We start from the raw sequence: 144,179 nt of genomic DNA, 5'->3' as shown, positions 1-144,179 counted from the left end.
TGAATCTCACACGTTCAATGATTACTAGAGTTAGACTTAAGTTTTTTGTTCGGATGAATTGAAGACGAAATATATTAGAGTTGAACTTCACAGGTTCAAAGATTACAAGAGTTAGACATGAGTTTCTCGTTCGGATGAACTGGATTTATAATATATATCAGAATTGAACATCTTAGATTCAAAAAATCACTAGAGCTAGACTTGAGTATCTCATTCGGATGAACTGTAGATGAAATATATTAGAGTTAAATCTCACACGTTCAAAGTACTAGAGTTAGACATAAGCTTCTTGTTCGGATGAATTGAAGAGGAAATATATTAGAATTGAACATCACAGGTTCAAAGATTACTAGAATTAGACCTGAGTTTGTCGTTCGGATGAACTGGAGACGAAATATATCAGAATGGAACATCACAGGTTCAAAAAATCACTAGAGATAGACTTGAGTTTCTCATTCGGATGAACTGTAGACGAAATATATAAGAATTGAACATCACAGGTTCAAAGATTACTAGAGTTAGACTTAAGTTTCTCGTTCGGATGAATTGAAGAAGAAATATATTGAATTGAACATCACAGGTTCAAAGATTACTAGAATTAGACCTGAGTTTGTCGTTCGGATGAAATGAAGACGAAATATATTGGAATTGAACATCACAGGTTCAAAGATTACTAGAGTTAGACCTGAGTTTCTCGTTCGGATGAACTGGAGACGAAATATATCGGAATTAAACATCACAGGTTCAAAAATCACTAGAGTTAGACTTAAGTTTCTCGTTCGGATGAACTGGGGACGAAATATATCAGAATTGAACATCACATGTTCAAAAAATCACTAGAGCTAGACTTGAGTTTCTCATTCGGATGAACTGTAGACGAAATATATCAGAATTGAACATCACAGGTTCAAAGATTACTAGAGATAGACCTAAGTTTCTCGTTCGGATAAATTGAAGACGAAATATATCAGAATTGAACATCACAGGTTCAAAGATTACTAGAGTTAGACATGAGTTTCTCGTTCGTATGAACTGGAGACGAAATATATCATAGTTGAACCTCATAGGTCAAAGATTACTAGAGTTAGACCTGAGTTTATCGTTCGGATGAACTGGAGAAGAAATATGTCAGAATTGAACATCACAGGTTCAAAGATTACTAGAATTAGACCTGAGTTTGTCGTTCGGATGAAATGAAGACGAAATATATCAGAGTTGAACCTCAAAGGTTCAAAGATTACTAGAGTTAGACTTGAATTTCTCGTTCGGATGAACTGGAGACGAAATATATCAGAATTAAACATCACAGATTCAAAAAATCACTAGAGATAGACTTGAGTATCTCATTCGGATGAACTGTAGATGAAATATATCAGAGTTCAATCTCACACGTTCAAAGATTACTAGAGTTAGACATAAGCTTCTTGTTCGGATGAATTGAAGAGGAAATATATTAGAATTGAACATCACAGGTTCAAAGATTACTAGAATTAGACCTGAGTTTGTCGTTCGGATGAACTGGAGACGAAATATATCAGAATTGAACATCACAGGTTCAAAAAATCACTAGAGCTAGACTTAAGTTTCTCGTTCGGATGAATTGAAGAAGAAATATATTAGAATTGAACATCACAGGTTCAAAGATTACTAGAATTAGACCTGAGTTTGTCGTTCGGATGAAATGAAGACGAAATATATCAGAGTTGAACCTCAAAGGTTCAAATATTACTAGAGTTAGACTTGAATTTCTCGTTCGGATGAACTGGAGACGAAATATATCAGAATTAAACATCACAGGTTCAAAAATCACTAGAGTTAGACTTAAGTTTCTCGTTCGGATGAACTGGGGACGAAATATATCAGAATTGAACATCACAGGTTCAAAGATTACTAGAGTTAGACATGAGTTTCTCGTTCGGATGAACTGGAGACGAAATATATCAGAATTGAACATCACAGGTTCAAAGATTACTAGAGTTAGACATGAGTTTCTTGTTCGGATGAACTGGAGACGAAATATATCAGAGTTGAACCTCACAGGTCCAAGATTACTAGAGTTAGACATGAGTTTCTCGTTCGGATAAACTGAAGAGGAAATATGTCTGAATTGAACATCACAGGTTCATAGATTACTGGAGATAGACTTAAGTTTCTCGTTCGGATAAACTAAAGACGAAATATATAACATCGCAGGCTCAAAGTTTACTATAGATAGACTTAACTTTCTCGTTCGGATTAATCACAGGTTCAAAATTACATGAATTAGACTTAACTTCTCGTTCGGATGAACTGAAGACGAAAAATAATCAGAATTGAACATAGAGGTTCATAGATTATAGAGATAGACTTAAGTTTTTCGTTCGATGAACTGAAGACGAAATATATCAAATTGAACATCGTAGGCTCAAGATTACTAGAGATAGACTTAAGTTCTCGTTCTTCGGATAACTGAGACGAAATATATAAGAATTGAACATCACAAGGTTTTAAAAATTACTAGAGTTAGACCTGAGTTTCTCGTCCGGATGAACTGGAACGAAATTATCAGAGTTGACCTCACAGGTTCAAAGATTACTAGAGTTAGACCTGTTTTCTCGTTCGGATGAACTGGATTTGAAATTATCAGAATTGACCTCACAAATTCAAAAAATCACTAGAGCTAGACTTGAGTATCTCATTCGGATGAACTTTAGATTAAATATATCAGAGTTGAATCTCACACGTTCATGATTACTAAGTTAGACTTAAGTTTTTTGTTCGGTGAATTGAAGACGAAATATATAGAGTTGAACTTCACAGGTTCAAAGATTACAAGAGTTAGACATGAGTTTCTCGTCGGATGAACTGGATTTATAATATATATCAGATTGAACATCTTAGATCAAAAATCACTAGAGCTAGACTGAGTATCTCATTCGGATGAACTGGATGAAATATATTAGAGTTAAATCTCACACGTTCAAAGTACTAGAGTTAGACATAAGCTTCTTGTTCGATGAATTGAAGAGGAAATATATAGAATTGAACATCACAGGTTCAAAGATTACTAGAATTAGACCTGATTTGTCGTTCGTGATGACTGGAAGACGAATATATCAGAATGGAACATCACAGGTTCAAAAATCACTAGAGATAGACTTGAGTTTCTCATTCGGATGAACTGTATACGAAATATATAAGAATTGACATCACAGGTCAAAGATTACTAGAGTTAGACTTAAGTTTCTCGTTCGGATGAATTGAAAGAATATATTGAATTGAACATCACAGGTTCAAAGATTACTAGAATTAGACCTGAGTTTGTCGTTCGGATAAATGAAACGAAATATATTGGAATTGACATCACAGGTTCAAAGATTACTAGAGTTAGACCTGAGTTTCTCGTTCGGATGAACTGGAGACGAAATATATCGGAATTAAACCATCAGGTTCAAAAATCACTAGAGTTAGACTTAAGTTTCTCGTTCGGATGAACTGGGGACGAAATATATCAGAATTGAACATCACATGTTCAAAAAACACTAGAGCTAGACTTGAGTTTCTCATTCGGATGAACTGTAAGACGAAATATATCAGAATTGAACATCACCGTTCAAAGATTACTAGAGATGACCTAAGTTTCTCGTTCGGATAAATTGAAGACGAAATATATCAGAATTGAACATACAGGTTCAAAGATTACTAGAGTTAGACAGAGTTTCTCGTTCGTATGAACTGGAGACGAAATATATCATAGTTGAACCTCATAGGTCAAGATTACTAGAGTTAGACCTGAGTTTATCGTTCGGATGAACTGGAGAAGAAATATAGAATTGAACATCACAGGTTCAAAGATTACTAGAATTAGACCTGAGTTTGTCGTTCGGAATGAAATGAAGACGAAATATACAGAGTTGAACCTCAAAGGTTCAAAGATTACTAGAGTTAGACTTTGAATTTCTCGTTCGGATGAACTGGAGACGAAATATATCAGAATTAAACATCACAGATTCAAAAAATCACTAGAAAGACTTGAGTATCTCATTCGGATGAACTGTAGATGACATATATCAGAGTTCAATCTCACACGTTCAAAGATTACTAGAGTTAGACATAAGCTTCTGTTCGGATGAATTGAAGAGGAATATATAGAATGAACATCACAGGTTCAAAGATTTACTAGAATTAGACTGAGTTTGTCGTTCGGATGAACTGTAGACGAATATATCGAATTGAACATCACAGTTCAAAAAATCACTAGAGCTAGACTTAAGTTTCTCGTTCTGATGAATTGAAGAAGAAAATATATTAGAATTGAACATACAGGTTCAAAGATTACTAGAATTAGACCTGAGTTTGTCGTTGGATGAAATGAAGACGAAATAATCGAGTTGAACCTCAAAGGTTTCAAATATTACTAGAGTTAGACTTGAATTTTCTCGTTCGGTGAACTGGAGACGAAATATATCAGAATAAACATCACAGGTTCAAAATCACTAGAGTTAGACTTAAGTTTCTCGTTCGGATGAAACTGGGGACGAAATATATCAGAATTGAACATCACAGGTTCAAAGATTACTAGAGTTAGACATGAGTTCTCGTTCGATGAACTGGAGACAAATATATCAGAATTGAACATCACAGGTTCAAAGATTACTAGAGTTAGACATGAGTTTCTTGTTCGGATGAACTGGAGACGAAATATATCAGAGTTGAACCTCACAGGTCCAAGATTACTAGAGTTAGACATGAGTTTCTCGTTCGGATAAACTGAAGAGGAAATATGTCTGAATGACATCACAGGTTCATAGATTACTGGAGATAGACTTAAGTTTCTCGTTCGGATAAACTAAAGACGAAATATATAACATCGCAGGCTCAAGTTTACTATAGATAGACTTACTTTCTCGTTCGGATTAACTGAGACGAATATATGGAATTGAACATCACAGGTTCAAAATCACTAGAGTTAGACCTGAGTTTCTCATTTGGATGAACTGAAGACAAAATATATAGAATTGAACATCACAGGGTTTCAAGATTACTAGAGTTAGACCTAAGTTTCTCGTCCGGATGACTGCAGACGAAATATATCATAGTTGACCTCACAGGTTCAAATTACTAGAGTTAGACCTGATTTTCTCGTTGGATGAAGTGTAGAAGAAATATATCAGAATTGAACATCACAGGTTCAAAGATTACTAGAGTTAGACCTGAGTTTCTCGTTCGAGGAACTGCAGACGAAATATATCATAGTTGAACCTCACGATTCAAAGATTACTAGGTAGACCTGATTTCCTCGTTCGGATGAAGTGTAGACAAATATATCAGAATTGACATCAAAGTTCAAAGAACTAGAGTTAGACCTGAGTTTCTCGTTCGGATGAACTGGAGACGAAATATATCATAGTTGAACCTTACAGGTTCAAAAGATTAATAGAGTTAGACCTGAGTTTCTCGTTTGGATGAACTACATACGAAATATATCAGAATTGAACATCACAGGCTCAAAGATTATTTGAGATAGACTTAGTTTCTCGTTCGGATGAACTGAAACGAAATATATCATAATGACATCACAGGTTCCAAAGATTACTAGAGTTAGACCTGAGTTTCTCGTTCGGATGAAATGGAGACAAAATATATCAGAATTGAACATCACAGGTTCAAAGATTACATGAATTAGACTTAAGCTTCTCGTTGGATGAACTGAAGACGAAAAATATCAGAATTGAACATAAGAGGTTCATAGATTAGTAGAGATAGACTTAAGTTTTTCGTTCGGTGAACTGAAGACGAATATATCAATTGAACATCGTAGGCTCAAAGATTACTAGAGATAGACTTAAGTTTCTCGTTCGGATGAACTGAAGACGAAATATATAAGAATTGAACATCAAGGTTTAAAATTACTAGAGTTAGACCTGAGTTTCTCGTCCGGATGAACTGGAGACGAAATATATCAGAGTTGACCTCACAGGTTCAAAGATTACTAGAGTTAGACCTGAGTTTCTCGTTCGGATGAACTGAATTTGAAATATATCAGAATTGAACATCACAAATTCAAAAAATCACTAGAGCTAGACTTGAGTATCTCATTCGGATGAACTTTAGATTAAATATATCAGAGTTGAATCTCACACGTTCAATGATTACTAGAATTAGAATTAAGTTTTTTGTTCGGATGAATTGAAGACGAAATATATTAGAGTTGAACTTCACAGGTTCAAAGATTACTAGAGTTAGACCTGAGTTTCTCGTTCGGATGAACTGGATGTATAATATATATCAGAATTGAACATCACAGATTCAAAAAATCACTAGAGCTAGAATTGAGTATCTCATTCGGATGAACTGTAGATGAAATATATCAGAGTTAAATCTCACACGTTCAAAGTACTAGAGTTAGACATAAGCTTCTTGTTCGGATGAATTTAAGAGGAAATATATTAGAATTGAACATCACAGGTTCAAAGATTACTAGAATTAGACCTGAGTTTGTCGTTCGGATGAACTGGAGACGAAATATATCAGAATGGAACATCACAGGTTCAAAAAATCACTAGAGCTAGACTTGAGTTTCTCATTCGGATGAATTGTAGACGAAATATATCAGAATTGAACATCACAGGTTCAAAGATTACTAGAGTTAGACTTAAGTTTCTCGTTCGGATGAATTGAAGAAGAAATATATTGAATTGAACATCACAGGTTCAAAGATTACTAGAATTAGACCTGAGTTTGTCGTTCGGATGAATGAAACGAAATATATGGAATTGACATCACAGGTTCAAAGATTACTAAGTAGACCTGAGTTTCTCGTTCGATGAACTGGAGACGAAATATATCGGAATTGAACATCACAGGTTCAAAGATTACTAGAGTTAGACATGAGTTTCTCGTTCGTATGAACAGGAGACGAAATATTCAGAGTTGAACCCACACAGGTCAAAGATTATAGAGTTAGACCTGAGTTTCTCGTTGGATGAACTGGAGAAGAAATATGTCCAGAATTGAACATCACAGGTTCAAAAATCACTAGAGTAGACCTGTGTTCATGTTCGGATAGAACTGTAGATGAAATATACCAGAATTGACATCGCAGCTCAAAGATTTAGAGATAAACTTAAGTTCTCGGTCGGATAAACTGAAGAGGAATATCTGAATTGAACATCACAGGTTTTCATAGATTACTGGAGATAGACTTAAGTTTCTCGTTCGGATAAACTAAAAAGAAATATAACATCGCAGGCTCAAGTTTACTAGAGATAGACTTAACTTTCTCGTTCGGATGAACTGAAGACAATATATTGGAATTGAACATCACAGGTACAAAAATCCTAGAGTTTAGACCTGAGTTCTCGTTCGGATGAACTGAGACAAATACTATAAGAATTGAACTTCACAGGTTCAAGATTACTAGAGTTCGACCTAAGTTTCTCGTCCGGAATGAACTGCAGACGAATTATCATAGTTGAACCTCACAGGTTCAAAGATTACTAGAGTTTAGACCGATTTCTCGTTCGGATGAAGTGTAGACGAAATATCAGAATTGAACATCACAGGTTCAAGATTACTAGAGTTAGACCTGAGTTTCTCGTTCGGATGAACTGCAGACGAATATATCATAGTTGAACCTCACAGATTCAAAGATTACTAGAGTTAGACCTGATTTTCTCGTTCGGATGAGTGTAGACGAAATATATCAAATTGAACATCACAGGTTCAAGATTACTAGAGTAGACCTAGTTCTCGTCGGATGACTGGAGACGAAATATATCATAGTTGAACCTTACAGTTCAAAGATTAATAGAGTTAGACCTGAGTTTCTCGTTTGGATGAACTACATACGAAATATATCAGAATTGAACATCAGGCTCAAGATTATTTGAGATAGACTTAAGTTTCTCGTTCGGATGAACTGGAAAACGAAATATCAATAATGAACATCACAACAGGTTCAAGATTAATAAGTTAGACCTGAGTTTCTCGTTCGGATGAAATGGAGACAAATATATCAGAATTGAACAAATCACAGGTTCAAAGATTACATGAATTAGACTTAAGCTTCTCGTTCGGATGAACGAAGACGAAATATCAGAATTGAACATAAGAGGTTCATAGATTAGTAGAGATAGACTTAAGTTTTCGTTCGGATGAACTGAAGACGAAATATATCAGAATTGACATCGTAGGCTCAAAGATTACTAGAGATAGACTTAAGTTTCTCGTTCGGATGAACTGAAGACGAAATATATAGAATTGAACATCACGGTTTAAAAATTACTAGAGTTAGACCTGAGTTTCTCGTCCGGATGATGAACTGGAGACGAAATATATCAGAGTTGACCTCACAGGTTCAAAGATTACTAGAGTTAGACCTGAGTTTCTCGTTCGGATGAACTGAATTTGAAATATATCAGAATTGAACATCACAAATTCAAAAAATCACTAGAGCTAGACTTGAGTATCTCATTCGGATGAAACTTTAGATTAAATATATCAGAGTTGAATCTCACACGTTCAATGATTACTAGAATTAGACTTAAGTTTTTTGTTCGGATGAATGAAGACGAAATTTAGAGTTGAACTTCACAGGTTCAAAGATTACTAGAGTTAGACCTGAGTTTCTCGTTCGGATGAACTGGATTTATAATATATCTCAGAATTGAACTCACAGATTCAAAAAACACTAGAGCTAGACTTGAGTATCTCATTCGGATGAACTGTAGATGAAATATATCAGAGTTAAATCTCACCGTTCAAAGTACTAGAGTTGGACATAAGTTCTTGTTCGATGAATTTAAGAGGAAATATATTAGAATTGAACATCACCGGTTCAAAGATTTAGAATTAGACCTGAGTTTGTCGTTAGGATGACTGGAGACGAAATATTCAAAATGGAACATCACAGGTTCAAAAATCATAGAGCTAGACTTGAGTTTCTCATTCGGATGACTGTAGACGAAATATATCAGAATTGAACATCACAGGTTCAAAGATTACTAGAGTTAGATTAAGTTTCTCGTTCGGATGAATTGAGAAGAAAAATATATTGAATTGAACACAAGGTTCAAAGATTACTAGAATTAGACCTGAGTTTGTCGTTCGGATGAAATGAAGACGAAATATATTGGAATTGAACATCACAGGTTCAAAGATTACTAGAGTTAGACCTGAGTTTCTCGTTCGGATGAACTGGAGACGAATATATCGGATTAAACATCACAGGTTCAAAAAAACACTGAGTTAGACTTAAGTTTCTCGTTCGGATGAACTGGGGACGAAATATATCAGAATTGAACATCACATGTTCAAAAATCACTAGAGCTAGACTTGAGTTTCTCATTCGGATGAACTGTAGACGAAATATATCAGAATTGAACATCACAGGTTCAAAGATTACTAGAGATAGACCTAAGTTTCTCGTTCGGATAATTGAAAACGAAATATATCAGAATTGAACATCACACGTTCAAAGATTACTAGAGTTAGACATGAGTTTCTCGTTCGTATGAACTGGAGACGAATATATCAGAGTTGAACCTCATAGGTCAAGATTACTAGAGTTAGACCTGAGTTTCTCGTTCGGATGAACTGGAGAAGAAATATGTCAGAATTGAACATCACAGGTTCAAAAATCACTAGAGTTAGACCTGTGTTTCTTGTTCGGATGAATGTAGATGAAATATACCAGAATTGAACATCGCAGGCTCAAAGATTATTAGAGATAAACTTAAGTTCTCGTTGGATAAACTGAAGAGGATTATGTCTGAATTGAACATCACAGGTTCATAGATTACTGGAGATAGACTTAAGTTTCTCGTTCGGAAACTAAAGACGAAATATATAACATCGCAGGCTCAAAGATTACTAGAGATAGACTTAACTTTCTCGTTCGGATGAACTGAAGACGAATATATTGGAATTGAACATCACATGTTCAAAATCACTAGAGTTAGACCTGAGTTTCTCGTTCGGATGAACTGAAGACGAAATATATCAGAATTGAACATCACAGGTTCAAGATTACTAGAGTTAGACCTGAGTTTCTCGTTCGGATGAACTGGATTCGAAATATATCAGAATTGAACATCATATGTTAAAAATTAATAGAGTTAGACTGAGTTCTCGTTCGGATGAACTGGAGACGAAATATCTCAGAGTTGAAACCTCACAGGTTCAAAGATTACTAGAGTTAGACCTCTAGTTTCTCGTTCGGATGAACTTGGATGAAAATATATCAGAATGACATCACAGGTTCAAAAAATCACTAGAGCTAGACTTGAGTTTCTCATTCGGATGAACTACAGACGAAATATATCAGAATTGAACATCAAAGGTTCAATGATTACTAGAGTAGACTTAAGTTTCTCGTTCGGATGAATTGAAGACGAAATATATTAGAATTAAACATCACATGTTCAAAGATTACTAGAATTAGACCCGAGTTTGTTGTTCGGATGAACTGCGAGAAATATATCAGAATTGAACATCACAGGTTAAAAAAAATCACTAGAGATAGACTTGAGTTTCTCATTCAGATGAACTGTAACCGAAATATATCAGAATTGAACATCACAGGTTCAAAGATTACTAGAATAGACCTGAGGTTGTCGTTCGGATGAACTAGAGACGAAATATATCAGAGTTGAATCTCAAAGGTTCAAAGATTACTAGAGTTAGACCCGAGTTTCTCGTTCGGATGAACTAGAGACGAAATTATCGGAATTGAACATCACAAGTTCAAAAATCACTAGAGTTAGACTTAAGTTTCTCGTTTGGATGAACTGTAGACGAAATATATCGGAATGGAATATCACAGGCTCAAAGATTACTAGAGATAGACTTAAGTTTCTCGTTCGGATAAACTGAAGACGAAAATATATCAGAATTGAATATCACAGGTTCAAAGATTATTAGAGATAAACTTAGTTTCTCGTTCGGATGAAACTGAGACGAAATATATCAGAATTGAACATCGGCTCAAGATTACTAGAGATAGACTTAAGTTTCTCGTTCGGATGAACTGAAGACGAAATATATCAGAATTAAACATCACAGTTTCAAGATTACTAGAATTAGACCTGAGTTTCTCGTTGGGATGAACTGGAGACGAAATATCATAATTGAACATCACAAGTTCAAAGATTACTAGAGTTAGACTTAAGTTTCTCGTTCGGATGAACTGAAGACGAAATATATCCAGAATGAACATCACAGGTTCATAGATTACTAGAGTTAGACTTAAGTTTCTCGTTCGGATGAACTGAAGACGAAATATATCAGAATTGAACAGCGCGGCTCAAAGATTACTAGAGATAGACTTAAGTTTCTCCTTCGGATGAACTGAAGACGAAATAATCAGTATTGAATAGCGCAGGCTCAAAGATTACCAGAGTTAGACATGAGTTTCTCGTTCAGATGAACTGGAGACGAAATATATCAGAATTGAACATCACAGGTTCAAAAATCACTAGAGTTGGACCTGAGTTTGTCGTTCGGATGAACTGGAGACGAATATATCGGAATTGAACATCAGGTTCAAAAATCACTAGAGTTAAACTTAAGTTTCTCGTTCGGATGAACTGTAGACGAAATATATCGGAATTGAATATCACAGGCTCAAAGATTACTAGAGATAGACTTAAGTTTCTCGTTCGGCATAAACTGAAGACGAAATATATCAGAATTGAACATCACAGGTTCAAAGATTATTAGAGATAGACTTAAGTTTCTCGTTCGGATGAACTGAAGAGAATATACAATTAAAAACATCACAGGTCAAGATTACTAGAGTTACATGAGTTTCTCGTTGGGTGAAACTGGAGACGAAATATATCAGAATTCAACATACAGGTTCAAATATTACTAGAGTTAGACTTAAGTTTCTCGTTCAGATGAACTGAAGACGATATATATCAGAATTGAGCATCACATGTTCAAAGATTACTAAGATAGACCTAAGTTTCTCGTTCGGATAAATTGAAGACGAAATAATCAGAATTAACATCACAGGTTCAAGATACTAGAGTTAGCATGATTTCTCGTTCGTATGAACTGGAGACGAAATATCAGAGTTGAACCTCACAGGTTCAAAGATTACTAGAGTAGACCTGAGTTTCTCTTTCGGATGAACTGGAGAAGAAATATGTCAGAATTGAACATCACAGGTTCAAAAATTCCTAGAGCTAGACCTGAGTTTCTCGTTCGGATGAACTGGAGAAGAAATATATCAGAGTTGAACCTCACAGGTTCAAAAATCACTAGAGTTAGACTTAAGATTACTAGAATTAGACCCGAGTTTGTCGTTCGGATGAACTGGAGAGAAATATATCAGAATTGAACATCACAGGTTAAAAAAATCACTAGAGCTAGACTTGAGTTTCTCATTCGGATGAATTGTAGACGAAATATATAAGAATTGAACATCAGAGGTTCAAAGATTACTAGAATTAGACCTGAGGTTGTCGTTCGGATGAACTGGAGACGAAATATATCAGAGTTGAACCCCAAAGGTTCAAAGATTACTAGAGTTAGACCCGAGTTTCTCGTTCGGATTAACTAGAGACGAAATATATCGGAATTGAACATCACAGGCTCAAAAATCACTAGAGTTAGACTTAAGTTTCTCGTTCGAATAAACTGAAGACGAAATATATCAGAATTGAACATCACAAGTTCAAAGATTATTAGAGATAGACTTAAGTTTCTCGTTCGATGAACTGAGAAGAAATATATCGAATTGAACATCGCAGGCTCAAAGATTACTAGAGAGACTTAAGTTTCTCGTTCGGATGAACTGAAGACGAAATATATCGAATTAAACATCACAGTTTCAACAAAGATTACTAGAGTTAGACCTGAGTTTCTCGTTGGGATGAACTGGAGACGAAATATATCAGAATTGAACATCACAGGTTCAAATATTACTAGAGTTAGACTTAATTTGTTTCTCTTTCGGATGAACTGAAGACGAAATATAGAAATTGAACATCACAGGTTCATAGATTACTAGAGTTAGACTTAATTTTCTCGTTCGGATGAACTGAAGACGAATAATATATCAGAATTGAACAGCGCAGGCAGGCTCAAGATTAATAGAGATAGACTTAAGTTTCTCGTTCGGATGAACTGAAGACGAAATATATCAAATTGAACAGCGCAGGCTCAAAGATTACTAGAGTTAGACATGAGTTCTCGTTCAGATGAACTGGAGACGAAATATATCAGAATTGAACATCACAGGTTCAAAAATCACTAGAGTTAGACCTGAGTTTCTCGTTCGGATGAACTAGAGACGAAATATCTCGGAATTGAACATCACAGGTTTAAAAATCACTAGAGTTAGACTTAAGTTTCTCGTTCGGATGAACTGTAGACAAAATATATCGGAATTGAATATCACAGGCTCAAAGATTACTAGAGATAGACTTAAGTTTCTCGTTCAGATAAACTGAAGACGAAATATATCAGAATTGAACATCACAGGTTCAAAGATTATTAGAGACAGACTTTAGTTTCTCGTTCGGATGAACTGAAGACGAAATATATCAGAATTAAACATCACAGTTTCAAAGATTACTAGAGTTAGACCTGAGTTTCTCGTTGGGATGAACTGGAGACGAAATATATCAGAATTGAACATCACAGGTTCAAAGATTACTAGAGTTAAACTTAAGTTTCTCGTTCGGATGAACTGAAGACGAAATATATCAGAATTGAACAGCACATGTTCAAAGATTACTAGAGATAGACCTAAGTTTCTCGTTCGGATAAATTGAAGACGAAATATATCAGAATTGAACATCACAGGTTCAAAGATTACTATAGTTAGACATGAGTTTCTCGTTCGTATGAACTGGTGACGAAATATATCAGAGTTTGAACCTCACAGGTTCAAAGATTACTAGAGTTAGACATGAGTTTCTCGTTCGGATGAACTGGAGAAGAATATGTCATAATTGAACATCACAGGTTCAAAAATTACTAGATTTAGACCTGAGTTTCTCTTTCGGATGAACTGGGAGAAAGAAATATCAGAGTTGAACTTCACAGGTTCAAAGATTACTAGAGTTGAGACCTGAGTTTCTCGTTCGGATGAACTGGAGAAGAAATATAGCAGAGTTGAACCTCACAGGTTCAAAATTCACTAGAGTTAGACCTGAGTTTCGCGTTCGGATGAACTAGAGACGAAATATATCGGAATTGAACATCACAGGTTTAAAAATCACTAGAGTTAGACTTAAGTTTCTCGTTCGGATGAACTGTAGACAAAATATATCGGAATTGAATATCACAGGCTCAAAGATTACTAGAGATAGACTTAAGTTTCGTTCAGATAAACTGAAGACGAAATATATCAGAATTGAACATCAGGTTCAAAGATTATTAGAGATAGACTTAAGTTTCTCGTGTCGGATGAACTGAAGACGAAATATATCAATTGAACATCGCAGGCTCAAAGATTACTAGAGATAGACCTTAAGTTTCTCGTTCGGATGAACTGAAGACGAAATAATCAGAATTAAACATCACAGTTTCAAAGATTACTAGAGTTAGACCTGAGTTTCTCGTTGGATGAACTGGAGACGAAATATATCAGAATTGAACATCACAGGTTCAATAGATTACTAGAGTTAGACTTAAGTTTCGTTCGAATGAACTGAAGATGAAATAATCAGAATTGAACATCACAGGTTCATAGATTACTAGAGTTAGACTTAAGTTCTCGATCAGATGAACTGAAGACGAAATATATCAGAATTGAACAGCGCAGGCTCAAAGATTACTAGAGATAGACTTTAGTTTATCGTTCGGATGAACTGAAGACGAAATATATCAGAATTGAACAACGCAAGCTCAAAGATTGCTAGAGTTAGACATGAGTTTCTCTTTTAGATGAACTGGAGACGAAATATATCAGAATTGAACATCACAGGTTCATAGATTACTAGAGTTAGACTTAATTTTCTCGTTCGGATGAACTGAAGACGAAATATCAGAATTGAACAGCGCAGGCTCAAAGATTAATAGAGATAGACTTAGTTTCTCGTTCGGATGAACTGAAGACGAAATATCAGAATTGAACAGCGCAGGCTCAAAGATTACTAGAGTTAGACAGAGTTTCTCGTTCAGATGAACTGGAGACGAAATATATCAGAATTGAACATCACAGGTTCAAAAATCACTAGAGTTAGACTGAGTTTCTCGTCGGATGAACTAGAGACGAAATATATCGGAATTGAACATCACAGGTTTAAAAATCACTAGAGTTAGACTTAAGTTTCTCGTTCGGATGAACTGTAGACAAATATATCGGAATTGAATATCACAGGCTCAAAGATTACTAGAGATAGACTTAAGTTTCTCGTTCAGATAACTGAAGACGAAATATATCAGAATTGAACATCACAGGTTCAAAGATTATTAGAGATAGACTTAAGTTTCTCGTTCGGATGAACTGAAGACGAATATATTAGAATTGAACATCGCAGGCTCAAAGATACTAGAGACAGACTTTAGTTTCTCGTTCGGATGAACTGAAGACGAAATATATCAGAATTAAACATCACAGTTTTCAAAGATTACTAGAGTTAGACCTGAGTTTCTCGTGGGATGAACTGGAGACGAAATATATCAGAATTGAACATCACGGTGTCAAAGATACTAGAGTTAAAAAAGTTTCTCGTTCGGATGAACTGAAGACGAAATATATCAGAATTAAACATCACAGTTTCAAAGATTACTAGAGTTAGACCTGAGTTTCTCGTTGGGATGAACTGGAGACGAAATATATCAGAATTGAACATCACAGGTTCAAATATTACTAGAGTTAGACTTAAGTTTCTCTTTCGGATGAACTGAAGACGAAATATATCAGAATTGAACATCACAGGTTCATAGATTACTAGAGTTAGACTTAATTTTCTCGTTCGGATGAACTGAAGACGAAATATATCAGAATTGAACAGCGCAGGCTCAAAGATTAATAGAGATAGACTTAAGTTTCTCGTTCGGATGAACTGAAGACGAAATATATCAGAATTGAACAGCGCAGGCTCAAAGATTACTAGAGTTAGACATGAGTTTCTCGTTCAGATGAACTGGAGACGAAATATATCAGAATTGAACATCACAGGTTCAAAAATCACTAGAGTTAGACCTGAGTTTCTCGTTCGGATGAACTAGAGACGAAATATATCGGAATTGAACATCACAGGTTTAAAAATCACTAGAGTTAGACTTAAGTTTCTCGTTCGGATGAACTGTAGACAAAATATATCGGAATTGAATATCACAGGCTCAAAGATTACTAGAGATAGACTTAAGTTTCTCGTTCAGATAAACTGAAGACGAAATATATCAGAATTGAACATCACAGGTTCAAAGATTATTAGAGATAGACTTAAGTTTCTCGTTCGGATGAACTGAAGACGAAATATATCAGAATTGAACATCGCAGGCTCAAAGATTACTAGAGATAGACTTAAGTTTCTCGTTCGGATGAACTGAAGACGAAATATATCAGAATTAAACATCACAGTTTCAAAGATTACTAGAGTTAGACCTGAGTTTCTCGTTGGGATGAACTGGAGACGAAATATATCAGAATTGAACATCACAGGTTCATAGATTACTAGAGTTAGACTTAAGTTTCTCGTTCGAATGAACTGAAGATGAAATATATCAGAATTGAACATCACAGGTTCATAGATTACTAGAGTTAGACTTAAGTTTCTCGATCAGATGAACTGAAGACGAAATATATCAGAATTGAACAGCGCAGGCTCAAAGATTACTAGAGATAGACTTTAGTTTATCGTTCGGATGAACTGAAGACGAAATATATCAGAATTGAACAACGCAAGCTCAAAGATTGCTAGAGTTAGACATGAGTTTCTCTTTTAGATGAACTGGAGACGAAATATATCAGAATTGAACATCACAGGTTCATAGATTACTAGAGTTAGACTTAATTTTCTCGTTCGGATGAACTGAAGACGAAATATATCAGAATTGAACAGCGCAGGCTCAAAGATTAATAGAGATAGACTTAAGTTTCTCGTTCGGATGAACTGAAGACGAAATATATCAGAATTGAACAGCGCAGGCTCAAAGATTACTAGAGTTAGACATGAGTTTCTCGTTCAGATGAACTGGAGACGAAATATATCAGAATTGAACATCACAGGTTCAAAAATCACTAGAGTTAGACCTGAGTTTCTCGTTCGGATGAACTAGAGACGAAATATATCGGAATTGAACATCACAGGTTTAAAAATCACTAGAGTTAGACTTAAGTTTCTCGTTCGGATGAACTGTAGACAAAATATATCGGAATTGAATATCACAGGCTCAAAGATTACTAGAGATAGACTTAAGTTTCTCGTTCAGATAAACTGAAGACGAAATATATCAGAATTGAACATCACAGGTTCAAAGATTATTAGAGACAGACTTTAGTTTCTCGTTCGGATGAACTGAAGACGAAATATATCAGAATTAAACATCACAGTTTCAAAGATTACTAGAGTTAGACCTGAGTTTCTCGTTGGGATGAACTGGAGACGAAATATATCAGAATTGAACATCACAGGTTCAAAGATTACTAGAGTTAAACTTAAGTTTCTCGTTCGGATGAACTGAAGACGAAATATATCAGAATTGAACAGCACATGTTCAAAGATTACTAGAGATAGACCTAAGTTTCTCGTTCGGATAAATTGAAGACGAAATATATCAGAATTGAACATCACAGGTTCAAAGATTACTATAGTTAGACATGAGTTTCTCGTTCGTATGAACTGGTGACGAAATATATCAGAGTTGAACCTCACAGGTTCAAAGATTACTAGAGTTAGACATGAGTTTCTCGTTCGGATGAACTGGAGAAGAAATATGTCATAATTGAACATCACAGGTTCAAAAATTACTAGATTTAGACCTGAGTTTCTCTTTCGGATGAACTGGAGAAGAAATATATCAGAGTTGAACTTCACAGGTTCAAAGATTACTAGAGTTAGACCTGAGTTTCTCGTTCGGATGAACTGGAGAAGAAATATATCAGAGTTGAACCTCACAGGTTCAAAATTCACTAGAGTTAGACCTGAGTTTCTCGTTCGGATGAACTAGAGACGAAATATATCGGAATTGAACATCACAGGTTTAAAAATCACTAGAGTTAGACTTAAGTTTCTCGTTCGGATGAACTGTAGACAAAATATATCGGAATTGAATATCACAGGCTCAAAGATTACTAGAGATAGACTTAAGTTTCTCGTTCAGATAAACTGAAGACGAAATATATCAGAATTGAACATCACAGGTTCAAAGATTATTAGAGATAGACTTAAGTTTCTCGTTCGGATGAACTGAAGACGAAATATATTAGAATTGAACATCGCAGGCTCAAAGATTACTAGAGACAGACTTTAGTTTCTCGTTCGGATGAACTGAAGACGAAATATATCAGAATTAAACATCACAGTTTCAAAGATTACTAGAGTTAGACCTGAGTTTCTCGTTGGGATGAACTGGAGACGAAATATATCAGAATTGAACATCACAGGTTCAAAGATTACTAGAGTTAAACTTAAGTTTCTCGTTCGGATGAACTGAAGACGAAATATATCAGAATTGAACAACACATGTTCAAAGATTACTAGAGATAGACCTAAGTTTGTCGTTCGGATAAATTGAAGACGAAATATATCAGAATTGAACATCACAGGTTCAAAGATTACTATAGTTAGACATGAGTTTCTCGTTCGTATGAACTGGAGACGAAATATATCAGAGTTGAACCTCACAGGTTCAAAGATTACTAGAGTTAGACATGAGTTTCTCGTTCGGATGAACTGGAGAAGAAATATGTCATAATTGAACATCACAGGTTCAAAAATTACTAGATTTAGACCTGAGTTTCTCTTTCGGATGAACTGGAGAAGAAATATATCAGAGTTGAACCTCACAGGTTCAAAGATTACTAGAGTTAGACCTGAGTTTCTCGTTCGGATGAACTGGAGAAGAAATATATCAGAGTTGAACCTCACAGGTTCAAAATTCACTAGAGTTAGACCTGAGTTTCTCGTTCGGATGAACTAGAGACGAAATATATCGGAATTGAACATCACAGGTTTAAAAATCACTAGAGTTAGACTTAAGTTTCTCGTTCGGATGAACTGTAGACAAAATATATCGGAATTGAATATCACATGCTCAAAGATTACTAGAGATAGACTTAAGTTTCTCGTTCAGATAAACTGAAGACGAAATATATCAGAATTGAACATCACAGGTTCAAAGATTATTAGAGATAGACTTAAGTTTCTCGTTCGGATGAACTGAAGACGAAATATATCAGAATTGAACATCGCAGGCTCAAAGATTACTAGAGATAGACTTAAGTTTCTCGTTCGGATGAACTGAAGACGAAATATATCAGAATTAAACATCACAGTTTCAAAGATTACTAGAGTTAGACCTGAGTTTCTCGTTGGGATGAACTGGAGACGAAATATATCAGAATTGAACATCACAGGTTCATAGATTACTAGAGTTAGACTTAAGTTTCTCGTTCGAATGAACTGAAGATGAAATATATCAGAATTGAACATCACAGGTTCATAGATTACTAGAGTTAGACTTAAGTTTCTCGATCAGATGAACTGAAGACGAAATATATCAGAATTGAACAGCGCAGGCTCAAAGATTACTAGAGATAGACTTTAGTTTATCGTTCGGATGAACTGAAGACGAAATATATCAGAATTGAACAACGCAAGCTCAAAGATTGCTAGAGTTAGACATGAGTTTCTCTTTTAGATGAACTGGAGACGAAATATATCAGAATTGAACATCACAGGTTCAAAAATCACTAGAGTTAGACCTGAGTTTCTCGTTCGGAAGAACTGTAGACGAAATATATCAGAATTGAACATCGCTGGCTCAAAGATTACTAGAGATAGACTTCAGTTTTTCGTTTGGATGAACTAAAGACGAAATATATCAGAATTGAACAGCGCAGGCTCAAAGATTGCTAGAGATAGACTTAAGTTTCTCGTTCGGATGAAGTGTAAACGAAATATATCACAAGTGAACATCACAGGTTCAAAAATAACTAGAGTTAGACATGAGTTTCTCATTCGGATGAACTGGAGACGAAATATATCCGAATTGAACATCACAGGTTCAAAAATCACTAGAGTTAGACCTGAGTTTCTCGTTCGGAAGAACAGTAGACGAAATATATCAGAATTGAACATCGCATGCTCAAATATGACTAGAGATAGACTTAAGTTTCTCGTTCGGATGAACTGAAGATGAAATACATCAGAATTGAACATGACAGGTTCAAAGATTACTAGAGTTAGACCTAAGTATCTCGTTCGGATGAACTGCAGACGAAATCTATCATAGTTGAACCTCACAGGTTCAAAGATTACTAGAGTTAGACCTGAGTTTCTCGTTCGGATGAAGTGTAGATGAAATATATCATAATTGAACATCACAGGTTCAAAGATTACTAGAGTTAGACCTTAGTTTCTCGTTCGGATGAACTGGAGATGAAATATATCAGAATTGAACATCACAGGTTTAAAAAATCACTAGAGCTAGACTTGAGTTTCTCATTCAGATGAACTATAGACGAAATATATCAGAATTGAACATCAAAGGTTCAATGATTACTAGACTTAGACTTAAGTTTCTCGTTCGGATGAATTGAAGACCAAATATATTAGAATTAAACATCACAGGTTCAAAGATTACTAGAATTAGACCCGAGTTTGTCGTTCGGATGAACTGGAGAGAAATATATCAGAATTGAACATCACAGGTTAAAAAAATCACTAGAGCTAGACTTGAGTTTCTCATTCAGATGAACTGTAGACGAAATATATCAGAATTCAACATCACAGGTTCAAAGATTACTAGAATTAGACCTGAGGTTGTCGTTCGGATGAACTGGAGACGAAATATATCAGAGTTGAACCTCAAAGGTTCAAAGATTACTAGAGTTAGACCCGAGTTTCTCGTTCGGATGAACTAGAGACGAAATATATCGGAATTGAAGATCACAGGTTCAAAAATCACTAGAGTTAGACTTAAGTTTCTCGTTCGGATGAACTGTAGACGAAATATATCGGAATTGAATATCACAGGCTCAAAGATTACTAGAGATAGACTTAAGTTTCTCGTTCGGATAAACTGAAGACAGAATATATCAGAATTGAACATCACAGGTTCAAAGATTATTAGAGATAGACTTAAGTTTCTCGTTCGGATGAACTGAAGACGAAATATATATAAGAATTGAACATCGCAGGCTCAAATATTACTAGAGATAGACTTAAGTTTCTCGTTCGGATGAACTGAAGACGAAATATATCAGAATTAAACATCACAGTTTCAAAGATTACTAGAGTTAGACCTGAGTTTCTCGTTGGGATGAACTGGAGACGAAATATATCAGAATTGAACATCACAGGTTCAAAGATTACTAGAGTTAGAATTAAGTTTCTCGTTCGGATGAACTGAAGACGAAATATATCATAATTGAACATCACAGGCTCATAGGTTACTAGAGTTAGACTTAAGTTTCTCGTTCGGATGAACTGAAGACGAAATATATCAGAATTGAACAACGCAGGCTCAAAGATTACTAGAGATAGACTTAAGTTTCTCGTTCGGATGAACTGAAGACGAAATATATCAGAATTGAACAGCGCAAGCTCAAAGATTACTAGAGTTAGACATAAGTTTCTCTTTCAGATGAACTGGAGACGAAATATATCAAAATTGAACATCACAGGTTCAAAAATCACTAGAGTTAGACCTGAGTTTCTCGTTCGGAAGAGCTGTAGACGAAATATATCAGAATTGAACATCGCTGGCTCAAAGATTACTAGAGATAGACTTCAGTTTTTCGTTTGGATGAACTAAAGACGAAATATATCAGAATTGAACAGCGCAGGATCAAAGATTGCTAGAGATAGACTTAAGTTTCTCGTTCGGATGAACTGAAGGTGAAATATATCAGAATTGAACATCACAGATTTAAAAATCACTAGAGTTAGACATGAGTTTCTCGTTCGGATGAACTGGAGACGAAATATATCAGAATTTAACATCACAGGTTCAAAAATCACTAGAGTTAGACCTGAGTTTCTCGTTCGGAAGAACTGTAGACGAAATATATCATAATTGAACATCGTAGGCTCAAAGATTACTAGAGATTGACTTAAGTTTCTCGTTCGGATGAACTGAAGATGAAATACATCAGAATTAAACATCACAGGTTCAAAGATTACTAGATTTACACCTAAGTTTCTCGTTCGGATGAACAACAGACGAAATATATCATAGTTGAACCTCACAGGTTCAAAGATTACTAGAGTTAGACTTGAGTTTCTCGTTCGGATGAAGTGTAGACGAAATATATCACTATTGAACATCATAGGTTCAAAAATCACTAGGGTTACACATGAGTTTCTCATTCGGATGAACTGGAGACGAAATATATCAGAATTGAACATCATAGGTTCAAAAATCACTAGAGTTAGACCTGAGTTTCTCGTTCGGAAGAACAGTAGACGAAATATATCAGAATTGAACATCGCATGCTCAAATATTACTAGAGATAGACTTAAGTTTCTCGTTCGGATGAACTGAAGATGAAATACATCAGAATTGAACATCACAGGTTCAAAGATTAATAGAGTTAGACCTAAGTTTCTCGTTCGGATGAACTGCAGACGAAATCTATCATAGTTGAACCTCACAGGTTCAAAGATTACTAGAGTTAGACCTGAGTTTCTCGTTCGGATGAAGTGTAGATGAAATATATCAGAATTGAACATCACAGGTTCAAAGATTACTAGAGTTAGACCTGAGTTTCTCGTTCGGATGAACTGGAGACGAAATATATCAGAATTGAAACTCACAGGTTCAAAGATTAATAGAGTTAGACCTGAGTTTCTCGTTTGGATGAACTACATACGAAATATATCAGAATTGAACATCACAGGCTGAAAGATTATTAGAGATAGACTTAAGTTGCTCATTCGGATGAACTGAAAACGAAATATATCATAATTGAACATCACAGGTTCAAAGAATACTAGAGTTAGACCTGAGTTTCTCGTTCGGTTGAAATGGAGACAAAATATATCAGAATTGAACATCACAGGTTCAAAGATTACTAGAATTAGACTTAAGCTTCTCGTTCGGATGAACTGAAGACAAAATATATCAGAATTGAACATCAGAGGTTCATAGATTAGTAGAGATAGACTTAAGTTTTTCTTTCGGATGAAATGAAGACGAAATATATAAGAATTGAACTTCAAAGGTTCAAAGATTACTAGAGTTAGACTTGAATTTCTCGTTCGGATGAACTGGAGACGAAATATATCGGAATTAAACATCACAGGTTCAAAAATCACTAGAGTTAGACTTAAGTTTCTCGTTCGGATGAACTGGAGACGAAATATATCAGAATTGAACATCACAGGTTCAAAAAATCACTAGAGCTAGACTTGAGTTTCTCATTCGGATGAAGTCTAGACGAAATATATCAGAATTGAACATCACAGGTTCAAAGATTACTAGAGATAGACCTAAGTTTCTCGTTCGGATAAATTGAAGACGAAATATATCAGAATTGAACATTACGGGTTCAAAGATTACTAGATTTAGACATGAGTTTCTCGTTCAGATGAACTGGATTTGAAATATATCAGAATTGAACATCACAGATTCAAAAAATCACTAGAGCTAGACTTGAGTATCTCATTCGGATGAACTGTAGATGATATATATCAGAGTTGAATCTCACACGTTCAAAGATTACTAGAGTTAGACTTAAGTTTCTTGTTCGGATGAATTGAAGACGAAATATATTAGAATTGAACATCACAGGTTCAAAGATTACTAGAATTAGACCTTAGTTTGTCATTCGGATGAACTGGAGACGAAATATATCAGAATTGAACATCACAGGTTCAAAAAATCCTTAGAGTTAGAATTGAGTTTCTCATTCGGATAAACTGTTGACGAAATATATCAGAATTGAACATCACAGGTTCAAGGATTACTAGAGTTAGACTTAAGTTTCTCGTTTGGATGAATTGAAGAAGAAATATATTAGAATTGAACATCACAGGTTCAAAGATTACTAAAATTAGACCTGAGTTTGTCGTTCGGATGAAATGAAGAAGAAATATATCAGAGTTGAACTTCAAAGGTTCAAAGATTACTAGAGTTAGACTTGAATTTCTCGTTCGGATGAACTGGAGACGAAATGTATCGGAATTAAACATCACAGGTTCAAAAATCACTAGAGTTAGACTTAAGTTTCTCGTTCGGATGTACTGGAGACGAAATATATCAGAATTGAACATCACAGGTTCAAAAAATCACTAGAGCTAGACTTGAGTTTCTCATTCGGATGAAGTCTAGACGAAATATATCAGAATTGAACATCACAGGTTCAAAGATTACTAGAGATAGACCTAAGTTTCTCGTTCGGATAAATTGAAGACGAAAAATATCAGAATTGAACATTACAGGTTCAAAAAATCACTAGAGCTAGACTTGAGTTTCTCATTCGGATGAACTGTAGACGAAATATATCAGAATTGAACATTACAGGTTCAAAGATTACTAGAGTTAGACCTGAGTTTCTCGTTCGGATGAACTGGAGACGAAATATATCAGAGTTGAACCTCACAGGTTCAAAGATTACTAGAGTTAGACTTGAGTTTCTCGTTCGGATGAACTGGAGAAGAAATATGCCAGAATTGAACATCACAGGTTCAAAAATCACTAGAGTTAGACCTGTGTTTCTCGTTCGGATGAACTGTAGATGAAATATATCAGAATTAAACATCGCAGGCTCAAAGATTATTAGAGATAAACTTAAGTTCTCGTTCGGATAAACTGAAGAGGAAATATGTCTGAATTTAACATCACAGGTTCATAGATTACTGGAGATAGACTTAAGTTTCTCGTTCGGATAAACTAAAGACGAAATATATAACATCGCAGGCTCAAAGATTACTAGAGATAGACTTAACTTTCTCGTTCGGATGAACTGGAGACGAAATATATCAGAATTGGACATCACAGGTTCAAAAAATCACTAGGACTTGAGTTTCTCATTCAGATAAACTGTAGACGAAATATATCAGAATTGAAAATCACAGGTTCAAAGATTACTAGAGTTAGACTTAAGTTTCTCGTTTGGATGAATTGAAGAAGAAATATATTAGAACTGAACATCACAGGTTCAAAGATTACTAGAATTAGACCTGAGTTTGTCGTTCGGATGAAATGAAGACGAAATATATCAGAGTTGAACTTCAAAGGTTCAAAGATTACTAGAGTTAGACTTGAATTTCTTGTTCGGATGAACTGGAGACGAAATATATCAGAATTAAACATCACAGGTTCAAAAATCACTAGAGTTAGACTTAGGTTTCTCGTTCGGATGAACTGGAGATGAAATATATCAGAATTGAACATCACAGGTTCAAAAAATCACTAGAGCTAGACTTGAGTTTCTCATTTGGATGAACTGGAGACGAAATATATCATAGTTGAAACTCACAGGTTCAAAGATTAATAGAGTTAGACCTGAGTTTCTCGTTCGGATGAACTACATACGAAATATATCAGAATTGAACATCACAGGCTCAAAGATTATTAGAGATAGACTTAAGTTTCTCGTTCGGATGAACTGAAAACGAAATATATCATAATTGAACATCACAGGTTCAAATATTACTAGAGTTAGACCTGATTTTCTCGTTCGGATGAAATGGAGACAAAATATATCAGAATTGAACATCACAGGTTCAAAGATTACTAGAATTAGACTTAAGATTCTCGTTCGGATGAACTGAAGACAAAATATATCAGAATTGAACATCAGAGGTTCATAGATTAGTAGAGATAGACTTAAGTTTTTATTTCGGATGAAATGAAGAAGAAATATATCAGAATTGAACATCGTAGGCTCAAAGATTACTAGAGATAGACTTAACTTTCTCGTTCGGATGAACTGAAGACGAAATATATAAGAATTGAACTTCAAAGGTTCAAAGATTACTAGAGTTAGACTTGAATTTCTCGTTCGGATGAACTGGAGACGAAATATATCGGAATTAAACATCACAGGTTCAAAAATCACTAGAGTTAGACTTAAGTTTCTCGTTCGGATGAACTGTAGACGAAATATATCAGAATTGAACATCACAGGTTCAAAAAATCAGTAGAGCTAGACTTGAGTTTCTCATTCGGATGAAGTCTAGATGAAATATATCAGAATTGAACATCACAGGTTCAAATATTACTAGAGATAGACCTAAGTTTCTCGTTCGGATAAATTGAAGACGAAATATATCAGAATTGAACATTACGGGTTCAAAGATTACTAGAGTTAGACCTGAGTTTCTTGTTCAGATGAACTGGATTTGAAATATATCAGAATTGAACATCACAGATTCTAAAAATCACTAGAGCTAGACTTGAGTATCTCATTCGGATGAACTGTAGATGAAATATATCAGAGTTGAATCTCACACGTTCAAAGATTACTAGAGTTAGACTTAAGTTTCTTGTTCGGATGAATTGAAGACGAAATATATTAGAATTGAACATCACAGGTTCAAAGATTACTAGAATTAGACCTTAGTTTGTCATTTGGATGAACTGGAGACGAAATATATCAGAATTGAACATCACAGGTTCAAAAAATCCTTAGAGCTAGAATTGAGTTTCTCATTCGGATAAACTGTAGACGAAATATATCAGAATTGAACATCACAGGTTCAAGGATTACTAGAGTTAGACTTAAGTTTCTCGTTTGGATGAATTGAAGAAGAAATATATTAGAATTGAACATCACATGTTCAAACATTACTAGAATTAAACCTGAGTTTGTTATTCGGATGAAATGAAGACGAAATATATATCAGAGTTGAACTTCAAAGGTTCAAAGATTACTAGAGTTAGACTTGAATTTCTCGTTCGGATGAACTGGAGACGAAATATATCGGAATTAAACATCACAGGTTCAAAAATCACTAGAGTTAAACTTAAGTTTCTCGTTCGGATGAACTGGAGACGAAATATATCAGAATTGAACATCACAGGTTCAAAAAATCACTAGATCTAGACTTGAGTTTCTCATTCGGATGAAGTCTAGACGGAATATATCAGAATTGAACATCACAGGTTCAAAGATTACTAGAGATAGACCTAAGTTTCTCGTTCGGATAAATTGAAGACGAAAAATATCAAAATTGAACATTACAGGTTCAAAAAATCACTAGAGTTAGACTTGAGTTTTTCATTCAGATGAACTGTAAACGAAATATATCAGAATTGAACATTACAGGTTCAAAGATTACTAGAGTTAGACCTGAGTTTCTCGTTCGGATGAACTGGAGACGAAATATATCAGAGTTGAACCTCACGGGTTCAAAGATTACTAGAGTTAGACTTGAGTTTCTCGTTCGGATGAACTGGAGAAGAAATATGTCAGAATTGAACATCACAGGTTCAAAAATCACTAGAGTTAGACCTGTGTTTCTCGTTCGGATGAACTGTAGATGAAATATATCAGAATTAAACATCGCAGGCTCAAAGATTATTAGAGATAAACTTAAGTTCTGTTCGGATAAACTGAAGAGGAAATATGTCTGAATTGAACATCACAGGTTCATAGATTACTGGAGATAGACTTAAGTTTCTCGTTCGGATAAACTAAAGACGAAATATATAACATCGCAGGCTCAAAGATTACTAGAGATAGACTTAACTTTCTCGTTCGGATGAACTGGAGACGAAATATATCAGAATTGGACATCACAGGTTCAAAAAATCACTAGAGCTAGACTTGAGTTTCTCATTTAGATAAACTGTAGACGAAATATATCAGAATTGAACATCACAGGTTCAAAGATTACTAGAGTTAGACTTAAGTTTCTCGTTTGGATGAAATGAAGAAGAAATATATTAGAATTGAACATCACAGGTTCAAAGATTACTAGAATTAGACCTGAGTTTGTCGTTCGGATGAAATGAAGACGAAATATATCAGAGTTGAACTTCAAAGGTTCAAAGATTACTAGAGTTAGACTTGAATTTCTCGTTCGGATGAACTGGAGACAAAATATATCAGAATTAAACATCACAGGTTCAAAAATCACTAGAGTTAGACTTAAGTTTCTCGTTCGGATGAACTGGAGACGAAATATATCAGAATTGAACATCACAGGTTCAAAAAATCACTAGAGCTAGACTTGAGTTTCTCATTCGGATGAAATGTAGACGAAATATATCAGAATTGAACATCACAGGTTCAAAGATTATTAGAGATAGACCTAAGTTTCTCGTTCGGATAAATTGAAGACGAAATATATCAGAATTGAACATTACAGGTTCAAAGATTACTAGAGTTAGACATGAGTTTCTCGTTCGGATGAACTGGAGACGAAATATATCAGAGTTGAACCTCACAGGTTCAAAGATTACTAGAGTTAGACCTGAGTTTCTCGTTTGGATGAACTGGAGAAAAAATATGTCAGAATTGAACATCACAGGTTCAAAAATCACTAGAGTTAGACCTGTGTTTCTCGTTCGGATGAACTGTAGATGAAATATATCAGAATTGAACATCGCAGGCTCAAAGATTATTAGAGATAAACTTAAGTTCTCGTTCGGATAAACTGAAGAGGAAATATGTCTGAATTGAACATCACAGGTTCTGATAGACACATTTTTGTGTATAATTTGTCCTCAATGTCCGTATTGTTGGAACTCTATTTTTGTACTAATATTGTGTTTTTATGTATTTTTAGGAAACAAACATTTTTGGAAAATTCGGCTCGAAAAGTTGATTTTGGCACCCCCGGAGGACAAGTGTTATTCGGACTCTCTCTTTTGGATAAGAGGTAACCTAATTACTAAGGGGCACCCCCAGGTCACCCTCAAGGCAGCTGCTATTCGCACCCCAGTTCTGGTTAGGGGGAGGACATCTTCTTCCCAAATTCAAAAACCAAAAATTGGCGGGAAAAATTGTTCTTGAACTGCCGTGACTAGGGTTGAGGATTTGAAGGTGTTCCAGTGAGATTCAATGGCCCAAATTAAATGGGTTTGTTCCTAGGGCCTATATAGAGCTGGTATGGGTGTTGGATTCGGTCAAAATTGGTTAGATAACCGGTGGTAATCAATCAGGGAAGATATTCTAAAATAGGAAAAATATTCTATTCTTGGAATTCTTGGATGGAAGAGACGTGCATGGGTTGATTCTATTGGCTGGAAACAATCCCTACAGATCAAGGATGACGCGTGAAGAGATAAAAATGGAACAATCCGTAACAAATCAGAGAATTAAAGAAAAAAGATATCGAGAATATTTTCATTCACTGCCGAGTAGTGGGAAGATTTTTTGGATTAATGAGAAGTTATTCTTGGTCCAAAGGTGTATAAATTTAACTCTTGGGTTAGCATAGAGGGGTGTCGAGAGTTTGGGGTCTAGAGGAGGTCCAGAGAAGCAGAAATCAAGAGTTGATGAAACTCTGTTGCTGCTGCTGCTGATGATGAAGAACACCAAGAACACGAAGAACGGACCTGCAACAGCAGTCGTTTTTCTACAGTAATAACGACCAACATCTGTGGGTCGTACATCAGGCACTCTTATTTTCCATAGCGTTTGCGACACAGCGGCAGTAGTCTTATTTTGTCACTGAGGGTCGTAGGTCTCTGGTTTTATTGTATTTATCATATTCTCATCATTTGTAAACCATTTTTGAGCCATAATAAATTATTTTGAGAGCATTTTTACTATGATGAGTTAAACTCCAACACTGGGACGACGGAGGAGGCCGAGCTTCATACATGGGTAATTTTATTAATTCTTTTTAAGACTTTTGCATTAAAAATTAATTGAAATATGATTTGATTAAATTGGGTGTTATTTGATTAGATGGGTCATGCTTAGCTTAGGTGATTTGATGTTCCATGCTTAACATTTACAATCAATGTTTTGAGAATCTACTTTGGCAAAATAAGAGTCCATATATGTTTTGAGCGATTATTGTCGAGAATAAATCATTGAGCCCCATGTTATGAAGATTGGCCAAATCATTAGTCCCAGTACCTCTCTACCAATTTGTCAATATTTTTGTATATAATTTTTATAAATCTAAAATTCCTTCACCTTCACAAGTCTTAGAGTTTGAACCATCCTTACCACTACTACTACAACCCCCATGAAAAAACTTTAATCAGGTTCATAGATTACTGGAGATAGACTTAAGTTTCTCGTTCGGATAAACTAAAGATGAAATATATAACATCGCAGGCTCAAATATTACTAGAGATAGACTTAACTTACTCGTTCGGATGAACTGAAGACGAAATATATTGGAATTGAACATTACAGGTTCAAAAATCACTAGAGTTAGACCTGAGTTTTTCGTTCAGATGAACTGAAGACGAAATATATCAGAATTGAACATCACAGGTTCAAAGATTACTAGAGTTAGACCTGAGTTTCTCGTTCGGATGAATTGGAGACGAAATATATCAGAATTGAACATCACATGTTCAAAAATTACTAGATTTAGACCTGAGTTTCTCGTTCGGATGAACTGGAGACGAAATATATCAGAGTTGAACCTCACAGGTTCAAAGATTACTAGAGTTAGACCTTAGTTTCTCGTTCGGATGAACTGGAGATGAAATATATCAGAATTGAACATCACAGGTTTAAAAAATCACTAGAGCTAGACTTGAGTTTCTCATTCGGATGAACTGTAAACGAAATATATCGGAATTGAACATCACAGGTTCAATGATTACAAGAGTTAGACTTAAGTTTCTCGTTCGGATGAATTGAAGACGAAATATATTATAATTAAACATCACAGGTTCAAAGATTACTAGAATTAGACCTGAGTTTGTCGTTCGGATGAACTGGAGAGAAATATATCAGAATTGAACTTCACAGGTTAAAAAAATCACTAGAGCTAGACTTGAGTTTCTCATTCGGATGAACTGTAGACGAAATATATCAGAATTGAACATCACAGGTTCAAAGATTACTAGAATTAGACCTAAGGTTGTCGTTCGGATGAACTGGAGACGAAATATATCAGAGTTGAACCTCAAAGGTTCAAAGATGACTAGAGTTAGACCCGAGTTTCTCGTTCGGATGAACTAGAGACGAAATATATCGGAATTGAACATCACAGGTTCAAAAATCACTAGAGTTAGACTTAAGTTTCTCGTTCGGATGAACTGTAGACGAAATATATCAGAATTGAATATCACAGGCTCAAAGATTACTAGAGATAGACTTAAGTTTCTTGCTCGGATAAACTGAAGACGAAATATATCAGAATTGAACATCACAGGTTCAAATATTACTAGAGTTAGACCTGAGTTTCTCGTTCGGATGAACTGGAGACGAAATATATCAGAGTTGAACCTCACAGGTTCAAAGATTACTAGAGTTAGACCTGAGTTTCTCGTTCGGATGAACTGAAGACGAAATATATATCAGAATTGAACATCACAGGTTCAAAGATTACTAGAGTTAGACCTGAGTTTCTTGTTCGGATGAACTTGAGACGAAATATATCAGAGTTGAACCTCACAGGTTCAAAGATTACTAGAGTTAGACCAGAGTTTCTCGTTCGGATGAAGTGTAGAAGAAATATATCTGAATTGAACATCACAGCTTCATAGATTACTGGAGATAGACTTAAGTTTCTCGTTCGGATGAACTAAAGATGAAATATATAACATCGCAGGCTCAAAGATTATTAGAGATAGACTTAAGTTTCTCGTTCGGATGAACATTTTACCCCCGGACCTAAATTCTACCTAAGGTGATTATTTTCTAAAATAACAATTTCCAAACTCCAACTAGTTAAGAATGAGATTTTGACAAAATATACTAAATTTACACGCAATTTTCACCTTATTATCCTTACACGAATAAGTGCATAAAATATCTGGAAACTGTGAAAATGATAAGATATCCTCCAATTCATTATATTATTTTTCATCAAATAGGAAATGATCATACTACCTTACTGGAACAAGTATACCAAATATTCTAGAAAATGATCATATTACTCTCAAACAGTAGTCACAATTTTGTGAAAGCAATCGTTAGGTGTAAAATATAAATTCATAAACTTCAGGCAAACACTTTCAAAGAAAAAAAAACTTCAGGCAAACACAAACAAAAGAAGCACGTGGATCACCACACTAGGCAAAACTGGCCCCACTTATTAAAAACTTGTCCCAGTGGTCCCGCTTATTAAAAATTTGTCTCGCTTTTTCCATTATAAACCCATCAGCTAACCATCTGATTTATTAGAAAAATAAAGGTAAGGACTAGTAGGGGTGAGCATTTTATCCGTAATCCGCCGATTTAATTGGGACTAAACGTATTTTTACGGATGGATATTCGGACCGTTTGCTAGTGGGTTGGACGCGAATGAGATTTTTAAAATCCAACAAATTACGGGTTGGGCCAGGATATAATCTTTAAAATTCGTTGGACATCTATATTCGTTAGACTAAGAGCATTTATATAATTTCTAGAAAATATACAAATAGTTTTGAAATTTATAAGGTGTTTGCTTGGAGTGTTGTCCATGACAGTTCTATATTTATCTACATATGTAAAATGTGTAGGTTATATGAGAAGTCATCTATATTAGTTTCATTTTTTTTATTATAAATTTTAACTACCACAAATCCATTGGATAATCCGCATCAAATCCGTTCATCCGCGCATCCATTGGATTGGATACAGATGCCAAATTTGAAATCCGTAGTGAATTGGATTAGATGCAGATAAGGTAAAAACCGATCCATACCGCCCCATGCTCACCCCTAGTCAGGAGGTGGTGAGAATCGATAACACCTATATATCTAGGTCTTCTAGATCACAAAAGTAAAAACAATGAACCACCAGGCCAACGAATAAGATGTGCAGTTAACCACGCTTAATTTTATACATTATTTTCGCACCATTTTACAACTAAATACACCCACCCAAACAAACTGTGTTCTTTCTCTGCAATTCAGGGCCCATCATTGCCTTCTCTGAATGATGGGAGTAGTGACCATGTGATGGTTCCGTCCACTATCAAATCCGATGAGTCAAAATTCTACAAGCTCCTCTTTTGCCCATCGGTTTCTGGAACACCATCTGCACCTTGCTGAGACATCAATAGAAAAAATGTTTGCATCACCAGTCCATACACAAAGAAGACATAGTTTAATGCAGGGAACAAAAGCACACATTGGTAACAAGCACAGAGGAAATAAAAAGTTTTAGCACACATCAGATAGCTTTATAGGACAGCATTCAAGTGAGATACACTAGACCAGTCCCATATGTTGCTCCTGACATTGTTAGAGAAGACCCACTTAACACCAAAACTGCACAAAAAGTAATGCCACAACTTCCTGGTTTCTGTACGGCGCAAGAAAAGGTGGTTTTGAGTTCCGTTCTCTGCAACGTTGAATCAGTAAACCAATATTCTCTTTCACAAATTGCCTAGTCTTTAATATGCCTGACCATAAACTAGAGCCCACAAGTCTTCCACACCATAAGTTCAACAAAATCAAATCGACTATCCCTATCAGAATATCTTTGTGACTCATAAAACCAACTTTAACAAAAGAAAAGATGAAGAGAATGCAGACTGCAAATAAGATACTGTAAACTTTAACAATCTGCATGCATAATTCCTAATATATTTTCCTGGAAGTTGGAGCCTTTTTCTTTCTGTATCAAAAATACAACTGAACAATAATATTTCTATCTGTTTCAGTAGCTTGTAGTTCACACTAGCCACTCCATGAAACGAGATCTAAATTATGGGAATAATGTAAACACAATCTAGTTACTACTAAATGCTAAAGCACTTCCTTAATGTTATGTTAAAAGCATTGGTGACTACCAACTACTGGTGTAACATGACCTATTGGAGTTTTGAAGCACAAGACACATCGTTTGACACTTCATCCAAACACGCTACTCAGTAACAAGACAACCTGTACTTGTTTATTCATAACATCGTCAAAAGAGCAACAAAGTACTTGTTTATTCATAACATCGTCAAAAGAGGAACAAAGATATAACAGATCTTACTTGCGTCCTCGAGGGCCCAGCTTCTCTAATTGTCTTTTCAGACTTTATCGTAGCTTTTACATCATACTTCTTTTTCAAACCACGAGGAGTAACGTGCTCCAGCGATGGTTGCAGCTGCACAACGACATTCACAAGATTTAGGTGCAATTGCAAGATAAAAGTAAAAACCTTTAGAATACTAGAAGTTTATCTAAAGCCATCGGTATGTAGGCCAAAGTAGTAGCCGCATCAAACCTGGACATTGCAAGTAAGACTAAGACGACATTAACAACATGTAAATTAAGAATCGAAGCAAGCCAATAATTCGTTAAGTACGGAACTTTTGATTGACCACTCTAAATAGCTAATACAAGAGGAACATTATAAGTTTTATGATTGACCATTATGAACCTTCATTTACACAGTATGAAGCTCATACCTTGCTATTTCTTCATCTCAAAAAGAACTTGTTCGAGTTATAAAATGCATGACTCTTATCGTTGGACAATTTTTCTCTCTTCTTTTCCAGGAAAGTTCAGAAGGGAAGTCATGCAGAGCCGTTCCTTCCAGTATCCAAATAAAATAGAGAAGTAATAGAACTAAAGAACAATACCAAGAACTACAATTTATTTCTAGCCCCTATATATACTCACATTCTTTTTCAACTGCACTAATATATACGACTCCATCTGTTCCTTTGTGGCCTTTCATCTGACTGCCAGGATGCAATCTAAAACTACGATAAGTAAGGAAATATCAGTTCTAGTTCAGTACAACCACAAATTTTAATCCCTAATTAACAAGATCCAATTTCGAATCTACGCAAAATAACACCACCAACAAGAAAACCCCAGTTCTAAACTCAATTCCGAATTTTAATCGAGAGAAAGAAGAAAAATCGAGAGGACATACGGATCCAAAACCCTAATTCAATCTAAAATCACTGGCAGGGAAGAAAAAGTTTGGGTGATGAAAAATCTCAAGAGAAAGATAAATCGAGGAAAGAGTGAAAGAAGGGTTTGTTTAGATATCGAACTTCCACAAAATCCCTAATTTTTCTTTCCCAAATTTCATATAGCAGGACTAGCTTTCATTTCATTCATAAGTTAAAATAGAACATATAATCGCTTAACTCATCAAAGAAGAAGGAAAAGCATGAAATTTAGCATAAAAAGAATCACTACGGTCCATCTTCTTCATCGTCATTCAGAATTTAGGTCAAATCGATCAAGACGAGTAACAGAAAACATAAACCTAGCTAAATATAATCGAAATCAAACTAAGCTTTGTTTTGATGGATTAGTTTCAAACTGAAACTACTACGCTCTCAGGAGGTTAATGGCGGGAGTGAACGAAATACAGAGGTGACACCGCTGAATTGGGGCCTTGAAAAATAATCGAGGGCTCACCAAATTTATACACAGTCCATTTATTTTAAGGGGTTCCAAAATATAGTGAAAATACTATTTTGTCCTTCATTATAATAAAACCAAAAGTTCTATTCACCCTTAAGTCTAAGCGTCCATTTCATTTTCATATTTTAACAAAAAAATTGGAGTCTTCACCCCTCTCCCTCTCTTTCAACTATCTTTCTTCCATTACCGACACGAAAAAAAAATATGAAAACCAATCACAGTTAAAGGGTCTTCATCCCGAAAATCATGAAATCTAACGATTTTTATATTCCTGTAGAGACTATGAAAAATCATTAGGGTATACGAGGAGGTAACGTTCCAAATTCTGATTTTTCATTTTCTTTCTTTCTTTAGATTAGAGGCGATGGCGTAATATAGAAACATACGCCCATCCTTTACGAATGACCCCTTTTTAAAAGTTCAAGACTCTATGTAAAAAAACAAATAATCTCTCTATCATAAAAATGGAAGGAGTTGTCAACTTACTCGCACTCTCCTAAAAGGGTCGTGAACTTACCCCTTTTTAAAAGTTAACTATTCTAAAAAAAAGTTTGCCTCCACCATTGCTCTTCGTCCTCCTAATCGAGCACTCTCTTCCACCCAATGTTCTACCACCCATACGTGGCTTATTAATAACTTGAAAGAACAAGCAAATAAGGAATTGTCGGAGCAATTAAAAGGGAGGGTCCCATTTAACTAGTTTGAGTGAAACTGATTGATTTTGTTAGCAAAATGTTGAGATGGCTGTTTATTTTGAACAATCTGACACGTGCTTAGATTGTGTAGATTTTGACGGTTGAGTCGTTTGACTACTAATCTTTTGAAGCTTAACTATTGTGTTTTGAATTTGTCTTAAAATAAATGAATCTTCATTTCTAACTTGAAGTTCGTTACAAACTATGATAGAGTCGTCATTTGAAATTTGAGGATCGTTCAGGTGCAAAATTTTGGGTGACGATCCTTATTTGAGTCTCAGTTATCATGACGATTTTTCATAACCTAAAAAGGTCATCAGGATTTATCATTGACGATTTTTCATAACCTGAAAAAGTTACAGGTTTGAATCGTCAATGGTGGTATCAATTAATTGAAGACCCTTATTAGGACAATTTAGCCATTAAAAAAGATATAGGATAAGGGGAAACTAAAATTAGGTTTTAATGACCTTTTTTGTCCTGTAGTGAAAGATCCCCAATTATTTTTCAGGGCCCCCAATTAAGCGGTGGAGAGAAAGGGGACTTGATTTTTGTCTAAGTCCTGAGTTTTCAAGTCAATGATATTTTGACTAGTCTCGATTATTTTGGGGCACAAAAAAAAAGTTTTATTATAGTTAGAAAAATAAAATAAATCTTGGTATTTAGAAATTTAATGCAAGTGTGAAATTTGTCTTATTATTGGTATGGTAGTGATAAACCAAATCCTCAAGGTTGCAAAATTGGGGTGGTTTTTGGTGTAGGAAAATAATTGGGGAGAAGTATCTATAAGTGTTATCATACAGAAAATCTTCAACAGATGTTATTGTTACTTATTTAAATTTAAAATCCTGTCACGATTATAAAAATTCTCAACACTTATACTTGTTACAGGAATTATTACAGATATATCAATCACTGAAAAAAATCTATGACAGCATCCTCTGTGACAGAATTCTTGATTTGGTGTAGTGCCTATTAGCTTGTAAGTGTGTATGTAAGAATTGGTTTTCTGTAATTTCTAGAAATGATTTTGTTAAGATCCATCATAATCTTATTATCCAGAGAAACAACCCTACACTCTTGGTTAAAGGGTCTGATAGCTGGAGGAGTAAGAACCTATTCTCCATAGGTTATGAGTCATATGAGTTATTACTGTCCAAGTTATTATCCTCTGAGACCGATAGATTTGTTGAATATGCATTGGGTTGGGAAATTGATTACCCATTTAAATCTTTTGAATATTATAATATTCAACTTATGGGTCGTTGTAATGGTCTGGTTTGCCTATGGTTTTTCAATAAGTATTTCTTTTGTCTTCGGAACCCAGCCATAAGGAAGTACAAGGAAATACCCAATTAAAATATTAAACATTATGCCGATATGCTTGCATTTGGTTATGATTACAACAGGGATGATTACAAATTACTAGCTGGTGTTTGTGGACCTGATAGTGTTTTTGAAGTTTTTTCGCAAGGATTAAATTCATGGAGAACCATTCGAAACATACTGTCTGAGTTTTACATTAGCAATCATTCCGGTGTGCTTGTTAATGGAGTATTTCATTGGTTAGACCGAAGGAAAGGCTCTTCCAATGTTCTTCTAGTCTCTCTAGATATCAGCAACGAGATATTCAAAGAAATGGAACTACCAAAACAACCTTCGGAAGAAATCCAGCAACGGAGAAGAGAATGGGACTATAGACTTATGTTTCTTAATTTGGGGGTAGTAGAAGGGTGCCTTTGTTTATTCGTGGTGGAAGTTGCGGTTCGTGTTGATGTATGGGTGCTGCAAAATTATGGAGTTCCAGATTCTTGGACTAAACGTTATACTTTGTGAAAATGCAGGGGTCTAAAAACCACACCCAACAATTCGTTTGGCAATCTGAGAGGACTTCTCCAATACACTTTCTATAGAATCAACTAGACAGTCAGACTCAATCTAGAATAAAGTATATCAAAGAGTTTAATATCTCTAACTCTTAATTCAATCCGCAATCAGCAAATAGAAATCTGCGAGCCTGATTGAATATAAGAGGAGTTACTTGAACGGTACCAAAGACCAATGTTCAAGTGTCAATCAATGTAAATCAACAACCAAAGGTTGGATATTCTAATTGATTGATCTTAACGCACAACCTGTGATATTTCAATTATATAACAAAATATAATGCGGAACAAAAATAACACAGACACCAGAATTTTACTAACGAGGACACCGCAAATGCAGAAAAACCCCGGGACCTAGTCCAGATTGAACAACACACTGTATTAAGCCGCTACAGACACTATCCTACTACCAATTAACTTCGGACTGGACTGTACACTAGTAGAAAAGTGACATTTAGTAACAGTTCAAGCTTTCATAAGGTAACAGTTCGTAAATTACGTGTTACTAAATACTAGGTTGTTAAATAATGGTAACAGTTTTTGTAAGAACTGTTACATAATGTTTTCTAGGTTGTATATTGTAACAGTTTTTATAATAAGTGTTACTATATACCCATGATACTGTAACAGATTTAATATGTTACCATAGTTGACATTATCGTGACATTTATTTAGACAAACTGTTACTATATACCCATGATACTGTAACACATTTAATATGTCACCGTAGTCGAAATTATCGTAACATTTTTTATACCAACTGTTACCATATACCAATGTTACTGTAACAGATTTAATATGTCACTATAGTTGACCTTATCATGACATTTCTATAAAACAACTGTTACTATTTATCTACATAACTAGTTATCTGGAATCCATTTCAAAAGGATTACCTACCTCTAGACCGACACAAGTGTAATAGGTTTCAATTTTGTTGATTCAATTTTGTGCACTAGATCTAGCCATCGTTCATGGATGGTTATCTCAGGTTTAATAGAAACTCAAATCTAATAAAAATAATAAACAAGTGGTATGATATGTAGAAATACCACAATATAATGTCTTGTAGGTGGGCGGAGACAACGAAGGTGGTGGTAACGAAGGTTGTGGTGGAGGTCGATAGTTTATTGTTTAATGAGGATAAATATTTTATATGGATAACATTAACCAAAAATAAAGCATGGAATAGTGGTTCAAGAGTTATAGTCAGGTGTAATAGGTCTCAAGGTCGAATCCTGTGAAGAGTAATTTTATAAAATTTATATTTCAAGATCAAGAAGCCCAACTTATGGTTGTGGAATGGTGGCCCGATGGTGGAGGGCATGGTGGTGATGGTTGCAGCGGTACTGGTGTTGGAGGTGGTGGCATCGCTAGTGGTGGAGGTGGTGGTAGTTTCACTATAAATTTTTACCTTTATGACAGTTTTCATAAAAACTGTTACAATTACTCAAACAATAGCAACAGTTTTATGAAAAACAGTAACCGCAACAATTATTCAGTAACACATATTAAATAAACTGTTACCAAAAACTACTAACAGTGACAGTTCTAGAATTTATGAGTCATTTTTCCATAGTCATTCTGTAACAGGTTTTGTAAACTTTCCGTAACAGGGGCTTTAGTAACACCGCAGAAAAAACTAAAACTGTTACAGAAATAATACAGTAACAGTTTTTAACTGTTACCGAACATCATTTTTTTACTAGTGGTAGTTGAACCCTAATAAATCTCACACTGATTAAAGGTACAGTTGCGCTCCTTATGTCTCTGATCACAGCAGGATACTACGCACTTGATTCCCTTAGCTGATCTCACCCACAACTAAGAGTTGTTACGACCCAAAGTCGAAGACTTGATAGACAAATTTTTCTCACACAGAAAAGTCTATAGGATTGAATAAATCTGTCTCCCACAGAAATACCCAAGAATTTTTGTTCCGTATTTTGATAAATCAAGTTGAACAAGAACCAATTGATAAACTAGACATATATTCCCGAAGAACAGCTCAGTATTATAAAACACCTCACAATAAACTTAATCGACTCGCGAAACAAGTTATTGTGGAATCACAAACGATGGGACGAAGTTCTTTTGTGATTACTTTTCTATATTGCCTATCGGAGATATAAAATCTCGAGCCAATTATTTCAATTGCACTCAACACGATAGAAACAGCAAGATTAGATCACGCAACTATGAAGATAATAGTTTGGTATGGCTTCACAATCCCAATGAAGTCTTCAAGTCGTTAACCTACAGGGCCTCGAGAAGAAACCTAAGGTTAAAGGAGAATCGACTCTAGTTATGCAACTAGTAGCACACAGGAGGTGTGGGGATCAGGTTTCCCAGTTTCTAGAGTTCTCCTTTATATAGTTTTCAAATCATGGTTTGCAATCCAAGTTACCTTGGTAACAAAGCATTCAATATTCACCGTTAGATGAAAAACATGATTCAACCAAGCTAATATCTTTCAATCGTTAGATCGAACTTAGCTTGTTACACACAAATGAAATGCACCCTCATTTAGGTTTATGTAACCGTACCTAAACGTGTACACCGTGTTGGTTCACAAATAGTTAACCAAGGTTAGCCATATGATTACTCTCATATCAATATTATTCATCTTAACCATAACTAGTTCAAATGACTCAAATGAAACTAGTTAACAGTTGTTCAATTGTTTAGAAAACACAATTGAAATCAAATCAGTTTGATTCACTTGAATCAATCATGAACATTATATCCACGGTTTTCAAATATTGCAATATTTATGATTTAAATGTTTAAGTTCATGGACTTGACCGATTTGACAAAGTAACCAGCTTAAGTATGCGTACTTAAGCAACCGGTTTTTGAGTTTGTAAAGTTCCCAAACTCAGCAGAAATTTTCGGTTCAAAAATTTCTGCCAGTATGCGTACGGGTATGCATACTTAAGGTGACTAGTTAGAGTTTTTCCAAAACCAAACTCAGCTGAAATTCTCGGTTCGAGAACTTCCGCCAGTATGCGTACGAGTAGGCATACTTAACCCGTCTCCTTCACCAATTTCGTACACACACATATGCATACTCTTGGTTACTGGTTTATGGACTTATACACTAATGTGCGAAAACACTATATATGCTTACATCATCAACTCTTTATTTCAATCATTGAGACATTCTTCTATAATGTCAATAGCCGTTTTCACACACTATTAGCATCAAAGCAATTTTCAAGATATTTAAATAATCATTATTGAAACCTTCCAAGTCTTATACCAAATGATTGTATCACACAAACCATGTAAGATGTTACTCGGCAATTTTCTCATGATATAAGATGAACTTGGACGAAGCGAAAGCTTACCAACACATATTTCGAGAAATATGTAAGCGAGTTATACTCAGCTCGAAATCTCAAATGTGTATAGAGAAAACTATATCATAGAACGACTTATGTCTCAATATAGGAGATAATAGAAATAGACTTTCCAAGTGATAGATAAGTTCAAGTCTCCACATACCTTTTGTCGAAGAAGTTCCATAAGCTCCCCTTAGTAGGTCTTCGTCTTCAAGAGATGAACGTCGAGAGATTTAAGCTCAACTACACTATCTATGTCCTAGTCCGAGACATCTACAAATAGGCTAGAAATCAAGACTTATAATTTTGATCACTAACATTGACAAACATGCTTGAGATAGCAAGCATACGAGTTCGACCGAGCAATGCTCTAACACTTTGAACGATGAAAGAATTAATAATGACTGTTATTTCAGGCTCATTTGGCCTTTCAAGAGGGGTGATATTCTATTTGGGGTGCTTTTACTGGTCTACTTTTATATTTCTCTGAAGATGACAATATTCTAAAGCCCAGTATTAATAGTTTGATAATGCTTCGCCAAGAAGAGTGTTTCTTTGAAAGCCTAGTTTCACTCAAATCTGGTACTTATGTGAGAGAAGAAAAACAAATAGAGGAATCAAAGGTTGTGAGCCACTTTTTTTTTCTGCCTATACTATGAAGCTTGGAGAAACTTTAATTCTTCGTGGAACACTAGTTGGTCACAGTGACATGGTCACAGCCATAGTTTTTCCAACTGACAAATCCAACACGATCGTTTCATCATCTCGTGACAAGTCAATCCTTGTTTGGACTCTTGACAAATTACAAGAAGGTAACTACGGAGTTCCTAAACGTCGTCTTACTGGTCATAATCATTTCGTTCAAGATGTTGCTTTATCATCTGATGCTCAGTTTGTATTATGTGGTTCATGGGATGGTGAACTTCGTCTTTGGGATCTCAACACTGGTGTTACTACGCGTACATTTGTTGGTCATACTAAAGATGTATTATCAGTTGCTTTTTCTACTGATTACACTTAGATTGTTTCTGCTTCAAGGGATCGTTCGATTAAGGCGTGGAATACTCTGGGTGAATGTACGTATACAATCCAGGATGGTGATCACATACTGACTAGGTGATCTGCGTTAGGGTTAGCCCTAAAATATTTCAACCAATTATCGTTTCTGCTTCATGGGATAAGACTGTCAAGGTTTGGAATTTGATTAGTTACATTGAACTATACTTTAGATGGACATAGTGGGTATGTGAACACTATTGTTGTTTCACCTGATGGTTCATCATGTGAAAGTGATGGTAAAGATGGTATTGCATTGGTGTGGAATTTGGATGGCGAGGGTGAGAAATTGTATTCACTTGATGCTGGTGCTATTATCCATGGTTTGTGTTTTAGTCCAACTAGATATTGGCTTTGTGCTGCTACTGAGGAAGGTGTTAAGATTTGGGATCTTGAGAATAAGAGTCTCGTTCATGATTTGATAATCGAACCCGAGCCAGGAAATAACAAGACGTTTTACTAATCAAGCATGAATTGGAGTTCGGATGGATATACTCTTTTCGCTGGGTACACAGATGGCTCCATTAGAGTTTGGGATTACTAAAAACCGCTAGATACTCTAGCATATGACATGCAGTGGGAATCAAGTTCGTGTTTTGTGTCCTGTCTTTACACGGTGCATCTTTCGTTATAAAAATTTCAGATTAGCGAACTCGATACTTGTGGTCATCCAACCTTAATTTTAAAAGTTCTCAGCTTGCTTTCAGAATAGTAGTTATTTTAATTACACGTACTTATCTCTCTTTATTAAGCTCTCATGTTTTACGAACCGCTGTCCTACGACATGCCGTTGCTGAAGGCTCACTGGTTTTCGTGTTGTGATGTATTGTGTTCTCATATATTTTATATTTGCCATCACTAGTTTTATATTAAGATGGTCATAATAAAGGTAAAATCGGCAATGACAGTGGTTTAATAATGATGGTTGGAAGAGACAAATTTTTTAAACTGCTTTGCCTCAGGAAGGGTCAACTAGTGTCAGGAGATAATAGAGGTTTTAATGCATCATGACCAGCTAAACGTACCTCTTCACAGCCACCGTGAAACACTTTACCAACACCTTAAAAAATGTCTTCCCAACCATTAAACAATGGAGGTTTTGATACATCATGACCTTGTATTTAATCTTTAAAGTCCAGTAAACTCACTACATGATTCATCCCGCTGATCGACTGCACAAAAATACCAGATGAAGAGCTAGAAGCAGCATCATGAGAAACCTCTAAACAAGAAACATCAATTAGGCATTGGAGAGAAAAATCACAACTGATAAACACTTTCTCACAACCTTCACCATGACTAAATCTTATGATATGAGGAGTCAAGGATCTCCAATAATCACAAACATATATTTTCAAATCATGAAGCAACGAATGTAAAGAAACTTATAATGGAATTCCATGTCCTTTGTAGTACATAACGGCATAACAACTTGAGAGAGACATAACGAACCTGAAAAGATAAAAAAGCAAGGTTCAGATAAACAAATACACTAAAAAAGATGTATAGACCAGAGTTTATTCTTCATCTTTAAAATAGTTCATTCTAACTGATTTAACACCTAAATTCTTAAAAAAAAAAGACTTCATCCTAACAAATGAACACCTAAAATTCTTAACAAAAAAGAGTTCATTCTTAAAGACGAACACCATATTCTTAACAAAAAAATAGTTCATTCTAACAGATGAACAATTAAAATTCCTAAAAAAAGAGTTCAGTCTTAAAGTTGAATTCTTAACAAAAAAAAGAGTTCATTCTAACATATGAACACCTAAAAATTCTTAACAAAAAAGAGTTCATTCTTAAAGATGAAGACCTTATTCTTAACAAAATAACTTCATTCTAACAGATAAACACCTTTTTTTTTTAACAAAAACGAGTTCATTCTTTCAGATGCGAAAATTAAAATATAGGTTGCAAACTAATCAAATCAAGAAACAACTAATCAAATGTAAAAACTGAAACACAGATTGCAAACTAATCAAACAAAAAACAACTAATCAAAAAAGCATAGATTGCAAAAAAATACTGATCGGCAATACAAAAACTGAAACATGGTTGATAAACACAAATCTAATCGTGACATTAACATGAAATAGCTGATCTGCATGATGCAAAAAAAAAAAAAAAATCAGAGCGAATTAGTATGAAACTCACCAGAGACAAGAAGAATCCCTAATTACTTCAAAATTTATCCTTGTAAATCGAATCATGTCAAATCTTCGCAACCAAAAATCAACTCAGTCTCTGTAAAATTCAATCAATCTCCAGTAATCAAAAATTCAAATGTACCTCTGTAAATAAAATTGAATCTTCATATGATCTAAAATTAATCTTCAATTAACAAATCTTCGTAATCAAATCAGCTCTGTAGAATAAAAAATCCGTCTTCGTAAAATCAAACTCCGAATACCAAATCAGCTCTGAAATCTTCGTAAATTAAATCAGTCTCTAAATCAACTTAATCTCTGTAAAAGTGAATCAATCATCGTAATCAAACTGATTCAATCTTCGTAACCCTAGAGAATTTCGATTTACAGAGCTGACAACAACAGAGAGGAGAGAGAGAGAGAAAAATTTTGAATCTGAATTTCCCGAATTCTGAAATTTCGTGTGGATATTGTCCACCCTATGACCAAACAATAATTTCTAGGGCCAAACAATAATTATTCTTTTTGAAAAAAGACCATCTAATAATATTATTTCTAGGACTATACGGTAGTGTCTACATATAAATTCTTCTCAATAAATAGTACCCTCACCTTCTTGATAATCATTAACCATACATCTGCCTTTCCATCCATATAAAGTGTTGCCATACAAAGGTACAAACCATTAAGGCTGCACAAGAACCGGTCCGGAACGGGTGTACCGGATTAGAATCGGAAAAAAAGACCGGAACCGATGTAGGCGGTACAAGGAACGGTTCTAAAAATGAGAACCAATGTAGGATTGGTACAGGGAAGGTTCTAGCCTATTCCGTCCTGTACCGGACTATAAGTAACGGTGTATAATAGCCGTAGATATTTTCATTAGGATTAATCATGGCCATCAGTGTATAGATAGCAGTCATTCTTTTTTTTTTCTCGGACCTGAAGAATAGATTCACCATCTCTGTCTCCATCATCATCTTCTTCTTCTTCTTCTTCTTCTTCATTCACCATCTCTATCTCCATCATTCTTCTTCTTCTTCACCATCTCTGTCTCAATCAGATTCACTACCACCACCACCGGTTACCAACAACAGGTCCACAACAGGTGATCCATCCATCCAATTTTGAGTAATTTAATTGATTAACTTAGGGTTCTTAATAATCAATTGCATGTTTGAAGATTTTTGGTATTCTTGGAGGGTTATGTGAGTGTTGAGATTACAAAAATGGGCTTTGGGAAATGAAGTTTAATTATCCAGTTAGAGATAATGGTGTCAATTATTGGGGTTCTTCTTCATCTTCAGCACCTGTTCATATTGAAGGGGGTTTCTCAGACAGTAGTGGTAATCAGATTTCAATGGATTCGTTTAATAATTTCTCAGGCTTGATGAATTTCGATTATGGTGGTGGAGATGGTGAATTCTGTAGTGGTGGTTCTCCTGATTGTTTTTCCGTTCCATCAATTTCTGATGGGTTTGTTACTTTCATCCAATTGAATTTCACTTCATAGAGTTCACGTGTGTTTCCTATGATTGATGGTGATGGTGGTTGTTTTCCGGATGCGGCAGAGTTCTCTGATAAATTGGTGTTTCAGCAAACTGATGATACTACACAAGTTGATTTGCCATTGAAGGAATCTGCAGATGTGAATGATTCTGACGGGGGAAAATTGTGTAACAATGAGTTGTCTCCGGTGATAATGACCGATATGATGGTGCATTTTTGGTATTCTAGGAGTTGTGATTTTTGGTATTGATACTTTAACAGGTAAAAACCCGGTACCGGTTTGATATCAGACCGGTTTTATATGTACAGGTTCCGGTCCTCAAAATGAGATACGGATACGGTCCTCACAATGAGGTACCGGTCAACACCAGGTATTTGTGCAGCCTTACAAACCATACCTTCTTGGCTATATTACATAATTCGATGCCCCAGGCCATAACATAAATTAGCCCATAGCAAGGGACGTAACGGTAGCACTAGCAGTTGCTCAATTCCTAACTCTTCATAACAATAACAGCTGGAACCGAGGAGGAAGGTTGAGACTTACCTTGCTGACTTTTCTGAATGTGTTGCATCTTCCTTTTGCCTCCTTTCGAACATAAAATTCTTAGTAGCATGACATGATCAAAAAAAGAGCAAAGTTCGCATGAAGATTCATTATAGAGACATAATCAATCCAAGAATAACACCAAACAAGACCTGAACCGATTAGTTGGGCAAAGAGTGGGTGGACCCTCCAGTATTATTAGGCATGGCAGCTGAAACAGGTTAAAACAGATCTTGTACAAGTAGTGGGGGTGTGCAGAAAAACCGAAACTGCGGATTTCACCCACAACCGTCCGTAAAATTGCGGGTGAAAACCAATCCGCAAGTGTTTATGGACCGGACACGGTTGAGTTTCCAAATCTGCAAGGTTTAGCGGTTTGGTTGAGGTTAGTTTTGTAAATCCATGGATTCACCCGCACCGTAGAGTAGTAAGGGAATTTAATAAAATTACTAAGGACAATATTAGAATTTGCGCTTTATATAAACATCTTTACGTCCTTAGTGTACTCTGGCTTTTGTAATCCCTTATTAGACCCATTGTTGTGTCCCTTGGACAACTTCCTCCTTCGTATCTCTGCATATGAAGTTACTATAAGCCATAAACTCCTCTGCGGTTTCTGTTTTTTCCTACTGTCAAGTGTCAAGTTATTCTCATCCGGTTGACAGTGGCATGATTGCTGCTTGGCACTTGCTGTGATATCTGCGTCAATGTTGATTGGGCATGCATCTTTTTGTTTTACCTTATCACACTCGGTTTCTTGGTGAACCAAGTACCAGGAGCACACAATTACGGCTATTCGGTGATGTGAAAAGCCTCCTTTAAGTGATGCTAACACTGAACCAGGTCACAGACAATCCTCAGAGGTCGTTCAACTTTAGTAATCATAATGAATTGGACGAGGCAGAGGATCCCAGATAGCTCAAGTATAACAACAATACCCATTTTCATTTTTTTTACTTTTTTTTTCTTGACTAAATCCGCGGTTAATCCGCATCCGTCCCGTATCACCCACTGATCCGTGGATATGAAATCCGCGGGTGATTGGGCCGGACACGATTGGATTTTTCAAAACCGCAACTTTGACGGATTGGTTGCGGGTGACCCTAATCCGCAACCGTCCGTCCGTTATACCCCTAACAAGTAGGTGATGCTTATGGATTTAGTCCCGTATGTAGTCCGTAAAAATTAAGTCTAATACTTTAGATCTCGTCAATATAGGAACATGGAGAATCCGTTTTAATTACCATTTGCTATTGTAGTTTAGGGTTTCGTCCCTTATACAAACATCAAATTGAAGTTATTTGAAGGGAGGAGAAACGATGTCAAGCATTCCAGAAGAGATCATCCATGAAATCCTCTTAAGATCACCGGTAGAGTCCCTATTAGCTTGTAAGTGTGTATGCAAGAAATGGTTCTCATTCATTTCTATCACTGATTTTGTTAAGACACATCATAATCTTGCTACCCAGAGAAAAAAACCTAAACTCTTGCTCAAAGGGCGTGACAACTGGAGGGGTGTTGGAAGTTAAACCAAGATATGGTGATTTGGTTCGTAGATCAACATATGATGTTGATCCAGTCTAAGTGGATTAACTAATGCATTTGACGCAGTAAAGTTGGATCAACATACGCTGTTCGCACACTGTGCGATATTTGGAAGTTGGAGCTAACTTGAGAAGCAAGTAATGTCGGTTGTTGTGCTTAGAGTTTTACTATGTTTAGAGTTTCTTTGTGTTTCTATAAGTGTGCTTTATTTAGAGTTTGATTTTATTATGAAAGTGCTTTAAGTGATTGTCAAGTTTGTGAGACTATAAGTAGGCCATTGATCCATAGAATTGTACACCAAATTTGATTATCAATGTAGTTGTTTTTTATTTGCTTCCGCATGTGCTCTCCTCTCTCTTGCTCGATCCTAAATTTGGTATCACAATAAGGTGAGAGGAAGAGGAAGGAGAGAAGATAGAGTTCGAGAAACTTAAAAAAAAAAAATCGTTTTCTGTTAGAGAAGTTGGTTACGCAAAGTTCTGGTGATCTTAAAATTGTGTCTGGTTTTGAAGAAGGTGTAGTTCGTAGTGTTTTGTGATGCACATCGAAAGTTTGTCTCGGTTGAGAAGAATAAAGGAAGGAGATGCTTATGATTATGTGATTGAATGTTTTGGGTATTGAATAGGAGATTGCATCCATTAATGGTGTGACGTTGCTAACTATTAGGGTTTCAAGATGACCTAAAAAAATCAGCTGAGAAAGAGCTTGTAGCTTCCATTGTTAATGGGTTTCTGGATTGTCAAACCGTGTTGCTATGCTGCTGTGAAGGCTTGTCAAACCGTGTTTCTGTGTCTCATCACCATGTTCCATAATTTAAAAAAAACAGTATGTTGCTGCTCCGTGAAGAAGGCGTAAGGTATGTTATTGTTGGTTTGTTCGTGAGAGTCCAGAAGGAAAATGACTTTGATAAAGGTCGAGAATTTGGTACGAATAACTGATGCTATTTGGTTTATATGAGTTTAAGAAGACACATCTCAGTCTCGAGATGATGAATGAGGGACTTAAAATAGTTAAATCCATTGAATTCCTTTGATGGAAGGTGGTGATTGATAAGAAGAAAACTGAGATGAGTTAGCTGCATCGTTAAGGTTAGGGTTATCACGACCTAAAAAAAAAGGGTTGTTACAGTTGAAGAAGAACTGTTAAAGACGAACAGCAGTGTGACAAAAGGTTGTTACAGTTAAGTCTTACTGAAGAATTGTTACGAAAGTGTAACAGAAGAAAGTGTCATAGTTGTGACCGTGACGAAGGAGTTGTAACAGTCAAGAAGTGTGACAGTTAAATGGCAGAGACGTTGCAGAAAGCTGTTAAAGTGTTTGAAGAAGTTCAAGAATGGTTCAAAAGTAAGAGTTTGAAGAAGTTTTGGGTGAGTGGTTGATTCAAAGGGTTAAGGCATGAATTTGAAATCAATGAGCATGAAGGATCAACTGGTATTGCAGTCAAGAAGGACTTGTACAGTTTGATGGCGGATCAAAGGTATTACAGTAAAAAAAAGACTGGTACGGTTTGATTAAGTTGATTAGAATTCAGAAACTTAGAACGACAAGGTATGTTGGGTGGTTATGTTTGAGCTTAAGGGAAGATGGTATCATGTTAATCTCAAACATGGTGATTGAAGAGTTTGTGGCAGTAACTTGGAAGTCTTACAAAGTGTGGCAGACTTTGTGATAGTTATTGCTTGTAGCAGAAGCATAACAAGAGAAAGATTGTGAGAGAATCTTGAAGCAAAGAAGTGTGAAAGTCTCGACTTTAACAAGCGTGGCTGGAACAAAGAAGACAAGAGAAGAAGAAACAACAACAAGGTTATGAAGAAAGAGAAGTTTATCACCAGGTGGTGATGAGAGAGTGAATAGAACATACGTCAGAAGGTTGTGATTGTGAGAAGTGAAGCAATCCCAGTATGGGGATTTGGCTAGAGTTGTGTGAAGCAATACCAGTGTGGGGATTTGGCTAGAGTTGTGTGAAGCAATCCTAGTGTGGGTATTTGGCTAGAGCTGTGTGAAGCAATCCCAGTGGGGGTTTGGCTAGAGAAGTGAAGAAATTCTAGTGTGGAATTTGAGAAGTGAAGACAACAATAGTGGGTTAAATTCCCATGAGTTGTAAACTGAAATGATACCTGTAAATATCGAAAAATGAGGTGAGATGGGTCATTACAATAACTAAAATGATACCTGTAAATATTGAAAAATGAGGTGAGATGGATCATTACAGTAGTGATAAAGAGTAAAAAGAATTGAAGTTGATCTACAATACTCAGTGAAGAAAGTATGAGTTTGAGCTACAATGCTCAGTGAAGAAAGTTGAAGATGAGCTACAATGCTCGGTGAATTGAGTTAAAGAATTTATTTTTTGTGTTTGGTTAGCAATTTGTATAGAGCACAACGAGATGTTTCTATCTTGTTAAGGTTTGTGTTTCCCTGCGATGAAGAAGAACGTGAAAGAAGTTTATGATTATTGCTATAAGATAGCTATATGAAGTGAGTGTTTGATAATTGCTGTTAAGAAAATGGAGAAGATTGGTTTGTTAGCTAAGTTAGCTGTGATTTGTGAATTGATTTTGTTAATGATGACGGAATTATGGAATGAGAAAAGACAAGAACGTGTTAACCTTCATCAATGGAAGAAGAGGAATGGAAAATGAGAAAAGACAAGGACGCGCAATTGTTGATCAATGGAAGAAGAGGGTTAAGGAATTCTCCTTGAATGATATCTTTGTTTAAGGTAGGATGTTGGAAGTTAAACCAAGATATGGTGATTTGGTTCGTGGATTAACATATGATGTTGATCCAGTCCAAGTGGACCAACTACAACAGTTGACGTAGTCAAGTTGGATCAACATACGCTGTTGACACACTGTGAGATATTTGGAAGTTGGAGCTAACTTGAGAAGAAAGTTGTGTCGGTTGTTGTTTTTAGAGTTTTACTATGTTTAGAGTTTCTTTGTGTTTCTAGAAGTGTGCTTTATTTATAGTTCGATTTTATTAGGAAAGTGCTTTGAGTGATTGTCAAGTTTGTGAGACTATAACTAGGCTATTGAACCATAAGAATTGTACACCAAATTTGATTATCAATGTAGTCATTTTTTATTTGCTTCCGCATGTGCTCTCCTCTCTCTTGATCGATCCTACAAGGGGGAAAAACCTATTCTCCACAGGTTTTGATTCATATGAGTTATTAGTTTCTAAGTTATTACCGTCTAAGACCGATAGATTTGTTGAATATGCATCGTAATGGGAAATTGATTACCCTCTCAAATATTTAGATTATAATGTTCAACTTATGGGTTGTTGTAATGGTAAGGTTTGTCTATGGTTCTTCAATCATAATTTTTTTTTTTTGGAACCCAGCCACAAAGGAGTACAAGAAATTACGGAAATAAAAAACTACAATTAATGTCAGTATGTAGTTTTGCATTTGATGTGTTCGAAGTTTTTTCGCTAGGATTAAATTCATGGCGAACCATTGGAAACATGTCGTACAGGTTTCACATTAGCAAACTTTCCGGTGTGCTTGTTAATGGAGTATTTCATCGGTTATCCGAAAGGAAACGCTCTTACAATGTTTTTCTAGTCTCTCTAGGCATCAACAACGAGATATTGAAAGAAATGGAGCTTCTAAGAGATCCTTCGCATAAAATCGAGCAACGAATAGGACCCAGGGATTATGGTCGTAAGTTTTTTAATTTTGGTGTCTTTGTTTATTCGTGCTGGAAACTCAGGTTCGTGTTGATGTGTGGGTGCTGCAAAATTATGGAGGTCCGGAATCTTGGACTAAACATTATAGTTTGAACGATGAAAGAATTAGAAATGACTGTTCTTTTAGGCTTATGTGGTCTTTTAAGAGCGGTGAGATTCTACTTGGTGGTAAGGATACCGGTCTACTTTTATATTTCACCGGAGATGACAAGGTTATAATTCCCAACATTTATAGTTTGACAATGTTGTACGAAGAATATCGTTACTTTGAAAGCTTAGTTTCACTCAAATCCGGTACTTATGTAGGAGAAGAATACCAAATAGAGGAATCAAGGGCTAAGAGCACTACTGTAGACCTTGACATACCTCTAAGGCTCCGTGGAACACTAGTTGGTCACAGTGACATGGTCACAACCATTGCTTTTCCAATCGACAACTCCAACATAATTATTTCATCATCTCGTGACAAGGCAATTCTTGTTTGGACTCTTAACAAAAAAGAAGTTAACTACGGAGGAGTTCCTAAACATCGTCTTACTGGTCATAATCATTTCGTTCTAAGATGTTGTTTTATCATCTGATGCTCAGTTTGCATTATCTGGTTCATGGGATGGTGAACTTCGTCTTTCAGATCTCAATACTGGTGTTACTACAAGTAGATTCGTTGGTCATACTAAAGATGTATCGTCAGTTTCTTTCTCTACTGATAACACTCAGATTGTTTCTGCTTCAAGGGATGGTTCGATTAAGGTGTGGAATACTCTGGGCGGATGTAAGCATATGATTCTGGATGGTATTTCACTTACTGACTGGCTGAGGTGTGCTAGGTTTAGCCCTAAAACAGTTGAACCAATCATCGTTTCTGCTTCATGGGATAAGAGTGTCAATCTTTGGAATTCGACCAACTATACGCTGAGAACTACTTTAGATGGACGTTGTAGGTATATGAACATTGTTTCTGTTCCACCTGATGGTTCCTTATGTTCAAGTGGTGGTGAATATGGTGTAGAGTTGGTATGGGATTTGGATGCTGACGGCGAGAAACTGTGTTCACTTGATGCTGGTGGTATTATCCATGGTTTGTGTTTTTGTCCATCTAGAAACTGGCTTTGTGCTGATACTGAGGCAGGTGTTAAGATTTGGGATATTGATAGTAAGAGACTCGTTCAGGATTTGAAGGTTGAATCTGAGCCAGGAAATAACAAGACGTTTTACTGCTCAAGCATGAACTGGCGTTCGGATGAAAATCCTCTTTTTGCTGGGTACACAGATGGCTCCATTAGAGTTTGGACTAGGATTTACTACTAATAGGAATATGAAATGCGTGGGAATCAAGATCGTGTTCGTGTCCAGCCTTTATGTAGTACATCTTTCTTTATAAAAATTTCAGACTAACTATTTTATCAAACTCGATACTTGAGGTCTACTCAATATACATTAATTAATGTGCTACTTTATAGTACTTGTCAACCTGACACCAATCAAAAAGGTAAAAACCTCATAGGCACACAGCCCTGAAACGAAATAAAACTATGATAAGTTTTATAGTATTATCCAGCCCAAAAATACAACACAGCAGGCATAAGAATTTGTTCATGGATAGTCCAGCGGGAAAACATATTTACTCGCTAGTCCAAATAAGTTTTGAAAAGAGTAAAATTACTCTACTAACCCTAACATATAATACTACGTATGTTACTACATATGTTACTAGTATAGTACTAGTAGTACTAGTTACTACTAGTATACTAGTATGTTACTACATACTAGTAGTATGTTACTACATATGTTACTAGTAACATTAACACGACATATAAATACTGTTATGTTATGTATTGATACTACATATCAATATGTAGTATCAACATATTTATACTGCATATCAATATGTTATGTACTACATATAAATAAATAAATACTGTTATGTTATGTATTGATACTACAGATATCGATATGATATGTAGTATAAACATATGGATGTTACATATATAGTATCAATATGTATTGTACTACATATCAATACTGTTATGTTATGTATTGATACTACATATTAATACTGTTATGTTATATTAATATACTAGTATAGTACTAGTAGTACTAGTTACTACTAGTATACTAGTATGTTACTACATACTAGTAGTATGTTACTACATATGTTACTAGTAACATTAACACGACATATAAATACTGTTATGTTATGTATTGATACTACATATCAATATGTTATGTACTGCATATAAATAAATACTGTTATGTTATGTATTGATACTACATATCGATATGATATGTAGTATCAACATATGGATGCTACATATGTAGTATCAATATGTATTGTACTACATATCAATATTGTTATGTTATGTATTGATACTACATATTAATACTGTTATGTTATATTAGTATACTAGTATACTACATATTAATATTAGTACTACATATTAATACTAGTATACTAGTTACTATTAGTATACTACTAGTACATATATTACTACTAGTATAATAAAGTAGTTACCTAATTTACTAGTAACATATTTTTGTTACTACTAGTACAGTACATATTAATATGTAGTAATCACCATATTGATACTACTAGTATGTAGTAACATGCTACTAGTAACATTTACATGTGTTGATACTAATTAGATCTGGAAGGGTGTTTCATGCATTTAGAAAATACACTTTATAATCTCCACAAAGTTTTTGGACTAGCGAGTAAATAATCTAGTCCAAAAACATGTTTTTGGACTAGCGAGTAAATGTTTTTCACGGGTGGACTAGCCATTAACTGGGTCATAAAAAACTGGACTAAATAATAATTCCCAGGGGCGAATCTACAAGGGTGCACCTGGGGTCACCTGCCCCCACACGTTTTATACAAAAAAAATCCTAAATGTTTCTCGTTTGATATAACCCTGAAGCCCCCACGACATTTACAACTTTACCAGCATAACAGAGGAATAAACTCAACTCTAATTCCTTCATCAGTCAATCTTACTCCTACAAACCCTCTAACAACTCTGAAATCAACTTTTTTTCAACCCAAATCTCCTAATTTATTGCTAACAATGATGATCTACTTAAATTTAAAGGGGATATATCAACAGATAAAGATAAACCGGTTATACTCTTCATCGATTTCGTTTCCAGGTTAGGGTTCTTTACTCCTCAAATTTCTTAACCTTTTCATTCGTTCTTCGTCGATTGTAAGTAATTTCTGTAATGTTTTTCTCTAATTGATATTATAGGTGTATTGTAACAGTGGGTGTTTGATTTATATTTCAGATTCTAACAAATTGAGGAGAGATTTATTGATTTTAAGGGAAAAAGTGTTACGGCATTTCTACAAACAGCTGTTGTACATCATAACTTGGATTTGTTGTGGTAAGAAAAATTGAAGATTGATTTTTTTTTTACTTAGAATTGTTCTTTAATGGCTTAGTAATCAATTTTTAATTATATTATTTATATGGATCATGGTTTTATCAATTACATTCAATAGGAATCCTTGGATTATTTTCTCCTATTTTTTGTATGAGTTTTGGCATGACGAATGAGAATGATGATGCATTTCTTTGCACAACTTGTATGTTGTACTATCAATATCATCCACTTATGCATTTGTATAATGTTTCTAATCATTAATGAAATTTTGCTATTGTGTTCTAAGATAAATAAGTGTAGAAATGATTTCCTGTTTTAACTAAAACTTGATTGTATCATTATCTGTTTAACAATCATAGGACACCTCTTTTACTATCAATCAATTCCGTATCCAAAAGAGTAACAGCTTGACCATCATAAAGTTTTTTGTGTTTGCTTTTGGATTTTATCCTAATTCCTTTACCCATTGGTTTCTCATGTTTTATCATCAACTTTAAATTATTTTTAATGTGTGATTTTCATAATTCAGGTAAAGATGTTTAGGTATTTCAAGAAAATAAACAAGGACAACAATGAATCAACATTACCTTTGTCCTCGAACCTGCGCAATATAACAACAATTTGTCTACCTCATGGTGCCCGTTCAACTGCCCAGAATATAGCACCGCCAATTTCAACTGCCCAGAGTATCGCACCACCAGTTTCAACTCCCCAAAATGAGTCTTCCATAGAAAACAGTGTGAATGAAGACCTATTAGCAAGTCTACCTTCAGACCCGGGACTGCGACCTCCAATTTTTTATTATGATCCCAATATCCGAGACCAAGTTCGAAGAGCGTATCTAGAAAGAGGTCCTTGTCAGGCAAAAAAAACATGCTTATCCGACATCAATACTCGGTGGGAAGTCAAGAAAGTCGTGCAATTCCTGGTTTAATGATCACCCAAGTTGGTTGGAATACAGTGTTGCAAATGATGTAGTTTATTGTCTATGTTGTTATCTGTTTAGGCCAAGTAGTGGTGATTCATTTGTTGGCAAAGGTTTCAGAAATTGGAGGAAGAAAACCAGATTGCACGACCATATTGGGAAACGCAACAATGCACACAACATTGCTTTGAAGAAATGTGTGGCGTTACTTAACCGGAAGCAACATATTAATTCAGTTATCTTTAAACAGTCGGAGGAGACTAAAAGGGAGTACATGAAAAGGTTAAGGGCTTCAATTGATTGTGCTCGGTTTCTTTTGCGGCAAGGACTTTCATTCCGTGGCCATGATGAAGATGAAGAGTCGCATAACAGAGGAAAATTTATAGAGCTCTTATAGTGGTTGGTAGATAATAATGAGAAAATTAGAGCTGTTGTACTAGATAATGCTCCAGGGAATCAAAAGCTGATAACACCAGATATTCAGAAAGATATAACCAGGTGTTTTTCTTCTGAAATCCTAAGTCAAATTGTTAAAGAAATCGGTGATGGACCATTTTCTATCCTCTTAGATGAATCTAAAGAAATATCTTCGAAGGAACAGTTGGCTATAGTCTTGCGATATGTGCACAAAGGCCAGGCAATCGAACGTTTCTTAGGAATCGAACATGTCACCAGTACGACTGCCGTTTCACTTAAAGCTACTGTCGATGATTTCTTTTCTCGGCATGGATTGAGTATTTCCAGATTGCGAGGACAAGGTTATGATGGGGAAAGCAATATTAAAGGTGAGTATAATGATCTTAAGGCACTGATTTTGAAAGATAACGATTGCGCGTATTTTGTGCATTGTTTTGCTCACCAACTGCAGCTAGCTGTTGTGGATGTTTCAAAAAACATACATATGTTGAACACCTTTATGTCATAATAAGTAACTTGGTGAATGTGGTGGCTGGATCAGCCAAACGTCAAGATATGCTTCGTTCCAAGCAAGCTGATGCAGTCTTTGAGGCACTATGTAGTGGTGAGATTGTAAGTGGGTGGGGATTTAATCAAGAAAGTACTCTTAAAAGAGCAGGTGATACAAGTTGGGTTTCGCATCACAATACAATAGTAAGCTTAATTAATATATTCTCATCTGTTGTAACACTTTTGGAAGACTTAGCTGTAGATTCTGATAAGAAGTTTGAATCCAAGGTTCTCCTAGATGCTATGCAGAATTTTAATTTTGTTTTCAGCTTACACTTGATGAAAAATATTCTGGGAATTACCAACGATTTGTCAAAAGTATTATAGAGAAAAGATCAAGACATTGTCAATGCCATGAAATTACTTACAGTGTGCAAGGAACGACTTCAGCTAGTGAGAGATGACGACTGGGATTCGATGTTGTCAGAAGTATCCTTTTTTTGTACAAGGCACCGCATCAAAATTCCTGATATGAATGATGTGTTTCAACGGGAAGGTCGACCCAGGCGTAATGTTGAAGAGGTAACTTATTCATACCATTATCGAGTTGAATATTTCAATACAGTCATAGATATGCAACTGCTGGAACTAAACAATCGTTTCAACGAGACGAACACTGAATTACTTCTTTCTGTCGTATGCTTAAGTCCAATTGACTCATTCTTTGCATTTGACAAAGAAAAACTGATTCGTTTTTCTCGGTTTTACCCAAGAGATTTTTCCCCTACTCAGCTTGTGTTACTTGAAGACCAACTACTAAGTTACATTGCTGATGTACGGTCTAGCAATGAGTTTTTAGATTTGAAAGGAATTGCTGATCTTGCAGTCAAAATGGTGGAGACAAAAAAGGATATAGTGTACCCTTTGGTTTAATTGCTTGTCACACTAGAATTACTCCTACTAGTTTCTACTGCCACAGTAGAAAGGGTATTTTCTGTCATGAAAATTGTGAAAAATCGTTTGCGTAGTAGAATGGGAGACGAATGGATGAATGATATTTTGATATGATATATTGAGAAGTTCATATTCGACCTGATCGGAGATGCTACTGTCATGAAAAGGTTTCAGAAAATGAGGACTCGTCGTGGGCAGACGTAGAAGCTGTATATTTGTTCCGTGTTTTATGTAGTGACCTAAGTAGATCCGATTTTCTTTTTTTAGAAGTTTTATTATTTCTTGTGAGTTTGGTGGCTTAGTGTGATACTGTGATGAGACTTTTCTTTATAAGTTTTATTTGGTAATATGTGTCTTTTTATGAAACGTTAGTTTGCTTCTATATTGGCGGAAGGAATTTTTTTATAAAATTATAGTTACATTTGTAGCTATGACCTTCGAGAATAAGCTGGGTCCCATCGAACTTTTTTTCTGGATTCGCTACTGGTAGTTCCTACTTTGTTCTTTTTTTAACCATATATGTTACTATCACAATCCGGCCAGAACCCCACTTGACTATGCACAATGAGGTCCAGGGACGGACCCAAAAATTCATATAAGGTAGAGCTAATTCTTAATATTCAGAGTAAAGGCGGCCCAATTTTTTTTTTTTATAGTAAAATGAGATCAAGATGTTTAACTTTCTTTATCTATTTTATAACTATATACTCAAAAATGAGACTAAAATTGATTTAGACTAAATTCTTTTTTTGAATTTTTTTCAAAGTTGTCATAAAATCACTGAACTCAAATTTTCAATCCTATCGTTTGTATAATAATGGGAGTTTTAATGGGCTAATACATTTAAAATTTTAATTCAACAAAGAATTTCAAGTGGGCTGGTGCCTGATAGTGGTAGTAATTGGGCTAAGAACAAAATTCTCTCAAACATCATAGTAAAAAAAAAGTGAAAACTACAGGGAGACCCATTCTCCCTGATGTTTCTACTGTGAAACCCACGTTCCCAAAACTACAGGCGCGCACCCAAATTCTGGAAGAAAATTATTCTCAAACCCAAAATATATAAAATTCTGTTTCTGTCTTTTTTTTTTCTTCTTCTTCTTCTTCGCCTTTTTTTTTTCTTCTTCTTCTTCTCCACTATACCTAGATATCAGAAAAAGGGAGAGATTCGACTGATTTCGAGAACAAATTCATGCCTAAATTCGATTGATCTCAACAGCAGCACCAAATCGTCTTCTTATTCGAATTAACGACGAACACTCTTACTACCGATTCTCTTCATTACAATTTAAATTCACTACTGGTAGCAACAAAAATCCCTAAATGGGTTTGTAGAACACGGTTTGGTCATCATAGATTTATGATCAAAACTTGTTTTCAATGAAGATTTTGAAATGAATTTCAGATTTTTATGAAACTCTCAGCCGTGAATTGAGTTGGAGTAAGCAATACTGGATGAGTTGTGAAGAAGGTTTAATTGCAGATGATGGTGTAAATACATGAAAGAAGATGATGGTGTAAATACATGATTTTGACCAAGAGCCCCCGAATAACTGAAAGATAATGGTTTGCGTGGGAGTTAATGAAACATGAAAGAAGATGATGATGTGATTATGACTGCATAACATGTCATTCAGTCGAGAAACTGTCTGCATAACATGTTATGCATTCGTGAAAATGGATGCATAACCTGTTATGCATCTACAAAATTTGTTGCATAACTTGTTCTGCAGTCCAGAAAACCTGCATAACCTGTTATGCAGGTTTAATTGCAGATGATGGTGTAAATACATGAAAAAAAATGATGGTGTAAATACATGATTTTGACCAAGAGCCCCCGAATAACTGAAAGATAATGGTTTGCGTGGGAGTTAATGAAATGTGAAAGAGGATGATGATGTGGTTATGACTGCATAACTTGTCATTCAGTCGAGAAACTGTCTGCATAACATGTTATGCATTCGTGAAAATGGATGCATAACCTGTTATGCATCTACAAAATTTGTTGCATAACTTGTTATGCAGTCCAGAAAAACCTGCATAACCTGTTATGCGTCCGAAAATATGGCTACATAATGCATTATGCATCGAGAAAATAGATGCATAACCTGATATGCATCCGTAAATATGGATGCATACTGCATTATGGATCAATTTTTTTATATGTACGGCTAAAATCAACCAAAACAATGGTTACATAACTTGTTATAGATGCATAACTTTGTTATGCAGATACATAACTTGTTATGCAGTCGAAAAAATGGTTGCATAATTTGTTATGCATCAGCAGAATGTGTTATGCATCGTTTTTGGTGACTGCATAATGGTTAAGTATCAAGTTTTCAAAAAATTTCCCTAAAATGAGGATCACCTCCGATTTTTTCGTTAAAAACAAAAATTTGATATTCTTGTTTGTACTCGTTGCGTAGCTCTTTTAAAAAGATTTCCAACGATATAAAATTTGTAAAATTCTAAGGCGCGGATTTTTAGATATGTTATGTCCAAGTTGCGCTGCCAATTATACCCCTGAAAAAGATAGTATGCATAACGAGTTATGCCTGAAAAGATAGTATGCATAACCAGTTATGTATTGATTCATATAATAATTTCATATAATTATGGGTGTCACGGTATACAAAATTAATTGTGGGCCTGAGAACGAGAATATTATTTTTTTTGGGTCTCCCCCTAATTTCCCCAAAAAAAAAATCTAGGAATTACTAGTTAATCCATTATACAGAAACCCGTATAATGGCTAGTCTACCCATATAATTGGTTTAATCGGTGGTCCAAAAACATGTTTTTGGACCAAAAAAGTTATTAGCAGGTCCAAACACGTGTCAAACTTCCTATGTGCTTTTATTAAATTTCCAAAATTACCCATTTCTCTAGAGATACAGAGCGAGAGACGGCGAGCTTTTTATCTTCGATTTTTTTGGTTCTCAATCGTCAAACGAATCCAATTCTTAGAGCTGCTGGAGATACGATTTAACGCTAATTCAAGATCAATTCTTTGGTTTTGGTTGGTTGAGTTCATTTATCGTTATTTAGGTTTTCTTCTCAATTCTTCTCTTATGATTTTGATTTTCTAGGGTTTAGTTTATAATTTGCTTAAATTGGTTGATTTCTGGACCTTTTATATCATGATTTCTACTGGTAGAAAATGACGATTACTTTAGAATATAATTGTGAAAGAACAAAATGGAAATGATTATGAGGCAGACTAAAAGAGGTTTAGTGAAACTTGATTAGACAAGAAGGAATTGCTCAGATTTAGGTAAGTAACTATTGATTTTTTTATACAAACTACCCTGATTCTTACAGTGTTAGTTTGTTTGATTGTGTTATGCAAGGGATGCGCTGACATAGTAATTCTTTTTTTTTATTCATTACAATAATTACATTTGGTTTTTTAATTCCTTGAATATGTACGGATTTTGATTATCTCTTGTGTACAGATGAGTGCATATCCAAATGTACTTTGGATAGATGGGTGTATATCTAAATTGCACTGAACTTGATGAATGGGATTTTAATAGAGTAACAAAGAAACTTAAGCACATATTCAATTTTTTAGTTTTGCTTCTTTGTGATGTTTACCTAATATATGCATAATGGGGTCTGCAGGAGTTTGCATAAAGGACAATGTTCTCATTTTGGGTTCTCACCCTGAACATAACAATATGCACTACTTCAAAAAAAGGAAACAAAAACGAGGGCCTGCAAGAGGTACAACTAGAGTAAGTTGACATATGATAGGAAGAAGAGCTATTGAATGCCCTCAAATCAGTAGGAAACCAACCTTTGGTAGTTCGGGTAATCTTTTAGGAACAGTAGTGTGGAGGACGAGCAACTTAATAGCTTTTTTTGGATCTCTTTTAGAGTGAAATCTTTAACCAGTACAATTTCCGATAGGTAATCTGATATGTCTGGTTTTTTCCCGAATGGTCAGGGAGCTTAGTTAATTTGTATGTCCCATAAATATGTGCCGAGTAATATCTACCAGCTTTCCTCGGTACATATCAATATGTACCAGGTTTTTAGACAATACATATCTACTAGGTTTTCCATTTATCTTTTCTTTCGGTACATGTGTATATGTACTGTGATTTTTCATTTTGAAATGTGTAAATTCTTGTTTCTATATTGTCTTGAAAATTTGAACAAGTACCTAATATCTTATATTAGTCTCTCAATGTCGCCTAACTAGTTTTGGAGCTCTAATATCTCAGCGTAACATTGTCATACTAGTAATAAAATGGGTAGTGTACTTACCCGATACTGTAGCTTTTAATGTTTCATGGGTTTTTTTTTACCAGAGACTGGATATGTTTCGGGGCCCATCTTCGATGCTTGTAGAAAGTGATAAAAATTCTCTATCTTCTGTTTTATGTGATATTTATCCAGATCCTGAATATAGAAGAACTTTTAACAAGTGAAGTGATGAATAATCACCTCCGGAAGTTACACTACCGAGTCAACTCAAGTAAGTGTGGTCCCCTCTTTTTTGATATTCATCGCTGTTTCGAGATAACCGAGTGATACATGGCGTGTCATTATGATGAAGTTCACTGTAAAGATAATAACTGTTGATGCTGTCATGGTTGCTAAGAGAACTTGGGATGTTCAGAGAAAACTGAATGTTTTTTTTTTGTCCTGTCTTATTCAAATTCATTCTTCTCAAATGTTTCTTAAGCATGTTTAGTTAAGGGTGATCATGTAGAATCTATGTGCCATGTTTGGAAACTACGGATTTTTTTGTAACATGTGTCAATAGTATGCACGATTATAAATTTATGTTTTTTTCCTCAGTACTTATGTATATGTATCGTGATATCGACTAGGTTTAAACTAAGCGATATCTACTAGTTTTTACTCGGTACATATCGATATGTACTAGGCTTTCGGTTCTTATTTTCTTCGGTACATGTGTATATGTACTGCAATTTTGTTTTTTGATTCTTGTGGTTTCCCTTTACAAAAATGTCTAAATCCCATGGTTGCGGTTTTATTCTCAACCTTTTCTCATTAATTTTCGCTGACAGGTTCATGAGAAGGATGTTATCTGGGTTACTCACCATCCACACAGAAATGTGGTTGCGACCTACAGTGATGATGCTACAATGAAAATGATGAAGCCTTAAGAGTTTTTGATTACATATTTTGTAGCCTCTGTAATAGAAAATTGAAATTTCAGTTTCCAATGTTTATTTATCTATGGTAACGAAAGGGATCATATGTACTTCAGTATGGAGAACTGAAATAGAGGTCAAGATATCAATTCATTATATTTTGTTGGCAGGGTAATTAGCTTCGTAACATCCAGTTCTGCAATATCCCTATCTGAAACCTGAATAATAGTCTAGTATCTTTAAATTTTGAGATGAGAATCTGAAACCTCACATCAGGACAAGCCAGTAGGCCAATACTGTCAAATTTTAAAGCATTTCTACCCATCTGTTTCAATCTATCAATTCTAAACGTCATTTTACGCAAGTTTCTTTAGACTTTAGAACTACCTGCACCTAAATGACTTTTCTCTTAAATGACGGAATACAAAACATGGACACTCTAGTGGTCAACATAACCCGTCCTAGAGATCCACGTACAAACAATTATACACTAATGGTTTCTGAAATAAATACGTGATTTCATATTATGGATTGATTAAAAAAAGTATGAGGTTCATATGCAGGATTAACTAATAGATGCAATAAGGAAATTGCAAGACATTTCATTAACTTAGAGTAAAAATTCTAGTATCTGAAATAAAACACATAAGAACGCTGCAATAAATAATTGCTCTTATAAATGAGAAAATACAAGGTAAATCTTGAGAAATATGACTGCTCAAAATGCACTATCACAAACGCTTACTGCAGTATCATGGATTTAGACTGTATGACACTTTGTTCTCCTTTAGAGACCTAAAGTTTGTTGACGAGAAGGCGTACACTGCTCTAATGTATCATTAAGGATGGTAACTGTATACATAAAGAAATTACAATTCAGCTTACATCAATAACTAGGATTTCTAAATAACTAAAAGAAGCAAACAAGAAGGAACATGAACAATTTCTTGTAAAATAGCAAATAAGAATGCATTACTATAAACTAATGGTTTATACAGTAGATATTGATGTATATTGGATGATTGCATCAACAAATCACTTTTCCCTTATGAACGTATAGGTATGTAATGTAGGATCGTATTCGAGCATAAGCTAGGGCTAGGGGTTTAATGCATCAATGAATCAACCTTTCCCAAGTACAAACTGATATGTATTGTATGATGATCAGAACTGTACATGTTGATATGTACTGGTAGGTATGAACTGTCAGAAGTGAGTTTTTCAATTGGTACATATCAAAACAAATTGATATGTACCTTGCATGTAGTACATGCTAATGTGTACCTTTTCCCTTTCATGTTAGTACATACCGATATGTACCTAATAGCTATTCAGCAGTACATACCAACATGTACAGATTCTTCATTCAAGCATAAAAATGTTTTCACACATAGTACATGTGAATATGTACTGATTTCTCACAGTACATATCAATAGGTTCTTTCAATTTTTACAATAGCAACACATTGTAACATGAGAACAATTACTCAATCATGAAATGTGTTATCCCAGATAAATCAAAATCATGCATACAAATCTAACAAGACCTAAAATATCAGAACAAATCGATAAAATCAAACCACAAACCCCTATAATGGAACCAGAAAAATGAATATTTTCTAATTCAACAGTCATAGCTCCAGATCAAAGAAGTAAAAATATGACTGCTCAAAATGCACTATCACAAACGGCTTACTGCAGTATCATGGATTTCAGACTGTATGACACTTTGTTCTCCTTTAGAGACCTCAAGTTTGTTGACGAGAAGGCGTACACTGCTCTAATGTATCATTAAGGATGGTAACTGTATACATAAAGAAATTACAATTCAGCTTACATCAATAACTAGGATTTCTAAATAACTAAAAGAAGCAAACAAGAAGGAACATGAACAATTTCTTGTAAAATAGCAAATAAGAATGCATTACTATAAACTAATGGTTTATACAGTAGATATTGATGTATATTGGATGATTTCATCAACAAATCACTTTTCCCTTATGAACGTATCGGTATGTAATGTAGGATCGTATTCGAGCATAAGCTAGGGCTAGGGGTTTACTGCATCAATGAATCAACCTTTCCCAAGTACAAACTGATATGTATTGTATGATGATCAGAACTGTACATGTTGATATGTACTGGTAGGTATGAACTGTCAGAAGTGAGTTTTTCAATTGGTACATATCAAAACAAATTGATATGTACCTTGCATGTAGTACATGCTAATGTGTACCTTTTCCCTTTCATGTCAGTACATACCGATATGTACCTAATAGCTATTCAGCAGTACATACCAACATGTACAGATTCTTCATTCAAGCATAAAAATGTTTTCACACATAGTACATGTGAATATGTACTGATTTCTTACAGTACATATCAATAGGTACTTTCAATTTTTACAATAGCAACACATTGTAACATGAGAACAATTACTCAATCATGAAATGTGTTATCCCGGATAAATCAAAATCATGCATACAAATCTAATAAAACCTAAAATATCAGAACAAATCGATAAAATCAAACCACAAACCCCTATAATGGAACCAGAAAAATGAATATTTTCTAATTCAACAGTCATAGCTCCAGATCAAAGAAGTAAAATTAGAAAGCCGTACCTTTTTTAGGGATTTTTGCTTTCTTCCCCTTAATTGTTCGTGGAGGAGTAACATCGATTGTCTTTCTCTTTGATATTGCTGAAGGAGCAATCTTCTTCTTGTTTGCTATTGATGAAGGTGTACTTCGTTCTTCAATTACTTCCTTTACTGTTGTTTCAATAGTTCTGGTGTTAACAATTTTTGTTGATGATTTGGTTTTTTGTTCGAATTTATGCCTAGTTTTTCAGTTTCAGGTGGTTTAGAAACTTAAAACCCTAGATTACGATGCCCTAAATCTATTTCGGTGGTTTTAACTTTCAGTTTCAAGTTTAAATGTTTCTGCAACTAAAAAGAAATCAAAAAAGGATTAGCTTTAAGTTAGTCACACGTGAATGCTGATGGGCAAAGAAGTAATTTAAGTTTTTTTGAACCTCCAGATAATTGATTTTCCCCGGTGGACTGTAGGTTAACCCGGGTCGGGTTTTATGGACCAAACATAAAATTCAGGGACGGACTATAGCCCGGATTAGCCCCTTCATAGGCCCATCCCTGATGAGGTCTATACTCTACAATTACTGACTGGAAGGAGACGGAACGAGGAAGCTACGTATCCAGCAGCATACGAAAGAAATAAAGCAATAAAGACAGCAGACAGAGAAGAAAAATACTGAAAGGAGACAATTCAAGATTCTGCCGTGCAGCATATGTCTTTGCACGAAATAGAGAAGAAAAATCCTAAAAGTAGACGATTCTGTATCTTTCTTTGCACGAAAGAATACGTTTACGTGTATATATTTTTATATATATACACACCCATATATATCGTAAGCAGTATACCTAGCTAATCATTGTAAGTTTTTAATATTCATTGTAGAGATGAGAGGAAGAAGAGTTGGTATTATTGGAGCAGGAATTAGTGGGTTATTAGCATGCAAATACGTTCTTGAAAAAGGATTTGAACCCATTGTTTTCGAATCACAACCTGGTGTTGGTGGAGTCTGGACTCGTACTCCTAAAACAACAAAACTTCAATCATCTAAACAAGCTTATGAATTTTCTGATTTTCCATGGCCATGTTCTGTACAAGAAGAGTATCCAAATCATAATCAAGTTATGGAGTATTTAGAATCTTATGCTCTTCATTTCGGTTTACTCCCATACATCAAATTCAACACCAAGGTTATAGACATCAACTATTGTGTTCAACAAGGCCAAGATATGCGTTCTTGGAGTCATTGGGGTGGTACTGCTACTGATAACTGTTTCACTAATCCGAAAGGTAAATGGGAAGTTACTACTACCTGTGCTGCTGCTGTTCAAGGACACCTAGGCCAAGATCCCCGAGTATATGAAGTAGAATTTGTGATTCTGTGCATCGGGCGCTTTAGCGGGACTCCAAATATTCCTGATTTTCCACCAAAGAAAGGTCCAGAAGGTTTCGTTAATGGGAAAGTTATACACTCTATGCATTACTCTGCCATGGAGGATTCTGAAGCGACGAAATTCGTCAAAGGAAAACGTGTTACAGTCGTTGGCTTCCAAAAATCCGCTCTAGACATTGCTAATGAATGTGCCACTGTCAACGGTAACTATTACATTTTGAATAGTCATACTGATCGAATGTTTTTATATCCATGAATTCTTAACATTAGTCAATTTTTGCAGGAGTTGAAAATCCGTGCACGTTGTTATACAGAAATTTACATTGGAATATACCCGCTGATTATAATCCATATACCGTTCTTGCTTCGCTATATCTTAATCGTTTCTCCGAACTGATGCTCTACAAACCTGGTGAAGGACGATTCCTTAGTCTCTTAGTTACTTTACTTTCACCTTTGGTAAGTCAGTTCTGATTTAAAACAATTTACGGCAAATTTATCCAGAGATAATTAATTATATATGTTTCTTTTTTCCTTTTCCCAGAGATGGGCAATTTCAAAATGTGTTGAAAGCTATATTAAATTTAAGTTGCCCTTGAAGAAATACGATTTGGTCCCAGAACATAGATTCTCAGCAGATGTTACTTCTTGTTCGATCTCAATCGCACCTAAAGATTTCTATGATAGGGTAGAAGAAGGAAGCATTCTGTTGAAGAAATCCAAGGGGTTCGGCTTTTACACAAACGGGTTGACATTTGACGATGATGCAACTGCAGCTCTAGAGTCTGATATTGTGATTCTTGGTACTGGTTATAAGGGTGACTTAAAGCTCAAAAACATCTTCAAGTCACCAACATTTCAGAAGCACATTACAGATGTCTTAAACTCCACGGTCCCATTGTACAGGTAAATATGATTGCCCCAGTGTTTTACGCATTGGTTCGTAGAATTCATTTCATTTATATGAAGTCCCGTGAGATTGTATCTTTTGCAGAGAATCTATTCATCCACGAATTCCACAACTGGCAGTAATTGGATATTCCGAGAGCTATGCAAATTTGTATACATCAGAAATGAGGTGTCGGTGGCTAGCACATTTTCTCGAAGACGGATTCAAGTTGCCAAGTATAAAAGAGATGGAGAAAGATATGTTGGAGTGGGAAAAATATATGAAACGCTACTCTAGTAGGGGTGCTTGTATTGGCGCATTGCATACTTGGTATAACGATCAGTTGTGCAAGGATATGGGTTGCAATCCGAAGAGGAAGAAGAGATTTTTCGCAGAACTGTTCGAGCCTTATGGACCAACAGACTATGCAAACCTCACTCCCGGCAAGAAATAAATGATACTATTCAACTTTGTGCCAGTTTCCAAGGATTTGGGACCACCTTTGTTTGTAAGAGTGATCGAGTTCATGTTTGTTCATTATCAAAATTAAAGATTTTTTTCTAAGATCCATGAATGTCCAAGGCGTTAATAGTGCAGCAACACCGACCTCATAAGAGAACCGGTGAATACTAGAAAGGCAGGACTCCAAAGAAATCATCCAGAATGTCTTAGGTTGTTCAGGAAGGTTGCTAGAGCCTAGAATCATCTAGCCTTAGCATAGTCGGTAAATCTAGAGAATTCATTGTAGAATAGAATTAACCGAGTCCGGTAAAAGCCTAACAAATATGGAACATGGCTGTCCTTGCCATGAGCCAGTACAGAGTAGAGAGGGCGTCGTGATCTGTGAATGGTGTACACATATGTTAGTAATGTGGGAGAGCAATTTAGCATAACCATGTCATCAATCAACTTACGAAAGCACAGAACATATACATCGGCATGTCCTGATAATAGTATGGTAAGTATTAAAGATACCTACATAATGCAATATACATTCTTCGTCATACATACATGACGACTTTATTTATAACACACTGGAAATTATGCGAAATATTATACAGTACAACACTGACACACGACAATCATCCGAAATAGAAAGGTAGCATATAAGATATATTAGGCCAGCTTGGACGTGATATCTCCGAGCCTTAAGCCGTGACAGCAACTGCAATATTGTAGTGCTTGTTGCAGAGCTCCAAGCATGCATTGTTACATCGTTGGACCTCTTCGTCTAGTTTCGAATACGAATACGATTTGATGAAATAGTCTATAATTAAAGTAAAAAAGGAAAAAAAAAAAAAGAAAAAGGAAAAAAGAGTGTGTTTGATAACTTTACCGGAAGTCTGGGACCGGGGAGTAGTAATCATGTTATCACCGCATTCAGAAGATACACACCCCAACTTGCAGTACTCATTGATTTGAGAAGCTTGATCTTCTACGTCGGTTTGTTGTTCAAATTCCTCTAGTGACCAGAAACAAATTGGATTAGAATGGAATCTTTTGTATCCCTGACAAATAAGTAAAAGTACCATAATCTTTTCCACTAACGACGAGTTCATTTGTACATACCGGAGTTTAGAAAGCCGCTTACTTTGGGGTAACCTCTGGGACACCTGTTCCCTCCAACAATTTTGCAGCTACAGGTTGATGCACAAACTTGCCTGGCAAATCGTAAACGGCAGGCGTTATAGCAATTTCTTCCAACGGTGCTTTTACAGCAGCTCTTAGCCTCAACTGGAGTTTGTACCACAAGTAGCCCCAAAACCAGTACACCCATGATTAGAGCGCAGTGAGGGGCTTTTACACATTTGCCTGCTTCCATTTTTCTCACTTTATTTTTTCTCTTCTTGAATATTAGAATACCTTTGAGTACATATGCAAGTTGTTTACATGTATTTATACCCAGAAGGATCGAACAGAAAACTCCACTAAGTAAGAATTAGGTAGCTATACATAATTTCTATTGGTAGTCCTAGATTCCGGTCAATACCTGCCATTCTTTACCGAATCAGTAATTATTATTATCATTAGTTAATTCTCCGGAAAATAGTTCATTTGTCCAAATATTTTTAAAACAGGGTTCAAATGGACGAGTAAAAATTAGTATGGGTGAAATGGACATCAAAAAATTAGCAAGGATGAAACTGGATTCATCCTGACTTTAACTTAAAAAATAGCAAGAATGAAACTGGATATATCCTGATGTAAATTAAAAATAAGAAAAAATATTTGAAAATGGGTAGGATGAAACTGTTTACATCCTGGCTATTTTTATATTTTTGTCCATTTAAACAGTATCAAAACTTAAATGTCATTTTCACACAGAAACTATTGATTTTGATCTTTTTAACCAATTTTGTGTTAATTCTCCAACCATTCATCAATCTTTTACATATAAACCTCGTTGTTAAGTAGGTTTCAATCATATTCTTATCCAATGATTTGGTAATCCAATTTCATAAAAGTCATTGTAGTCACTCCAAATGCGTCACTGACTTGACTCCTCAGTCCTCCCTATGTACTGTTCAAGGCTTGCATAATTGTATCTAGTAAAACGCAATAATTCAAGCTTTGTAGTATATCAATCTTTGAAAGAAACATCCACTTGCATATCTATGGACTTCTGGTCAATAGCTACCATTCTTGACTTATGACAACAAAAATTGAATATTAAAATAAATAAATAAATAAACAAAGGCAATTTTAAAAAAATGCCCATGTAGGGAAAGGCATATATATTAAATGTCCGTGCCATTAAGAAATCTGTCAATTGCAACTTGCTTAGTATTTTCTCATTGACTTAGTCAATCTTTAATATTGAAATTACGCTACTAGCCTTTGAACTCTATAGTTTCATGACAAACATAGTTGTAACTTGTCGCATCCCTCTTTTTCCCGTATATTGCTGCCTCCTTCCTCTTTCTATGTCTCCTCTCTAAACTCTTTCTAGAATTCATTCATGATGTTTATATTCATGATTTTAGTTAGAGTTTGAAGTATGGATCTTTAAGATGTATCATATAGTATAAAATAAACCATCTTGAAATCTTAAAAGTTTCATTTTACAAATCCAGTTGAGAAAATTGGGAATTACTTCTTTAATATGAGTCGATGGAATAATTAATTACGGAAGCGAATTTGGTGATCAGGTGAAACTAAGTTTTGTATTGTTTTTTCAATTTGAGTGATGAAATTGGTGATTGCTATTAAGGTTCATAAACAGAAACCAAGGTCCCTATTAGAGACGTAAATCTAAGGTTAGGATTTATTGATTATCGGTTCTTAGATCAGTTAAAGTTGTTAGCAATATAGTTTAAACAAAGAAGATAGCAAGAAAAGATGAGCGTACTGTAATTTTAAACTGATCGAGATTTGAAATGTTGTTTCCGGTGAGAAGTTAAAGCAGCGATGAAGGTTGGGTCAGCTTCTGTTTGGTGTTGGAACAGAGTTTTGAATCCTAAGTCTAGAAAGTTAATGAATGGCTAGTCATAGAATCTCAAACAATTTACGAATGGGTTTGTATTGAATTGGGCAATTATTGCATGGAAGGAGCTAAATGATTGAATGACTTAGCGTATCAAATCGTTTTTTAGGTCCTAGTCAAAAATGGGGTTTAAATTGTCTTTTCCTTGGGCTAATTGTTGCCACTGAAGCACTAACTACCGTTAGCAAAAAAAATTGGATGGAAAAGGTCAAAAATATGGGCACTTAATATATATCGAAAGAAACATAGGCATTTTGTTAATTGCATTTCTCTACATGGCCATTTTATTAAAAACCTCATAAATAAATATAGTCTGAAGCAGTAATATAAAAAATAAATCAACAAATTAAATATAGTCTGAAGCAGTAATTGCTTTTTAGTACATTTTTTTTACCGGCAAAAAAAAAAAAAAAAAAATCGGAGCTCAAGGATTCCCCAAAACAAATTCGAAGATAGACGGACAGTAGAGATAAACAACGAAGAAAAAATCCCAATTAGATTTAATTTGATCTAAATGCAACCCCCGGAGAGGATCATGGTTTTTTACTACATGTTAATGTCCTGACTAGTAGGCAAGTTTGTGTTTTCCACCCTACCAGAGATTTTCATTAAACTTTCCTAATACCATATGTTAACTCAAGTAGTAATGGGAACTGGTGGTTGAGTTCTTTGTTGCTGTTTGGTAGTGAATAAAATCATGATGGTTTCGTGGCAGTGATTATAGATGGTGAAGATCGCAGTTGATGGCAATAATGGTGGTTTGTGGTTGTTGGACAGGGAGAGCTCGAGTATGCCATGGAGTAATGACTTGAATATGGTCAATGATGGTGTGTCCATAAGAAGATACTGTTGTAAGAAGTTAAGATACGGATTTGGCAGAGTTTTACGATGCGAAACAGAGAAGAAAAAAGAACAATCACAGTTACAAAGATAGTAACAGTATAGGTGTTACAAAGAACAATCACAGTTACAGAAATGTTACATAGAAGTTGTTATAGAAGAAATTGTTACAGAAGTGTGACAGAAGAAAAGTCACAGTTCGTGACAGTTGGAATAACATAAGATGACAACAAACACGTGTGATAGTTTCTGGCAGAGGCGTTGCAGAAAGAAGTTTTTTGTGTATATTGATGATCGTTGAGGTAGTTTAAGTAAGGGTTGTTGTGGCAGAGCATTGGTTGATTTTGGAAGGTGAATATGTTTTTGGGTGAGTGGTGTTTAAAGCATTAAGTCATGAATTCAAAATCAATGAGGATGGAGGATCAAAGCCTGTATTGTAGTCAAGAAGGATTGGTACAGTTTGATGGCGGATCAAAAGTATTTCAATAAAAAAAGACTGGTACGGTTTGTATAAGTTGATTAGAATTCAGAAACTTAGAATGATAAGGAATGATTGGATGGTTATGTTTGAGCTTAAGGGAGGATGGTATCATGTTAAGCTCAAATATGGTGATTGAAGAGTTTGTGGCAGAAAGTTGGAAGTCTTACAAAAAGTGGCAGACTTTGTGTTAGTTATTTCTTGTGGCAAAAGAAGCGTAACAAAAGAAAGATTGTGAGAGAAAGTATTTGATAAGAGAAGCCCCATCATTCTAGTTGGGCTTAAACTTGAGGATAATTAGCTAGACATGAGAATTTTGCTGTTTAGTCCATTAAACCCGGTCCGGGTTAATGGATAGTCCAGCGGGAGAAGTTATTTACTCAGTAGTCCAAAAAAAGGTTTGAAAAGAGTAAAATTACTCTGCTAACCTTAACAACACATGTTACGAACATATTATGTCATGCAATTCACATAGTCAGTCAGTTTATGTCTGCTCCAAGATCTACTCACTATGCAGCTGTTCTCAGAATTCTAAGATATATCAAGGGGTCTCTTCATCAAGGTCTGTGTTTCTCATCAAAGTCTGATCTCACTCTTCAAGCTTACTCAGATTCCGATTGGGATGGGGATATTACAGATAGAAAATCTATTACAGGCTATTGTGTGTTCTTGGGAGACTCGTTGATTTCATGGAGAAGTAAGAAAAAAAGTGTGGTTTCTCGTTCAAGTGCTGAAGCAGAGTATAGAGCACTTGCTCACACCACATCTGAACTCATTTGGTTACGGTGGCTACTTCGTGATATGGGAGTTCTAATTTCTGCTCCTACACCACTGTATTTTGATAACAAGGCTGTTATTCAAATTACACACAATGATGTATTTCATGAGCGTACAAAACATATAGAGATAGATTGTCATTTTACTCGTCATCATTTCAAGAAAGGTACAATCACTCTTCCACATGTTAAATCAGAATTTCAAGTGGCTGATATTTTCACCAAGACTCACTCTGCAGCTCGTCTTCGATTCTTAATTTCCAGACTCAAGATGTATACTCCACCACCTTGAGTCTGAGGGGGGGTGTTAAGATATGGTCAAGATATGATATATCTTGACATTATTGTGTTTGTTATTTGGTTGTAACTGCATATATATTCTTTCTGTATATATCCTCGATATTGTTAGGTGTATCTTTTATTTGCCTCATCTAGTTGTTAGGTGTATCTTTTATTTGCCTTATCTAGTTGTGTAAACATGTATAAATCAGGCTTTTGCCTATCAATGAAGATACAAAGAATTATTCTCACAACTACATCAGAATCTCTATGCTCATGTTCATCAGTGATAACTATTTTTGTAGATGCAAGGCCTATAACTTGTTGGTTTTCGAGTTCTACTCCCAAAACAAGATCACCCCAAGATAGTATGTCAGAAAAACCCAGTTGTATATGAATGATTGTTTAGGGACCATGGTTTTTTGAGGAGACCATGGTTTTATTAGGCCACCTTCCCTATAGTTATAAGGGGTGTCCTAAAGCGTTGAAATGACTAACCTATTCTTAACCTAATTTAATTTAAAACCAACCTAATAACCACCTATATATATATATATATATATATATAACCACCACCTCCTCCCACCACCACCGCCCACCATCGCCAATTACCACCACCACCACCTCTGATTGTCACCACCACCAACCACCGATTTCCACCACCACCTCCGATTACCACCACCACCAACCACCACCATCTCTATATATATAGCTTAATTTAAAACATTAACAAAGATATTCTCACAAACCCATTACTTGTCGTTCATTTTTCGTTGAATAAATGAGAAGTAATCGTCAAAATGAGTTGAAAATGGAAGTTGCAGAGAGGTTTAATGGAGTTTTTTTTCCAGAGAAAAGTTCGGTTACGTCGCAAAACAGTCGGTTTCATCGCAAAAAGTTCGGTTATCACGAATTATTTTTTTCTTAACCGAACTCAGAGTTCGGTTGATTCGCAAAAAATACTTTTAACCGAACTCCTTATATTAGAACAACACAAGTCCATAAGTTCGGTTCCTTCGCAAGATAAGGATATCACCGAACTTTAGTTTACGAAAATATTGAGAAATCCAAAAGTTCGGTTCGTTCGCAAAAATGTTAAGTTTTCTTTGTAACCGAACTCTACCTTTGAAACTTCATAACCGAACTCTACCTAATTCACCACGAAATAAATTCCGTAGTAACCAAACGTTTGCCTAATTGCATATATGCATATATAAGCCCAGTTCGGTTGATTCGCAAAATGTGTTGAAGTTTGCGAAACAACCGAACTTCTAATACTAGGTTACTTTTAACCTGCAGTTCGGTTGGGAACTTGGTTGCTTTGAAGTTTGCGAACTAACCGAACATACCTATGTAAATCTTATTACTAAAGTTCGGCTACCTGCGTGTTTGAAGAAAGAAACCGAACTCTGTGTTCGGTTATATCTTCTTGACATTTATTAACCGAACTCCGTGTTCGGTTACCTGTTCTTCACACTTGGTAACCGAACTACCTGAACCTAGCAGGAATTTTTTATAAAAATTTACAGTTTTGTGAATATTTGGACCAATTCAACCACCATTATCTAAGTTTGAAGCATACTTGGGTACCCAAATACTCTTCCTCCGGTTGTGGTTGGTAAAATCCATCATTTTCATGTTGAGATTAAGTTTGTGGAAGAATACATTCACCATCTAAGAAATAACTCATATCTAGATCATTGTGAAGATTAATAAATACTCTAGGAGAGGATGGAGATGAAGAATCAGATGAGCTATCATCACTTGAATACTCAAGCTTAGTGAATTGGAAAAAAAAAATTATTTTCCATGTTTTTCTTCTTCATCTTCTCTAATTTGACTCTATCAATAATTCTACTTCTTTAGCTTAATTATTTCACTAATGATTTCAGTAATCATTACCCAAAATTAATCAGGAGGGTAGTTTAGGTATTAATATAAATATCTAGATAAGGGGTGACCTAGATTTACTTCTACATGTCTTACTAAAAATAGAATCCCGGTCCCCAAAAAAAACCATGGTCCCCAAAAAATCATTCATCCTATTTTGAGTTGGGCCATAATATATGTGTGAATTTTAGGCTTTAAGCCAAGCCTAACAAAAAGCTCAAACCCACCCTACAAGGCTACAACCATAATATGTATGTGAATTTTAGGCTTAAGCCAAGCCTAACAGAAACCTCAAGCCCACCCCACAGCCAATGGCTAGCTCCGCCACTGTGGATACGCCAAATTGAACTCGCACATTTCTGACGTGCACACCGCTCATAATCAAGCTAGCAACATTCGTATGTTTCTTGGTAAATTCTAAGAGCATCTCCAACAGAAGGTGTAAAAAATCCTACGTGGATTTTTTATTTAGTTCTTTTATTTATGGGGTCTACACATAGAATAAATATATGACCTCATATCTAAAAAACCATCTCCAACAGTGAGAATTTTAATCCTTAGAATTAAAAGAAAATTGGTTATAAACATGACTTGGAGGTACAACCGGAGGTGTAGATAACACTTTTTGAACACCTTCATAATTACTAATTGGTCCCTCCTAATTTGTAGGACCCTACTGTTGGAGATGGATTTATGCCATACAGGAATCTAAAATCGTATGTGTCACTAAAAATAAATAGACCCACATTCTCTTGGAGAGCACTAGTAAGAAAAAATAAGGATCGGAGTCATTAGACTACAATTTGTTAAGAAAAAATACCTCTTAAGAATGCCTTGAACAAAATGTAGTTTGCTTATTTCTCTTCCCTGCAAAATTAATATTTTCATTAATGTAATAAGAAACCTTGTTTCTAACTAATATCAACATTAAGTATACAAAAGTCACCAGTCGATCGCTCTTGCAAACAAACGGTCTAAATCCTTAAAAACTGGCACAAATTTAAGTATCAATTATTTGCTGCTAGGAGTAAGGTTTGCGTAGTCGGTTGGTCCATAAGGCTCTAAAATTTCTGCGAAAAATCCCTTCTTCCGCTTTTGATTACAACCCATATCCTTGCACAACTGATCATTGTACCAAACATGCACTGCACCAATGCAAGCACCCCTACTAGAATAGCGTTTCATATATTTTTCCCATTCCAACATATCTTTCTCCATCTCTTCTATACTGGGCAACTTGAATCCGCCTTCAAGAAAATGTGCTAACCACCGACACCTCATTTCTGAGGTATACAAATTCGAATAGCTCTCAGAATATCCTACTGCTGCCAATTGTGGAATTCTTGGATGAATGCATTCTCTGCACAATATACATGCCCACGGGACTTCATATATATATGAACTGAATTGAATTCTACTAACCAATGCGTAAAACATTGGGGCAATCATACTTACCTGTACAATGAAACCGTGGAGTTTAAGGCACCCGTAATGTAGTTTTGAAATGTTTGTGATTTGAAGATGTGTTTGAGCTTTACGTCACCCTTATAACCAGTGCAAAGAATCACAATATCAGTCTCTAGAGGTGGAGTTGCATCATCCTCAAATGTCAACCCGTTTGCGTAAAAGCCGAACCCCTTGGACTTCTTCAATAGAATGCTTCCTTCTATCCTATCATAGAAGTTTTCAGGTGCGATTGAGATCGAACAAGAAGTAACATCTGCTGAGAATCTATGTGCTGGGACCAAATCGTATTTCCTCAAGGGCAACTTAAATTAATATAGCTTTCAACACATCTTGAAATCGCCCATCTCTGGGGGGAAGAAAAAACACTTATTAAAAGAGTAGTAAGCTTTCAACAATTGGCCATAAATTGTTGTAAATCGGAAGTACTTACCAAAGGTGAAAGAAGAGTCACTAAGAGACTAAGGAATCGTCCTTCACCAGGTTTATACAACATAAGTTCAGAAAAACGATTAAGAAACAGCAAACCAAGTACGGTGTATGGATTATAATTAGCGGGTATACTCCAGTATAAATTCCTGTATAACAACGTGCACGGATTCTCCACTCCTACAAAAATCTGCTAAAAGTGAACAATTCATGGAAAAAAGACAGCTATTTGACAACTAAACATTCACGTAATTGTTACCGTTGGCAGTGGCACATTCATTAGCAATGTCTAGAGCGGATTTTCGAAATCCGATGACCGTAACACGTTTTCCTTTGACGAATTTCTTGGCTTCAGAATCACCCATGGCAGAGTAATTCATAGAGTGAATAACTTTTCCATTGACGAAAGCATCTGGTCCTTTATTTGGTGGGAAATCAGGAATATTCGGAATTCCGCCAAACCGCCCGATACACAGAATCACGAATTCTACTTCATATACTTTGGGATTTAGTTCCAGGTGTAGTTGAACAGCAGCAGCACTAGTAGTAGTAATTTCCCATTTACCTTTGGGATTACTAAAACAGTTATCAGTAGTGCCACCCCAGTGACTCCAAGAACGCATATCTTGGCCTTGTTGTGCATAATAGTTGATGTTTATAACCTTGGTGTTGAATTTGATGTAGGGAAGTAAACCGAAATGAAGAGCATAAGATTCCAAATACTCCATAACTTGATTATGATTTGGATACTCTTCTTTTACAGAACATGGCCATGGAAAATCAGAAAATTCATAAGCTTGTTTGGATGTTTGAAGTTTTGTTGTTTCAGGAGTGTGTGTCCAGACTCCACCAACACCAGGTTGTGATTCGAAAACAATGGGTTCAAATCCTTTTTCAAGAACGTATTTGCATGCTAATAACCCACTAATTCCTGCTCCAATAATACCAACTCTTCTTCCTCTCATCTCTACAATGAATATTAAAAAACTTACAATGATTAGCTAGGTATACTGCTTACGATATATATGGGTGTGTATATATATAAAAATATATACACGTAAACGTATTCTTTCGTGCAAAGAAAAATACAGATCTTCACATTTTTTGGGTGCGGTAATAAAATTATCAGGGGTGCATTATCGACTACCTGGATCTAGACCGATTTTGTTTTGCAAAATTTGTGTACATAGGTATGGAAATGTTGCTGTGCGCAGGTTGTGTTCATTGGTGAGGATACAAATTAATGTAAAGTAGGGTCAGCTAAACAATGCAAGAGAGGTAAACTAAAATCCGTGGTTGAGCTTTTTCAGTGATGTTTTATTGATCGACTCAACCTAAATAAACAAATGTTATTTTCAGTGGGTATTGTGGTTTGAAAGCCAGGATTTGAGTTTTGAGAGGTATGATTCTTTGAGCCAATTTTAATTCTTTATATGTAGCCTGATGTGTTTCATAATGATCTTGCAAATTAAGAATCGTAAACACAAACTTGCCTACTAGTCAGGACATTAACATGTAGTAAAAAACCATGATTCTCTCCGGGGGTTGCATTTAGATCAAATTAAATCTAATTGGGATTTTTTCTTCGTTGTTTATCTCTACTGTCCGTCTATCTTTGAATTTGTTTTGGGGAATCCTTGAGCTCCGATTTTTTTATTTTTTTATTTTTGCCGGTAAAAAAAATGTACTAAAAAACAATTACTGCTTCAGAGTATATCTAATTTGTTGATTTATTTTTTATATTACTGCTTCAGACTATATTTATTTATGGGGTTTTTAATAAAATGGCCATGTAGAGAAATGCAATTAACAAAATGCCTATGTTTCTTTCGATATACATTAAGTGCCCATATTTTGACCGGTACTTAGTGCTTCAGTGGCAACAATTAACCCAAGGAAAAGACAATTTAAACCCCAATTTTGACTAGGACCTAAAAAAAAACGATTTGATGCGCTAAGTCATTCAATCATTTAGCTCCTTCCATGCAATAATTGCCCAATTCAATACAAACCCATTCGTAAATTGTTTGAGATTCTATGACTAGCCATTCATTAACTTTCTAGACTTAGGATTCAAAACTCTGTTCCACCACCAAACAGAAGCTGACCCAACCTTCATCGCTGCTTTAACTTCTCACCGGAAACAACATTTCAAATCTCGATCAGTTTAAAATTACAGTACGCTCATCTTTTCTTGCTATCTTATTTGTTTAAACTATATTGCTAACAACTTTAACTGATCTAAGAACGGATAATCAATAAATCCTAACCTTAGATTTACGTCTCTAATAGGGACCTTGGTTTCTAATATATTTGAAACAACCGTTCTAGGACAAAAGATCAGCAGTTGATTCGCATGAGGGAGATTTTGGACCAATTGAAGGCCTCGGACGTATTCTTTGATCCATACAAGGAAGATCGAGCCAGTGGACATATAAATGTTCGGTCGGACTTGTCCCTTTATTTTGGACCATTGTGGCACCCCACAGGATATGTGATGTATAACCCCTCTAGGGTAATGCGACAACACGGGTATATACAACATCAACCTGTGGAGGAAATGGGGGATTACTACAAATTGGAGTTGGAGTTGTGCTCTTCTAGTGGTGACAATATCACGATTGTTCACACAGGCCCACCTACTGTTCTTGATAACTGGGATAAGAGGAATGATTTCATTATCGACACTGGTAGACGAACCACCCGAGGTGATGAAAATTCTCCAGACTATATGAGTTGGTATAACAACGTACCACATCCTTTGGTTATCCGTGAAATCAAATCCAACACTACTGCAGCGGGTTCAAGTTATAATTGTATCATCAAAGACAAACCAGCTGGTTATGATAGACTGGTGCGTGTTCTTATATTTTTGTTCATTTTATATTATTCCTATAAATATTAGGTAATTACCGTTTGATGTTATGTCATTACGTATAAAAAACAGGTGAATAAGTTCAAGCGTGTTTCCAAAATGTTAACTGCATGCCTGAAGAGCGGAGATCCCATGCCAGCTGAGAAGATCAAAGAGGCTAGAGACCTAGTTGATAATATGGATAACGAAGATTATGTTGCCCAGTTTGGGGAGAAAGTCACGAAGAGGGATCCGCCCAAGGTGGCAGTATCAAAGACGGGTAAAAGAACTCGAGCTTCATCGAGCGCTGAAGGTGCTCCAACTGAAGCTGCTCCAACTGAAGGTGCTCAAAACCGTGGTCGTGCAGGACTGGGAGGTAGTCACGCTCGTAAAGTAAAGAAGAGTAGATAAACGACAATGATTTGTGTTGTACATTCGAGACTTTACAAGGGACAATATAGAAGGTTAGACAACCCATATTCGGAAGTTTGGTTAACTGAGTTGACTTCCGATTATTGCAAGTTCAAAATTTGAAAAGTATCAGTTTTTCCCAAATTCTAATTTTCGGGCCATCGTACATTCGAGACTTTACAAAAAAAATTATCCTCCGAATATTACAAGTTCAAAACAAACCATGCATGGGTCTAGGTGGTTCCAAGGGCCAATATAGAAGGTTAGACAACCCATATTCGGAAGTTTGGGTAACTGAGTTGACTTCTGATTATTGCAAGTTAAAATTTGAAAAGTATCAGTTTTTCCCAAATTCTGATTTTTGGGCCATCGTACATTCGGGACTTTACAAAAAAAAATTATCCTCCGAATATTACAAGTTCAAAACAAACCATGTCATGGCTCTAGGTGGTTCCAAGGGACAATATAGAAGGTTAGACAACCCATATTCGGAAGTTTGGGTAACTGAGTTGACTTCCGATTATTGCAAGTTCAAAATTTGAAAAGTATCAGTTTTTCCCAAATTCTGATTTTTGGGCCATCGTACATTCGGGACTTTACAAAAAAAAATTATCCTCCGAATATTATAAGTTCAAAACAAACCATGCCATAGCTCTAGTGGCTCCAAGGGCCAATATAGAAGGTTAGACAACCCATATTCGGAAGTTTGGGTAACTGAGTTGACTTCCGATTATTGCAAGTTCAAAATTTGAAAAGTATCAGTTTTTCCCAAATTCTGATTTTTGGGCCATCGTACATTCGGGACTTTACAAAAAAAAATTATCCTCCGAATATTACAAGTTCAAAACAAACCATGCAGGTTAGACAACCCATATTCGGAAGTTTGGGTAACTAAGTTTACTTCCGATTATTGCAAGTTCAAAATTTGAAAAGTATCAGTTTTTCCTAAATTCTGATTTTTGGGCCATCGTACATTCGGGACTTTACAAAAAAAAATTATCCTCCGAATATTACAAGTTCAAAACAAACCATGCCATGGCTCTAGGTGGTTCCAAGGGCCAATATAGAAGGTTAGACAACCCATATTCGGAAGTTTGGGTAACTAAGTTTACTTCCGATTATTCCAAGTTCAAAATTTGAAAAGTATCAGTTTTTCCCAAATTCTGATTTTTGGGCCATCGTACATTCGGGACTTTACAAAAAAAAATTATCCTCCGAATATTACAAGTTCAAAACAAACCATGCCATGGCTCTAGGTGGTTCCAAGGGCTAATATAGAAGGTTAGACAACCCATATTCGGAAGTTTGGGTAACTAAGTTTACTTCCGATTATTGCAAGTTCAAAATTTGAAAAGTATCAGTTTTTCCCAAATTCTGATTTTTGGGCCATCGTACATTCGGGACTTTACAAAAAACAATTATCCTCTGAGTATTACAAGTTCGAAACAAACCATGCCATGGCTCTAGGTGGTTTCAAGGTCCAATATAGAAGGTTAGACAACCCATATTCGGAAGTTTGGGTAACTAAGTTTACTTCCGATTATTGCAAGTTATAAATTTGAAAAGTATCAGTTTTTCCCAAATTCTGATTTTTGGGTCATCGTACATTCGGGACTTTACAAAAAAAAATTATCCTCCGAATATTACAAGTTCAAAACAAACCATGCCATGGCTCTAGGTGGTTCCAAGGGCCAATATAGAAGGTTAGACAACCCATATTCGGAAGTTTGGGTAACTGAGTTGACTTCCGATTATTGCAAGTTCAAAATTTTAGCCTCCGAATATTACAAGTTCAAAACAAACCATGGCATGGCTCTAGGTGGTTCCAAGGGCCAATATAGAAGGTTAGACAACCCATATTCGGAAGTTTGGGTAACTGAGTTGACTTCCGATTATTGCAAGTTCAAAATTTGAAAAGTATCAGTTTTTCCCAAATTCTGATTTTTGGGCCATCGTACATTCGGGACTTTACAAAAAAAAATTATCCTTCGAATATTACAAGTTCAAAACAAACCATGCCATGGCTCTAGGTGGTTCCAAGGGGCAATATAGAAGGTTAGACAACCCATATTCGGAAGTTTGGGTAACTGAGTTGACTTCCGATTATTGCAAGTTCAAAATTTGAAAAGTATTAGTTTTTCCCAAATTCTGATTTTTGGGCCATCGTACATTCGGGACTTTACAAAAAAAAAATATCCTCCGAATATTACAAGTTCAAAACAAACCATGCCATGGATCTAGGTGGTTCCAAGGGCCAATATAGAAGGTTAGACAACCCATATTCGGAAGTTTGGGTAACTGAGTTGACTTCCGATTATTGCAAGTTCAAAATTTGAAAAGTATCAGTTTTTCCCAAATTCTGATTTTTGGGCCATCGTACATTCGGGACTTTACAAAAAAAAATTATCCTCCGAATATTACAAGTTCAAAACAAACCATGTCATGGCTCTCGGTGGTTCCAAGGGCCAATATAGAAGGTTAGACAACCCATATTCGGAAGTTTGGGTAACTGAGTTGACTTCCGATTATTGCAAGTTCAAAATTTGAAAAGTATCAGTTTTTCCCAAATTCTGATTTTTGGGCCATCGTACATTCGGGACTTTACAAAAAAAAATTATCCTCCGAATATTATAAGTTCAAAACAAACCATGCCATAGCTCTAGTGGCTCCAAGGACCAATATAGAAGGTTAGACAACACATATTCGGAAGTTTGGGTAACTGAGTTGACTTCCGATTATTGGAAGTTCAAAATTTGAAAAGTATCAGTTTTTCCCAGATTCTGATTTTTGGGCCATCGTACATTCGGGACTTTACAAAAAAAAATTATCCTCCGAATATTACAAGTTCAAAACAAACCATGCCATGGCTCTAGGTGGTTCCAAGGGCCAATATAGAAGGTTAGACAACCCATATTCGGAAGTTTGGGTAACTGAGTTGACTTCTGATTATTGCAAGTTCAAAATTTGAAAAGTATCAGTTTTTCCCAAATTATGATTTTTGGGCCATCGTACATTCGGGACTTTACAAAAAAAAATTATCCTCCGAATATTATGAGTTCAAAACAAACCATGCCATGGCTCTAGGTGGCTCCAAGGGCCAATATAGAAGGTTAGACAACCCATATTCGGAAGTTTGGGTAACTGAGTTGACTTCCGATTATTGCAAGTTCAAAATTTGAAAAGTATCAGTTTTTCCAAAATTCTGATTTTTGGGCCATCGTACATTCGGGACTTTACAAAAAAAATTTATCCTCCGAATATTACAAGTTCAAAAAAAAACCATGCCATGGCTCTAAGTGGCTCCAAGGGCCAATATAGAAGGTTAGACAACCCATATTCGGAAGTTTGGGTAACTGAGTTGACTTCCGATTATTGCAAGTTCAAAATTTGAAAAGTATCAGTTTTTCCCAAATTCTGATTTTTGGTCCATCGTACATTCGGGACTTTACAAAAAAAAATTATCCTCCGAATATTACAAGTTCAAAACAAACCATGCCATGGCTCTAGGTGGTTCCAAGGGCCAATATAGAAGGTTAGACAACCCATATTCGGAAGTTTGGGTAACTGAGTTGACTTCCGATTATTGCAAGTTCAAAATTTTAGCCTCCGAATATTACAAGTTCAAAACAAACCATGGCATGGCTCTAGGTGGTTCCAAGGGCCAATATAGAAGGTTAGACAACCCATATTCGGAAGTTTGGGTAACTGAGTTGACTTCCGATTATTGCAAGTTCAAAATTTGAAAAGTATCAGTTTTTCCCAAATTATGATTTTTGGGCCATTTTACATTCGGGACTTTACAAAAAAAAAAACTTATCCTCCGAATATTACAAATTATTAAATAAGCAACAAATTATTATACAATAATCGAGGGTTATTAAATAAGTCAAACTGCCGAATATACTATATTCGGAATACTATCGGTTACCCAAAACACCCGATTTATGCAAATGAATGTACACAGTTTACTGAGTGTAAAAAATGATATAATCGGAAGCTAAAATATATAGTAAAACAGCCGAATATAAATAACCGGGAGATAACTTTAATCGATAAACATCCAATTTTCAAGTTTTCGGAAATTTTATTTTGAGGCCACTGTTATATTCGGCGGTCAAATAATGTTAAACTATTACTGATTGTAAAGGATAAGAATACTGAGTTTTGAAATTTTTTGAGGAATTCGTTTTTGGGCCATTCGGGGGTAAATAACTCTACATAACTACCGAATGTAGATTTTTTTGGAAAACTAGTTTGGGGTTTTTTCTCATATTCGGCAGTAAACTACTATCTTGGAACTACCGAATATACATATTTGGTACTCTGTGTGTTATATTTGTAAGTTTATTAGAGAAATTATCTACCGAATCTGGGTAGTTCATGGCATTCAATGTATGCAATAATCGGTTTTTCTTGTTTACAAAAGCACACAAATGCATGCAAATCGAGTATTTGAGTTTCTTAACACAATACCTATGTTTTACATGCATCGTTAGCTTCAATATCAGGCGATTCTCCATTTTCTTCCATGAAAGGGTCGTCTAGGTTTTCCTCTCCACAAAAGTTTGGATCATTCAACGTATACCCCAAATCGTCTTCGCCATGATTCTCACCTTCTTCTTCATATCCATCCATTTTTGTAGTGATTAAATGGGTTTCCCTTTTTTCCTTCACGTTCTTCTCTATAACTCTAACAACTCAAAAATGAAAAAGAAATGGAAAAAATGAAACAGAAATCATTCTAATACTGCACCGACTACAATCATAAGTCTGGGTAATATTTTGGCTTCCGATTTCAATCGGAGGATAAAAATGTTATCATATCCTTCGAATATATAAGGATAATTTTGCCATTACGAATTACGCGAGATAAGGGCTGACTACATTTTTCCTTTGGGTGATCTTTTTTGTTTTATTGTTGGCCCTAAATCCTTTTGAGTAGCCCTAAAAACGCGTTGTTTAATATATATGCCTTTCCCTACCTGGGCATTTTTTTAAAATTGCCTTTGTTTATTTATTTATTTATTTTAATATTCAATTTTTGTTGTCATAAGTCAAGAATGGTAGCTATTGACCAGAAGTGCATAGATATGCAAGTGGATGTTTCTTTCAAAGATTGATATACTACAAAGCTTGAATTATTGCATTTTACTAGACACAATTATGCAGGCCTTGAACAGTACATAGGGAGGACTGAGGAGTCAAGTCAGTGACGCATTTGGAGTTACTACAATCATTGGATAAGAATATGATTGAAACCTACTTAACAACGAGGTTTACATGTAAAAGATTGATGAATGGATGGAGAATTAACACAAAAATGGTTAAAAAGACCAAAATTAATAAGCCCTGTGTGAAAAGGACATTTAAGTTTTGATACTGTTTAAATGGACAAAAATATAAAAATAGCCAGGATGTAAACAGTTTCATCCTATCCATTTTCAAATATTTTTTCTTATTTTTAATTTACATCAGGATGCATCCAGTTTCATTCTTGCTATTTTTTAAGTTAAAGTCAGGATGAATCCAGTTTCATCCTTGCTAATTTTTTGATGTCCATTTCACCCATACTAATTTTTACTCGTCCATTTGAACCATGTTTTAAAAATATTTGGACAAATGACCCATTTTCCGGAGAATTAACTAATGATATAATAATTACTGATTCGGTAAAGAATGGCAGGTATTGACCGGAATCTAGGACTACCAATAGAAATTATGTATAGCTACCTAATTCTTACTTAGTGGAGTTTTCTGTTCGATCCTTCTGGGTATAAATACATGTAAACAACTTGCATATGTACTCAAAGGTATTCTAATATTCAAGAAGAGAAAAAATAAAGTGAGAAAAATGGAAGCAGGCAAATGTGTAAAAGCCCCTCACTGCGCTCTAATCATGGGTGTACTGGTTTTGGGGCTACTTGTGGTACAAACTCCAGTTGAGGCTAAGAGCTGCTGTAAAAGCACCGTTGGAAGAAATTGCTATAACGCCTGCCGTTTACGATTTGCCAGGCAAGTTTGTGCATCAACCTGTAGCTGCAAAATTGTTGGAGGGAACAGGTGTCCCAGAGGTTACCCCAAAGTAAGCGGCTTTCTAAACTCCGGTATATACAAATGAACTCGTCGTTAATGGAAAAAATTATGGTACTTTTACTTATTTGTCAGGAATACAAAAGATTCCATTCTAATCCAATTTGTTTCTGGTCACTAGAGGAATTTGAACAACAAACCGACGTAGAAGATCAAGCTTCTCAAATCAATGAGTACTGCAAGTTGGGGTGTGTATCTTCTGAATGCGGTGATAACATGATTACTACTCCCCGGTCCCAGACTTCCGGTAAAGTTATCAAACACACTCTTTTTTCCTTTTTTTTTTTTTTTTTTTTTTCCTTTTTTACTTTAATTATAGACTATTTCATTAAATGGTATTCGTATTTGAAACTAGACGAAGAGGTCCAACGATGTAACAATGCATGCTTGGAGCTCTGCAACAAGCACTACAATATTGCAGTTGCTGTCACGGCTTAAGGCTCGGAGATATCACGTCCAAGCTGGCCTAATATATCTTATATGCTACCTTTCTATTTCGGATGATTGTCGTGTGTCAGTGTTGTACTGTATAATATTTCGCATAATTGCCAGTGTGTTATATATAAAGTCGTCATGTATGTATGACGAAGAATGTATATTGCATTATGTAGGTATCTTTAATACTTACCATACTATTATCAGGACATGCCGATGTATATGTTCTGTGCTTTCGTAAGTTGATTGATGACATGGTTATGCTAAATTGCTCTCCCACATTACTAACATATGTGTACACCATTCACAGATCACGACGCCCTCTCTACTCTGTACTGGCTCATGGCAAGGACAGCCATGTTCCATATTTGTTAGGCTTTTACCGGACTCGGTTAATTCTATTCTACAATGAATTCTCTAGATTTACCGACTATGCTAAGGCTAGATGATTCTAGGCTCTAGCAACCTTCCTGAACAACCTAAGACATTCTGGATGATTTCTTTGGAGTCCTGCCTTTCTAGTATTCACCGGTTCTCTTATGAGGTCGGTGTTGCTGCACTATTAACGCCTTGGACATTCATGGATCTTAGAAAAAAATCTTTAATTTTGATAATGAACAAACATGAACTCGATCACTCTTACAAACAAAGGTGGTCCCAAATCCTTGGAAACTGGCACAAAGTTGAATAGTATCATTTATTTCTTGCCGGGAGTGAGGTTTGCATAGTCTGTTGGTCCATAAGGCTCGAACAGTTCTGCGAAAAATCTCTTCTTCCTCTTCGGATTGCAACCCATATCCTTGCACAACTGATCGTTATACCAAGTATGCAATGCGCCAATACAAGCACCCCTACTAGAGTAGCGTTTCATATATTTTTCCCACTCCAACATATCTTTCTCCATCTCTTTTATACTTGGCAACTTGAATCCGTCTTCGAGAAAATGTGCTAGCCACCGACACCTCATTTCTGATGTATACAAATTTGCATAGCTCTCGGAATATCCAATTACTGCCAGTTGTGGAATTCGTGGATGAATAGATTCTCTGCAAAAGATACAATCTCACGGGACTTCATATAAATGAAATGAATTCTACGAACCAATGCGTAAAACACTGGGGCAATCATATTTACCTGTACAATGGGACCGTGGAGTTTAAGACATCTGTAATGTGCTTCTGAAATGTTGGTGACTTGAAGATGTTTTTGAGCTTTAAGTCACCCTTATAACCAGTACCAAGAATCACAATATCAGACTCTAGAGCTGCAGTTGCATCATCGTCAAATGTCAACCCGTTTGTGTAAAAGCCGAACCCCTTGGATTTCTTCAACAGAATGCTTCCTTCTTCTACCCTATCATAGAAATCTTTAGGTGCGATTGAGATCGAACAAGAAGTAACATCTGCTGAGAATCTATGTTCTGGGACCAAATCGTATTTCTTCAAGGGCAACTTAAATTTAATATAGCTTTCAACACATTTTGAAATTGCCCATCTCTGGGAAAAGGAAAAAAGAAACATATATAATTAATTATCTCTGGATAAATTTGCCGTAAATTGTTTTAAATCAGAACTGACTTACCAAAGGTGAAAGTAAAGTAACTAAGAGACTAAGGAATCGTCCTTCACCAGGTTTGTAGAGCATCAGTTCGGAGAAACGATTAAGATATAGCGAAGCAAGAACGGTATATGGATTATAATCAGCGGGTATATTCCAATGTAAATTTCTGTATAACAACGTGCACGGATTTTCAACTCCTGCAAAAATTGACTAATGTTAAGAATTCATGGATATAAAAACATTCGATCAGTATGACTATTCAAAATGTAATAGTTACCGTTGACAGTGGCACATTCATTAGCAATGTCTAGAGCGGATTTTTGGAAGCCAACGACTGTAACACGTTTTCCTTTGACGAATTTCGTCGCTTCAGAATCCTCCATGGCAGAGTAATGCATAGAGTGTATAACTTTCCCATTAACGAAACCTTCTGGACCTTTCTTTGGTGGAAAATCAGGAATATTTGGAGTCCCTCTAAAGCGCCCGATGCACAGAATCACAAATTCTACTTCATATACTCGGGGATCTTGGCCTAGGTGTCCTTGAACAGCAGCAGCACAGGTAGTAGTAACTTCCCATTTACCTTTCGGATTAGTGAAACAGTTATCAGTAGCAGTACCACCCCAATGACTCCAAGAACGCATATCTTGGCCTTGTTGAACACAATAGTTGATGTCGATAACCTTGGTGTTGAATTTGATGTATGGGAGTAAACCGAAATGAAGAGCATAAGATTCTAAATACTCCATAACTTGATTATGATTTGGATACTCTTCTTGTACAGAACATGGCCATGGAAAATCAGAAAATTCATAAGCTTGTTTAGATGATTTGGATACTCTTCCTTTTCCGAGTTTTATGTAGTGACCTAAGTAGATCCGATTTTATTTTCTTTAGAGTGTTTAAACACACATATTTGATTTAACGAACTCATGGTTTGATAAAAGTTTTCACAAACATAAGAGTAAATTTTGTGAGGCATCTCTACTCTTTAAGTTTAATCTTGGAGCTCCGGCGAAATCTTTAGATCTAATATCTATTTCAGGAAAAGGAACAGAAGATCTGTTGATGGAGAATGTGAAACAACAAATGGAAACAGGGTTACACAAGGCACGCAAAGTCAACATAAACAAAATGAACCAGTAAAGACAATAAGGATCATGGGAGAAAGAAAAGGAAGCAAACGTCTACAATGCAACTCAATAACAAAATCGATTCTGATTGTTGCAGATTTTCACGCACGAATTATAGGGCGGATACACAAGCGCGACTATGAATGAATGGAAATCCTGACTGTTGATAAAATATCACCCTTGAAAGAATGGAAAAAGCAGAAGATAACGTTTACAGCGGATGAAATACCAGAAGAAAGCTTAAGGCGAACAGATCCATTGGTTGTCACTATACCTGCCAGGCGAAACAAAAACAGAGACAACGCGAAGGCATCAGAAGAGTGGGCAGTAGATCAAACTTTGATAGACACAGGGAGCTCTGTGGATATCTTATTTTACCACGCGTTCAGAAATATGGGATATAGTAACACAGACCTAATGCCGCCTACATACAAGATCCACGGTGAGGTGATTATATGTATACCTTTAGGGGAAATTGAAACACAGGTAACATTGTGCGTAGTGGACGTGGAGTCACCATACAACATGCTATTAGGAAGACCATGGGGGCACGGCATAAAGGGTGTAGCATCAACATGCTATTAGGACGATCCTTACCTGGTTAAGTATTTTCTGGACCAGATTATTAGGAGATGTGTATATGAGAGTGACCAGTCTAGTATTATCTCCTTTTGTCATGAACATGCATGTGGGGGTCATTTTAGTGCTAAGAAGACTGCTGCTAAGATTTTGCAGTGTGGATTTTACTGGCCTTCGTTGTTTAAAGATTCCCATAGTCATTGTGTTTCTTGTGAGCGTTGGCAGAAGTTAGGAACCATTTCCCGTAGAAATATGATGCCTTTGAACCCTATTTTAGTGATTTAGGTCTTTGATACGTGGGGCATTGATTTTATGGGTGCTTTTCCTATTTCGTTTGATTATCTTTATATACTTGTCGATGTAGACTATGTGTCTAAGTGGGTTGAGGCGGTTCCGTGTAAAACGAATGACCACAGGGTCGTAGTCCAGTTTTTGAAAGAGAATATACTTACACGTTTTCGTACGCCGCGAGCTATAATTAGTGATGGAGGTTCACACTTTTTTAATAGACCGTTTGCTCTTTTAATGAAACAATATGGTATTACCCATAAAGTAGCAACCCCATATCACCCACAAACTAGTGGTCAGGTAGAGGTATCCAATAGGGAAATTAAGCGTATTTTAGAGAAAACAATTAATCCTAATAGGAAAGACTGGTCATCGAGGCTTACTGATGCCTTATGGGCTTATCGTACTGCGTTTAAGACACTGATGGTTTATCAAAAGTGATTGTAGTTGTAGTGGTAAACAGGGTCTTTTCAGACTTGTGAAGAAAACAATTTTTATAGATTTAAATTAAACAGGCAACTAAATAAAATAATTCAAAGTTTTGGAGAAAAATACCAAGACTAAGATTCCACCATTGACCAAATAAATAGTAAACTCTAAATAATATTCATGCAATTTTATCTTTAAAAATAATTCTAATATTTGCCTCAAATATATTCTTGAAGTAATAGTTGTAATCAAAGAGTATAAAACATCAAAAGTATTTAAAACCCAGCATGCTTCATCAAATTAATTCACAACTATTCAATAAGAACTAATATTTCAATTCAATCCCATGCAAATAATCAAATAATAATATTGCAAATAAATAGTAAAATTAGAATTATACCAATTAATGTGGAACAATGGCTTCCTCCGTCGCCTTGGCTAATGGTTTTAGCTCCTCATCCCAAAAACATAATCATAAGATGTATCCATGGCTTAATAATGTGTTTTTATTGATGAAAATGGTGTAAAAAGAAGTTTGCAACGCTGTATAAATGTTACAGCGTCACTGTTACAAAGTGGAAAAGGATGAAAATAAACGATACAAGCCTCTGCTGTTGTAAAACAACGAAAGTTGGGTGTTGAAATTAAGATTGCTGAAGAACGACGGACTCTGCGAGTCTGTTCTTCGTGTTCTTCAGGTTCTTCAATGGCAGCAGCAGCAGCAGCACCAATTCTCTGTAACTTCTTTGTTTCGGCTCTCCTGGACTCCAAACTTTTTCCTCAACTTTTCTAACCCTTCTATGACTTGAACCAACTCTTATATAGTCTTTTAATCCCCAAAAATCTCTACTGAATCCGACTTTTTCTTTTCTTTTTCTTCTCTGCGCTGTTGAGAGAATATCTCTCTCTGATCTCCCTGTACGCGTTTATGAGCTATTCTATTGCCCAAAACTCTCCCAAGACTTGAACAGGACCAAGTAGAGTTTTCTTTAGCGTAAAACTCTCCCAGAATCTCCTCAAAAAATCTTTGAAACGTAAACAGAACCATATGTGTCCTATTTGGACTCTGATTTCTTCTCCCGGCTATTCCAGCCCAATGTGATCGATCAAAACACATGTACCAGATCTGTTTAGTCCATTCACATCCAGCCCAACTGATTTTGGGGGTTGAATCTCTTTAGAAACCGTCCATTAATCGAATCCAACTCTGCCAGTAAACATCCATGAAGTTTCCCGCCAAAACATTAATTTGAAAACGTGAAGAAATGTGATCTCCCCCTATCCAGTTCTGGTGTTCCTTTAGCAGCTTCCTGGAAATGGGTCACCCCTTAGTAATTAGGTTACCCCTTATCCAAAATCAAGGGTCCGTATAGCAAGTGTCCTCTGGGGCATTTTCCGCACTTTTTTCGGGGTTCCTCCGGGGTATTTCTGGGATACTTCCGGTACACTTCTGAGGCGCTTCCGGTACGTTATCAACGGAGGTCCAAATGCCACATATTTAGCCAAATTCGCCGCAAGAGATTATTTTCCAAAAACACCTACAAATACATAAAATAACCAAATAAGTACAATATCGAGTACTAACAATATATACAAATGAGCTATATTAGACACATAAATGCGTCTATCAAATACCCCCAAACTTATTATTTGCTAGTCCTCGAGCAAATCTAATCTAAAATAAAATGACTACACTTAGCACGTGCAGTAAGCCGTTAAACCACTAGGTGGCCCTAGTGGCGGAGTGTTGTCTCCGGGGGGTTTACCAGAGGTGTACCCACAAAACCTTAATACGCCAGAGCTTAGCTATCTACGCAGAACCTTGGAAGGCACTAAAGAATCTCCTTGGTTGGCATACTTATTGACTACAGGAAGAAGTACCCTGATGCGAAATTCCAATTGTTGTACATGAGTTTGCACTCAAGCATACTAAAATTCATATAAAGTGACAGAGCTCTACTCAGATATTTGCACTATGGACATCATATTCGGAGTCAAAACTAATCACATGGATAGATCAAGAAGATGGATATAGAAAAACATATATGGTTTTGATGTTTACTAAGTGAACGGCGTTTCCCATATCTGTCTGAAGGCCTCCGCCAAAATGAACCTATCCTAATGGATTGAGATACTAGTCTGATTAATATCAACACACTGGCATATAAAAGGGTACCAGTGGTCGATAACCTAACTCTAGGTCAACACAACTGGCATATACAAGGGTACCAGTGGTCGACTTTATTGAATTTATTCCTTTTGGTCAAATGGTCTGGTCTCAATTTTTTTTTTTTTTTTGGTAACTACCATTTTTTTTCATCTCTTTTTCTTTTTCAACTTTTTTTTTTTTTCATGGTATCTCAATCACTCTAATTCACCCTAGCATTGGTAACAACTTGAATCGTGGGCCCCACCTATCACTTAGAGAAACATAGTTTAAAAACAAAATAAAATAAAAATAGAAGTGAAAAGGACTCAACGAGATATGGTGAAACTATCATGTTATTTCTAACACCTGAGCTCTGTGCTTTTATGAATAGACTCTTTAGATGTTTCCATCTAATCAGATTGGTTCCTCAAACTCCTACAATCAAAATGCTTCCATCCACTTAGATTAGTTAGTGCAATCCTCAATAGGCATAAATTTCTAGGCTCTGGAGTTTATTTATTGCAACTAAAAGCTAAAAAAAGTTTCTTCCCCACCCCCAAACTTAAATCTAACATTGTCCTCAATGTTTCTCATGAAAGAACAGTACCAAGAATATAAGTAACATGAGGAAATAGTAAAGAGAGAGTTCGGAAAGATAGTACCTGAGTGAAGTGAAACCAAAAACTGAATACAAAAATTATACAACATACAAATCGCCTCGATGGTCAATCAAGGGTAAACAGGGTCCTCCAGAGGGACCTCCTCAACATCACCTGTAGGAAAAGGCTCTAAAAAGGGCTTCAATCGCTGACCGTTAACCTTTGAAGAACTACTACCATCCAGTGTCTCGATCTCAACAGCTCCATGAGGAAAAACAGTACGGACCACAAAAGGACCGGTCCACCGAGAGCGCAGTTTCCCGGGGAATAGATGCAAACGAGTGTCATACAGAAGAACTTTTTGACCTGGAGAAAATGACTTCCGTAATATGTTTCTATCATGCACAAGTTTCATTTTGTTCTTATACTCCTTCGCACTATCGTAAGCATCTATACGAATCTCGTCCAACTCATTGAGCTGGAGTTTCCTATGGGCTCCTGCCTTGTCAAGTGAAAAATTTAGCTGCTTAACAGCCCAATAAGCTCTGTGTTCTAACTCAACAGGTAAGTGACATGCCTTGCCATAAACAAGCCGATAAGGCGACATTCCAATGGGGGTCTTAAACGCAGTACGGTAAGCCCATAAGGCATCAGTAAGCCTAGACGACCAGTCTTTCCGATTAGGATTAACTGTTTTCTCTAATATACGTTTTATCTCCCTATTGGAAACCTCTACCTGACCACTAGTCTGTGGATGATACGGGGTAGCTACCTTATGTGTAATACCATATTTCTTCATCAGAAGTCTAAAAGTCCCATTACAAAAGTGCGACCCTCCATCACTAATTATAGCTCGCGGTGTACCAAAACGTGTAAGTATATTATTTTTCAAGAACTCAATCACAACCCTATGGTCATTGGTTTTACACGCAACCGCCTCAATCCACTTAGAGACATAGTCTACGGCGACAAGGATGTATAGGTTACCAAAAGAATTAGGAAACGGACCCATAAAGTCAATACCCCACACATCAAAGACCTCAACAATTAAAATAGGGTTCAAGGGCATCATGTTCCTACGGGAAATGGTTCCTAATTTCTGGCATCGTTCACAAGTAACGCAGTAACTGTGGGAGTCTTTAAACAACGAAGGCCAATAGAATCCACACTGCAATATCTTAGCAGCAGTTTTCTTAGCACTAAAGTGACCCCCACAAGCATGATCATGACAAAAGGAAATAATACTGGACTGGTCACTCTCAGGTATACATCTCCTAATAATCTGGTCTGGCAATACTTAAACAAATAAGGATCATCCCAAAAGAAGTGCTTAACCTCAGCTAAAAATCTAGAACGATCTTGTTTACCCCAATGTTGGGGCATTCGACCAGTAACAAGATAGTTCACTATATTCGCATACCAAGGTAATTGGGTAACAAAGAACAATTGTTCATCAGGAAAGCTATCCCTTATAGGAAGGGAATCATCTGGGGAACTAACAACTAGCCTAGACAAGTGATCTGCTACAACATTTTCGGCACCCTTTTTGTCTCTAATGTCTGGAGAAAACTCTTGCAACAACAGAATCCACCTAATCAATCTAGGTTTAGTATCCTTCTTAGACAAAAGATATTTTAAAGCAGCATGATCAGTATATATGATGATCTTAGAACCTAAGAGATAGGGTCTAAACTTGTCTAAGGCAAACACAATGGCTAATAGTTCCTTCTCGGTGGTATAGTTCAACTGGGCATCATTCAGAGTTTTGCTAGCATAGTAAATCACATGAAGTAACTTATTTTCTCGCTGACCTAGCACAACACCAATAGCATAATCTGAAGCATCACACATGATCTCAAAGGGTAGGTTCCAGTTGGGTGCCTGGACTATGGGGGCGGTAGTGAGTAATGACTTAAGCTTCTCAAAAGCCTCTAAACAAGCATCATCAAAACAAACTTAACATCTTTTGCAAGCAAATTGCAAAGAGGTCTAGACATCAAGCTAAAATCCTTAATGAAACGACGATAAAAACCAGCATGTCCTAAGAATGACCTAATATCTCTTACGGTTTTTGGGACCGGTAAAGTTTTAATAAGGTCAACTTTTGCTCTATCCACCTCTATACCCTTTGAAGATACAATATGCCCTAGAACAATTCCTGAACGAACCATAAAGTGACATTTCTCCCAATTAAGCACTAAATTCTTTTCCTTACACCTAGTCAAAACTAATGACAAATGATGCAAGCACTCATCGAAAGACGAACCAAACACTGAAAAATCATCCATAAAGACCTCTAAGAACCGTTCTACCATGTCAGAAAATATGCTCATCATGCAACGCTGAAAAGTCGCAGGGGCATTACATAGCCCGAAAGGCATGCGTCTATACGCAAAGGTACCAAAGGGACAGGTTAAAAGTGGTTTTCTCCTGGTCTTCTGGGGCAATAACGATCTGATTATATCCAGAGTAGCCATCTAAAAAGCAGTAGTGACTATGTCCAGCTAATCTCTCTAGCATCTGGTCGATGAAGGGAAGGGGAAAGTGGTCCTTCCTAGTGACCTTGTTCAATTTCCTATAGTCAATACAAACACGCCAACCCGTGGTCATTCGGGTCGGGATTAACTCATTGTTATTATTCTGGACTACAGTAATACCAGATTTCTTGGGAACAACCTGAACGGGGCTGACCCACTTACTGTCTGAAATAGGGTAGATGATGCCTGCATCTAATAGCTTAAGAACCTCAGTTCGAACTACTTCTTTCATATTAGGGTTTAGTCGACGTTGCATCTCCCTAGAAGGTTTGGTGTCTTCCTCTAAATAGATCTGATGCATACAAACAGTAGGACTTATACCCTTAATGTCTGCTATGGTCCACCCTAAAGCTTCCTTGTTGTTTTGAAGGACGGTTACTAGCCTACTTTCCTGATCTATCCAAGTCGGAAGAAACAATCACAGGTAAAGTCTCAGACGGGCCTAAAAACACATACTTCAGGGTATCTGGCAATGGTTTTAGGTCCAACTTAGGAGGCTCTTCTAAAGAAGGAACTAGGGTAGACTTAGAAACTGGTAGTGGTTCGAACTTAGGTTTCCATCCATTACTAGTATCTAACAAAGGGGTTGAATCTAACAAAGCATTCACCTCATTAATTACATTATCATCATCAAAATCAATCCCAAAGTGAGCTAGGCATTTTTCTAATGGATCTTCTAACAAAGTGTTTGGTAATGACTCCTCGACTAATGTTCCTATCATGTTCACCTCTTCTATATTCGAGTCATCTAGTTCAGAGGGTAGCTTACTAATATTAAAAATGTTCAGCTCAATAGTCATATTACCAAAAGACAAATTCATAATACCATTTCGACAGTTAATGATCGCATTGGATGTAGCTAAAAACGGGCGACCTAAAATCACTGGTATTTGGTTCTCTGGGTCAGGGACAGGTTGGGTATCTAGGATAACAAAATCCACTGGATAAATAAACTTGTCAACCTCTATGAGAACATCCTCGATCACACCACGAGGAATTTTAACGGACCTATCAGCTAACTGAAGTGTCATCTGGGTAGGTTTCATCTCACCAAGTCCTAGCTTAAGGTACACATGATATGGAAGTAAATTCACACTGGCTCCTAAGTCAAGCAAAGCTTTCTCAACACGGTACTTACCTATTGTACAAGCAATGGTAGGGGACCCTGGGTCTTTATACTTAGGAGTAGTGGTATTCTGAATAATAGAACTCACATGACTAGCTATGAAGGCTTTCTTCTGGACACTGAGCTTACGCTTTCGCGTACACAAGTCCTTAAGGAACTTGGCATAAGAGGGAATCTGCCTAATTGCATCTAATAATGGAAGGTTGATATTAACCTGCTTAAAAACCTCCAATATATCATTAAAGTTGGACTCCCTCTTAGTCGGAACTAGCAGCTGGGGAAACGGGGCTCTGGGAACAAACCGGCTTAACAGGACCCTCATTGGTCTCTTTGGAGACTCTATCAGTCTCCTCATTTTCTGGCTCAGCAGGGTGAACTACACATGTTCACTATCAGGCATGGCGACCTTGTTGTCAACTTTCTTTCCACTTAGGGTTGTGACAGCATTCACATGATTGTACGATTTCTCTCCTTTGGGGTTAGGATCAGTATGACTAGGGAACCTTCCTTTTCTCTCTCATTGATAAACTTAGCTATTTGGCCGACTTGAAGCTCTAATTTAGCAAAAGACTGGGCACTATTCTTAAAATTCTGTTTGGTTTCCTCTTGAAAATTACCCTGGTTTTTACTAACATTTCCTGGCTTTGTGATAGCATCTCCTGGCTCTTCCTTAATATACTAAGGGTTTCCTCTAAGCTAGCTATTCTATTCTCAGATGGGTTCTGGGTCTGACCTGAAGAGTTCTTAGTATAACCAAAACCTGGGGGAGGCTGAGAATTACTAGACTGGCCTTGATTCTGGCCCTTAGACCAAGAGAAATTAGGATGGTTTCTCCAACCAGGGTTGTAGGTTTCTGAGTATGGGTCAAACTTCTGACGGTTCTCAAACCTAGAGTTGTTATAGACAGCATGGGCTTGTTCTTCACTAACTTGACCTTCCCAAAATGAATTATCGGGCTCTATTCCACAACTAGAGACTTGAGAGGCTCTATTAGGTTCAACAAGGGACCTATTTTTAGACTGACCCATTTCAAAGCTTCTAACCTTCTGGACAAAGCAGCAAACTTAGCATCTGACGCAAAACTCGTATCTACCATATTGGTGCTACTTCTATTGACCAAGAGTCTTTTAGGGGGTTCAACACAAGATTCCCACTGTTGGGATTTTTCAGCGATAGCTCCTAAGAAGGTAAAAGCATCATCAGCATTTTTACTAGTGAACTCACCAGCGCACATAGACTCAACCATGGCTTTGGTCGAATAGTCTAAACCATCATAAATAATCTGTACAAGTTTCATATTATCAAATCCATGGTGAGGACACTGAGATAGGAGATCATTGAATCGCTCTAAAAACCTATAAAGAGACTCTCCCTCTTGTTGCACACTAGCACTAATTTTCTGCCTAACAGCTGCAGTTTTATGCTTAGGGTAGAATTTCATATAGAAGGCAGCGATAAGTTCCTGCCATGTTTCTATGGATTCAGACGGTAGGTTGTTAAGCCAGGTCTTGGCTTTATCTCTCAAGGAAAAGGGAAACATTTAAGTTTCAAGACTTCATCAGTAAGGTCTTTATTCTAATTGTCCCACAGATTTCCTCAAAGTCCCTAATATGGAAATAAGGGTTCTCATCATCTTTTCCTAAGAATATAGGGATCATCTGAAGAATACTAGGTTTTATCTCAAAATTAGCCGTAGTGGCTGGCAATTTAATGCATGAAGCTCGGTTGGTCCTAGTTGGGAACATGTAATCTTTCAAAGTTGCCATCGCTGGCACAACAGAAGTACTAGGGGTACTTTTATCACTCAGAGATAAATTCTCAAAACTGAAGTTTCCAAAAACAGGGCTCTCAAAGAAGAGTCTTCGAGCTCCCTGCTTAAATCAGAAGAACTACTAGGTTTTTCGCTAATCAATCGACCTAGAGTATCTCTTTTCCAAGCCCTAACAAAATCGGGCATACACTAAAAAGAATTCAAAAAGAAATAAAAATCCTAACAGGAAGGTTCTAGCAATCACACAGCAGGCTGACTCGACTTTACCACAGCAAACCTAAAGATTTCTAGCAAACAACAAGCATGATGGCTCCACTTAGATTGTTTCTAGACCAGCTTCTAATCCTTCGAAAGGGAATTCGTTACAATTTAAGAAAACCCCTCTGGAATCAATCCGAGTTAAAGCAAGTTGAATCGAGGCGAGGGAAGCTCAGTGGAGCTTTGATACCCAAAACCTCACCGATCCAATGCGGCGCAGTCACGCATTCAACTCGCAGAAACCGTCAAGAACTTCGAGGTGTGCTTAAAAGAGTAACCAATATTTTTCGAATGATTGTCCTGTTAAGCTCGATACCCTATAGGTCTCTTTCTAGTCCAAATTTTAGGCTTAGGTTCGCTTTAGGTTTCGTTTTCCTAAGGCGGGCAAGAAGGGAGCGGTGATGAAATCCGAACCCTTATCTTTTAGGCCAGTCCTTGCCCTTTACTAGGAATAAAAACAGTCCATATTCAAGTCCTCAAACATTATCACCTTAAGGAGTCCAGTAACCCGCTTGCAGGGATTCGCGGTGTTTAGATTTTACCTCCCGTACCAGACGGGCGAAGAACCGTGAAGTCGACTCGGGCCACGACTCCTATCGTGTGCGAACCCGAGGGGCCGAGACGATATCGTAATCGTCGTCCTTCCCTGCACACAGTTTTATTTAAGGATACCCTTCCGTAGGGTTTAAAAATAAAAATAAAAATGTCCCAAAATTAATGTCCAAAGTCCATAAAAAAAAATACAAAAGAAAAGAAAAGAAAGTAAAAAAATTACAAAAAAAAATGTCTCTCTTTTTTTTTCTCTCTTTTACAAAATAAAAAAATCTTCTTCTTTCGCTCCTTTGCTTTGCTTTTACTCCCAAACTTTAAATCACCAAAGCTTTGGCAAAATTGTCTTTCGCTCCAACTTCAAAAATCTGCAAGGAAAAAAAAAAAACCCAAAAACGTAAAGAAGAACAAAAATAAAAATAAAAATAAACATAAAATAAATCTAAAAAAAATGCTACCTAAACACAAATCCGCGTCGGCGGCGCCAAAAATTGATGGTTTATCAAAAGTGATTGTAGTTGTAGTGGTAAACCGGGTCTTTTCAGACTTGTGAAGAAAACAATTTTTATAGATTTAAATTAAACAGGCAACTAAATAAAATAATTCAAATTTTTGGAGAAAAATACCAAGACTAGGATTCCACCATTGACCAAATAAATAGTAAACTCTTAATAATATTCATGCAATTTTATCTTTAAAAATAATTCTAATATTTGCCTCAAATATATTCTTGAAGTAATAGTTGTAATCAAAGAGTATAAAACATCAAAAGTATTTAAAACCCAGCATGCTTCATCAAATTAATTCACAACTATTCAATAAGAACTAATATTTCAATTCAATCCCATGTAAATAATCAAATAATAATATTGCAAATAAATAGTAAAATTAGAATTATACCAATTAATGTGGAACAATGGCTTCCTCCGTCGCCTTGGCTAATGGTTTTAGCTCCTCATCCCAAAAACATAATCATAAGATGTATCCATGGCTTAATAATGTGTTTTTATTGATGAAAATGGTGTAAAAAGAAGTTTGCAACGCTGTATAAATGTTACAGCGTCACTGTTACAAAGTGGAAAAGGATGAAAATAAACGATACAAGCCTCTGCTGTTGTAAAACAACGACAGTTGGGTGTTGAAATTAAGACTGCTGAAGAACGACGGACTCTGCGAGTCTGTTCTTCGTGTTCTTCAGGTTCTTCAATGGCAGCAGCAGCAGCAGCACCAATTCTCTGTAACTTCTTTGTTTCGGCTCTCCTGGACTCCAAACTTTTTCCTCAACTTTTCTAACCCTTCTATGACTTGAACCAACTCTTATATAGTCTTTTAATCCCCAAAAATCTCTACTGAATCCGACTTTTTCTTTTCTTTTTCTTTTCTGCGCTGTTGAGAGAATATCTCTCTCTGATCTCCCTGTACGCGTTTATGAGCTATTCTATTGCCCAAAACTCTCCCAAGACTTGAACAGGACCAAGTAGAGTTTTCTTTAGCGTAAAACTCTCCCAGAATCTCCTCAAAAAATCTTTGAAACGTAAACAGAACCATACGTGTCCTATTTGGACTCTGATTTCTTCTCCCGGCTATTCCAGCCCAATGTGATCGATCAAAACACATGTACCAGATCTGTTTAGTCCATTCACATCCAGCCCAACTGATTTTGGGGGTTGAATCTCTTTAGAAACCGTCCATTAATCGAATCCAACTCTGCCAGTAAACATGCATGAAGTTTCCCGCCAAAACATTAATTTGAAAACGTGAAGAAATGTAATCTCCCCCTATCCAGTTCTGGTGTCCCTTTAGCATCTTCCTGGAAATGGGTCACCCCTTAGTAATTAGGTTACCCCTTATCCAAAATCAAGGGTCCGTATAGCAAGTGTCCTCTGGGGCATTTTCCGCACTTTTTTCGGGGTTCCTCCGGGGTATTTCTGGGATACTTCCGGTACACTTCTGAGGCGCTTCCGGTACGTTATCAACGGAGGTCCAAATGCCACATTTTTAGCCAAATTCGCCGCAAGAGATTATTTTCCAAAAACACCTACAAATACATAAAATAACCAAATAAGTACAATATCGAGTACTAACAATATATACAAATGAGCTATATTAGACACATAAATGCTTCTATCAGACACCCATTGGAATGTCACCTTATTGTTTAGTGTTTGGAAAGGAATGTCACCTGCCCGTTGAGTTAGAGCATAGAGCCTATTAGGCTATTAAGAACCTAAAATTTTCACTTGACAAGGTAGGAGCTCACAGAAAACTCCAGCTTAATGAGTTGGACGAGATTCGTAGAGATGCATACGATAGTGCTAAGGAGTATAAGAACAAAATGAAACTTGTACATGATAAGAATATTTTACGAAAGTCATTTTCTCCAGGTCAAAAATTTCTTCTGTATGACACTCGTTTGCATTTATTCCCCGGGAAGTTGCGCTCTCGGTGGACCGGTCCTTTTGTGGTCCGTACTGTTTTTTCTCATGGCGCTGTTGAGATTGAGACACCAGATGGTAGTAGTTCTTCGAAGGTTAACGTTCAGCGATTGAAGCCCTTTTTAGAGCCTTTTCCTATAGGTGATTTTGAGGAGGTCCCTCTGGAGGACTATGTTTACCTTGATTGACCATCGAGGCAATTTTGTATGTTGTATATTATTTTTGTAGGTTTTTGGTTATACTTCACCCAGGTACTATCTTTCCGACTTCTCTCTTTATTATTTCCTCATGTTACTTATATTTTTGGTATTGTTCTTTAATTGGAAACATTGAGGACAATGTTAGATTTAAGTTTGGGGGTGGGGTAGAACTTTTTGTTACTTTTTAGTTGCATATTTAAACTCAAGAGCCTAGAAATTTGTGCCTATTAAGGATGGCACTAACCAATCTAAGTGGATGGAAACATTTTGGTTGTAGGAGTTGAGGAACCAATCTGACTAGATGGCAACATCTAAAGAGTCTATTCATAAAAGCACAGAGCTCAGGTGTTAGAAATAACATGATATTTTCACCATATCTCGTTGAGTCCTTTTCACTTCTGTTTTTATTTTGTTTTGTTTTTAAACTATGTTTCTCTAAGTGATTAGGTGGGTCTCACGATTCAAGTTGTTACCAATGCTAGGATGAATTAGAGTGATTGACATACAATAAAAAAAAAAACTGAGACCAGACCATCAGAGCAACCGGAATAAATTCAATAAAGTCGACCACTGGAACCCTTGTATATGCCAGTTGCGTTGACCTAGAGTTAGGATTATCAATCACTGGTTCCCTTGTATATGCCAATGTGTTGATATTATTCAGATTAGTATCTCAGTCCATTAGGATAGGTTCATTTTGGCGGAGGCCTTCAGACAGATATGAGAAACACCGTTCACCTAGTAAACATCAAAACCATCTATGTTTTTCTCTATATCCATCTTCTTGATCCATCCATGTGATTAGTTTTGACTCCGGATATTGATGTCCATAGTGCGACTATCTGAGTAGAGCTCTGTCACTTATATATGAATTTTAGTATGCTTGAGTGCAAACTAGTGTACAACAATTGGAATTTCGCATCAGGATTTTTCCTCATGTAGTCAATAAGTAAGCCAACCAAGGAGATTCTTTAGTGCCTTCCAAGGTTCTGCGTAGATAGCTAGGGTCTGGGGTATAAAGGTTTTGTGGGTATACCTCTGGTAAGCCCTCCGGAGACAACACTCCGCAACTAGGGACACCTAGGGGTTTAAAGCTTTATTGCATACGCTAAATGCAATTGACGATGCCTGCGACAGTGAGTTAAGATTTTATTTTTAGATTTGATTTGCTCGGGATTAGCAAATAATAAGTTTGGGGGTGTTTGTTAGACGCATTTTTGTGTCTATGTTGATCTCAATTTCATATGTTCTTAGTACCCATTTATGTACTTATTTTGACATTTTGTGTCTTTGTAGGTGTTTTTGGAGAAATAAGGTTTTGCGGCGAAATTGGCACGAATCGTGGTTTTTGCGCTCGTGGGAGAAAATTACTATACAAACCCCCATTTTGGATAAGAGGTACCGAAATTACTAAGGGACACCCAATTGATAAGGGCTATCCTCTTTACTACTCACCACCACTTGCTATTCGCACCCCAGCAGTGGATTAGGGGGACACCCTTCTTCTTCACGATTTGAATTCTCAAATTTGGCGGGAAACTGTTGCTAGTGAAGAACATATTTGGGTTTAGATTTTGGACGTGATTTTAAGAGATTCAATCACTAAACTCGATTGGGTTGGACATGTTTATCTTAAACAGGGATTGTATGATTTCTTGGATCGATCAGATTGGGCTGGATTATTGATGTGAAGCGAAACAGAGAGTGAGACTTTCACGGGAAAATAGTTGTTGAACTGCGTACTTTCCAGAGAGGATTCCCAGCGAGATTTGGTCGGAGATTTTCTCTGATTTGGATTGGGAGTGACGTGTAAATATTAAATAGGGAAGGTAAGGCAGCCAGATTCGAAAAAAGAGCAGTAGTTGTCGAGTTGGGATAAAACATAGGAGGTTTAATATCACGGGATATCTTTGCTGTATTTTTGGAAAGAATGTGGTGAGATTGGAAGAGAATATACTCTGCAAGATTTACTGATATTTTTAGAAGAGTTTGCATCAAACAGAAAGCCGCGTGAGAAGAGAAAAAGGAAATAATAACCAAACTTGCCGGAACTTGGAAAAGAAGAAAAACAGGGGTGTTCTCGGGATTTAATGACCCTATGAAGTGTATAAAAGGGTTATGAGAGTCAGAGAAAGTGGTACGTTCACTTTGGGGAAGTTTAGAACAAAACAAAGCACAAAAACACCAAGTTGCAGAGAAACAGGCGAGAGGAAGAAGAAGAACTCAGAACAGCAGTAAGAGACAGTCGCAGAATCCGTGGCCTTTTCTTTCAAATTCAATCAGTTTGTCATAATTTCTGTAACAATTATTCAGAGTTCGCAACAGTTTTGTGTTAGGGTACTTTGAAACGGTGGTTCGTAACAATTATATCCATTACAACCACGTTGTTTTCTACCTTCTCTTCTTTTTAATCAACTTTTGAGCAACAAACATGTATTTTGAGCAAGTGATTAATATGAGGAGCTAAACCCCATTTCTGAGGCGATAGAGGAAGCTATTTTTCCAACAAAGAGTGGTATATTCTTATTTATTTATTTATCGCAATTATTTTTATGATTTTTTTGCCTTGAGTGAAAATTGTTTGAATGATTCTTGTTGAGCAATTGTTATTTCTTTTGATAGAGCATGCTTGGACCTAGGTTTTTGATGTTCTATGCTTTGGATTTACACTTTTTACTTTGAGAATCTACTTGTTGCAATAGTTTAGAATCAAATTGAACGAAAAAAATGCATGAATATAAATATTGGATTAAATCACTTTGAACTTGGAAAATAGTGGAATCTTAGCCACAATGTTCTTTTAATATTGATACCAACTTTGTCGGTGTTTGTTATAATTATTAGCAAGTTTTCTATTTAGTTTTGAATTTAAGTTTAAAGTTATCCTTCACAAGTTCGAGAATCGAATCACTTTTTACCACTATCTACAAATTACATCAATATGTACAGAAGTTGAATGGGTTACTAGCTTCATTAGGGCGGTTCATTGGATATTACTGGCCTTACATGCATGAGGACGCAAAAGAAGTATCATGACGGTGCGAAGAATGCCAGCGACATGGGAAGAGGATACATGGGCCAGGAGTGGAGTTAAGCTCATCAACAAGTGTACGGCCATTCGCGAGATGGGCCTTGGACATTGTAGGACCATTCATAACAGGAACATGGCAAAGGAGATACTTAGTTGTCGCAACAGACTATTTCACAAACTGGGCGGAGGTTAAAGCAGTCCAACTTATCCGAGATAAAGATGTGTTCACCTTCATATTAGAAAATATCATTTGCAGGTTTGGGATTCCTGCACAAATAGTTTCTGATAATGGAAAGAAATTTGAGGGTGAAAATATCGAGATGCTACTTAACGCGTTCAAATTCCAAAGTGGAAAGTCAACTCCTTTATATCCTCGGAGCAATGGGCGGGCTGAGGAATATTCTGGCGACTTCGAGAAATAAAGTGGCTCCGAGATCGAAACCTGGCCGTGAGTGGACTACTATAAGTCGAAAACTTGATAAGAACGATGAATCCATCCATTACAGATAAGATCCCATCGGAATATTCTCTAAAACCTTAATTAAACCCTATTCTGGCATATTGTATGCATACCCTGGCTACGAGATCGAAACCTGACCGTGAGTGGACTACTATAAGTCTGGAACTTGGTAACAACGATGAATCCAACCATTTACAGGTAAGATTCCTTCGAAATATTCTCTGAAACCTTAAACAAACCCTATTCTAGCATATTGTATGCATACCCTGGCTCCGAGATCGAAACCTGGCTGTGAGTGGACTATTATAAGTCGAAAACTTGGTAAGAGATGATGAATCCAACAATTCGTATGTAATATTCCATCGGGATATTCTACGAAACCTTAAACAAGAACTTTTCTGGCATATTGTATGCATACCTGGCCTCGAGATCGAAACCTGGTCGTGTGTGGACTACTATAAGTCAGAAACTTCATAATAACGATGAATTCATCTATTTACAGGTAAGATTCCTTCGGAATATTCTCTAAAACCTTAAACAAACCCTATTATGGCATATTGTATGCATACCCTGGCTCCGAGATCGAAATCTGGCCGTGAGTGGACTACTATAAGTCGAAAACTTGGTAAGAGATCATGAATCCAACAATTCGTATGTAATATTCTATCGTAATATTCTACGAAACCTTAAACAAACCCTTTTCTGGCATATTGTATGCATACCCTGGCCCTGAGATCGAAACCTGGCCGTGAGTGGACTACATTAAGTCGGAAACTTCGTAAGAACGATGAATTCACTCATTTACAGGTAAGATTCCATCGAAATATTCTACGAAACCTTAAACAAACCCTTTTCTGGCATATTGTATGCATATCCTAGCTCCGAGATCGAAACATGGCCGTGAGTGGACTACTATAAGTCGAAAACTTGGTAAAAACGATGAATCCATCCATTACACGTAAGATTCCTTCGGAATATTCTCTGAAACCTTAATTAAACCCTCTTCTAGCATATTGTATGCATACCCTGGCTCTGAGATCGACACCTGGCCGTGAGTGGACTATTATAAGTATGAAACTTGGTAACAACGATGAATCCATCCACTTACAGGTAAGATTCCTTCGGAATATTTTCTGAAACCTTAAACAAACCCTATTCTGGCATATTGTATGCATACCTGGCTCCAAGATCGAAACCTGGCCGTGAGTGGACTACATTAAGTCGGAAACTTCGTAAGAACGATAAATCCCTCCATTTACAGGTAAGTTTCCTTCAAAATATTCCCCGAAACCTTAAACAAACCCTATTCTGCATATTTTAGGCATACCCTGGCTCCGAGATCAAAGCCTGGCCGTGAGTGGACTACTATAAGTCTGAAACTTGGTAAAAACGATGAATCCATCCATCTACAGGTAAGATTCCTTCGTAATATTCTCCAGAACCTTGAAAAAAACCTATTCTGGCATATTGTATGCATACCTTGGGTCCGAGATCGAAACCTGGCCTTGAGTGGCCTACTATAAGTTGAAAATTTGGTAAGAACGATGAATCCATCCATTTACAGGTAAGATTCCTTCAGAATATTCTCTAAAACCTTAAACAAACCCTATTATGGCATATTGTATGCATACCCTGGCCCGAGATCGAAACCTGGCCGTGAGTGGACTATTATAAGTCGGAAACTTTGTAAGAACGATGAATCCATCCATTTATAGGAAAGATTCCTTCGGTATATTCTCTGAAACCTTAAACAAACCCTTTTATGGTGATTTGGAGAAAGAAAATGGCTCCGAGCTTGAAACCTGGAAGAGAGTTGACTACTACAAGTTGGAAACTTCATGACAACGATGTACCTGACCGTTCATTGGTAAGATTTCATCAAAATATTCTCTGAAACCTTAAAGAAAACCTTTTCAAGGGGGAATTTTTTGCAGAAGTGAATAAAATTTAGCAGAAGTGAGAAAAATTTATTAGAAGTGTTTATACTTGTACGACAACTCTTATAGGTTATCAATAGTGATGACAATTTTTTTTTGCAGAAGTGAGAAAAATTAAGCAGAAGTGAATAAAGTTTAGCAGAAGTGAGAAAAATTTAGCAGAAGTGTTTATACTTTTACGAAAACTTTTATAAAGTTTGTCGATGGTGATGACAAAAAAATTTAGCAGAAGTGAGAAGTTTTTTGCAGAAGTGAATAAAATTTAGCAGAAGTGGGAATTTTTTGGCAGAAGTGAATAAAATTTAGCAGAAGTGAGAAAATTTTAGCAGAAGTGTTTATACCTCTACGACGACTCTTAAGGGGGTTGTAGAAGGTCGATTTATCATTTTCTTCTTATCTTTTCCATATCCCATCATAACCATCCATTTACATCATAACCGTCCATTTATTTATTTTTTCTTAACATTTTTTTCCTTACCATTTTTTATAAAACTAAATGTAAAATACAAGCAGACATGTAAATATGGAAGGTGGTTGGAATCCTAGTCTTAGACGGAGGAGGTTCAGGTTCGATTCACATAAGCCTCATTTTTTTTTTCAAAGTCAATTTTTCATTTTACAACCCTTGTAAAGGTTATGAATATTGATCAGAAAAAAAAAAACACAAATCTACCAATATTGTGAAACCGAAAGGATGGTTGATGACTTTTGCTAACACATAGTAGGCTTGGGTTCCAATATCTACAAGAACATTTTTAAAAATCAATTTTTTTTATGTTCAACAATCCTTATTTGTGTTGTTATACAGTTATTCACCACCTTTAAGATATGAGTTGTAAAGTCTAAAGGTGGCCACTTCTCTCTGCAACCCTTTTCACACAAAGCGTTGTGGTTTTCCATTCTCATCACTAATCTTTGGACTTTTTTGGTCCTAAGAGTTGGACGGTTTTTACTTTGACAACTTTTTCGTTGGAAAACGTTGTAAAATCTGCTATCTTTTACAACTTTGAAATTACGAGTTGTCAATCTACAGTTGTAGATTACTATTTTTCCCGTAGTGTTAGTAATAAAGCATTCAATATTCACCGTTAGATGAAAACCTGATTAGATTCAAGCTATTATCTTTCAACCGTTACATCGAAACATAGCTTGTTACACACAAATGAAATGCACGTTTATTTAGGTTTGTGTAACCGTACCCAAACATGCACATCTAGTTGGTTCAACAGAAGTTAACCAAATGGTTAGCCATATGAGCACTTTCATATCAGCAATATTCTTCTTTACCATAACTAGTTCAAATGACTCAAATGAACTAGTTAGAGAGTTGTTCAATTGCTTAATTAGATCTTATAGAAGTATACAAGACAAAATCGAAAAAAAAAAACGATTTGATTCACTCGAATCGATTCATGAACTTTATAGCCACGGTTTGTAAACTTGCATTCCTTAGTTTATAAGTTCACGAATAGTCGTTTTTAAAAAATAACCAACTTAAGTACGCGGACTGGTACACGGACTTAAGCACCCGGAATAAGTTTGTTTTCAGTTCACAAACTCCAGCAGAAATTCTCGGGATGACAACTTCCGACAGTACGCGGACTCTAGTTCCGGTTTTCCTGAGCAGCAAAGTACGCATACTTTGGTTCAAGGATAAGGACTTATACATGTTTGAGTTACCACATAATGCTTATATCCAACCATGGTTATATAATCTAAACTCTCATTTCAATCATTGAAACATTCTTAGAGGACGTTATATAGTTGTTGTTCACACACTATTTTTCGTCAAAGCAATTTTCAAGTAATTGAAACTTAATATGACTTTCTTCACTAGTAAAGAAGAACTTGGCCAAAGCGAAAGCTTACCAACACATATTTCGAGAAATAGATAAGCGAGATAAACTCGGCTCGAAATAGAAAATGTGTATAATCAAAGTCTATATAGCAAAACGACTTTTTGTCTAAAGATAGGAGATAGAGTAGATAGACTTGTGAGTGATAGATAAGTTCAAGTCTCCACATACCTTTTAGTCGATGAAGTTCCACCAGTTCCTTGAGTAGTTCTTCGTCTTTGTATGATGATCGCCATGGAGTCTTGAGATCAACTACACTTTCTATCCAAGTCCGAGACTTAGCTATAAGTAGACTGGAAATCAAGACTTATAGTTTTGATCAATAACATTGAAAAACATGCTTGAGATAGCAACGCATGTGAGTTCGACTGAGCAGTGCTATAAAAGTCTCACCCTTTGTCAATTTTAGTGACAAACTATCAATACATATGGAATAAAAAAATAGATAACTAAACTTTGGTAGATTCTCTTCCACATGCCTGATCTTCAACATTACTCGAAATCTTCGTCACTTCCAAGTACTCCAATAATCCCAAAGGTTGTAAGTTTAGTATCACTGTTGTTGAAAATCCGTAGCTATAACAATGAGAAAACAAGAATTCTCAATCATTGTTATACAATGTCATAGTATTATTACACAACATCAAAGTTCAATTGTATCACAACTTCGACAACAATACTATGGCGATATGTATCACTCCCCCTTAGTCAATACTCCATCTCACATGGAAACCACTCCCCCTTACATAATGATCCGAAAACCATATGTATTTGTAGTGTGAACTACAAATTAATTCTCCCCCTTTCTGCCAATAAAATTGGCAAAGGTACGAAAACTAGTTGGATCCTTAATAAATTTCCATAGAGACATTTCATGACCAAAAGAAAGCACATATAAACTTTTTAGATGAAATCATATAGCCGAAGGTAAATGCTTTCATCAAGAAGTTTATAAAGATACAAGATAACCCATATAATATTCCACAGCCGCGCTGCCCACAAAGATTTGGCAATTAAGCACAAGTTCAATTAAGAATTCTCCACCATAAAATGTCATTCCCGAAAGAACAACAAGAGAGACCTTACTTTCACAAGAAAAGAAGGATTTCTTTGGACATAAAAAATCACATACGAATATGAATTTGAATCCAAAAATACTCAATTAAATTAATCACAAGAAAAACCATGATTAATTTAATCGGAAATGCTCAACATAAGCGAACTTACGGAGCCTCACAATATATACATAAAATATGGATCAGGGAAGATCAATACTGCGGAATAAACAAGGATGCATTCTATTTTCCATTACTATTTGCACAATGACATACAATAGACATAATCCTCGTAAACAAAAGTTCATCCTATCTTCCATTAATATTTGCATAATAACATATAATAGGCTTAAAAATTTTGTAATGTCAAAAGTTCATTCATTCTTTTATCAATACATGCATATCGACATACGAAAGACTTAACTTTTGACAAGGTATGGGACAATCATAGTTCACGGACACAAACATACATATCCCATAATAAGTTTGTAATATATAGAACCATAAAGATTAATACTGCAAAAATCATCTTCCAAACAACTTTTTAGAATTAAGCAAATAAATCTAAAACATGAAGATGAAAATATTGGACATAACTATGTGTAATCACAATAATGGCTATTCCAAAAACTAGTTATTCTTCCTAAAAACACAAGAATAAAATTCTCATAAGAAGATTTACTAGAAAAAAAATCACAGTTCATTGAGAACCTCGTACCTTTCAATGAATCCGTCAAAGAATGTATCACTGGTTTCCTTTATTCTCTTGACCGTAGACACACCATATTCGTGAGTTATAACACTAACTTTACGATCAACAACCCGAGAAAGATGTGTCTAGCCTTGACACAGTCCATGATGAGCTTCTTTTGATTTCGTATCAGAATATTCTGATTAGCAAGGATTCTAGCCTGACCATCTAAGATTTGGTTTAGTTGCAGTTGAAGATTCGCAAACTCGACCTTTGAATCTTTCTGAAAACGTGTTAAATCCTTGACAGAATCATCAATCCAGGAGTTGTGAACTTTTCTTTCAAGCATCTTCTTTAGAAACAGCTCTTGAATTGACCCACGTCCTTGAGTGTCTTCCTCCATATCAAGATGCACTATCTCTTGAGATTTTGCATAGTTCTCTATATTTTTTTGATAGGGATGGAATAACACAATAAAGAGTATATATGTGTTTGTAAACAGAAGAAGGAAACTATTGTTATGTAAACCCTATGGACTCACAAGAGTAGGACACGGACGTTCACGGACCGTTCACAAGAGAGGGATGGATTTGAACTAAATCCAGTAAGAGGAAAAACACCAATTTTGTCAAATATTGCTCAATAATCCTTAGAATTAGAGCCTGAGTCATAAAACAGTCAACAAATCTTGAAACTCCCATAGTCATCATCCTTATACCTCTCAAGATAGATTCAAGGACGAGATTACCTAAAGTTAGGTAAAGCAGTGAGAAGTGATCTCACTACCAAACATGGGAGAGGGGTTGTACAGGTTGTTTGACCGTTTTACTTGTATATTCCCCTTTTTCCATTGATTATGATGTATTCCATAGGAATTAGTCATAAACCCTTTCAAAAGTCCATCTGAAGGATTTTTCTGAGGACTGAGTCTAGGACCTTTAGAAATAGGTTTCAGAAAAGCGAATTTGGAGGATTTCCATTTTCTTGATCTTGACTTACCATAGTTGTTCTTATGAACATATGGAAAGTCTTAATTAGTGGCACAAGAGTTTATACCGTAATGAGGAACATTCAACCTGTGATGATTTCTTGAAGAGAGATCATTTTTATAAGATTTCTGGTTTTCTGTTGGCAAGAGTTTCACTGTAGATGTCCTCGGACGATTTACTCCATTGACAGTAGAAAGAAGCAAATTATGGAGATTAGATATTTGTTTCCTCCTAGCAAAACAATGAATATCATAGTATTTCTTTTTCCCACAGAATTAACAACATCGTGAAATTGAGACATGATTTCCTTGATCCAAACCTTCATCCTTCACATGCACATTTTGCAAGTGATTCTCAGTAGGTACATCCTTGTAGGAATTTTTCTTTACACGAGGTAAAACCTTGTGAGTATTAGGAGAAGGTGTATAGGATGACTTAATCATCAAAACAAAGTTTTCCTTTTTCAAGGCATTACACTGTTCTTGGTCAAGTTGCAGAGATGCAACAAGTTTCTCTTTTTCAACACGATAGTTGTTTATTTCTGATGAATGCGTCTCGATCAAACGTTTTTCTCTAATTGAATCTTCCTTGACAATATCCTCAAGAATACTAATCTTTTCACGCTGTAGAGAAGTTTCTTGAAGAAGTTTTTCGATATTGTTAGAGAAGGAATCAATGATATTGTAGAATTCACGTTCTTGACCAAGAGACTTTCCAAATTCATCAATGAGCTGAGCATGATTCTGAAAATCAATAGTCTCAGTCGATTTTTTTGAGATTCTGGTGAGCTCTTTTTCAGCTTTTGGGATAGTGTCAACTTTCTCTTTAGAGGAACATATATCAACATTTGGTAGATCATTTTTTCTACCTCGGGATTCGGAAGAATCAGCGAAGGAATAATCCTTTGAGGTGACCCCGAGACATTTGACATAGTTAAAAGCTTTGGAAGGCATTTTGGTATGGGTATATGCCAGAGATGATATTTTGTCCACAGACTCAGATTGCTACAAACACAGATTGATAAGGCCTTTAAACGTGATTGCCTGCTATGATACCAATTGAAAAAGCGGGGGTCTAACAACCATACCCAATATTTTTCTTAGCAATCTGTATGGACTAACTCCAATATACTTTTAAGAGAATCAACTAGACAATCAGACTCAATCTTAATAAAAGTATATCAAAGAGTTATATCTCTCTTTCTCAATTCAATACTTACTCAAGCAAATAGAAATCTGATATATTTTCAAAGTTGTTGTAGTAGTATGATTCATTCAAGACTTGTGAAAGAGGATTTTTAGATTTTTTTAATAAATAAAAATAGCGAACTAAAATAAAAAGATGTTGTGAAAATTATGGAGAGAATAGGACTAGGATTCCACCAATGATTGATATTAGTGATTTAATAAAACAATAATTATGCAACTCAACATTCAGATTGATTCTAATAGTATTGCCTAGACATGTAGATTTCCAAAAGAATAGATGTTAATCCAAGCATAGAATATCAAAACCCTAAAGCAAGCATATTATATCAAGAGAAAATACACCTGACTAATCAAAATCATATAAATAATTTTTAGTTCAATGCAAAAATCATAATAGAGTTGTTGTAATTAATTAATAAAAATATATCACTTTTACTGAAATAACGGCTTCCTCCATAGCCCCAAGGATTGGGTTTAGCTCCGCATATTGGAAACACACTCAGAATAATTTTTCATTGCTCAAAGGTGTTTACAAGTGATGAAATGGGAGAAAATAATGATTAAACCGGGTTTGCTATAAACGATCCCCAAACTCTTCCTAATCACTCCTTAATCACTCCTTCTCTTACATCTCAGGAGCTATTTATAACCCAGCAGTAACCACAAATATCTCCAATTACTCCTACAAATCTTCACAGTGAAGGAGTATTATTCTCGGGAATAATTTCCTATTTTTTTCTTTTCTGCACGCATGAATGAGCTGTAAAATATCTCCAATTAATCCTCAAAATCTTCACAGTGAAGGAATATTATTCTCGGGAATAATTTCCTATTTTTTTTCTTTTCTGCACGTATATTTCCCACAGTAACACCAACAGTAAGTGAAACGAAAATATATTTGTTCCCTGTCTTATCTTATCACGCGTCTGTTTAGTGTCGATGTGTTCCAACATGCATATTTTTCGAAATATATTGATTCTAACTCGTCACAGGATAACCTCTCAACGCAGCTCCGAATAGTAAATGTCCTCCGGGTTTCCTTTAACACTTTTTCGAGCCAATTTTTCCGAAAATGTTTATTTCCTAAAAATACATAAAAACACAATATTGGTACAAAAATTGAGTACCTGCAATACATGAAATTAAGGACAACGTATACACAAAAATGTGCCTATCAAATACCCCCAAACTTATTATTTGCTAGTCCTCGAGCAAAACTAATCTAGAAAATAAAATGACTACACTTAGCACGTGCAGCAAGCCGTTAAACCGCTAGGTGGCCCTAGCGGCGGAGTGTTGTCTCCGGAGGGTTTACCAGAGGTGTACCCACAAAACCATTATTCCAGACCCTAGATATCTACGCAGAACCTTGGAAGGCACTAAAGAATATCCTTGATGTGAAATTCCAATTGTTGTACACGAGTTTGCACTCAGCATACTAAAATTCATATATAAGTGACAGAGCTCTACTCAGATAGTTTTATGTACATCATAACCGGAGTCAACCAATCACATGGAAAGATTAAGAAGATGGATAAATAGATGGTTAAAAGTGAACGGTGTTTCCCATATCTGTCTGAAGGCCTCTGCCAAGGTGAACCTATCCTAATGGACTGAGATACCAGTCTGACTAATATCAACACATCTGGCATATACAAGGGGACCAGTGGTCGATAAACCTAACTCTAGGTCAACACAACTGGCATATACAATGGCACCAGTGGTCGACTTTATTGAATTAATGGTCTGGTCTCTCTTTTTTCTTTTCTTTTTATTCATTTTTTTTTTGGTATCTCAATCACTCTATTTCACCCTAGCAAAGGTAACAACTTGAATCGTGTTCCCACCAAATCACTTAAAAAATAAAAACAGAAGGATTAGGATTCAACGAGATATGGCGAAACTACCATGTTTTTTTTTAATTCTAACACCTGAGCTCCGTGCTTTTATGAATAGACTCTTTAGATGTTTCCATCTAATCAGATTGGTTCCTCAACTCCTACAACCAAGATGTTCCCATCCACTTAGATTGGTTAGTGCCAACCTTAATAAGCATAAATTTCTAGGCTCTGGAGTTTATTTGTTGCAGCTAAGAGCTAACAAAAGTTTCTTCCCCACCCCCAAACTTAAATCTAACATTGTCCTCAATGTTCTAAAGATGAAATTAAAAGCATGAACAATAGAAACTGTTCACTTGATGGATGGAAAAAGAAATAAGGAAGGATATTACCGTAAGCATGAGTACCTCCCAGGAAATGCTAAATTTAAAGTCTTTAGCTAGACATCAAATACCTCAAAAAGGATTGTCACCTTCCAAAGTCATATATCAATAGTCGAAACAATTGTGGGTCCATAAGACCAAATAGAGCTGACACCAGTATGAGACAACTGCACTGATTCAGAAAAATGAAAAGAAGGAGCACGTCCTCATCTAAGGTTTCTGTCAAGACAACTGGGTTTATGCGGCGCGTAATTGAACTTCATATGTGTGTCTCGATAAATAGATTCATCCGAAAAACGGGTCTCTAATACCTGGGTTACCTCCTGGACAGTATCAGGAGGATCGGGTTGCGGAGTCTGAAAAGACTCAAGTAATATCTCAGATGTACAAGGCTCGAGTCCCAAGTTAGGGACTCTAATTAGGGATACGATACAATCACAAGAACCATCACTACCCCCGAACTTAGGGTTCACAGACAAACCTCTAACTATTTCTTGAATTTCCGGATCTTCAGAGTCCTTAAAATACTCAAGAGATTCTTCTAGTTCTCTACCCCAAAACTTAGGGTCATCATTATTCTCAGAAAAACCTAAAACTATTGCCTGAATTTCTGGGTCCATAGAATCTTTAAAATACTCAAGAGCTTCTTCTAAAGATTGATCACATATCTGATCTAAGAGAATGGTTTCCTCAAAATCATCTAAAGAATCTACCAGTAAAGTGTCAAGCCAATTATCCTGAACCAAATCCTGAACTAAAGTGCTAATCATATTCACTTCTTCTAAATCATCGTTCTCAGAAGGTTGTCTAGTAACATTAAAGACATTTAGTTCAGTGGTCATATTACCAAAGGATATGTTCATAAGCCCAGTCCTACAGTTGATGACAGCGTTAGCTGTGGCTAAAAATGGGCGACCTAAAATCACTGGGATTTGACGACTTGGGTCCTGAACAGGCTGGGTGTCTAGAACAACGAAATCCACAGGATAAATAAACTTATCAACCTCAATCAGAACATCCTCTATGACACCACGAGGGACTTTGACAGACCTATCAGCTAATTGTAGTGTCATTTTAGTCGGTTTCAACTTACCAAGACCTAGCTGGGTGTATACATGATACGGGAGTAAGTTAACACTAGCTCCTAAGTCAAGTAAAGCTTTATCGACCATGTGATTACCAATCGCACAACATATGGTGGGGCATCCAGGATCCTTATACTTAGGGGGTGTTTGGTTCAGAAGAATGGAACTTACCTGACCAGCTAAAAAACTTTCTTATGGACATTAAGCTTACGCTTTCGTGTACAAAGATCTTTAAGGAACTTGGCATAAGCAGGCATCTGCCTAATTGCTTCTAATAGCGGAATGTTGATGTTCACCTGCTTAAATGTTTCCATTATCTCGTTGAAAGTCGACTCCTTCTTTGTTGGGGCTAACAAATGTGGATATGGGGCTCTAGGCACAAAGGTAGACCTATCAGGAATTTCTTGGGAATCCTTAGAGACTGTTTCAGTTTCCTCGTCTACGGGCTCCTCTTGGGAAGTAGAAGGTGGAACTACAGTATGTCCACTAGGCATGGCTACCTTATTGTCTGTTTTACCACTCCTAAGGGTTGTTATCGAGTTCACATGGTTTGATGATTTCTCACCAGCTAAAGATATTTGATGGACTCCCCTAGGGTTGGGTTGTGGTTGACTAGGAAACTTTCCTTTTTCTCTCAATGTCTCATTTATCTGACTAACCTGGGTTTTCAACTCGGAAATAGCCTGAGAGTTAGCCTGACCTATTCTCTTATTTTCTTCTAAACCTTGAGCAACAGATTGCTGAAACTGCACAGTGTTACGAGTTAACAAAGCAAGAGACTCTTCTAAACTCATAATCTTCTTATCCGAAGGGTTCTGAAACTGTGCCGGAGCTGAAGGATTCTTAGTATAGCCAAAACCTGGGAGAACCTGAGCATTACTAGACTGACCTTGATTCTGGCCCTTGGACCAAGAAAGGTTTGGATGGTTTCTCCAGCCAGGGATATAGGTTTATGAATATGGGTCAAACTTCTGTTGGTTATCAAACCTAGTGTTGTTATAAAGAGCATTGGCTTGCTCTTCAACAACATGGCCTACCCAAAAAGGTTCATTTCTTCCACTACTACCACTAGAATGACCTAATTCTCAGGCTTCTAACCTTTTGGCTATAACTGTTATTTTGGCATCTGATTCATAAGATCCTTCTATCCTATTAACATTTCCTCTACTTAGAAGAATTGTTTTCTGAGTTCCCTACTATTTTCCCATTGTTGGGTCTTATCGGCGATTTCACTCAAAAATGTGATCGCTTCATCAACAGTTTTATTCTCAAACCCACCTGTGCATAAGGACTCAACCATGGTTGTTATTTAATAATCTAAACCCTCGTAGAGCATCTGAACTAACCTAACCTTCTCCAAACCATGATGAGGACATTGAGATATCAAGTCATTGAACCTTTATAAGTACCTATATAAAGATTCTCCCTCTTGTTGGGCAAAAGTACATATTTGTGTCCTAATAGACGATGTTTTATTCCTTGTAAAAAAAACATGTATAAAGGCAGAAGTAAGTTGGTCATAGGTTTCAATTGACTCAGAGTCCAAACTATACAGTCAAGATTTGGCTTTATCTTTTAAGGAAAAGGGGAATAACCTAAGTTTCAACGCATCATCACTTAGGTTCTTAATTTTCAGAGTACTACAAACTTCCTCAAATTCCCTAACATGAAAATAGAGGTTCTCATTCTCCTTCCCTAAAAACATTGGGAGCATCTGTAAAGTCCCAGGTTTCAGTTCATAATTTGCCTCGGTTTCAGCTAACTTGATACAAGACGGACGAGAGGTCCTAGTTGGGTTTAGTAAAGCTTTCAAAGTTGCCATTTTTGGCACTACCAAAGGACTAGGAGTACTAGGGGTACTATCCTCACAAAGAGACAGATTCTCAAAACTGAAGTTTCCAAAATCGGGGCTCTCAAAAGAAGAGTCTTCGAGCTCCCCGTCTTCACAAGAAGAACTACTAGGTTTTTCACTAATCAAACGACCTAGAGTGTTTCTTTTCCAAGCCCGTTTAAAAACTTCTGGCATACACTAGAAAAACAAAATCAAAAAGAAAAGTCCTAAAAAGGAAGGGATGTTCTATGCAAACACAAACAAGGATGACTCCACCACAGCAAACCTACTGATTTCTAGCAAACAAAAAGTATGATGGCTCCACTTAGATTGTTTCTAGACCAGATTCTAATCCTTCGAACGGGAATTCGTTACAATTTAAGCAAACCCCTCTGGAATCAATCCGAGTTAAGGTAAGTTGAATAGAGGCGAGGGAAGCTCGGTGGAGCTTTGATACCCAAGGCCTCACCGGTATTACAAGGCGGCGCAGTCACGCATTCAACTTACAGTAACCGTCAAGAACTTCGAAGTATGCTTAAAAGAGTAACCAATATCTTTCGAATGACTTTCCTGTTAAGCTCGTTACCCTATCGGTCTCGTTCTAGTAAAAATTTTAGGCTTAGGTTCGCGTTTGGTATCGTTTTCCTAAGGCGGGCAAGAAGAGAACGGTTATGAAATCCGAACCCTTATCTTGTATGGCAAGTCCTTTCCCTTTACTAGGAAATTAAAGCAGCCGTTTTCAAGTCCTCAACATATATGCATACGAAGGAAGACAGTAACTCGCTGACAGGGGATTCGCGAGTATTTCGACAAACTTACCTCCCTTACCAGACGGGGGATGAACCTTTAAAGTCGACTCGGGCCATGACTATGTCATGTACGAACCCGAGGGTCCGAGGTGATATCGTAATCACCGTCCTTCTCTTCAAACAGTTTATATTTAAAGTACCCTTCCGTATGGTTTAAAAATAATGTCCCAAAATTTAAAGTCCAAAGTCCAAAAATTTAAAATGCAAAAGAAAAAGAAAGTCTAAAAAAAATAAAAATCTACAAAAATAAAAATGTCTTTTTTTTTCTCTCTCTTTTTTTTTTTATAAAAAAAAAATCTTCTTCTTTCGCTCCTTTCGCTTTGCCTTTTACTCCAGTCTTTAAGTATTCAACAAAAGCTTTGGCAAAATTTTCTTTCGCTCCAAATTCCAAAATCTGAAAGAAAAAAACAAAAACCCAAAAACGTAAAGAAGAACAAATAAAAATCTAAAACTCTAGCCTAAATACAAGTCCGCGTCGGCGACGCCAAAAATTTGATGTGTTTTCAAAGTTGTTGTAGTAGTATGATTCGTTCATGACTTTTGAAAGCGGATTTTTAGATTTTTTTAATAAATAAAAATAGCGAACTAAATTAAAAAGATGTTGTGAAAAATTATGGAGAGAATAGGACTAAAATTCCACCATTGGTTGATATTAGTGATTTAATGAAACAATAATTATGCAACTCAACATTCAGATTGATTCTAATAGTATTGCCTAGACATGTAGATTTCCAAAAGAATAGATGTTAATCCAAGCATAGAATATCAAAACCTTAAAGCAAGCATATTCTATCAAGAGAAAATACACCTAACTAATCAAAATCATATAAACAATTTTTAGTTCAATGCAAAAATCATAATAAAGTTGTTGTAATTAATTAATAAAAATATATCACTTTTACCGAAACAACGGCTTCCTCCATAGACCCAAGGATTGGGTTTAGCTCCGCATATTGGAAACACACTCAGAATAATTTTTCATTGCTCAAAAGTGTTTACAAGTGATGAAATGGGAGAAAATAATGATTAAACCGGGTTTGCTCTAGACGATCCCCAAACTCTTCCTAATCACTCCTTCTCTTACATCTCAGGAGATATTTATAACCCAGCAGTAACCACAAATATCTCCAATTACTCCTCAAAATCTTCATAGTGAAGGAATATTATTCTCGGGAATAATTTCCTATTTTTTTCTTTTCTTTTCTGCATGCATGAATGAGTGGTAAAATATCTCCAATTATTCCTCAAAATCTTCACAGTGAAGGAATATTATTCTCGGGAATAATTTCCTATTATTTTCTTTTCTGCACGTATATTTCCCACAGTAACACCAACAGTAAGTGAAACGAAAATATATTTGTTCCCTGTTTTAGCTTATCACGCGTCTGTTTAGTGTTGACGTGTTCCAACATGCATATTTCTCGAAATATATTGATTCTAACTCGTGACAAGATAATCTTTCAACGCAGCTCCGAATAGTAAATGTCCTCCGGGTTGCCTTTAACACTTTTTCGAGCCAATTTTTCCGAAAATGTTTATTTCCTAAAAATACATAAAAACACAATATTTGTACAAAAATCGAGTACCAGCAATACATGAAATTAAGGACAACGTATACACAAAAATGTGTCTATCAAAATCTGCGAGTCTAATTGAATACAAGAGAAATCACTTGAACGGTACCAAAGACCAATGTTCAAGTATCAATCAATTTCAATCAACAACCAAAGGTTGGATTTCCCGATTGATTGATTTAACGCACAACCTGTGATATTTCAATTATATAAACAAATATAATGCGGAAAAGAAATAACACAGACACCAGAAATTTTGTTAACGAAGAGACCGCAAATGCAGAAAAATCCCGGGACCTAGTCCAGATTGAACACACACTGTATTAAGACGCTACAGACACTAGTCTACTACAAGCTAAATTCGGTCTGGACTGTAGTTGAACCCCAATCAATCTCACACTGATCCAAGGTACAGTTACGCTCCTTACGTCTCTGATCCCATCAGGATATTACGCACTTGATTCCCTTAGCTGATCCCACCTACAACTAAGAGTTGCTATGACCCAAAGTCGAAGACTTTAATAAACAAATCTGTATCACATAGAAAAGTCTATGATAATAGATAAACCTGTCTCCCACAGAAAGACCTACGAGTTTTTATTCCGTCTTTTGATAAACCAGACTTATATTCCCGAACCAATTGATAAACCAGACTTATATCACATATAATGAACCAATTGATACAGAGTTTTTGTTTTGTATCACATATAACGAACCAATTGATAAACCAGACTTATATTCCCGAAGAACAACTCAATATTATCAATCACCTCACAATAATATTAATCAACTAGTGAAAGAAGATATTGCGGATTCAAAAACGATGAGACGAAGATGTTTGTGACTTATTTTATATCTTTCCTATAGGAGAAATCAATCTAAAGCCAATCTAACGATTGTACTTAGTATGATATAAACAACAAGATCAGATCACACAACTACAAGAAAAGTAGTATCGGTCTGGCTTCAAAATCCCAAAGAAGTCTTCAAGTCGTTAACCTAGGGTCTCGGTAGTAACCTATGGTTAAAGGAAAATCGACTCTAGATAATACAACTAGTATCACACAGGAGGTGTTGGGATTAGGTTTCCCAGTTGCTAGAGTTCTCCCTTATATAGTCTTTCAAATCAAGGTTTGCAATCAATGTTAGCATAGTAACAAAGCATTTAATATTCACCGTTAGATGAAAACCTTATTAGAATCAAGATAATATATCTCAGTCGTTAGATCGAAACTTAGCTTGTTACTCACAAATGAAATGCACGTTTATTTAGGTTTGTGTAACCATACCCAAACATGTACATCTAGTTGGTTCAACAGTAGTTAACCAAATGGTTAGCCATATGAGCACTTTCATAGCATCCATATTCTTCTTTACCATAACTAATTCAAATGACTCAAATGAACTAGTTAGAGAGTTGTTCAATTTCTTAGATCTTATAAAAGTATACAAGACACAATCTAAGAAAAAACGATTTGATTCACTCGAATCGATTCATGAACTTTATAGAAACGATTTGCAAACTTGCGTTCCTTAGTTTATATAAGTTTAAGTTCACGAATAATAGTTTTTAGAAAATAACCAACTTAAGTATGAGGACTGGTATGCGGACTAAAGTACCCAGAATAAGTTTGTTTTCAGTTCACAAACTCCAGAAGAAATTCTCGGGATGAGAACTTTCGAGAGTACGCGGACTTGGTTCGCGGACTCTAGTTCGGTTTTTCCTGAGCAGCAAAGTATGCATACTTTGGTTCAAGGAATAAGGACTTATACATGTATGAGTTACCACACAATGCTTATATCCAACCATGGTTATATAATCTAAACTCTCATTTCAATCATTGAAACATTCTTAGAGGACGTTATATAGTTGTTGTTCACACACTATTTTTCGTCAAAGCAATTTTCAAGTAATTAAAACTTAATCTGAGTTTCGTCACTAGTAAAGATGAACTTATTGGCCAAAGGGAAAGCTTACCAACACATATTTCGAGAAATAGATAAGCGAGATAAACTCGGCTCGGAATAACAAATGTGTATAATCAAACTATATATAGAAAAACGACTTTTGTCTCAAGATAAGACTTTTGAGTGATAGATAAGTTCAAGTCTCCACATACCTTTTAGTCGATGAAGTTTCACCAGTTCCTTGAGTAGTTCTTCGTCTATGTATGATGATCGTCATGGAGTCTTGAGCTCAACTATACTTTATATCCTAGTCCGAGACTTAGCTATAAATAGACTGGAAATCAAGACTTATAGTTTTGGTCACTAACATTGACAAACATGCTTGAGATAGCAACGCATGTAAGTTTGACCGAGAAGTGCTCTAACAGCCCGTCCCTGGTGATATTGTGGATGTATGAGAAGAGATGGATGCGAGATGCACCGATCCCGGTTTATCCACGAAATATACCTAGATTTATCTAGGAAATACACAAGATGCACGTGAGTGCATAATATATATTCTGACAGAAAAATAGATTTTGTCCTAGATACACCCGAGTGCATAATGTATATTTTTTGTTGTTTCTCTTATTTTTCTTCTACAACACTTATATTTGGTTAATGTTTTAATGGTGAATGTGATGGTAATGGGTCTGAATTTATTTCTCGAGGCCGTGAACTAGTGATTTTATTGCGCATAATGTATTGCAGGTGATTAGTAGGATAAACTTAGATTTACCCACGAAGTACCCAAGATGCACCTGGGTGTATAATGCATATTCTTATAGGTCAGGTGGCACCTGGGCGTATAATGCATATTTTTGTAGAAAATAAATTTTGGTCAAGTTGTACCTGGGTGCATAATCCATATTTTTGTATGAAATAAATTTTGGCCAGGTTGCACCTGGGTGCATAATGTATTATCGTCCTGGTTTAAAAATAATTTTTTTTTCCGAATTTCACATCAACAATGGATCTTATTTTATAGAGATTCGAGTTGTTTCCAAAAATATAAATTTTATTAAAATCGGACTTATATTTCGGAAGTTAAGACCTTTCTCGCGGTTAAATTTAAATGGGAGAGAAAAAATAGATAAGAAAGATAAAAAGATAATAAAATTCAAAGTAAAGGGTATATATAGCCAAATATTCTTATGTCATTTTCACCCACACTCATACTTTGTTTATCTATTACTTCCATACTTTACGAGTTTTGTTCATATAACTCATTTTTGGAAAAATGAGCAAGTATCTAGACAGTTGGAGGCGTGACCCAGGATCAGATTTCCATAAAAGAGCAGTACGCATCAAATGCTTAATATACTATTTTTAATTTTTTATTAATGAACTAGTTCAATAAAGTTATGGTCACTTATTTTTGTTTAATCAATTTACTGCATAGCGTTGTGAATTAGCCGTTCTATGGTTCCAGTTCATGCATTGACTAGTACGTTTACATTTGGCATCATAAAACATAAACAAAATTAGATGTATACATAAGAACTGCTAATAACTTTTATTTTTGAGTAGGATTTCTACTTTTGCCAATGCAAATCGAACCAGTTTAGATACAAAAATTCACATGTTATTAGCAATACATGAGAATTGCTAATAACTATTCCCCACCCAACCAAAAATTCGGGCTCCGCCATTGTCGGAAGATGATCGTCCTTGCTTACCGATCTCTTTCGCCCTTGCAAGTCTTGGATTATTATGATATGTGACATCTTTTATTGGGCCCATCAATAAAGAGAGAGAGAAAATCCACAAATTTTTTTTTATCAAATATGGGGATGTTATTCAGAGAGAGTAAAACATGTTGTTTGCGACTAAAAATAGTTAATTTAAACTTTTGTAGGACTGCAAATGGGTACCTGTTTATCTGGAACTGATCCGGATTGGGTATATCGGCCTGGTTTCGGATCCCAAGATTGGACCCATTAGCAAAATCACTACCCGATGAGCACACCCGTTAGGAACGGACAAGCTTTCGAATCATAATGAGTATTACCAGTCGGGTAGCCGAATATTTATCTTCTACTTGTTAACTTTACTCAAAATGAAAGGATTTCGTATAGTTTCGCTTAAATTTTTTTATTCTTCCTTTATTTTCTTACGTTTAATCTTAATTAGAACATTGACATTGATGTAACAATATTTTTTTTTTTTGAAAAATTATTAGATTCAAGCTAACATAACAAATATAAAAATAGATTATCAAAAAATATATATACTCACTCCGTTTCTGGAAGAATGTTACTTTCACTTTTTCATTTTAGTCTAAAAATTGGTCAAAGTGAAAAAGTGAAAATAACACTTTTCCAAAACGAAGATAGTAGTTGGTTTTAGAAGGAATAACTGGGCCTCGATAGGACCCGTTGGCACCCCTATTAGTGGGAAACCATAATTTGACTTTAGTTAGTGGGAAAATTTTGAATATTTTAAAAATATTTAAAGTGAAAAATTGGGCCAAAATTTAAACGTATATGTATATATTTTTTAATATGTTATGTAAAACGTATATTTTATCCTGTGAAACGTTTTCTTATAGGGTCGATTTTCTAACCATTATTTTTCGGGGGATTGACATTTTCTTCATGTGTAATATATGTCGAAATATATTATACGTATGTATATATATATATGTATGCGTCAATGATTTTGGGCAGTATGTTTAATGACTAAATTAAAAACCGTTTGTCATACATCATCAGAAACAATCTCATTAATTATAACTCAATATTTGGCAAACCATAAGTTAATGTATAATGGATTGGTAATGGCTAACTGGTGAAATCGAAAGAGGATGAAACATGTGATCGATCTCATTGAGTGTGCTTAAAGATTTATATAAGTCGAATTTGAAGAAAAATACACCCTCCTTCAGAATTCATCTGATCTTATTGGATACATAAAGATGTACATAAGGCGATTTTTGAGATTACATAGGCCAATTCCAAGAAAGACTCATTATGCTCTAAAACTCATTTAATCGTATTGGATATGTTTAAAGATTTACATAAGTGATTCCAAGATAAATTCATCCGTCTCTAAAATTCGTTTTATCTTAATGGATATGGATAGAGATTTACGTAAGCTAATTTTATCCGAGATTCATCCGGTATAATTCATTCGATCTCGCCGGACATGCATAGAGATTTCCATGAGCCGATTCCAAGAAAGTTTCATCCACTATTATGGAACTCTTTTCTCATCAGAAATGCATCGACAATTACAAAAAAGATTCATCCGGATCTGGAATTTGTTTGATGTCATTTGATATATTTAGATATTTAAAATAGTGGATCTATTGAAAATTATTCATCCGCTGTAAAATTCGCACGATTTCATCCGATACGGGATTTACATAAGCTGATTCCAAGAAAGATCAACCCGGCTCTAGAACTCGTTCGACCTTATTAGATTTGTTTAAATATTTATATAAGTTGATTCGAAGAAAGATTCTTCCATATCCAGAACTTATTTCATGTCATTTGATATGCCTAGATATTCACTTATATAAGCCGATTTGAAGAAAAATTTATCCGACTTTAAAATTCGCCCAATCTCATTAGATTAGCATAAAGATTTAAATAAGCCGATTTGAAAAAAAAATTATCCTTATGCTTTGATCCCAAGAAAGATTGTTCCTACTCTAGAACTTGTTTGGTGTCATTTGATATGATTAGAGATTTACATCAGTCGATTCGATTAAAATTATTCGTCCTACTTTAGAATTCGCTCGATATCATTCGATACGAGATTCATATAAGCTGATTTCAAGAAAGATCAACCAGACTCTAGAACTCGTTTGTCCTTATTATGTATGTTTAAATATTTATATAAGTCGATACGAAGAAAGATTCTTCCAGCTCTAAAACTTATTTGATATCATTTGATATGCCTAGATATTTACATATATAAGTCAATTTGAAAAACAATTTATTCGATTTTAGAATTCGCCCGATCTCATTATATTACCATAGAGATTTAAATAAGCAAATTTCAAGAAAGATTTATCTGTATAAGTTGATCCCAAGAAAGATTGTTCCTACTCTAGAACTTGTTTGATGTCATTTGATATGCTTGGAGATTTATATTAGTTAATTTGATTAAAATTATTTTTTTTACTTTAGATTTCGCTCGATCTCATTTGATTAAAATTATTCTTACCTGATGTATATATATATGTAATGGTTTGTCCTTTCTAATACCGAGGACTTTTCAGAAAAGTTGGCAAAAAACTTTGCATTTAAGCATGCTCAAGATAGGGTAATCCATGGATGAGTTACCTCTGGGAAGCTTCTATTGGATGACTGTAGCGACTCCCATTGAAAACCCCATACTAGGGTAAATATCGTTGTCGGGTTGGGTCATTCCAAATGGTATCAGAGTCGATGACGGGTTATCCCCTTAAAGTGAGAGACTACGATGGACGGGTTGGGTCAGGTACTGGTTTCATGAGTGGCATTACGGAGTCGAGGAACCAATTTAAGGTGGTGTTGTTGCAATATCCTATTTGGCAGGTAGGGTTCGCCGAGTGAAATATAGGTAATGTTTTGTCCTTTTTTAACGTCGGGGAATTTTCAGTATAGTTGGCTCCAGAGTTGGCAAAAATCTCTATAATTAAAGGTGCTCGGGGGGGGGGGGGGGGGGGGAATCCAAGGATGGGTGACCTCTATGGAATCTGCTGTTGGATGACCACAACGGTGCCCGTTAGAAACTCCATACTTCCGGATAACCGTAGTGGCTAAGTGAGGAAAATATATCGGTTCAGGTACGGGTCATTACAAGATATGTATCGATGCTTACATGAGCTTATTCAAAGAAAGTTTTACCCTTAAGAACTCCTTCATATCATTGGATATGCTAAGATATTGATATAATTTGATTCAAAGAAAGATACTTCCAACTTCGATATCATTTGATATGTTTAGAGATTTACATAAGTCGATTTGAAGAAAAATTCATCCAACTCGTCGGATCTCATTAGATAAGCATAGGTTGACATAAGATGATTCCAAGTTAAATTCGTCCGACTTTAAAAATCGTTTGATCTCATTGGATATGCTTAATGTTTTGCGCAAGTAAATTCCAACAGAGTTTCACTATAAAATTTATTCGATCACATTTAGTATGCGTAGAGACTTAGATAAGCCAATTTCAAGACAAGTTTAACACATTATAGTTATCGTCCAATCTTGCTGGATATTCATTATTAGTTGCAAATAAGACGATGCTAAAATAAATTCATCCGACTTAGAACTCGTTCTTTCCTACAGGATATGCATAAAAAATTTCATTATAATTCGATATTCTAGAACAAAAAATGAAGTCCATGTGTAGCGGTTGAAACTAATGGACATGTGAAAGGTAGAGGATATGAACACCAAACTTGCGAACTTTTATGAGTTCTAGCATGACTCACCACTTTGTCAGATGACTTGTTTATTTTCCTACTAATCAAAAGGATGTTTTTCTTAGAATAAATTTTATCTTTAAAATTAAAACTTGGTTCTCCCATGCTTTTATTTGGAAATCTCCATTGACTACATTGATCACCAATTTCACATCCATCTCGAACCAAATGTAATTCTAGTTCATCCGCGCACTGCATAGCTTCTAGTAGACCTATATACTCTGCAGTTTATGCGTTCAAGAATCCATTGACATAGGTACAGCTTGGTTGGATGAATTTTCCTACAAAAGAACGACAAATAAATCCCATCCTGAATAAGAAGTAGAACCAACAATTTTAAAAGAAGCATTCTACAGAATGAGTAATAAAGATCAGTTTGTGGTGTGCATTTGATAATAGACATACTACAACTAATAGTAACACCAGGTTGGTGTTTCTGCACAATTTTCTTCCTTATGGGGTTATTAAGCAATTCGATTAGCCTGATAATTAACCTCAACCGGATTTGGTTTAATATCCTCAAAGACACATCTACAACGTGCCTTCCAAATTTTCCAGGTTGTATTTGCCATCTTGACAATCCAGTCATCTTCGAGTTTGCAGAATTCTTTACTAAACTAGCTTTTGATCCATTCTTGGACACTTGTGTCTGGATTCAACGTAAGTATTTTTCCCCCTCGAGATGTCCATACCGCTCTGGAAAAATGACACTCCCACTGTATATGTCATGTAGTTTTAATTCCTTGCTTACACACAGGGGTGGAGCCAGTGTATAGCAAAGGTGTGCAGTTGCACACCCTTCCCAACAGGCTCCAAAGCCTAATGTTTGAAAAATGTTGGGTGTCCAATCCCATTTCACCTTACTTGCACCCCTAAAATTCTCTTGCTCTCCCTTAATCAAATATCTAGCTCCGCCTCTGCTTACACATCTTGCATTATTCACCAGAGTAGTTCATCACTCTAACCATTCTCAAATTTGATGGGAAGATATTTGTGATGCACTTTTATATGAAATGTTACTCTAGGTTAGGTAGAAACATCCCAAAACTTTTTTCAAAACTTGACTGAGTCTGCGTCAGCTGTTGCGTTGTTGTTCTTCATTAATATATGGGATTTCCGGGGTAATTAATAATTCAGGGAATCGACATAGGACAGACGTGTTTTTCTTTTTGCTTTGCAATTATATTCTTTGTATATGAACTTTTTATGTACCGTGTCCACATTGGTTGGTGTTTTCTGATTATTTACTGATTTTGATAATTGCAGCAGGAATTATTTTATAGCTAGAAATGTTTATTACAGTCTTGATTGCAAGCTTTTTTTTTTTTTATCGAAAAGGAGAATATATTGATAGATAAAGGAATTTACAAAAATCTACGAGAGATAAGTAGGGGGCTTCAAGTGGTAATGGCTGTTTATGATTGCTGGGGTATACCACCATTTGTGTGGTCCGAAGAGAAGAAAATCTAAATTGAATGCGGTCAAAAAAAGCAACCAATAATTGAATTGATATAGTGATTCGCTTTTAGAGAAGACTTTCGTTCTAAATTCTGCACTCTCAAAATTGGATTGCTCTCCCGCTTAATAAAAAATATTATTACATTAAAAAGAACGGGTACCTAGTTCAGCTGGTCATCCCCGTTTTTAAATTCTCATGCGTTTCAGGAGGTCCCAGGTTCGAGCTCAATCCCATCCGCTTTGATTCTCTTAGTTAGGTTATCCATGAGGTTCGCTGGTAGACTAGCACAACAACCTGTTCAATTAATGTAGTAGTATGTGGTTGGAACTTACCTTGTTAGGCTTCCAACTAATTTCATGTAATAATTGTTATCCAATAATATCATATATTGTCTAAAAAGAAAAAGTGATAATAATTCTTTTGTTTTCGTTTTTTTTTTTCTTTGCTACCTTATCCACTGTTCCTCTTATGGCTATGGGGAAATATTCCAGTCAATGATGTAATTACCGAAGAAGTGGTCCAGTAGAATGAGGTCGGTGTAATTAAACAATTATTAGTTACTTGTAGATAAAACGCTTCACACGTCTTCTGGGACCAGCCTGCAGGATGATCATATCTTACTCTATAGAGCCGCTCGCTTGAATGAATAAAATGTTACTTTCAGAAGGGGAAAGAAAAGTCAAAGGTAAAAGGAATGCCATTGTCACCGGCTACTAGACTAAGACACCTTACCTGTTTGACGGAGAGTAAATCTTTCGTGTGATTCTAATTCTGTGAAACAACCTATAGTTTAATCAGAGAGAGAGAGAGAGAGAGTGGGAGAGTAGCAACGTAACTAATTAAACCATAAATTCTTCATCTGTGAGTTTATAAGTATGGCCGATGCTCTTCTTTCCTTTTTGATTAATGAATTAGGTGATGTTATCAAACAAGAGATTGAACAAGAAGTGAGGTTAGTGGTGGGTGTTCGAAAGGAGGTCAAGAAGCTCGAATCAACATTCATGACCCTCCAAGCTGTGCTGAATGAGGCTGAGCAGAGGCAAATGAATGAGGAATCAGTGAAGATTTGGTTGTCTAAACTCAAAAGTACAGCCTATGAAATGGAAGACGTTTTGGACGAGTGGGGAACAGAGATACAGAAATCACGGTTGGAAAAGCTGAAACTCGTGGAGGACAATGGAAATCAGGTACCAAAATTATCTTCCTATTTCTGTTCTCCTATCTCGTGCGTCAAACAAGTTGTCTTACGACATGATATTGCTTATAAGGTGAAACAAATCCGAGAGACTTTAGATTGTATTAAAAATGAGAGAAAACAATTTCTGTTCAAAATGAGTGAGAGACCTGAGAAAGGTCCTCACGTTCATGAGCGGAAAGAAACTAGTTCCATCATCGTAGATCGTCCAAATATATTCGGTCGTGATTCTGACCAAGAATTAATTTTGAACAGACTCTTCGGTGTTGAGAACAGTACTAACCAGCTGGAAAATGAAACTAGAGACCCCCGCATCATTTCTATTGTTGGAATGAGGGGTCTTGGCAAGACTACTCTTGCCCAACTAGTATTCGACCATGAAAAGGTGAAATCTCACTTTAAGTTGCCCATGTGGGTATGTGTGTCTGATCCCTTTGATCGTATAAAAGTTGCCAAGGCAATCATACGAGCAGCTAAGGAAAAAGACACACATACCTCGACATGGAATGTGTTATTTGGAGAGTTATGTGAGTCAGTTAAAGGGAAAAAATTCTTACTTGTGCTCGATGATGTGTGGACTAATGATCCTAATAGTTTGAAAGAGTTTACGCACATACTCGATCTTGGAGAACAAGGAAGTCGCATTTTAGTTACTACTCGAAGAGAAACCGTTGCGTCGGCGTTGAACTCTTACAAACATATGTTGCAAGGTTTAAATTCTGACTATAGCAGTTTATTGTTACATCGTAAAGCTTTTCATGGGAAGGAGAAAGAAAGGAGTGAATGTTTAGAAGATATTGGCACCACAATATCAAAAAAGTGTCACGGCTTACCACTTGCTTTAAGTCTTTTGGGAAGTCTTTTGAACAAAAAAGTTAATGAAAATCATTGGATGCATGTCCTAGATAGCAAGATTTGGGAACTAAAAGGTTTTGATCACCAAAAGAAACTTGTATATCCTATTTTTTTGCTAAGTTATGATGACCTAGAATCACAACTGAAGAACTGTTTTCTATATTGTGCAACCTTTCCTAAGGCTTTCAAAATACGGAAACGTACCTTAGTTAGGCTTTGGATGGCACACGGTTTTCTTTACTCAAGTACTGATCAAGCAAAAGACCCCGAGTTAACCGGCGAGGAGTACTTTGATGAATTAGTTGATCGTTCGTTTTTCCAAGACATTTCTTCGGATGGTGTTGGCAGAGAATTCTGTTGTAAGATGCATGATCTTGTTCATGATTTTGCTCAGTTTCTCATGAGGGATCATTGTTATGACTCGTATAACAATGAAGACACATTCTGTTCTAAGCAGCATAGGAATCCTATTCATTTGAGTTTAATATATGATGAGCGTGACGCTAGTCAGGGTTCTTTTCTTGCCTCAGTCAGAAAGGTTGATAATGTCCGAACTGTCCAGTGTAGGAGACATATGGATCACTCATTCAGTGTTGATAGTCTCTCTTCTGGCTTAATTCGTAACTTAAGAAATGTTCGGGTATTGAAATTGAAAGGCATGGGCATAACACACATCTCCAATCAGATTGATAAGCTAATACATCTAAGATATCTCGATTTGTCCAGAAACAAGAACTTAGCTGAATTGCCTGATTCAATGTGTGGTCTCATTAACCTGCAAACATTGAAACTGAAAAGGTGTAAGAGCCTTATCAAACTTCCTAAAGAGGTATGGAGAATGATCAAGATGAGAAACCTTGATATTAGGCTAGCTGGTTTGGTATACTTCCCGGAAGGAATTAGAAACTGGAAATATCTCCAAACCTTGAGCACCTTCGTTGTCACTGCTGCAGCGGAAGGGTGTAAACTCGTAGAGTTAAAACACCACAACCTTTTAAAAGATTGTTTAGAAATAAAAGGGCTAGGGAGACTGAAATCTGCAGAGCAAGCTGCTGAAGCCAAATTTCAAACAAAGAGTCGGCTAATTGAGCTTCGTTTAGATTTTGATTCTTCTGAAGAAACAATGGCTTCCACGTCAAGTAACGGTCAGATACATCGACAAAGCTCAGAGGTATTAGAGGTAGCGAGATTAATGGATAGCGTCTTAGCGGTTCTACAGCCTCATTCTAACTTGAAGAAGCTCACCATAAGCAACTACTTGGGTTTCAAATTCCCAAGTTGGATGGGTGATATAAGAGCATTAACAAACCTACGGTTTCTAGAATTATATAAATGCTCCAGTTGTACGGAATTGCCAGCTTTGGGTCTCCTGCCATCTCTTGAAGAACTGTTGATTAAAAATCTAACAAAACTAAGGCATATTGGGGTTGAGATCTATGGTGGTGGTCAATGTGTAAATGAAGTGGCATTTCCAAAGTTGGTAACATTGATTATTAATGGAACTAAAAACTTGCAGGTATGGGAATTTGGCAGTAGAGAAGTACAGGTTGGTGAGATTATGCCTCGTGTTACAAGCATCACACTCTTTGGGTGTACAAATTTAATTGCATTGCCACCTTTGAATAAACTTCCATCTCTTGAAACTCTTACGATACGACATGCACATCAGTTGACAAGTATCTGTGTTGGGTTTTACTATATCAGACGCAATACTATGTCCTATCTTGGAGTTATTAGTCAACTCAATAGTTTCTCATCATTTCCAAAGCTAGTTACTCTTGACATCAGTTATATGGCAAGTCTGGAGGCAATTGTTTTGGGTGTAATAACAGAAGGAGAAAAAGGGGATAATAACAATGAGATTTCCGTACTTCCATGTCTTAGAAGCTTAAGAGCTTTAGTTTGCCCGGAATTGAAGTCATTGAGATTTCTGACCAAGTCTTTGCTGCCATTTAAGAAAATTCACTTGTGCAACTTAAAAGAGTTTAAGATGAGAGAAGAAGAAGACGAAGATTTATCTCTTCTGCCTTGTATTCGTGATTTGTGTCTTCATTGGTGTCCTGTACTACTTTCGTTCCCTCGCAACCTCCCGAACTTGGGCAGTCTTGTTATAGAGGAGTGTCCATCACTAATATCTGAAGATGATCGTCCTTACCTACCAATCTCACCCAACCTTACAAGTCTTGAAATTTTGGAAGGTCCAGAAGGACCAGTACAATCACTAGTCAATCCAAGAGATATAGCACGATTCAAAGAACTTCAGAGATTGACTTTATACGCTAATCTTGACGAGTCATTTATATTCATCCCGGAGTCTGTACAAAGCCTCACCAAACTCAAATACTTGTGGATCGGAAACACTAGCGGAATGCATGATGGAGGGGATTGGAGTATCCTTTCTCACATCCCTAACATCAACATTAATGGCAAGAAGATTAACCCTTCAACATACTCGGCATCATTATCGTCAAGTCAAATCTAGGATCTCACCAAGGTTAGTACGAATTTTATTTCTATATTCAGTTTCTTATTACTATCTTATATATTTATATATGCAAATAATAAAAAATGTTTGATAAACCTAACTGGACATATACTTGTGTTGCACAAGTCGCAGCAACGAAGGTCGGAATATGCGGGTGGGAAAGAATCGACAATAGATTATTGAGAAATTAAGTGCTGATTGTAAGGCAATCAATTGAAACTTCGGAGATTTGGCTATACTTCGTTCATTACCTTATGAATATAGTGTTTATTAACTACATTTTGGCTGTAATTGTATTTTGAGAACACTTTTTATTTGGTGTGTGAATGGTTTGTAATATTCATTTGATAAACAAATAATATATATTTTGAGTGATGCCCTTCAAATGATAAGTGACTGGTTGTGGTGCCAAAATACAAATGGTTGGGCTCCTCATATATATTTTTGTATCAGTTTTTTATTTTATTTTGTGGTCTTTTTCTTTGCATGTCTTTCTCTTTGGTTCATTGCTGAGTTGGCCTCAACACTCTCTTTGTTTTCAATTTCGATTTGTATAGAACCCAAGGAACCTTCATTGGGTTTAAACTCCATATCCACTTGAGGATTAGATTCAGTTAGCTGCCAGTGTATTCGTTTAGACCAGTATTTTGTGCTTTTTCCTTACTGTCAGCTTTGAGGATGGGGACGATCAACTATGTTCTCGACTCCTGAGGAGTAATATATAGACACTCAACTCAGATACTTGGAAGTAACAGTATTTATAAGAACTAGCAGGATTACATAGACCTAGACTGCAGTTTTGATTGCCCCCAGGATCTAGTGTTATTTAACAAAGACCAACTAGCATATGATCAAAACACTAGGAAATTCTACAAACATGTATCCTATATTCAAACTTATAGATGAAAACAATCCAATCAGCAACTATATAACCATAAGTACTTGGTATATAAAGATGTCTGCGCTTAATCACTATTTGAACTCTTTTCCGGCCCCCATTCCCATGACGTAGACTTAATACTATTAGAATGAACCCACTTAAACTCAAATTAAGCTGTTCAGAAAATAAATACATACCCGAAATGAGAACTTGCAATAACAAGTGCTCGTTCCATTGTGTATGTCCACAAAGCAAACAGCTTGCTTCTTGCACTTTACCAGAATTATACCGGTCAAAACTAGTTTATATCAGAGGAAGTCTTATATCACCGGCTGGACACCTTTTCTGGAATGGTAAGTTATCGAGTGTCCATCCTCGTATCCCGGTATTCACTTGATATTTAAAACACAACTGTAATTCCTTAAGGTTGGATTTTCCATCTGTGCTACAGATCATTCCAACGTTTTTGTTACGTAGGTGAGATTTCAGTTGTGTAAATATAAACTGCTCAGAGGCAGCTTTGCCAGCAAACAGTCCAACAAGAAAGTTACCCAAACCAAATTTTTTCAACGTCCCGTACGCTTCTAACCCTTTGGAAAAATACAATCTCGTGGTACTAAAGCTTGTACGTACCCCATGTTTCTTGTATTCATGTTTCCAAAATTGATTGTAATTATTTTTCTTAGCATTAATCCAGTCTTTCTCCAACATGGCTTTGATTGGCGCCAAGGCTCCAGGTTTGAAGGAATTTGGTGTAGATGGTAACTCGGGTATCTCCATAACCCATGGATAGTAAATTCTTTCTGGAAATTCGATGAAGAACGTGATGGTTGACTGCCGCAGACTGTGTAAGCCCATTGGATAGCTAATATATAGTATTCCGGCCCTGGTGGTGTTGGTGGTGGTGCAGCAAAAGCTGAAGGATAAGAAGGGGGAAAATAATACAAGAAAACATTAATAGAAACCATTACGGAAAATGGATCATTTGTCTAAATATTTTTAAAACATGGTTGTAATGGACGAGTAAAAATTAGTATGGGTGAAATGGACACCAAAAAAATAGCAAGAATAAAACTGGATCCATCCTGACATAAACTTAAAAAAGAGCAAGGATGAAACTGGATGCATCCTGATGTAAATTAAAAATAAGAAAAGTATTTGAAAATGGGTAGGATGAAACTGTTTACATCCTGACTATTTTTACATTTTCGTCCATTTAAACAGTATCAAATTTTACATGTCTTTTTCATCAAGGAATTGTTAATTTTGGTCTTTTTAACCAATTTTATGAAACCATTAACATTGTAAGGAATGTTATGACTTTTAATTGTTTAAAGTATAATGAACCGGATATGAAGAAGAAAAAAAAAGCTTAATAGTCCGGTTTTTATAATTCCAATGTAGAAAGTACTCTATGAATGCTTCAAGAGATATTGTGTAGAAGTATTGATGCTAATGTTTAGAAGAATTGCTTAATAAATTGACTATTTGACTAACAGTCTTCATTCAAAGTCAAGTTGTGTTCGATTTTTGTATCCAAACGGGGTTCCAGAAATGGAGTCATTAGTTGCAATTACCTTGATTGTTCTGTTGAAGGGTCAATTACATGCTCAGAATAAATGCAGTGGTTTCAACTTAACATCATTTGGCACAGTGGGGAATGATTGGCATCCAAGATATTACATGATCAAATTGGAGCTGCTAGCATACCCGAATTGAGATCGTGATGCCCACCTCGCACCCCTCTATTATTATTGGGATATGTACCGTGTAAAGGAGGCTCAGCTGGTTCTTTCACTCGTTATTCTTAGGATAATCCTTCCATAAATTTAGCATTTTATATTCAAACAGCTTGAAGGATTTTTCGGTCACTTTCACCTCTTTTCACCTAGGGTAAGAATTTTTAACAGTAATCAATCGAGGAGAGCAGAATTGTAGAAGGTGACAGAGATATATTGAGTTTTGATTTCTATAAATCCCATCTTTGTTGGCCACCAAACACAACCAAAACTAAAATTTGTGCCATGTAATCAAAGATAGCAGCCGTCGGATATATACAATCTTATGGTTAAAATGTTTTGTCAAAAGCTTTTGTTAGTTGATCCCTACCCGTGTTATAATGTTTGTCAAAAAAATTTAAGTGATATAAGGTCTAACAAAAATCCTTTTCGACCTTTACAATTTTATCGTCGGAATATAATTTTGTCATAAACTATTTAGTGCGAGCTGGTTTATTCATCCGGATTTTTTCAGCTACTTTTACTATTATTCATGTGCGGCATTTTTGTTTACATAAACTTTTAGGAGTCAGTTTCCTGCAAGTTACTGCTATCATGTTTTAGAGGTTGATTGTGAACGCAATAGTTGCTCTTTGTTGTGCAGTTTTCGTTTATATGACTTTTGGAATCTGATTTAAACTTCTTAAAAATACCAAACAACTCAAATTTTGTCTCATGAATAACACCTATGAACTCATCAATGAATAAGACAAAGTATTTATTACCTTTATACATTGGTGTGTTCTTCATTGGCCCACTTACGTCAGCATGTACTAACCCAAGAATTTTTTTTGCTCTCCATGCTATACCATTTGGGAATGGTTGGTGATGTTGCTTTTCAAGTGCACAACCTGCGTGCATTTTTTTCTTGTGATCAATGTGATGAGGAAGTCATTGCACCATGTTTCTTTTGGAAAGTACCTTGAGACTATTGAATTTCGGGTGCTCAAGTATTTTATCCCTTAACCATGCTTCATCTATGGTTTTCATCCTCATCGCTACTTTGTTTTCTTTTTGAAACATAATCATATAGCTTTTATTTCTCTCGGAATTTATACAATTCTTCACTTGTGTTTTGTTTTTGTGTTTCTTGTCATACCCAAGCTCTACAAGTTGCCCAACACTAACTATAAAACTTTGTGCCAAATGGAGAACATATAACACATCTTTGCTTGTTTGCACACAAATTATACCCCTCTTTTTGGCCTGAGTAATGTTTCCCTTTCTAATTTTTACATGGGAAACCAAGGACGGATCCATGTCGACAGATAAGTTTTTCTCACCATATATATGAGAAGTACAACCACTATCTACAAACCACACTTCACTTTTAGTTTTCCAAGTATTCGACAAGTTTTGTTTATCTTCCTTCTCTTCAACACTACTGGTTTGTTGATTGTCTTTGTATATATAATATTTTTCCAAATACCCATGCTTCTTGCTATTGAAACTTTGAGGTTTTCTTTTGTTCCAAAAATCCTTCTCCAGATGACCAATTCTCTTGCAAATTGCACTTTGGCACTTATTAAGAATCACCCTTTTGGTAGTTGTTAGTACTTCGTCCTCCTTTGTTATATCTTTCGTTTCATTTGTAATATTTTGAAATATCACCCTTGTATTCATTCTTCTTCACATATGAATGTTTTGAATTCAAGTTGAAATGCAATTTCAATCAAATTCTCGGACTGTCATGACACCCTGTGCTCATAGACTCTCAATGAAGTCCATAATTCTTGTGACTTTCGTGTAGAGAAATCTTTTGTTTCTTCTAAATCAGCCACAATAATTTCAAAATTTTCTCACAAGCAAATCAAAATCTTTTTAAAAATTCTTCTTTCATCTTCTCACCGCATACAATCAATAGTTAATTCTCCTCTATCAGTCTTCGCTAAAACCCTCATTATTAAATAGGTCTTGATCGTTTTGTTTCTTATCTATCTAAGAGATTTGGTAGTCAGAGCATCCACAGTGGGCGAGTATAACCAAAAATTTGGGATGAGATCGTAACGCAGTGGGACGGAGTAAAAATCAAATTTGGACCAAAGATCAAATCCCAGATCATATTTGGTCGCGACCAAATACCAAATCCTAATATAGTCGGGCGTAAATTTAAATTACGCTTGTTGCTGGGCGGACACCCAACCATCCGCCCGTTCACTTACTCATCAGACGGGCACCAAACCATCCGCCCCATTCAAAATGAAATTCATCAGGCGGACACCCAATCATCCGTCCGTTCACATTTCGTCAGGCGGACACCAAACCATCCGCCCCATTCAAAATGAAATTCATCAGGCGGACACCCAACCATCCGCCCGTTCACTTACTCATCAGGCGGACACCAAACCATCCGCCCCATTCAAATTTCGGGCGTAAACCAATTTTACGCCCCATTCAAGCGTACACCAAATTTACGCCCGTTTTCGTGCGGTGATTAATTTTACGCGCGACCAAATTTGGTCTTCTCCCCATAACGTCACAGTACAGATTAAACTCATATTTAGTCTTTTTTTTTGGTATTTGATCTTTGAGTTTAGTCGTACCATTGCAGTCGCTCTCAATATAAACATCCACTATTAAAAAAAAAATTCCATATTCTATTATTAGTATTGTGGACTTCTGGTCCATAGCTACCATTCTTTACTTTTCAAGACAAAACAAAAACTAAAATCCAATGTATAGATTCATCCCCCTTGATCATACCTAGTCTAGCAATCGGTTCCAATCATCATAAATCCTAATAATAAATTTCAAAAGGGTATCCGAAGTAATAATTGGGTATAGTAGATGCTATCGTACTAAAATCATACTCAATTCGAAGAATTGTTTGTTCTTGCAACAGATCTTCTGTAATTTCGCATGTAGGGTTATTTTTCTTGGTTTCTTCCGGGTTATTAATAACTTAATTTTTTTTTAAGGAAATTGGAAATTCATTAAAAAAAAGATTAGTACAAAGGTACAAAATATACAAAAGCTAAGTAGATTAAGGTGGCTGCCATACAAGGAGATATCCCTACTGAACATCCAATCGCTAAAGGGTCTGACAAGATTAATGACTTAATAATTTTTGGATAATAGCGAAGGAAAACAACGCTCATAATGAAACCCAAAAATGTAGGCCTTTCCTGCTGTCCACACCACAATAGATGAACAAAAGCATATTTATTTTCTTTATTTCTAAAATGAGTAAATAAGGTTATTTTTTTAAAATCCCTACCAATTAAACATTTCTTCGGGATAAAAATGTCAAAAAAACATAAAAATAACCCTTTCATTCTTAAACAAAAAAATAACTCTTTCATTCTTTTTTGCTGTTGATAGTGAAAATTTATGGTTGGTTACTTTCTGTCCATCTTTATCCCGGGTGGATATTGAATAAAACGAGTTGTTGCTTTTAAGGGCTGAAATTTTGAAAATAGAATTACATGCCCGGCAAAAGGAAGTAATCAGTAGAATCCACAACTGCATGAAGCTTCGTTTAGTATACATTATCGCTTAGTTTTGTATGTATTACTTGGTTTTGTATGACAATTAGGAGACTTTAATAATTTCTTTCGTTTTAGAAAAAATATCTTCACTTTTTCAATTCGGTCCATTTTTGGGGTAAAACAAAAAAGTGATAGTATTTTTTTTTCCTGAAAAAGGAGAGACTGTTGACAAATCACTGTACGGTTGAGTAGTTGGTCTGCGAACTACCAATTTCATCGTTGTAGGTACACAAATCGGGATTCGCCACATGGTTGTAGGAGAAGACGCGAAATATACCTAGGAAATCCTGTTGAAAGATCTGGTATCATTCCCCAGAGTTCTCGTCAGTGACTTGTCAAATCAGGTCAAGATCATCATTATTAGCTAAACAACGAAGTACAATTTGTTTGTGAAATAGCATTTCATGACGAATCAAATGGGAGTATCCAACAAGATATCGATGGCGAAATCGAATCAAGGGAAGTAAGGTTGCTTGGCTGAAAAGATAAGCTGCGAAATAAATATACTATAAGAGTATATAATTATTATAATTTTGTCTATCTAGTTGGACACATCGAATCCTAAATTCTTCCATTTATATTAATAGTAAAAAAACAAAAATTCCCAAAACAAAAAGTATTGATATCCAAACTAAGAAAATCGTTAAACTAGAACATTTTCTTAATTTTTTTCCGATACATTTATACTATGATTTATCCACATAAGAACATTCTCTTTTTAAATTTATCCCAAATTTTGTAGTTTGTGATAAGATGATAGGTGCAACAACCACTTCTACCCTCATATTCAGTTATTTTTTAAAAACTTTTTGAGAAATTGTCGATAAAATCGTTGTATCGGCTGATACCAAACGATAGAGGTTTAACCGATAGATAAAATCAAAATAAAAAAATTGTTAAAGTAAAACATTTTTTTGATTTTATTTTTTTAAACATTTATATTGTATGATTTATCCACGTAGTAATATTTTCTTTTAAAGTTTATTATTGATAGGGGTAGTAATTATGTTTACATTTTGGTTAGCTTTTCCTACCATGTTCAGACATTTTCAAGAAATTTCTACGAAATCCGTGGTATCCGGATATAAGAAATTGCCGACAAAGTCAGCTGCCGATACAAAACGATATAGGTTTCACCGATACATAAAATCAATTGGGGTCGTATTGTAATTAAAGTATTTTTCTTCCAAAATACCCTAATAGTAAACACAATATCGTAGTGTTCTCATGTCTTGGAGCGCCGCAACTGGTAAGATATCACTACTCTTCCATAAATACTCGTTTTCTCATAGATTTATTTGAATGCAGTAGTTACGTTTAATCTAGCATTTGCATTTACTCAATTACAATTGGTTTGTACTTAGATCTCAGACTCTCACCCAATTACAATTGGTTCTTGGGAACGGTGTAGTTTATTACTTCCCTGCTTTCCATTAATTTTTTTGTAGAACATGTGATTTTGTTGTTTTTACTGCCTTTTTTTTATAGGAAAACAGAGATAGTGCCCAAAGAGAGCAACTAACTCTAAGTTACAAAATATGTTCAGATAGGCTAAGTCTAGCACCATTCTGAACATCCACACTCGGATGAAAGTCATAATTAAGAGTCTCACCAGTCGAAACATGAACTGACTGAAGAGTATCAAAAAACTGTTGAAGTCATAATTAAGAGTCTCACCAGTCGAAACATGAACTGACTGAAGAGTATCAAAAAACTGTTGGAGGTTAGGACCCTTCCAATTTAAGTTATGCAATAAGTTTGACTGAGTAGAAATTTTTGCTAATCTAATCGCCGAGAGGTTCTGATGACGAGCTACTTTAATTAAGTTTCCTAGGACAAAATCAATAGCTAGTTACAAAGTTTACTCCATGAGACTGGTTAAATCTTATTTGAAATCTTTCTTGAACTTCCATCTGGTATCCCTTTTTCAGCCTGAAAGTTTCATCATCTTCTGCTGCAAAGTCTATGTTGGATTTCTTAATTTCTTTGCCCCATTCCAATGCTAGATGAGCTCCTTTGTCTGTCCTTGCTGCTCTATTGGTACCAATTGTTGATTCTTTGATGGTCCTTTCTCCCATACATTGGCTTGAAAAGGACAAAAAAATTAAAGAAAAGTTAGTATAAGGAGGTAAATCACCATTAGCATTGTAGTTGTTTACTTCCAAAATAGTAATGCTAATAGTGATTCCAAATTTTACCTTATGGTGGTTAATAAGCCTAGAATTTCTTGCAAAGTGCTCATTGTTAGTATCCCGATAGAACATGTTGTTCAGGATATGCCATATATTATGTAGGGCTTTTTACAAATCTAGGCCTGTTTTTTTGTATGGTTTACAAAACTAAGCGTCTTTTTTTATTTCTTACAAAACTAGGCAAGTCTTGACCAAAGATGGTGGATGGAAAGTTCGCACCGTTAAGTGAAAGTAAAATGACATAATAGTCCCTTGAATCTCTAATTCAAGTCTGTATCACTTTTTTTTCTTTCAAATCAGACCGAGTCAGCTAGTATGGGTCAGCTGATTGGTCTTCATTCACATCCAAGCCATCATTCATGGAGTAGTAGCTTTCATCTTCATGTATGTCTCAAGAAACGATTATACGACTGCCACCACCATTAGCAACCATTCTGCAACTGCTTCATCTGTTTAGTAAATCTCACAAAATTCATTTCACAGATACTGCAGCAACATCATCAATCACATACAAATTAAATTTGTGGCTA

General features: G+C 35.9%; 7 protein-coding genes, 1 long non-coding RNA gene and 3 pseudogenes across 9 annotated transcripts; 7 read left to right on the top strand and 4 right to left on the bottom strand.

Moving 5' to 3' along the window:
• Window positions 1–32,722: 32,722 nt before the first annotated feature.
• On the bottom strand, window positions 32,723–35,503 carry LOC113324919. The gene is made up of 3 exons (XR_003347953.1): window positions 34,587–35,503; window positions 34,169–34,282; window positions 32,723–33,230 (listed from the first exon to the last, which is right to left on the bottom strand). It is a non-coding gene; the product is annotated as an uncharacterized LOC113324919 (long non-coding RNA).
• Window positions 35,504–37,637: 2,134 nt separating this feature from the next.
• LOC113340389 (F-box/kelch-repeat protein At3g06240-like) lies at window positions 37,638–38,093 on the top strand. The gene has a single exon (XM_026585588.1). The coding sequence runs from the start codon at window positions 37,638–37,640 to the stop codon at window positions 38,091–38,093; it is 456 nt and encodes a 151-aa protein (XP_026441373.1).
• Window positions 38,094–42,142: 4,049 nt separating this feature from the next.
• LOC113340377 lies at window positions 42,143–43,087 on the top strand (annotated as a pseudogene).
• A 3,137-nt stretch (window positions 43,088–46,224) lies between these two features.
• On the top strand, window positions 46,225–53,297 carry LOC113340367 (annotated as a pseudogene).
• Window positions 53,298–55,905: 2,608 nt separating this feature from the next.
• On the top strand, window positions 55,906–58,134 carry LOC113340348. Its single transcript, XM_026585558.1, has 5 exons — window positions 55,906–56,267; window positions 56,377–56,577; window positions 56,722–57,080; window positions 57,164–57,489; window positions 57,589–58,134. The coding sequence occupies exons 1-5, from the start codon at window positions 55,906–55,908 to the stop codon at window positions 58,132–58,134; spliced, it is 1,794 nt and encodes a 597-aa protein (XP_026441343.1).
• An 8,620-nt stretch (window positions 58,135–66,754) lies between these two features.
• Window positions 66,755–68,729, top strand: LOC113324913 (probable flavin-containing monooxygenase 1). The gene is made up of 4 exons (XM_026573191.1): window positions 66,755–67,475; window positions 67,556–67,731; window positions 67,817–68,178; window positions 68,267–68,729. The coding sequence occupies exons 1-4, from the start codon at window positions 66,767–66,769 to the stop codon at window positions 68,613–68,615; spliced, it is 1,596 nt and encodes a 531-aa protein (XP_026428976.1). The 5' UTR covers window positions 66,755–66,766; the 3' UTR covers window positions 68,616–68,729.
• Window positions 68,730–69,044: 315 nt separating this feature from the next.
• On the bottom strand, window positions 69,045–70,048 carry LOC113324907 (alpha-1-purothionin-like). Its single transcript, XM_026573185.1, has 3 exons — window positions 69,731–70,048; window positions 69,498–69,623; window positions 69,045–69,392 (listed from the first exon to the last, which is right to left on the bottom strand). Exons 1-3 carry the CDS (start codon window positions 69,981–69,983, stop codon window positions 69,310–69,312), a joined length of 462 nt encoding a protein of 153 aa, XP_026428970.1. The 5' UTR covers window positions 69,984–70,048; the 3' UTR covers window positions 69,045–69,309.
• A 6,730-nt stretch (window positions 70,049–76,778) lies between these two features.
• LOC113324899 lies at window positions 76,779–78,769 on the bottom strand (annotated as a pseudogene).
• An 8,088-nt stretch (window positions 78,770–86,857) lies between these two features.
• On the top strand, window positions 86,858–87,872 carry LOC113324892 (alpha-1-purothionin-like). The gene is made up of 3 exons (XM_026573172.1): window positions 86,858–87,170; window positions 87,278–87,403; window positions 87,512–87,872. The coding sequence occupies exons 1-3, from the start codon at window positions 86,918–86,920 to the stop codon at window positions 87,592–87,594; spliced, it is 462 nt and encodes a 153-aa protein (XP_026428957.1). The 5' UTR covers window positions 86,858–86,917; the 3' UTR covers window positions 87,595–87,872.
• A 302-nt stretch (window positions 87,873–88,174) lies between these two features.
• Window positions 88,175–90,278, bottom strand: LOC113339990 (probable flavin-containing monooxygenase 1). The gene is made up of 5 exons (XM_026585207.1): window positions 90,110–90,278; window positions 89,429–90,019; window positions 89,173–89,348; window positions 88,726–89,087; window positions 88,175–88,637 (listed from the first exon to the last, which is right to left on the bottom strand). Exons 1-5 carry the CDS (start codon window positions 90,276–90,278, stop codon window positions 88,289–88,291), a joined length of 1,647 nt encoding a protein of 548 aa, XP_026440992.1. The 3' UTR covers window positions 88,175–88,288.
• A 41,303-nt stretch (window positions 90,279–131,581) lies between these two features.
• On the top strand, window positions 131,582–135,798 carry LOC113277072 (putative disease resistance protein RGA4). 2 transcript variants are annotated; one of them, XM_026526310.1, is made up of 2 exons: window positions 131,582–135,320; window positions 135,444–135,798. In XM_026526310.1, exon 1 carries the CDS (start codon window positions 131,652–131,654, stop codon window positions 135,306–135,308), a length of 3,657 nt encoding a protein of 1,218 aa, XP_026382095.1. In that variant the 5' UTR covers window positions 131,582–131,651; the 3' UTR covers window positions 135,309–135,320; window positions 135,444–135,798. The 2 variants fall into 2 exon arrangements, with proteins under 2 accessions (XP_026382095.1, XP_026382096.1); XM_026526311.1 differs by having other exon boundaries at window positions 135,438–135,798.
• The last annotated feature ends 8,381 nt before the right edge of the window (window positions 135,799–144,179 follow it).

This window comes from Papaver somniferum, chromosome 1, assembly GCF_003573695.1.
Source record: "Papaver somniferum cultivar HN1 chromosome 1, ASM357369v1, whole genome shotgun sequence".
Taxonomy (NCBI): Eukaryota; Viridiplantae; Streptophyta; class Magnoliopsida; order Ranunculales; family Papaveraceae; genus Papaver; species Papaver somniferum.
The sequence above is the reverse complement of the archived record's forward strand: the minus strand, read 5'-3'. Positions and strand labels throughout refer to the sequence as shown.

Excerpts from the sequence above, each read along its gene's own strand:
- LOC113340389 (XM_026585588.1), top strand. The coding sequence starts at position 37,638 with ATGCTTGCATTTGGTTATGATTACAACAGGGATGATTACAAATTACTA.
- LOC113340348 (XM_026585558.1), top strand. The coding sequence starts at position 55,906 with ATGTTTAGGTATTTCAAGAAAATAAACAAGGACAACAATGAATCAACA. Across the intron at positions 56,268-56,376 it reads TTATCCGACATCAATACTCG|GCCAAGTAGTGGTGATTCAT; the intron begins GTGGGAAGTCAA and ends TTATCTGTTTAG. Across the intron at positions 57,081-57,163 it reads TGGGGAAAGCAATATTAAAG|CTAGCTGTTGTGGATGTTTC; the intron begins GTGAGTATAATG and ends CACCAACTGCAG.
- LOC113324913 (XM_026573191.1), top strand. The coding sequence starts at position 66,767 with ATGAGAGGAAGAAGAGTTGGTATTATTGGAGCAGGAATTAGTGGGTTA. Across the intron at positions 67,732-67,816 it reads TTACTTTACTTTCACCTTTG|AGATGGGCAATTTCAAAATG; the intron begins GTAAGTCAGTTC and ends TCCTTTTCCCAG. Across the intron at positions 68,179-68,266 it reads TCCACGGTCCCATTGTACAG|AGAATCTATTCATCCACGAA; the intron begins GTAAATATGATT and ends TATCTTTTGCAG.
- LOC113324907 (XM_026573185.1), bottom strand. The coding sequence starts at position 69,983 with ATGGAAGCAGGCAAATGTGTAAAAGCCCCTCACTGCGCTCTAATCATG. Across the intron at positions 69,624-69,730 it reads AAGCGGCTTTCTAAACTCCG|AGGAATTTGAACAACAAACC; the intron begins GTATGTACAAAT and ends TCTGGTCACTAG. Across the intron at positions 69,393-69,497 it reads TCCCCGGTCCCAGACTTCCG|ACGAAGAGGTCCAACGATGT; the intron begins GTAAAGTTATCA and ends ATTCGAAACTAG.
- LOC113324892 (XM_026573172.1), top strand. The coding sequence starts at position 86,918 with ATGGAAGCAGGCAAATGTGTAAAAGCCCCTCACTGCGCTCTAATCATG. Across the intron at positions 87,171-87,277 it reads AAGCGGCTTTCTAAACTCCG|AGGAATTTGAACAACAAACC; the intron begins GTATATACAAAT and ends TCTGGTCACTAG. Across the intron at positions 87,404-87,511 it reads TCCCCGGTCCCAGACTTCCG|ACGAAGAGGTCCAACGATGT; the intron begins GTAAAGTTATCA and ends ATTTGAAACTAG.
- LOC113339990 (XM_026585207.1), bottom strand. The coding sequence starts at position 90,278 with ATGTTGACTTTGCGTGCCTTGTGTAACCCTGTTTCCATTTGTTGTTTC. Across the intron at positions 90,020-90,109 it reads CTCACAAAATTTACTCTTAT|GTCACTACATAAAACTCGGA; the intron begins GTTTGTGAAAAC and ends GGATCTACTTAG. Across the intron at positions 89,349-89,428 it reads TGAATGTGCCACTGTCAACG|GAGTTGAAAATCCGTGCACG; the intron begins GTAACTATTACA and ends CAATTTTTGCAG.
- LOC113277072 (XM_026526310.1), top strand. The coding sequence starts at position 131,652 with ATGGCCGATGCTCTTCTTTCCTTTTTGATTAATGAATTAGGTGATGTT.